This window comes from Mustelus asterias, chromosome 25 (assembly GCF_964213995.1).
Source record: "Mustelus asterias chromosome 25, sMusAst1.hap1.1, whole genome shotgun sequence".
Taxonomy (NCBI): Eukaryota; Metazoa; Chordata; class Chondrichthyes; order Carcharhiniformes; family Triakidae; genus Mustelus; species Mustelus asterias.
Window position 1 is genome coordinate 50,992,783 of NC_135825.1, and position 144,179 is coordinate 51,136,961.

The window sequence follows — 144,179 nt, forward strand, 5'->3', positions numbered from 1 at the left end:
AGAAGGTTTTTTTAAAAATTCATTCATGGGACATGGGTATCGCTGGCTGGCCAGCATTTATTGCCCATCCCTAGTTGCCCGAGGGCAGTTGAGAGTCAACCACATTGCTGTGGCTCTGGAATCACATGTAGGCCAGATCAGGTAAGGACAGCAGATTTCCTTCCCTAAAGGGCATTAGTGAACCAGATGGGTTTTTACAACAATTGACAATGGTTTCACAGTCATCAGTAGATTCTTAATTCCAGATATTTTTTCACTGAATTCAAATTTCACTATCTGCCGTGGCAGGATTCGAACCCAAAACATTAGCTGAGTTTCTAGATTAATAGTCTTGCGATAATATCACTGGCCCGTGGCCTCCCTGAGGTAAACTGATTAGATCCCACAAACAGGAGAGATTTTGATAAGGAAAAGGACTATAAAAGAATATAAAAGATGTATTTTAAAGGAATAGCTTTTTAAAACAGAGAACCCAAGGTTACGGAGATCAGGCAGGCTAGTGGAATTGAGGATCATATCAGATCAAGCATGATCTCATTGAGTGGCAGAACAATGGGCCGAATGGCCTACTTTTGCTCCTACTTATGGTCTTATAGTTAAATTGCAACTTACAGATTTTCCCATGGGTTACATGTTGGGCTTTCGTATTGAATGTGTATTATAACTCTGTTACATTATTCATTGTTTGTATCATAAATTCACTTAAAATGGGCACCAATGTGATGGTCTTCATCGTTCTAAGACAACAGTGATCCCATTGAGGCATTGAATGACTCTCAGCGGCTTAAAATTATGAATAGACAGTATTCTGTTTTGTTGTCCTGCGTGTTACAGAAAGCTACGTTAGATCACAAGGCTAGGGTAGAAACTTATCAAGATATGGGAGTAAGATGTGTAGAAATGACTCAAGAATCATAACGCAGCCTTGGTGCAGACAAATCTATTGTGTAATTGCCTAGTATAAACAACTAAAAAGATCAGCTCTCGGTTAAACCGGCTACATATTCATGGCGACTGGAGTATCAGGCCGAGACCTTTTTTATCCTATGCACAGCCGTATAATCCTCCGAGAGAGCAAAACAAAGAGAAAAACCCAGTCCCAATAATTCCGTGGCTGAAGGAGGAAATCATGCTATGACATCGCAGACTAAATTCATAGAATCCCTGCAGTGCAGAGGGAGGGCATTCGGCCCATCGAGTCTGCACCGATTCTCTGACAAAGTATCTTACCCAGGCTCTCTTCCTTGCCCTATCCCCATAACCCCGCACATTTCCCACGGCTGATCCATCTAATCTACATATCCTTGGACACTAAGGGGCAATTTATAGAATCATATAGTACAGAAGAGACCCTTCGGCCCATTGAGTCTGCACCAACAAGTGAGAAACACCTGAACTCTCACCTAATCCCATCTACCAGCACTTGGCCCATAGCCTTGAATTTTAGGACATGTCACGTGCTCAACCAGGTACTTTTTAAAGGATGTGAGGCATCCTGCCTCTATCGCCCTCCCAGGCAGTGCATTCCAGACTGTCACCATCCCAAATCTCCTGCCCTTCAACTTGAACCTATGTCCCCTCGTGACTGACCCTTTAACTAAAGGGAACAGCTGCTCCTTATCCACTCTGTCCATGCCTCTCATAATCTTGTACACCTTGATCAGGTCACCCCCTCAATCTTCTCTGCTCCAACAAGAACAACCCAAGCCTACCCAATCTTTCTTCATAACTTAAATGTTCCAACCCAGGCAGCGTCCTGGTGAATCTCCTCTGGATCCCCTTCAGTACAACCACATCCTTTTTATAATGTGGCAACCAGAACTGCACACACTACTCTAGCTTATATGGCCTCACCAAAGTGTGATACAATTCCAACATGACTTCCCTACTTTTGTAATCTATACCTCAATTGATAAAGGCAAGTGTCCTATGTGCCTTTTTCACCACCCTACTAACATGCCATTCCGCTTTCAGAAGTCCCTTTGTTCCACGGTACTTCCTAGTGTCCTACCATTCATTGAATACTTCCTTGTCAAATTATCCCTTTCAAATTACTCTTCCTCACACTTTTCAGGTTAAACTCCAATAAATTCACAATTTGATATCACAGAACCTCTTCAATTTGAAACTCTTAATGATTTTGGTTGATGGTGCTTTGAATTTTTTAAAGTTTCACGTTTATTAGTGTCACAAGTAGGCTTACATCAACACTACAATGAATATACTGTGAAAATCCCCTAGTCGCCACACTCCGGCACCTGTTCGGGTACACCGAGGGAGAATTTAGCATGGCCAATGCACCCAACCAGCACGTCTTTCAGACTGTGGGAGGAAATCGGACAAAACCCACGCAGACACGGGGAGAACGTGCAGACTCCGCACAGACAGTGACCCAAGCCAGGAATCGAACCCAGGTCCCTGGTGATAGAAACTGAGGAACAATTGTGGCTGAGGTTCAGCTGATGCTGTTCAGGCAGCAACACTACTGCCCACATTCACTGGGCAATCTTGCTGAAAAAAGTCAGATCTGTAAAATTTAGAAGATTTGGAATTTAAGCAACATCTTCAATAAGAAAGATGAGATGAAAGCCCGGGGAAAACAAGGGCGAGAAGGACAAATAGACAGAAATGATTGCATGGTGAGCAGAACATGCTGTCAGGCTGCTGGGATTATGGAATCACATTAACGAGGACATCAATCAAGTAAAACTGTGCAGGTCGCAAAGTCAGAGGAATTCTCCAGTTTTCCTTAATGTATCTTTAGCAGACTCTGCGAAACATTACAGAACCTTCCTTCACATTTAAATGGAAATGTATAGTATTGGATATGATCTGTAGAATAAACAGGCTTAATGAATTGAATGGCCATTTCTCATCCCATTCTATACTTTACAGTATCGTATTTCACTTCTGGGACTCAGTGGTGAATGAGTAAAGCTAACATTCCTTGCAAGACTGGGTGAATCCTAAATGGGCCGGCTTCGGGTAATGGGAAAACATGTGGTGAAGACATGTCAACAGTTTAGCAGAAAATATTTACTAACTTATAAAGGAAGGGGACGTGAAGGTGGCTCTTGGAATTTTTAGCTGATGAGCTGAGATTCTCAGTGGCAGCAAACTCCAAGCTGCAATGCCTGCCGCTGCTTTGGCCACAGGCTTTCCGTTGTTATTTACCAATCTCATGTAAAGCTGAAGCCGCTGGGTGCTCCCACTGTACACTCGCCTCCTATACTCTTAATAAAACAATCAATAAATTAAACATCATAATACATTTTATGCTGCAACTGTACAGGACCTTGGTGAGACCACATTTGGAATATTGTGTGCAGTTCTGGTCACCTCACTATAAGAAGGATGTGGAAGCATTGGAGAGAGTGCAGAGGAGATTTACCAGGATGCTGCCTGGTTTGGAGGGTAGATCTTATGAGGAAAGGTTGAGGGAGCTGGGGCTTTTCTCTTTAGAGCGGAGGAGGATGAGAGGCGACTTAATAGAGGTTTATAAGATGATGAGGGAGATAGATAGAGTGGACGTTCAGAGACTATTTGCTTGGGTGAATGTAGCTGTACTAGGGGGCATAACTATATAAAGTTCATGGTGGGAGATATAGGAGGGATGTCTGAGGTAGGTTCTTTACTCAGAGTGGTTGGGGTGTGGAATGGACTGCCTGCAGTGATAGTGGAGTCGGAGACTTTAGGAACTTTCAAGCGATTATTGGATAGGCACATGGAGCACACCAGGATGATATGGAGTGGGATAGCTTGATCTTGGTTTTGGACAAAGCTCGGTACAACATCGAGGGCCGAAGAGCCTGTACTGTGCTGTACTGTTCTATGTTCTATGCAAACAAAAATATAACAAGGGGTGACAACAAAAAAACCAAACCTCAAAGGAAACTTAACTGAACCAAGATATCATTACTAGGGGTGATGATGATGCACCCTAGCCCCTACAGTGCCCACTGGTCATAGAAGGCTGAAACGTGTCGGTGGACACTGCATTCTCCCTCGCCAAGGATACCCAGCCGCAAATGTGGCCACGGTAAAAGGGCAGACAGTCAGGTTGGCCAACCCTCTAAATCACCTGCTGCATAGACATGGTAATGGTCATCTTGGCCAGGCCCATGAGGAGGACTCCCCTCTTGTGTGTGGGGGTCCCAGTTGCCCCTTGAATCAGCCAAAACGATGCAGCCAAATTGGCTAATCAATCAGCTTCACTTCACTGCCTCTGCAGGCAAAGTGCGTGGGGGGAGAAGGGGGGGGGGGGTACACTGGGGAGCTGGCCTGACCCATTTATCCACCACTTTTCCAGCCTTCCCATCTCCAAAGTGCTGGAAAAATTCTGGCCATTGAACGAGAAAAGGAAAGTGGAAAGATATCCCACAAGCTTAAATCCAAAAATTCAACCTATGTTCCTTCATTACAACAAATAAAGTAGCAATCTTTTATTAGATTATAGCTAACCAAATCTTTTGAGTTAATGGTGTGAGATTACACCAATCTCACAGCTGGGCTTAATCCTGCACGCAAGGGGAAAACAAAACTACAAGTTTATGATTAGAAATCTAATCATTCACAGTGGCTGCTGCGTTCAAGATATCTTCTTGCTAATGTGAACACTCAGGCTTTTAGTTTGATTGCTCCAGTGAGCCATTCCACTGGCCTATTAAAAAAAAACCTTGGCTGTAATGCAGTTAGTACAGCCAATGTTACAAGGTCAGCTTGTGTTTATAAACTCCTGTGCTGTTTCCAGTCAAGCCGCTGTGCTAATTAGATTCGGGGGAACACTGAAAGCATGAAATACTTCAAGATTAACATGTTGCAAACATTTTGTTAACCTCAGTCGTACACCAGCATCGTTAATTGCTGCTTACTGGCAGGGAGAAAATATCCACCTTGAATTGACTTTTTACCATGTCAATGGATGGGAAAGTGCTCAAAGGACATTGTATTCGATTCAAACAAGCTGCAGTTTCTAAAAGGAAAATGCTATTCTGTCCATGCACCTCTCCTGACCTCCAGGGTACGACAAATTTCTCCCTCTCTACTCTTTCTCTGTATTCGCTTAAAATCTGCCACAACCCTGAACTTTTCCAGTTCGAACAGATGTCATTGACTAGACATCTCCACATAACAAAGCAGCCCGCTTGATTGGCACCCCGTCCACCACGCTAAACATTCACTCCCTCCACCACCGATGCAGCAGTGTGTACCGTCTACAAGATGCACTGCAGCAACTCGCCAAGGCTCCTTTAACAGCACTTTCCAAACCCTCAACCCCTACTGTTTAGAAGGACAAGGGCAGCAGATACCTGGGAACATCACCATCTGCAAGCTCCCCTCCAAGACCGACACCATCCTGGCTTGGAAATATATTGCTGTCCTTTCACTGTCACTAGGTCAAACACCTGGAACTAACAAGAGTTATGGGTGTACCTACACTACATGGACTGCAGCGGTTCAAGAAAGCAGCTCAGCACCACCTTCTCCAGGGCAATTAGGGATGGATAACAAATGCTGGCCTTGCCAGTGATGCCAACATTCCATGGAAGAATAAAAAGATGCCGCCAGAGTATTTGCAGCATTCCTTTGTTTTTATTGAAGTTACAAGTTGACTATGTTACTGTGTCAGACTTTCTACTGCTCAGCTAATTAGGAAGAAACATGCACAGAAAACTTTCCACCACAACCAATTTCTCTTGAACAGTTGTAGGTTCCTCACAGAAATGTACCAGTTGACCACTTTTCATAAAGATTACAGATCAGAAAGGCCATTTGACCTCCCTGAAAATCCTACATGTTTCCCCATTAAAGCATCTGGCCCTCGAGTCACTCTAGAAATATTACATCAACTACTCTCCATTAAAGACATAGGCCGTGATCTTACCGCATGCTCTTGCCATGCTCTCACTGCAGCGAAGACAGAATTCACTGCAGCGGGATGGAAAAATCCCATTGGCGTGAACCGTCAGAAAATTCCAGCCATAATATTCACTATGCGATATTACTTGCTTTCTGACATCAATCTTCAAAAGCCTACCGGGCCTCATCTTCACCAGTCTACCCACTGCAGATTCATCTGCCCTTTGTCAGTGTTGGTAGGAGTGACTGTCCCATAGTCCTTGTGAGACGAAGTTCCATCTTTGTGCTGAGTATACCCTCCATGGTGTCATGCGACACTACCTCCATGATAAATGGGATTGATTCTGAACAGATCTAGCAGCTCAAACCTGGGATCCATGAGGCACTTTGGGCCATCAACAGCAGCAGAATTGTACTCGACCACAATCTGTAACCTCGTGGCCCAACACATCCCCCACTCTACCATTACCACCGAGCCAGGGTGCCAGGGAACCAACCCTGGCACAATCAAGGTTACAGGAGTGCATGCCAGGAGCAACACCTGGCATTCCTAAATATGTGGTGCCAAGCAGGTGAAACTACAACACAAGACATGCCAAGCAGCATAAGCAGCATGCGATAGACAGCACTAATGTCCTGCTACATTGAGCAGTGAATGATGGTGGACAATTAAAAAAACTAACCAGAGGATGAAGCCTGACAAATATCCCCATCCTCACTGTTAGAAATGCCCAGAACATCAGTACAAATGAAAAGACTCTAACACTTGCAACCACTTCAGCTAGAAGTGACGAGTGGAAGATCCATCTCAGCCTCCTCCGGAGGTCCTCAGCATCACAAATGCCGGTCTTCAGCCAATTCGATTTACTCCACATATCAATAAATATAGAAACATCGATACATAGAAACTAGAAATAGGAGGAGGCCATTTGGCCCTTCCAGCCTGCTCCACCATTCATTCTGATCATGGCTGATCATCAAATTCAATATCCTCATCCTGCCTTCCCCCGCTCCCCCCCCCCCCCCCACCCCCCATATCCCTTAATCCCTTTAGCTCCAAGAGCTATACCTAATTCCTTCTTGAAATTACACAATATTTTGGCCTCAACTACTTTCTGTGATAGAGAATTCCACACATTCACCACCCTCTGAGTGAAAAAAATTCTCCTCACCTTATCATCAAACTATGACCCCTAGCTCTGGACTCCCATACCAGCGGGAACATTCATTCTGAATCTACCCAGTATAATTCTGTTAGAATTTTATAAGTTTCTATGAGGTCCTCTCTCACTCTCTTGAACGGCTGAAGTCCCTGGATACTGCAAAGACGATGGGCCCTGACAACACTCCAGCAATAGCTGTGCACCAGAACCTGCCACGGCCCTCGCCAAGCTGTTCCTGGCAATTTCACTCCACAAAACTCTCACACAATAAACTTCAACTCACAACAAAACAAACAAAACTCCAGCCATGATTCCACCCACTGTTCACAAGGCAATTATGAATGATAAAGGCCATCGAGACCAGCTCATCCCAACCATCCCACAATGTCATACGAATATACATATTAGGAGCAGGAGCATGCCAATTGGCCCCTCCAGCCTGCTCCATCATTTCATAATATTGCTTATATTACACCAGTGACTACAGCTCAGAAGTATTTAATTGGCTGTAAAGCGATTTGAGACAGTGTGAAAGGGGCTGTATAAATGTATCATTACACCTGCATGCAACAGGCAAAGTGACCGTAGCAATGGTGAAATTGGACACCCAAAGCTGATTCTCAAAAGATAATTAATCACAGGGCAAACAACTGATGTTAGGAAAGTGGCTACAAAATAATCACTATATTCGCAAAATAATTCAACTCTGTAACTAATACAACCTTAGCATTCTTATTTGTCTGGTTCCAACTCACACTTACACAATAAATGGCATCTGCTCCTTTTACGCTAATGACACCATCCCCAGGGTGTTAATGTGGCATTTAAGAAAAAAAGCACAGTACATTGCATTGTTGAATGACATGGAGGGTTTGGGGGGGGGGGGGGGGGGGGGGTGGGAGTGAGGTGAACGGCATCGGGGGGGGGGAGAAAGAGAGGTGAATGATGGGGGTGGGGGGGAGGGGGAGAAGAGAGAGGTGAATGACTGGGGGGGGGGGGGGGGGGGGAAGAGGCCAACGGCACCGGGTGTGGGGGCGGGGAAAGAGAGGTGTACGACACCGAGGGGGAGGGGGGGGGAGGGGAGAAGAGGCGGATAACACGGGGGGGGGGGGGGTTATGGAGAGGCAAACGGCGCGGGGGGGGTGGGGGGGGAGAGGCGAACGGCATGGGGGGGGTTGGTGGAAAAAGAGGTGAATGGCACGGGGAGGCCGGAAAGAGATGAACAGCGCGGGGGGGGGGGGGGGGGGGGCGGAAGTGGGGGGGGGCGGGTAAGGGGGGTGGAGGGAGGATAAATTCAGTACGGCTTTAACTCAAGATTGTTTCTTGGGAGATGAGGAATCAGTCACACAAATTTTGTACATTGTGAATTATAGCCTAAATTGGAAAGTGTAGTTAATAAATATAAAAGCTCCACCCCACCACCTTCCTCCACTCCCCAGGTCCCCCCTCCAACACCCCCACCTTCCCCAACTCCCATCCATCTCCCCCAGCATACTATAGGCTCCAACATTTGAGACTGGACTTACCAATTTTCCAGCCAGAATATAGTCATTGATGCGCTGCTACTGCTGACTTTGGACAGCTTTATGGTTTTCTGGCGAGGTTCTGAAAGAATAATCTGAACCACAAAGCTACCCAAAGGTTGGAAGCAGCAGCACAGCAACTCTGAAACAAAGCTGACAGAACAGCTTTACAAAAAAGTCAAAACTCTGCCTGAAAATTCAGATTTCTTTTTGAAGTTGGCCTTTCAGATCTGAAGCTCTGCCTCTAGCTGCTTGAGCTGGAGAAGCAACAAGCTCAGGTCTCACCTAACCCCCCGGCCACACAGTGCTTTCACCATCTGCACTCCCCTCTCCCAGGCTCTGGGTGAGAGTACTGCCCTTGATATCACGGCAGCATATGACCAAGTGTGGTATCAAGGAGGCCTCGCAAAACTGAACTTGAACAGATTGGGGCGGAAATTCTCCACTGGTTGGAGTCATATTTAGTAAAAAGGATGATGGAGGCCAATCATCTCAGCTCCCAGAATTTCCTCAGTGTGTGTCCTGGGCCCAATAATCTTCAGCTGCTTCATTGGGTAGCACAATGGCGCAATGAACCCAGGTCTCTAGTACTGAGGCAGCACTGGACCACCCTGCCACTGTGTGTATCTTCACACCCTTTTTACTATTCATATGCCTATAGAAAATTTTGTGATTCCTGTTTACGTTGGGACCTGTCTCTTTTCATACTCCTATTGGAGATGGTCTTGGTTTAGCACAAATTTTGGTCACTTATCAGCCCAAGCCTGAATGTTGACCAAATCCAGTAGCAAGCAGCCATGGACTGCTTCATCGTGAGAAGTCCCAAATTAAATTACAATTATCGACGCATATCCAGTAGAGGTCATTAATAAAGCAGCTAAAAATGATTGGACTTGGGATACTGCCCTGAGCCACTGTCTATGTTTTTAAAAAGAAAACATATTTTTCTTCAGTTCATTCACAATATGGGGAATGAATTGAATTGCTAGCAGATCCAGCACTTACTGCCCATTCTCAATTGTCCTTGAAAAGGTGGTGGTGCAAGTTCTTTGCTCGGCCATTTAGGAAAACAGTTGAGTGATCCACATTACTGCAGGTCTGGATTCAAAAAGCCAGACTGCGAAAGGACAGATTTCCTTTCCGAATGGAGATCAGCTCTTGCAGCCTTTACATCGATATTCAGGGTTGTGGATTGGGAGGTTAAAGCACAGGACTAAGCAAAGAGCCTCCACAAGGTCAACGAATTATAGCCTGGTAGCTGCTGGTTATAATCTACAGCAGTTGTTGTTTCTGAAATGGTTAAAATACCACTTTGTAGAGGAAATTGAAAAAGAACAGTAAGATTCCCTCGAGGCAGAAAGAAATTTGCTATTGGACATGTTTAAGAAACGTGCAATAGGAACCAGGAAGTGCTCAGGTATAATCGGTGTTGAATTTAGCTGATCTTAGCCAGTGATGGAGCATTACCTTGGTTGGTGTGCTCCTGGATGGGGAAAGTCTGGCAGATTTTTCCACTCTGGACCTCCAGATTCCTATTGGGCATCAGGTAAGGACAGGATCCTGCTCATTTGCAATACTGTACCACCTTCACCCCCATGTTCAGTGATAATAAAATGGACAGTGACATTATGAATACCAAGTTTGCTGAATAACAGGAAACAGTGGTTAAAGGTTGTTTTTCTGACAGCAGCCTCGATGGTATATAATGAGGTTCCGCAGCGATTATTAAGAAGTCTGCTTTTCTTGATCTATGTCAAAGACCTAGACTTGGGTGTGCAGGACAATTTTCAAAATTTGTGGATAACATTAAAGTGTTGTGAACTTAAATGAGGATAACGATAGACTACAACAGGACATGGACAGGCTAGTTGAATGGGTGGACAGGTGGCAGATCATATTTATTGCAGACAAGTGCGAAGTGAAACATTTTGGTAAGAAGATTGCGGAGAGGCAATTTAAAATGAAGGATGCAATTCAAAAGGCAATACAGGAGCAGAGGGATATGGAGGGGGAGGGGTTATATGTGCAGGGCAGATTGAGAAAACGGTTAGTAAGGCATATACACTTCTGGTTTTATAAATAGAGGCACTTGAGTACAAAAGCAAGGAAGTTATGATGAACTTTTATAAAACACTGACTTACCCACAACTACAGTGTTGTGTCCAATGCTGGACACCACACTTTAGGAAAGATGTGACGACATTAGTGATGGTGTAAAAATGACTTAGGAGAACGTTCTGGGTATGAGATTTCAGTTAGGTAGATGAGTTGGCAAAGCTGGGGCCGTTCTCTTCAGAGATGTTGCGAGGAGATGTGGAAAAGGTACTCAAAATCATAAGCAGTCCGGCCAGAGTAAATGGGGAGATGTTCCCATTGGCAGAAAGGGTGAGAACCAGGGAAGAGTGGTTAGGATCTGGAAAAGCACTCCCTGAGAGTGAGATTGAGACAGATTCAAGTGTGGATTTTGAAAGAAAAATTGGATTAGCTGGAGTAGAACAATTACCCACTAACAGGGAAGGAGGTAGGGTGAGAGTAGCTGAGGAGCTCTCACAGAGAACTGACAGATACCAGAGGCCGAATGGTCACCTTCAATCAAGCCTATGATTCTGTTGTTTGCTTCCTACTGCTTTCAACCAATGCTTGGTTTAAAAGGTGGAAACTGAAGTTGTGTGCAATCTTCTCCTCTGACACATCTTATTTGATTCAGGTTTCTTTCTCTGGGTGGCTTACCTGGAATGTGAGAACTATGGAGGAAGACACGCACTGAAAAGTCCAGGGGCACGTACTGCAAAACCACAGCTGGATTCTATGAGATGACATAAAATGATGCAGCCACAAAAAATACACAAATGTAGCCCATTTTATTGGTAACGCAATGCATTTTTAACATATGTAGAAAATACTTCAATCAGAAGACAAGCTACTTTGGAAACCAAAGACAATATAACAGTGAATTACAAGATAAAACAGTTTCATCACAATGGACCCCTTTTCCCAGTTTAAAGTTAGTATTATGAACTTTTTTTTAAATAACTATAATCTCTTTATCATTTGTTAAATTTATTATTTTACAATAACCTCTACAGTTTAACTGCCAGACTACCATAGAAAAATCAATCATTTCTATGAGCTGCCTACACATTACATGTGATAATCACATAGCTATATCAAAAAGTAAGAAACCGCAGTTCATACAAGAACTAGAGTAGCAAATAACATTATACAAACCAGTCAAATAACCTATTATAGCAATATCAATGATACAAGCCAAGTATGCTACTAACAATTGTTGCATTCGCTACAATCATACTATTAAAAAAAACACTAAAGTTCACCCACATATGATTAGCATTAGTAAATGCAGACACATACAGCAAAATAATGAGAACATGCTCCAGCCAACAGTAAATAATGACACACCCATATGTAATCATATATAAGTCAACCCTATAAATATATACTGTTTATATAGATTTTAAAGAGACAGTGCTTTTGCAGCCCTACACAGGTTATGTGAAACAAAATATCCTGGAAAACTGTTTGAATCAGTGCAGCAACTTTAAATTCCCGGAAATGTTCAGTTGAACTTAAATCAAAGTTGTTGTAATGATTTAAAAATGAAGAAAAAAAAAATCAATGTTTGGCTGTATAATTAGCTTGAAGTTATCCATGATTAACCTCGCTCCAAATAACAATCCCGCCATCCTCCCTTCAAAAATAGCAAGCAGCTGCGTTTGTATTTAAAAGTGGCTGTGATAAGATTCAATAGGTGTTGCTTAGATCCCATGTCAATTGTTTTGGATACAACCAGTGTGGGCCTCGGACTATCTCTTTAAATGCACATTTTTAGATACTAAATGACTTACACAGGATACAGATGGTTTTCTTACAAAACATTGACAAAAAGTTTGTTACAAAGTAGTACGTAAAGGTGCGAGGACACTGGCAGGTTTACCCACAGGTCAGTTTGACCTGTTTTTTATGGTCAAAACCAGTGTTTATTCCTTGGGCAAATGTTTTCATAAATAAAAGTAAACTTCCAAAAGTTTGCATTTTGCTCCCCCCCCACAAGAAAATCCCACAGAAATTTACCATCCCAAAAGCAGGTTTGGCCACAGAATCCAGAGCTGGGCAGAAATCTAACAGGGCGAGAGTCTCCAATGGCAGCATTTGATAGTAATCAAACAGTAGAAACTCAGCCTGTCATTAGTACTTTCCTGTGCTGCTAATTGTGGCCACTCCATGGAAATGGAGCAGCCCTCGTTTGGAGACAGGATAAAAGACAATGTGCATTTCAATCTGCAGCAAGTGCATTTTCCAATGACAGGACGTGGAACAGTAACTGATAGCAAAGATTACAAAGTGCATATCTGTAGTTTTTAAAGATTAGATTTTCTTCAATCTCGTGTGCATGACTGTTAGCTTTACAAAAAAAGTTCAATTTCTTGAGGCCAAACCTATCAAAATGCACTTCACTGCACCAAAAAGAGAGCTAATACAGCAGGACTATGAAATGCCACATCATGACAGCACTTTGCACAGTCTTGGTAGAGGTAAAAGTGGATTATTTGGCTCAGTAGAATTCCAACGCAAAAGTTACAGGATGTCAATATATCCTCTCTCTGAATTCTAGAGGTTAATCCAGAAGGGACCGGGGACAGGAGGGATACAGGAGATTGTAGATTTGAGAGATTGGTCAAAATGAATATGACACAAAGCAGTGAAATTTAGCCTCTGCGAAACATTTAAGTAAGAATTACCAGACTTGAGCACCACTTTACCTCCCCATGAATAAGTGAATCACATTAACCTACTCAATGCAACACAACTTTGCTGTGCAGATTTTGCCTGCCTTTGGAGCTCTCTCCACGCCACTGAAGGTGTGTGCCTGCATGCTAAACCCAAATACAAAACAGGATTCACACATATATTGTGCTCAGCTTAGAGAGAACAATATTCTTTTAATGGTCTAATTAGTCTATCCTCATACCTCGGTTTGCTTATACAAACCCAGCTTGTGGTGATCAGAAAGCACGTGTTTCAATGCTCTTGCTATCTGAAAAGGTTCAGAAGATGGAGTACTCTAAAAAATTCCATATAAATAGTTAACCTGGTTACAGAAGCATTGGTGGAATGTTTGTTTCACGTTAGAAATTTAATTTTCTTTCAAACAAAAACATCTGAACCAGCAGGTTAGTGTATTCTGTAAACCCTCACATTTCTACCAGTTTGTCATTTTATAATGCTGGTATTGCGTGTGATAAATTCAAATGTAGAACAGTGCTCTCCAAATGTACGCATAAGGACTAAAGCCTTTCCTACAGAAACACCCACAAAACACCATCTCCCGTTCAACCTTGAAACAAGACAGGTTTTGCAACACCAGAGGTATTCAACATAGGCATTTTCAAAAAGCCATTTCTCTGGGAGATTGCCAGGCATTCATACATTAACATACGTTGCCAGGCACACATTAACACCTTGCAACCTTATGAAGTCAGGGCATGAAATAAGAGAGTAAGAAAGAAAAAAAAAAAAATGGCTTTCATAAACACTTTCAACAGCAAATAAGGGAAGTAGTGTATGAAGCACTTTCCTTTCAAATACAGAGTGGAGCACGGAGCAGCTATTTTGCAAACAAGATCAGCTCGTTGGAATGAATAGCAGAATTTTTTTTTATAAGTTGTACATTAAGATTAGCAAATACTTGCATATCTGTTAAGCAATACCACTTATTCCATGCCCTGCAAATGAGGCAGAATAAATAGCCTTTTCTTTGGTGTGATGAATATGTGCTTTACAGGCAGTTTGCCTGCGTGAAGCCAAAATCTGGGTAGTCGCCTCTCAAAGGGTTTACTCAGAACAGCATCCCACTGCCACAAAGAATGTTAGCATCCATAAACTAGTGAAAAATAAAGTTAAAAAATTACACATCTAGAAGAACCACAACCACCTAAAGCTAATTGCACATAATTTTCCTCGTTCAAAAATTTATTAAACAAACCAAAATACTGCACTATCTCCACACAAGTACGATATACGCAGCCATACCATTGTGACTTAATAAGGTAAAAATCAAAAGGAATTGAAGTTCAGAAGACAGTACATGGATACATGCATTTTCACATTCTAAGTAGCTTGCTGCATTAAAAAGAGCATAATTATATGTGCCAAATGAAAAGAAAAGAAAAACTTCAAAAGGGAAATAAGAATACTGTTCTAAATTCCATCTCCCTTTCTTAAAACTAAAATAAACATCAATTAAAATACTCAACTGATTTAGGTTATAAAAACACCAACTTCAATGATTTCAAATCTGTTTCCACAGCACAATACCCTTTCCTGTGCTACCCTCTCATCACTTTGTTTTGTACTCCCGAGAGGCCTTCCATGCACACACAAGTCCAAATGATCTAACTGTAACAAGTTGGGATTTTCTAAAGCACAGTGTAAAAGTTTTAATTTAACGTACTATGTAAAAATCTGTTAAGGCACTAACTAGGGGAAAGAACTCATCAAATAAACCCCCACAACATTCACACCTGTGCAAAAACTGAGTCAAAGAATTACTCCCATCCAGAACACACAGATGATGCCTGTTCTGCAACCACTTTTCAAACACAATTACTGTTTCATCAGTGCTACAACATTTACTAAAGTTCCAAAATGTATCTAAAGACATTGCATGTACATTCCAACATGTTCCAACTTAATTTCTCTCAAAATGACAGGTACATAAAAAAATCCCTCTGGGTGATCATGTAACTAAATCTTGAGTTACTAGAAATACGGAATTCAAGTATCATAATTTACATTTTCCATCAAAGACTGTTGTAGCTAGTTCTGTTGGAAGTTATAAGAGTCACATGTCTTGCTTCTGCAGCTCTGATGCTAAAGCTGTATTAGTCGCTGGAATTAATCTAACTAGACCTATACATAAATAGGATATTATAACACTAATGTCACTTTATCTTCCACAAGCGCAAATGCCCTAACAAAAAGCCACAGGCACTAGTGATTGAAAGTCTTTAGTGAACTGATGAGTAACAGACCTTCAATCCTGCGTGACACACTAAGGGAATTAATATGTTAGACAGGAGAGAGATCAAAATGGTTCAGGAACATGATGTGGGACATGATTTAACATCAATTTGGGATGTGTGCATTCATATAGTTCTCAGTTATGTAAATCAGCACTGCTGATGCCCAAACGAAAGCTACACGGCACACCAGGGTTCTGGCAGTGATGTAAGTGCCAGAATATACCACTTCAATACCGTGTCACTACTTTGAACACAGGTATGTGCTGTACAATTAAAATTCACACCTGTTCTCCGCAGGATTAAAGCACAAGTGATTTGGAAGAACTTACTCAATTGTTTTTTTAAAAAGAGTACGGCAGTGACCACTTCTTTCATCCTATTTTCCAACTTTAAAACAAGCTTCCTAAAATCATTTAATGTGAGCCGTACATCTTAAGTAAGTCGTCAAGAACTCAGCAGCTCTTGACCATGATAAAAAAACAGGCAAGAGAAGTTTACAGAAGCAACTAGATAAAAATATGTTCACTGAAACAGTGATTAAACGGCTCTTAAGCCTGCAGCTTTAAATAAAGCTCACTAATCCTGTACGGACGGCAGCTCCATCAGCATATCACAGCTGACTGAAATGCTCAAGGGAATCATTTCTTACCAGAGCAGGTCAATCCTGTTTTCATACTTAATTACACTTCGTACTGTTCAGAAACCAATACTTTAAGAAATCCAGATTAATACAAAGTTAATATTGTGACAATATTCTAAAAACTTGACATTCCAAACTATTTTATACACCTTTCAAAAAATGTCATCTTTTCTTTAAGCCCTTTCACAAATGTTGAAAATAAACTAAAGCAGTGATATGCTTGGAGGCGTCCATTAATGTGTTACGTAAATCAGGATTAGTTTAGGCTTCAACGTTCCAATCAAACCAAACAGGGCATCCATTACTTCCCACTTTATTATGTAATAGGCCTAGAAAAAATGCATTCTTCAAACTTCCCAAGCAATAGTATTAACACTTTCAGCAGCATAAACCCATTTCAAGTAGCAGATTCATCAGTGTGTTCAGGCAAAGAGCTGGCTAAAGTAAAGCAACAGTACATTTAAAAACAAACAGCAATTCTGTTGGTTCTGAAAATTCTCAAATTATTGTAAAATATATTTAAAATGTGGTCTATTTCCAATGTCCTTTTTTTAAAAAAAGGTTAAAAACCAAGTCTCCTCACTGCTGGATGTTCTGCAGACATGTGACCCAGTTCGGAAGCAAAACATGACACCACAGAAGAGTCCTGTCTAATGGAATGAAGCGCACTCCTCCTTCATACAAAACTGGATTAGTCTAGATCTCATACAGTAGCACAGCACATTTGGAAATAAGAGAGCTACAGATAAGAATACTGATTTATTTTAGTGGGACTGAGTGGATAGCCAGCATAAAGAGTAGGCGCCCTGGAAGCATTAATGTATGACTGGGTGGCAAACGGATGCTGGTACTGGCTGGGAGCAACGCTGGCAGATGGCAGAAGGCTAGGACCCATGCTGACTGGCACCTGTTGGAGGAGACTGGTTGGATGAGCTGTGTATGTGGCTTGTTGCATGGCGTGTCTGGAGGAGCTTTGTTGGTTCAGAAGATGGGCCATGGAACTGGAAGTTGCCAAGGCAGCAGCAGTTGGTGTGTAGGTATACATGTGGGGTTGTCCTGAAAGGTGCGTCGGGGCTGATACTGCTGTCAGGTGAGGATGGACACCGGGATGATTGGGACTGTTATGGTGGAAAGAGTATGGAGGTTGAGCAAGAGTTGGTGTCACATACGCCTGTTGCCTGCGGGGAGCAGGATTTACGCTTCGCTCTTGAGATTGTTGGACCTGGAAGGGAATAAAAAGAAATTGATAACTTTTCCTTTCAAACACGTTATAACTCTGCTACCTAAAGTGGCCTTCTGAAGAAGTAGTAGTTTTATAGGTACCGTTGGAATGTGATTAGATGGATTCACCAAGCTAAATTGCCCCTCAGTGTACCTGAACAGGTGCTGCAGTGTGGCGACTAGGGGATTTTCACAGTAATTTCATTGCAATGTTAATGTAAGCCTACTTGTGACACTAATAAATAAACTGAAACTTAAAACTTATGTGTTGCTCATAAAAAAACCTGAAAACAATACACACCTGACTGAGATTCAGAGGTTGCCGTTGACGGTACATGGTTGGTGTTGTTGAGCTTGAAGTTTGCCCACTCATAGGCATCCCTGTTTTAGCCTTATAAACATTCGAGAAAAAACCTAAAGTACACAGGAAATACAATAGTGAGCAAACAAATCAACCCTGAAAACACCTGCCAAGTTTCAAACCCCTTAAATGAAAGTAGCAAAAAATCAGGCCAGCATGGAAGAGAAATAGGGAACTAGCTTTCATCATCATAATTCTACACAAGCTAACTTATTTGGACCCCAATAAACCAAATCCAAAGCATCAAACCAATTTCCTTCTTGTAGGATTAGGTTTTTCCTATGGCAAGCAAAGCTGACAATTAGTGAATGCAACATCCACTTGGAAAACCTTTCCACCAAATGAACATTGCTGAATCATGTCATTGCATCAAAACAGGTCATTTTCAGACCATCCCCTGTTGAAATTCAAAAATCATAGAACACCATGTGGGAAAAGGAATATTTTCCCTTGAATACCTTTGCAATGAGAGCAGTTGAAAAGGAACCTAAAGGACTGATTGAGAGAAGAGAAATTTAAAGTCTCTTAAACATAAATGTCAAGTGCTGCTATCGAATAGGTACATACACTGGTACTCAGTGTCAATATATTCGTACAACCATAAATGTTTGTGCTTGTCTCAATAAGCTTCTAACACGAAACAAGTGCAGAAACTGGCATTTCAAGGATTTATATGGCAATTGTTTCCAACTTAAAAGATCACTTCAACAACATCAGTAGTGGAGACCATATTTTTATGGGAGGGAGACAAAAATTGTCAAGGGGAGGGGGATGAAAAGAAAGGATTCTCAATTTGTATATTTTAAATACTAAAAAGTATAATGGAAATATGATGATCAGATTTGGGTGCCCTGGCGTCTGCTGGTTTGAGGAATTTCATGTTGAAATCAATTATACATTTAAGGACTCCAATTTTAATTGATGCTGAATAAGTGTTTGAAGCAAGATAACATGATCTGACTTAAAATTACTACAACTTTGCATTGCTGAAAGCACTTTGGTACATAATTACATTCTTACCTGACAAGCTGTTGCTTTCTCCCATACTGTCACTGACTTGGGCCTTCAAAGGCTGTACAATGATGGTGCGAGATCCTGAATTATGACAGGCATCCAATGTCCTTTTAGAGACATCCTGTGTACTGCTGATAACCTGCGTTGCTCGAGGGCGTTCGCACGGATAGGGACTGTTGCTATTTGAGGAGTCAGATTCTAAAGAATCATGGACAGTGACGTAACTGATGACATTTGATCTCGGTTTCATACCAGAGCTATGAAGAAAAAAAAAGGAAAACAAACATTCACACAGAGATAGTCAGGCCATCCCAATACCGTCAGAAACTCAATCGCCAGAAATAGATAATGGAGATCCATTGGTTTGATCTCCACTTCCCTCCTTTTCCGCTCTTGATCAATAGCCCTTATTTTGTAATCCTAATAACTTTGATAAGTCATCCTGCACAAGGAGTTCTATAGGAATGAATGGCAGTTGTTGATGATCAGTATTGTTCCAATTTCAAAACTTTGATCTGCCGCCAAATTATCCAACACCAAGATTCTTCTTCTTGATCACCATCCACTGAATATTGCTGGGAAATGTGTGGGGAAGTCAGACAAAGACAACATTGAAATCAACAGTGGTGTTGCTTTTCCCAAGATCAAGAATTAGCCAATACCATGTCTAGGCTCAAAGAAAAAGGCTAACTTGTGAAGAATCAGAAGGTCGGTGCCACTTGTGGATCATAATTCAGCTGGGAGTTAGAGAGAAAAGCAAAAAAGCTGAACAAAAGAAGTTAAAAGCATTGATGGTAACCACTCAAATGTAGGATTTAGTCTTTTCTTAGATTTGAATTCATTGACACTAAGATCTTAGCACTTATTTTATTACCAACGTGCAGCATTTAAACTTGCAGCTTCATTTACAGACATAAAGAATCTTTCTATTGAATTTGACTGAAGCCAGAAGGCACAGGTAAAATACTTTCAAATCTATTCAGAGCCAGGTTCCAAGAACCATGTTCTGACGAGACACAAAGAGGACTTAAATATCCTTTGCCTCCCATCCAAAGTCAGGCATGCTTTCTCTATCTAGGTTGCATTCGTAAATAGTGTGGGCAGTACCTCCCTATCCTGTAACTGTTAATGTACAGCGATATGTTATGGATGATATTGGAACAGTGTAATGTTAGATGGGTTTTAGGCTGGCTTCACAGGTCGGCGCAACATCGAGGGCCAAAGGGCCTGTACTGCGCTGTAATGTTCTATGTTCTATGATATACCTACCTCCCAACCTTCTGCTTTGTTTCTTCCTCTTCATCGGTGTCACTACGGATGGTGATAACACTGACAGCAGGACTGGGTGTGTCAGGAATCACAATGGTCTGTCGCTGATGATCTAGCGTTGTGCTGCAGTATGGAGAAGGTGCACTTGAAGGACTGTTTTGAACCACCATGTATGTTTGAGAGGGAGCGACATCCAACACAGGAACGTTTCTGGTAGAAATCGAGTAACAGCCAAGTTTATTGTGGAAACCAGTGATTTGAGATTTGAAGTTTAAAATCATCAGCTAAATTTGTTGCTCAAGCCCCATTCAAGAATTAATCAAACTCATTTCAATATTGTATAAATGCATTATTTCTACAAAACTACACTGAGCTCACTGTACAAAAAAAACCTTTTTGTGCAATGCACCAAAAGCACACAATGCAAATTCGCATTAATTTATCTGTGGTTATTTGGATGTAAGCAGCTTCAAAAACTAGAGTTGACAATTCACCATGTAGAATATGATGTTATTTCAGGGAATTACTGTTTTTCACAATATAACTGAATTGGGACTCATCGTACACCCATAGCACTTCATATAGAAAATGGTGAATATACAATGCATGTGGATCAGATGTTATTTAATTCCAGAGGGTTATTATCTGTAATTACAAATTCACATGTCGAATATCAAATTCCGCTCCTTACTAATTTTGAAAACTGATTTTTTTGTGAATTTCTTTTCTTGTAGAGGTTGACTCCTGCACCCACCAGAACTGGGAATAAGCATATGCAAGACTAGTCAGTGAGTGTTGACAGGCTGCTGAACCAAAATCTGCCTTACCCAATGCATGTACAGGTGCACTTATCAACAAGGGGCACTGAATAGAGTCATAGAGGTTTACAGCATCGAAACAGACCCTTTGGCCCAACTTGTCCATGCTGCCCTTTTTTTTTAAAAACCCCTAAGCTAATCCCAATTGCCCGCATTTGGCCCATGCTTTTTAAAGTACAAAATTGAGCCCGCCTCTACTACTACCTCTGGCAGCTTGTTCCAGACACTCACCACCCTCTGTGTGAAAAAATTGCCCTCTGGACACTTTTGTATCTCTCCCCTTAAACCTATGCCCTCTAGTTTTAGACTCCCCTACCTTTGGGAAAAGATATTGACTATCTAGCTGATCTATGCCCCTCATTATTTTATAGACCTCTATAAGGTCACCCCTCAGCCTTCTACGCTCCACAGAAAAAAGTCCCAGTCTATCCAGCCTCTCCTCATAACTCAAACCATCAAGTCCCGGTAGCATCCTAGTAAATCTTTCCTGCACTCTTTCTAGTTTAATATTATTCTTTCTATAATAAGGTGACCAGAACTGTACACAGTACTCCAAGTGTGGCCTTACCAATGTTTTGTACAACTTCAACAAGACGTCCCCACTCCTGCACTCAATGTTCTGGCAAATGAAACCAAGCATGCTGAATGCCTTCTTCACCACTCTGCCCACCTGTGACTCCACTTTCAAGGAGCTATGAACACGTACCCCATGTAATGAGGGAGTTTGCTGGCTGATTTCTCCCTCTAACTCATGGTTCAACTGAACTGTTCCCACAGTTCAGTTGTGCCACCACAGTATAGACTAGGAATGGAACAACTGACCTTCAGGTTTATAGAAATCAGCTACACGCTACCAACTCAACCACTTGGAAGCTGGAACCTTTTTAGATAACAAGCTTCTATATTCAAAATTGTCATGTACTAGTTTCATTTGTACAATGTGCACGTGTTCAGTGCAACAGCCACCTGCAGGTGGCCCCTTTCTTAATATTTTAACTCTTTGGTACAAACAGAAATTATTAGGAAGGCAGAACATTTAATAAAGTTTGGAAATGCACAGGAACTTCTGACTTCAATTTCTTTGCACTTTCAAATTCTCTGCACGCTTTCTAGATGATTTTTGCTCAACACTCAGCAGAATTTATTTTGGTACAACATGTCGAACTATTTTAAGTTCAAGGGCTCCTATAAAGGCATTCCAATCATTCATTAAATCAGAAAGGATTTCACCACTGTTTCCAACTTAGAAGGTAGTGCACGGAAGTAACTGTTAATTCCACAGAATCACAAGTTTTATCCACTTCACTACCCACTAATTAATACTTCTTAGAAAGTGCTGAACCTTGCAATAAAAATACCTTTCCAATCCATCAACCCACCACTTCTATCTTAAGAAGTTGAATTTCCAAGAGGAAAAATAGTTTAAATTTCCCCATAGAATATAAGAAGGTTGAATGCATTCATGAAACAGAACACTACACATCATAAACCGTGCAAGAGGAACATTCCTTGCATGCACTGAAATGAATACCTGATCGGAATCTTTAATTACTCTGTGCATTTATTGTATTTGTTTACTTTTTTGCCAGAAAATTGAGCATGTGGTCTTTTTGCAAAAGAAACCACTTCCAGTACTTAGTTCTTCAATAGTAACCTACAAATTTTACCAATCTCCACCGTAATAATTTCTCCAGCTTTAAATATCATATCTGTCGGTCCAAAAAATCTGTAGCCCACAGTATTTTTATTATTTGTAGAATCTCTACAGTGCTGAAGGAGGCCATTCGGCCCATCGAGTCTGCACTGACTCTTCAAAAGAGCATCTTACTGATCAAAGTGAAGTGTACAAGATAATAAGGGGGATTGACAAAGCAACAAAGAAGATGGGGGGAAGATGTTGTCATCTGTCTCCCCCCACTGACCCCAGCCCATGGCTAATCATCCTAACCTACACATCTTTGGACATTAAGTGCAATTTGGCACGGCCAATCCACCTAACCTACATTTCTTTGGACTGTGGGAGGAAACCAGAGCGTCCGTGGGAAACCCATGTGGACACGGGGAGAACGTGGAAACTCCACACAGTCACCCAAGACCTGAATCGAACCCGGGTCCTTGGTGCTTTGAGTCAGCAGTGCTAACCACTCTGTTCCTATGATTTTGGATTTAGATTGTTATACAATTAAACACAAGGATACTTCAGAAATCAGTAATTGGTATGAAAATTGTGTTTTTGATTTTTCTTTGACCATTTATTAATTTCTTCATAATGCTTCACATATTTAACTTTTTTAACCCATCACTGATCCAGCCCACACCCAAGGTAACTACTGGTTATTGGGATAAGTGTAATGCCCCTGCATCTTCTTTCAATGGGCCTTTCTCACGTGTGAAGCTTAAAAAGTAAGTTACTTGCTCGAGGGCATTATATCCACTCATGTCTGTTTGCGCCTAAGATCCAAAGAGGCATTTTCAACACGGGTCACTTGATAATGGTATGGGGATCTTAAGCCTTCCCTTCTGAGCCAAGATGCTGTAACCCCATCTATCAATATCCCACCACAATCTCCCCTGCTGAGAAGAGCACTGAGATATAAACTGCTCCTGAATGCACGGATATGTTCCAAGCCTCTGTCCATTGGCCAATGCACCAATTTTTCATGGAATCAATGGGCTTTAAACGTAATTTGCTTTTTGTGATATGGGGAGGGCAGTGTGGGAGAAAGATACTACAGCCATACTCATCCAGTATGTAGAAACAAGCATGCTTTTGCAGGGTCATTAGAGAGCAATCAAGGGCACAAAACCAAGCTGCTAGCTCCGTTCCCAGTGCAGCAACACTGTAGCACCTCAACTAATGTGCCAGTTAGCACAAACCAGGGAATCAGTCTGGGACCTTTATGGATCAATTCCATAAAAGGCAGTGCACCTGCTTAGCTCCAGGTATTTGATTTGAAAGAGTGTAACTGAACTCGGCCACCTTATCTGATACACACCCAGGTTACATGTTTAAGTGTTACATGCATGCATTTTACCTTGTGTTGTGAAGCTGTTTGTTCCTTTTGGAGGAAGACCTGGTGTTTTGCTGCTGGCGTACCACATGGGCAACACCAACATTTAGGGGCTGTGCAGCTAAAGTCACGTGTCCAGCCAACAAAGATGGCTGCTGCACAATGGCATTATACTGGTTTCCATGGGAATGTGCATTTCTGAGAATAAAGAGGAAAAATTACTTAAGTGAACACAGCAAGCAGACATCAAACATTAAAGAAACAAAGATAACTTGTTGCCCAAACCTTAGAATTGGGGAGACAGACATAAACTACCATTAAAGTCCTCTTTGACATGCTACGTTGCAGTATCTTTTAAAAATTGCTGTGACACTCAAGATTAATCCAATTAAGCTACAAAATACTACTCCAAAGCTCAGTAAGATTCATGATTTTTGCCGAATGAACTTAAGTTTTTATTCTATACTACATACTGAACAGGAAAATATCTTACATTTATTTCCCCCCGCCCAATGCTCTTAATTTCAAATGATTACCAAGGTGTAGTTATCTCAAGTTTACACAGTTGATGTTTTATGACTTCACAGAATCTTTATGGTGCAGAAGGCAGCCATTCGGTCCATCAAGTCCACACTGGCTCTCTGAAAGAGCATTTTACCTACTCTCACTCCCTGCCTTATCCCATACTTTGCACATTTTCTTTTAAGGTAGCAACATAATTCCCTTTTGCAATACCTTGCTTGAACCTCCTCCTGTCATCCTCTCGAGAAGTTCACCCCAGACTCTGACCACCTTCTATTTACACTGTCTCTCCACATTCTCCCTATTAAAATGAATCACCTCACACTTCTCTGCATTGAACTTCATCTGCCACTTGTCTGCTCAATCCACCAACATGTCTACGTCCTTCTGAAGTTCAAAACTATCCCCACAGTTGACTTTTATTCCTTTTGCCAATCATTTTGAATCGGTGACCTCTACGTCTTGATAGGAGAAACCATTCCTCATGATTTACCCTGTCCATATCCCTCAAGATCTTAAATACTTCTATCACGTCTCCTCTCAGCCTTCTTTTATCCAAGAAAAACAAACCCAACCTCTCCAATCTAACATCATGGCTACAGTTCTTTACCCTTGGAATCATTCTTGTGAATCTCCTCTGTACTTGTTCTAATGCCTTCACATATTTTAAGTATGGTGTTGAGAACTGGCTGCAGTACTCCAGGTGAAGCTTAACTAGTGTCTTATACAAGTTCAAAATACCCTCCTTACTCCTGCACTCAATGTCCCTTTTAATAAAGCCTAAGATACTATCTGCTTAATTAACTGCTCTCTCAACATGCCCTGCCATCTTCAATGATTTATGTATGTATAGACCAAAGTCCCTCTGTTCCTGAACCTCCTTTTAGAGTTCCTTCCTTTATTTACACCGTCTCTCCATGTTATTCCTGTCAAAATGAATCACCTCACACTTTGCTGCATTGAACTTCATCTGCCCAACCCGCCAACATTTCTATGTCCTTTTGAAGTTCAAGACTATCCCCACAGTTGACAACATTTTCAAACTTTATATCATCTGCAAAGTATGAAATCATGCCCTGAACTCCATAGTCTAGGTCATTAATATCCATCAGGAAAGACAAGGGTCCCAACACTAACCCCAGGAATCTCCACTACAAACATTCCTCCAAATCTGAAAAACAAACATTTATCACTACTGTTTCCTGTCATGCAGTCAATTTCTTATCCAAGTGCCTACTTTCCCTTTTATTGCATGAGCTAGAATTTTGCTTGCAAGTCTGGCACTGTATCAAATGCCTTTTGAAAATCCATATACATCATCAGTGATGCCCTCATCACCCTTCTCTGTTACTTCCTCAAAAAAACTCCAGCAAGTTAGTTAAATATGATTTCCCTTAGTGAATCCATGTAGGCTTTCCTTAACTATCCTGCTCTTGTCTAAGTGGCTATTGATTTTGTCCCAGTTGATAGTTTCCAGAAGATTCCCTACAACTGAAGTCAAACTGACTGGTGTGTAGTTACGAGCTTTATCCTTTCACGCCTCTTTGATCGAGGGTATATTGTCGCAATTCTCCAGTTCTTTGGCACACCGCTGTGTCCAAGGAAGACTGGAAGATTATCACTGGCACCTCTGCAATTTCTACTCACTTCTCTCAGCATCACTGGATGCATCTTATCCAGTCCTGCTACCTAATCAATCCTAAAATAGCCTTTCTAACACCACCTCCTTCTCAACTGTAAATTCATCTGGTGTACCAATTGCTGCCTCTCTCACCTTGGTCTGGGTAGCATCCTCTTCCTTTTATAAAGACAGTTGTTTAATGCCTCTGCTATTTCTTCCACCTCCACATGCAAATGCCCCTTTTTGTCTCTAATCGGCCCCACTCTTTCTTACACCATCCTTTTGTGATTTATATGCATATAGAAGATCTTGGAATTCCCTCTTATGTTAACTTCTTAGTAGTAGGAATCTAAGACGACACAGGATTCACTCTACAGCAAATGCTATGGTAATGTTACCGGACTAATAGAAGCCTGGACTAATGATCCGGAGACAGAAGATCAAATTCTGGAATAAAAAGCTAGTATCAGTAATGGTCACCTCAAAACTACTGGACTGTCATAAAAATCCATCTGGTTCACTAATATACCCTTTAAGGAAGGAGATCCGCCACCTTTAGTTGTCTAGACCCATAGCAATGTGGCTGGCTTTCAAGTGCCCCCTTAAATGGCCTAACAAGCCATCCAGTTGTATTCAAGAAAGTGGTTCAACTTCTCAAGGGCAATCAGGAATGGGCAATATATACTGGCTTTGCCAGAAATACCCTCATCCTATGAATGACTAAAATAAAATCTGCAGATAATTCTTCGAAAATGCATTCCAATATAATTTCCATTTGTATTAACATTAAACAAGAGTACACTAGAGTGCTTTAAATTGCAAATGGCAAGTAATTGGGGTATTAAGAAGACAGGTTTGTATCATACCCAAACCAATCAAGTGCTCTGATGCTCAACAGTTTGTGTAGTTTTTTTTATTGCCCAAATGTACAGTTTCTTGGACATGATTTATGAAGGGTGTAATGACAGTTACTGGGGCATTCCATTTATTGTAAGTTATCATGAGGGAGGTAATTTGGGAATTTTGTTCTATTCTGCAAACAGGAATTGTAGATATGAACACTAATTAGCAAAAAAAAAGCCTCGAGGTTTAAAAGAATCTCTATGCAAATTTGATTTTCATTTGAAGTTTTTTCACTAAATCACAATTTCATTCATGATCGTAGTGATAACAGTGCTATTGGTAAACTCAAGTAGCAGTACGTGTCTTCCTTTCAAATAATTGAAAATGAGAGCGTAAGGAAAGAGCTAAAAGAGAAAAATGTTCATTTTATTAAAAGTTTACTTGCCTCCAGTCTGTTATTTGCTGGGTGCTAGTCATAGCATCTGGTATCACAGTAGCATGTGGGACTGAGTTGTGGACAGCCACTCCAGGCAACTGCTGCCAAGTTGAAGGCAACAGAATTTGCTGGGTACCACCAGGCCACGCCTGCTGCAAACAAAGACAGATTGTCAAGATTGCCACGCATGGTACATTACACTAAAACTTTGCAGACACCCGAAAAGAACACAAAGCATCTAGCTGAAGACCGCACACAGCTGGCAAGAGAAGCACAATGGTAAAACAAAGATCTGTGATGTTAGATTTACACAACGCCTCCCTCCAAAGCCAATACCTGCACAGGACAAGGCATTACAGTTTAATGAGAGAAAGAGAAAGTGAGTATATCCAATATCTCGCAGCTCTGAAGCAGAAACATACATTCGGATATTCTGTGCGACGAGCCATTCTGCAGGAATACAAACACACAGACACAGCAATCTCTTCTAAGCAGGCTCATGCCAAGCAGCAAAGGGAAAAGGGAGGGAACATTCTAACCAACCTTTGATCTGAGAAAGCAAAATGCACGTGGTCACTGCAAGCGACTGCAGAAGTTGGATGGTCCATTTAAAAAAATAAACATGCTACTAATGTTTAGCTTAAGACCACAAAAGTTAATTAGCAATCTTCCAATCATCTAAGAGTGTATTTTTAAATGTTGGGAGTAACCTACAAGCTATTTTTCCTTAATATACTAGCAGATAACCCCCCCACCCCCCAATAGTGCTGTATATAGCAGGAGATGTTAAGTATCATAGAATCCCTACAGTGCAGAAAGAGGCCATTTGGCCCATAATAACAATATTATCAGTAAAATGTGATATTGTTAAGTGTTACAAGAAGTAATTCTTATACATGATCTTAGAAACCAGCATGCCACCATCAGGGACAATGTTAGAAAGCAGTTACACAGTTTATGTTTTTCCTGACCTTTTGACTTAAATAGGGTTTTATGTTTTAGAGATTAGATCAGGAAAATGCCCAAGGAAAACCCATTTGACTCAAGGAACAAGGAGAGAGTTGGGTACCCAACTGCTCCAGACCCAAGGTCAACAATTTGTTGATTTGGATCCTTGTATCAAGCTCTCAATAACTCTTATCCAGCCAGAAGTACATTAGCACGTCATTTAGGCAAAACACTTTTTTTACAGAGCTAAATACAAAGACTGTGTTTAACAGCTGTGGTGTGTTATTTTTTAATAAAAAATACTGTTGCAGGGGACAAGCTTAGAGCTTGTTTTCAAAGGAAATTAAATTCTAGTTTGGAAATATTAACAGCATCTGTCAGTCAGCTGAGTTAACAGATTCCGCCCTTTAATAAAAGGCTATCTCTGTAACAGCAAGTAGGCAGGATGTAAGTTACTGTACTGACATTCCCACTTAAAGATCAAAGGCATCAATGCAAACATCAGTTTAATAACATTTCCCTACAATCCCACAGCATTTTACCTATTGTATTGCTATAAATTCTAACAAAAACAAAAAAATGCTAATTAATTTTTGCAGTCTTCACTCTGAATTTGTTCAAAGTGTTAATACCAGTTCAGGTTCTGATTCCATTTACCAATCTGACCACGTCACCAGTTAACTGCTTACTGAAAAGTGTCAATTTAAATCCAATGGACTCAGCATTACTAAAAGACTCTAATTTGGCTGCTATTGTCCAGTAGAACTCAGCTTCAGAAAACTAAAGTCAAGTCCTCAGCAACAACACAAGACAAATGGTGCATTCCAATTCTGGATGAGAGCAGCAGCTAATCCTATAACTTCTATGCTGGAACACTGACAATGTAGGTGCAGCTCTGCCAATTTAACCTGAATCTCAAGGTTTTCCAGTGATGCATATGTATAGGTCTTTGAACTAACATTGAGAGCAGAGTGCAGGATGTAGTGGCCAGAAAAGACTACTTTATTGCAACATCACTGCCAGTTTATACAGGCATATGGCATAATCAATATCCAAAAGCTGCCTTCAATGAAAACTGGTGAGGTTTTGCTGCTAGTCCCAATTTTGAAATTCCAGGCTTTTGATAATTGATTCCAATTTTAGATTTACAGATCTGAAAATATTGTTATTCTGCTCTGTCAATGAGGGTGATGTGCCAATTCAGCGACCCATAATTCAAGAAATTATAATGCAAGGCCTAAGATGAAGTGAAGCATTCAGCTTGTAGTCAGATGACTATAAGTTTGACTCCCAATCTACCTTCCATCCTCTCAAAGTTGGTAAAACAAATGCCACTAAAGTGGCAACTAAACAAGGTCTCATGATCGGTCTACCAACTGAAAATAATGAAACAGCTGCCAAGGTCACCATCCTATCAAGATAATGAAACACATTCTACAAATCTAACCTTCTAAGAAATTAACCTTTGGCCTTCTTTCTAAAAAGTCCTTTCTTCCCCACTACTCCCTGTTAGAATACCATTAGTCTGTTTTCCATCCTGACCAATGTTGCCATCCTAAAGTCAACTGTTATTGTGGTACACGGTCTCTGCATCTTCCGAGACTGTTCATCTCCACAGGTCACAGCCATTGCTTTCTTGACTCTACTGCAGGTTCCAAAAAGACCAGCACATCGAGCAATAGATTCTCCTTTAATCCAAACATTGCCATTTTAGGAGTATCCCAAGGTTCTATCTTGGACCTCTCTTTTGCCTCATCGTATGACGATATCCAATTCAATTGCTCTGTCAATTCACGATCACCATATATACTTAAACAACAGTCTACCTCTTTGCTTACCCTAATCCCATGGGCCACCGAGACTCTCATCCCTACTTCTGATACCTCCAGGTTCTACTTATGAAACACCCTCCTCAGTCATCTTCTGAGGTCCACTTACATAAAGTTCAGCTCACCTTAAGCTCTAGAAATGTCATCCCTTGAATTTTCACTGCTGCAAGTCATTTTATTACTGCTACATAAATTCAAGTAGTGCATTCATACTAGCATGGAAAGAAGATTGGCTGACTGGGAGAAAGCAGAGAGTGGGGATAAAGGGGTCCTTTGCAGAATGGCAGCCAATGGCTAGTGAAATTCTGCAGGAGTCAGTGTTGGGACCGCAACTTTTCACTTTATTATCAATAATCTAGATGAAGGAACCGAGGACATTGTGCCTAAGTTTTACAGGTGATTCAAAGATAGGTGGAGGGATAGGTAGTATTAAGGAGGCGGAGAGGCTGCAGAAGGACTTGGACAGGTTAGGCGAGTGGGCAAAGAAGTGGCAGATGGAATACAACGTGGAGAAGTGTGCGGTTATGCACTTTGGTCGGAAGAACAGAGACGTAGACTATTTACTAAATGTGGAGAGAATTCAGGAGTTAGAAGCACAAAGGGACCTGAGAATCCTAGTTCAGGGTTCTTTTAAGGTTAACATGCAGGTTCAGTCAGCAGTTAGGAAGGCAAATGCAATGTTAACATTCATTTCGAGGGGATTAGAATACAAAAGCAGGGATATATACTGTTGAGGATTTATAAGGCTCTAGTCAGACCACATTTGTAGCACTGTGAGCAATTTTGGGCCCTGTATCTAAGGAAGGACGTGCTGGCCTTGGAGAGGATCCAGAGGAAGTTCAGAAGAATGATCCCAGGAATAAAAAGCATAATATATGAGGAGTGTTTGAGGATTCTGGGTCTGTACTCGATAGGAGTTGAGAAGGATGAGGTGTATCTGATTGAAACTTACAGAATATTGAAAGGCCTAGATAGAGTGGACATGGGGAAGATGTTTCCACTAGTAGGAGAGACTAAGATCTGAGGGCACAGCCTCAGAATTAAAGGGATAATCCTTTATAACCGAGATGAGGAGGAATTTCAACAGCTAGAGTGTGCTAAATCTATGGAATTCATTGCCACAGAAGGCTGTGGAGGCCGGGTCATTGAGTGTATTTAAGGCAGAGATAGACAGGTTCTTGATTGGTAAGGGAATCAAAGGTTGCAGGGAGAATGGACTCGAGGAACGTACCAGCCATGATTGAATGGCAGAGCAGACTCGATGGACCGAATGGCCTAATTCTGCTCCTATATCTTATGATCCAGCTTCACATCCTACTACATTTTGATTGCCACCTTATCTAGTAGATTCATAACTCATCCTCTTCACAAATTTCTTCATGCTCTTGAATGCACACAGCACTCAAAATAGGGTAACAAAACTATACCCAAAAAATCCTGACCAATGCATTGTAAAACTGAACCTCTAAAGACTTGTACTCTATTGTTTCAGCTATTCATCCTAACATTCAATTTTGAAAGTATATACAAATGGAAATGATAGGTCTACTGGCACACTCAAATCTCTTTCAACTATTCCAGTAGCTGGTCAGGGTAGAACCAGCAAAGGCTTCGAGCATGCTGTGAATCTGCTCATAAAATAATGTATGGTAACAATAACTATATGGAATAGAAAAACTCAAAACAGGGTGGGCGGGGGATGGTGGTGATTTAATCACACAATTTACAGCAAAGAGATAGGGCGTTTGACCCAACTGGTCTGTAACAGCAGTTCTGTTCCACGTTTGGCTCCTTCCACCCCTCTTCATCTAAAACCATCAACATATCATAGAAACATAGAATCCCGACAGTGCAGAAGGCCATTTGGCTCATCAAGCCTGCACCGATTCTCTGACAGAGTATGCTACCCTGGTCCTCTCCTGCTCCATTCCCATAACCCCACACATTCACCATGGCTAATCCACCTAACCTGCACATCTTTAGACTGTGGGAGAAAACTGGAGCACCCAGAGGAAATCCATGCAGATGCAGGGCGAATAGAGGGATATGGGCCAAACGCAGGCAACTGGGACTAGCTTAGGGGTTTAAAACAAAAAGGGGGCAGCATGGACAAGTTGGGCCAAAGGGCCTGTTTCCATGCTATAAACCTCTATGACTCTAGTCACCCAAGGCTGGAATTGAACCCATGTCCCTGGCACTGTGAGGCAGCAGTGCTAACCACTGTGCCACCGTGCTGCCCCTCTATTTGTTTCTCTCTCATGTGCTTACCGAAGTTCCCCTGGTGTTTTGAAGATGGAGGAGAAAACAAAAAATATCAACAACTCCTGATCCGCTGCTAAAATTGCTTAGCTCCATCTGGCAGAATCCATTGAATGGCACTAATTTCTCTTGAAATTATTTGCATAAAGCAGAATATATCACCAAGAAGATCTACAATACCATTCTGTAGACGGAATCACTCCCTCTCTCTCTGCCACCTCTTGCGTGAACAGAGATTAACTCAGTCTGATTTGAAGTAGGTGGAAAGATATGGCACTTATATTTTTATATGATTTCCTTAGGGAATTTAGATACAGTTAGGCACAACTGTATTTGTCTTCCTCCAGATCAGTCCTTAAAACTGTTTTACATTTATGCGGTTAATGAACCATGAATGAAATATAATGGTGGTGAAAATTAATTTCCACTCTCTTTGTTCCCAACTATGTCACTAGAATTCGAGTCTTTTAGAAACGCTGAGTATTTTGGTCTCAAGTAGAACTTGTTTTACCATCCACATTGTTCAAAAGAGTAAGAAAGAGGAGACGTCCAATGACGTGGAAAATATATAAGAAGGCAGACAATGATACATGCTTCCGTTCCTCTGCAGCAGCCTCAGAGGAGCATCTGTTAGTGCATAGAATCACACCAAGTGGGAGCATTTACCAGTACTGTGGTCGTCTGATCGACCAGCGCAGGCCGGCCGGCTGCGCAGTTCAGGGTAAAAGGGACCGCATACTGCGGAGCAACAGTGGCAACGTGAGGATGTAGAGTGGCCACCATCAGCGGTGTGCAGCTGCCCTGTAATGGGGGGGTTGGGAGTCAGTTATATGGTACATTAGTTCTTAAATCTGCAGTGTCGCTTTTTGATGCTCAGAATAGTATGAAAATCATGATCTTTGGCAAGGCAATACTGTGCATGTAAAGAGAAGATGCCGGCGTTGGACTGGGGTAAACACAGTAAGAAGTTTAACAACACCAGGTTAAAGTCCAACAGGTTTATTTGGTAGCAAAAGCCACACAAGCTTTCGAGGCTCTGAGCCCCTTCTTCAGGTGGTTTTAACCTGGTGTTGTTAAACTTCTTACCATGTAAAGAGAACCAGGAATTAAGTTCAGATTACTCAGATTTGCTTTACTTAGGACTGGTGAAAAAACCTATTGTTGGGTCAGATTTAAGTTTGGGCCCCAAAATGGTGGCTTTAGGCTAGGAGAAAAGCACAACCACCTAGCCTGCCACATGTAATAAAATGCATCGAAATGCAAACCAACCCTCCATTCATTTTAGAAACAAATGTAAATAACAGCAACTAGTATCAATATTAGATTCAATTTTAAAGTGGGGTTGATGCACATTCTACTCAGGCATACAAAAAGAGACACTGCCAACTTCAAATAAGAGAAAAAATGATTACATTCATAGCTTTAAAAAGCAACAGCTAAAGTTGTATCTACATTACTACAAACAAAAACATGCTTTTTTTGCCTTTTTTGTTAAGTTTTGTATCCCCCCCAACCAATCAAAATTTTGAAACCACGACAGCATTGTTATGAGGCATCTCAGATTTTGAGCTCAAATGTTTATCTTTTGACAATAAGGCTTTTAAAGCTATGAGGAGTTCACTATTGTTTACAAAATCACATTTTCCAACTGTAAAAAAAAAATTGTTATTTATTCCACATTGCCACATCCCTAGAGGGAAAAGAAAGAAAATAAGTAGCTAGCAAGACGTGCCCTGATATATTGCAATCATGTGTGGCAAAACAGTCGTTATCAGTTTTCAGTATATAAGTCCCTGTTCTGGATGACACTGAATCACTGCACTAATCAAGCTCAAATTTGAAGAATTGTGTACACATGGAATCAAAGAAGATTGCATTACTGTTTAAATAGAGACATCATATGGATTCAAAAATGGATGATTTATTTTTGCAGAATTTCCACAGCATGTTTTCACTGAAACAATATCTCCATATTATACAAAAAAGCCAGAATCAACAGAACAACTTGAGCATCCTGACCCTAAACCAGAATACAACATCAATAGTGTAGCTAATATGCTTTGATAATTATAGATACAGGTTAAGGCTTAGACAACTAGCTGCTTATAGTGATTCAAGTAAAGCTGGTTTTGGGTTGCTTTCACAAAGCTACACAATGCAAAATTGTTCATTGTTGGCTTTTAATGTGGGCAAGTTTAATAAAACCGTGCTACCAACTGATTGTTTGATTCACCTAAATCTACTGATTTAAAACTGCCTTCAAGTCACATGGGAATAGTTAGAGATCAGGCCCTAGGGAAAATATTTAGCAAAATGCTTTTACACCAGTATGTGCATTAAAATCAAGGACATAAAAACAAAATGTTTTTATACTAGTCAGTGCATTAAAATTATGGACATAAAAACAGCAGGTATTGCACTCTATTGTAATTACCTCAGCCACTGAAGGTGTGGACAGGTAACCTTTTACCGCCCCCCCCCCCCCCCCCCCGGGCAGTCTGTAAACAATATGGCCGGAATCTTACTGTCCCGCCCGCCACAGGCATTTGAACAGGCGAGGGGCAGGCCGTGGAAAGGTCCATTGACCTTGGGCAGGATCTTACATATCTTGGGGCGGCACGGTAGCACAGTGGTCAGCACTGCTGCTTCACAGCTCCAGGGACCTGGGTTCGATTCCCGGCTTGGGTCAGTGTCTGTGTGGAGTTTGCACATTCTCCTCGTGTCTGCGTGGGTTTCCTCCAGGTGCTCCGGTTTCCTCCCACAGTCCAAAGATGTGCGGGTTAGGTTGGTTGACCGTGCTAAAATTGCCCCTTAGTGTTTTGAAATGCATAGGTTAGAGGGATTAGTGGGCAAAATATGTAGGGATATGGGTGTAGGGCCTGGGTGGGATTGTGGTCGGTGCAGACTCGATGGGCCGAATGGCCTCTTTCTGTACTGTAGGGTTTCTATGATTTCCTTTTAAAATGTTGTGGGTTCTTTGAGTTAGGACATTTTTGATTGTTTGATAATGGTGTGGATTGTCGCAGCTGCTGTGGCACAATTTGTCAGAGGTAGTCAAAATGCGAGCAGAGTTTTCAGAACAAGTTGTTGAATGTGGGCTGGCCTGAAGCCTCCTCTGTGAAATGGAAGCACTTATCAGTTTTGTTTTAGTTACAGAGCATTAACCAAGAAGGGAAAAGCCTCAAAGAAGAGTTAGGCAATTGTAATAACGTTGAGTTAACATGGCGTGGAGGTATGCACTCGAGTGTCCTTTTCATTGTATGAAGTGCTCTGAAATGTTTGAACATGATGAGACGCACCATAATATATTTTTTAAAATTTCAAAACTACTTTTCCAAAGTTAATCTTTTTTACATTTTACTTACAAAACAGTTATTCACATCTAAATAATCCTCAAAGTTTAACTTTACCGGTGTTTCAATTAATGTTACTGCTTTCTCCTTGGCTTTGCATCCATAGTTTTTCACTTAACTCATGAGCTCACATTTGATAGGAGTCATTTAGTTTTAAAGTTTTGGAGCAATTTGAACTTGCGTTTCACTTTTTGGTGAAAATACCCAAAAATATAAAATCAAAGGTTGCAGCTGGCCTTGCACTGATCCGATTTGTTTTCAGTCAAATCACCAGGTTTTTAAAAAAATTGCTGGAAAGGTTTATGTAGCTGCCACAATCTTTATTTCAATCAAATTAGTTGTTCAATGCGTTTGGTTTAAGGATTATCTAAGCACTCCCTTTTTAACAAAATAAAATGAACTTGCGCAAATGTGAACACTATAATAATATGAGAAGTGCATTTGACATTTGCATTCCCTCGATGGCTCAGCAAATTTATGATGTGGAGATGCCGGCGTTGGACTGGGGTAAACACTGTAAGAAGTTTAACAACACCAGGTTAAAGTCCAACAGGTTTATTTGGTAGCAAAAGCCACACAAGCTTTCGAAGCTCTAAGCCCCTTCTTCAGGTGAGTGGGAATTCTGTTCACAAACAGAGCTTATAAAGACACAGACTCAATTTACATGAATAATGGTTGGAATGCGAATACTTACAACTAATCCAGTCTTTAAGAAACAAAACAATGGGAGTGGAGAGAGCATCAAGACAGGCTAAAAAGATGTGTATTGTCTCCAGACAAGACAGCCAGTGAAACTCTGCAGGTCCACGCAACTGTGGGTTCATGTCACACTATTTGTAACTCCCACAGTTGCGTGGACCTGCAGAGTTTCACTGGCTGTCTTGTCTGGAGACAATACACATCTTTTTAGCCTGTCTTGATGCTCTCTCCACTCCCATTGTTTTGTTTCTTAAAGACTGGATTAGTCGCATTCCAACCATTATTCATGTAAATTGAGTCTGTGTCTTTATAAGCTCTGTTTGTGAACAGAATTCCCACTCACCTGAAGAAGGGGCTTAGAGCTTTGAAAGCTTGTGTGGCTTTTGCTACCAAATAGACCTGTTGGACTTTAACCTGGTGTTGTTCAGCAAATTTAACCAGGGAGTGGCATGATGCAAACCATATGGTCCCAGAATCAATCTGTTAAGGGCCGGGTTAGATGATTTCAGAAGGGCAGTGGTAGGGTGCCACTATAGACCGCTGTGGCTATCAGAAACATACCATGGCTCACTGTTCTCCAGCCAAACAGAATTCGGGCTGACTATGGCAGCCCTAGTTGCTGAACTATCTGGACGAATTACTGCATAGGGGAAATAGTCCTGTGTGTTGGGGAAGCCAATGTTTCGGGATGAGTAGTCAACAAGAAAAAAAAAATCAAGATTGCTATAATCATTTAAGACTGCTAATTATACTTAGCAATCTCAAACTACATTTGGATAAAAGGCAGCTTGCTGAAAATATAAACCAAAGCTTTAAGCAGCCCTAATCTCCATTAATGCAGCTATCACAAAAGGTAATTTTTACAAGGACCATTTCAGCTTTCAAAGGGTTCAATCTTCCGTTATTGGTTTCCATGTCCTTTAATTGGTGAACAATGAAGGAATGATGCACAAGGGTGAAAAATTACTCCTGCTTACTGTTCATGACTACTTCTGACACTCAGTCCTGACAATGTCTGAAGCAAGGTACTTGGAAGACACCAGCATTTGCTGGAGGCCAGCAAGAGTTACTGCATTTCAGGAGTGGAAGCACAGGAAAATATAGGAAACCAAACTCGACTTAAAACAGACTGGTCAGAGACTTACCTGAGCGAGAACACCAGGCTGAATCTGAATTGACTGCGCAGCTGGTGCTTGTGGTACAACAGGCACTGCATTCTCCACTCTAACAGAAAAGCCAGAATGTTTTGCAGATGCTTGCAGCCCTGTCAATAAAAAAAACAACAACATGTATTTCTGGGTATTTCAAAAGTTAGTATATGCAAAATGAAACAAAAAAGTTTAAAGCTTCTACATTTTTATTTTACAAGGGTAAGCAGAAATATTTCATAAAAGGTTGCAAGCAGCTCAGCCTCACGTGGTGGAGTGACACTGATTTTCCATTGCACTGGCCTCAGCTAAATGAAAGGTGCAAGTTCAGTACGCATGGACAATTATTGCACACTATTAAATGACCAGTCAAAATGTCAGTACTGAAGCTCGGGAATAGTTTAGTGCCAATTCTCCTGACCAGAGAGATTTTTTTTTGTTTGGATGGGGGAGAAAGGGGCAAAAAATTACCATATTTCTTGATTCTCTACTTGAGCTACCCAAGCAATAACAGAACATGTGAATTTAAATATAGGGGTTCCGGTGCTGCCACATGAAACCAAACCTCATCCATATGGTATGCTTCTAACTCAATAAGTTATTTCGACCCATAGATACAGAATCAATTTATTCTGCAGTTACTAGGTTTTTCCCTACCTTAAATACTCCTAAACTGTAATTGGTATTCCTTTGCAGCTCTCAGCATCTTATATCAATTCTTTCATTCACCACTTCAACGCCTTTCTACACTACAACATTCCTCAAGTTTTGCACTCCCCTAGAGGCTCATAAAACTTTACTTCCATGAATGCCATTCAAAAGATTAGGCATCTTGCTGAGTCAGTCAAAACAAATTCAAGCAGTGGGGTGCCATTAATGAGCAAAATTTGCTAACTATAGTCATTACTAGAATAAAATATTTTCCAGTCAAATTAGAAAACCCTAAATTTTTGCTATATTACATCATGGAACCCAATTTGAAAAGCAGCCAACAAGCACAACAGATACCATTAAACTCCTGATCACATGGCTGACCAATTCCCAAACCAGGCTAAATATAAGGCTTCCTATAAAGCTGGACCAACAAAAGGAAATGTGAATCTAAGCACAGAACAGTCTATATACACATACAAATCATTACGCTGACACTACTCTGGGTTTGGTATTCTGAGCATACATGGTGTTTTGGAAAGCAGATTTCAACAGGGGCATTAAATTTGCACAAGGCTTACGTCATTTCTACAGGACAGTTATGAGGGGCAGAGAAGTCACTTACCTTGAAATGCTGGTGGACACACAATGAGGGCTTGTTGGAAGGGATCAGCCTGTGCACACAGCTGTGTTGTTCCAGCCTGCAGAGGCATGCTTGCTTGTGCAACACCCGCCACAGGTGCTGCTGTAGGCTGGTAGAGTGCAGGTTGATAATTAAGCAGAGATACATCGGCACTGGACAGTGAAAGAGTTGCAGCTGTGGAGGTAGGAGCCAGGGTGTTGGCCTAAAGAAAGTATAGAATTCAATCATTGATTATATGTGCAGCAATAAAGTGGGAGGCTAAGAATAAAATACCATTAATTATAGAGCACATAAGCCTCATAATTTCCTCTTCAAAGATTCATGTAACATTCTACAAATAAATCACCCACTACAGCTTGTAAGACTTCATCTTTTCGCTACTACTAGTTGGTGTGAGTAATTCAGAATAAAGCTAGATATACGTCCAATTTCTCCCTGATGTCTTTAGGACACACAAGACCTTGAAAAGTGAAGAGAAACATTCACATGGTTTTCAGTATTCTTTTCACAAGGTTTTACAAATTCAATATTTTCAAGCAGCAAGAGTAAAGCAAAAATAGTACATCTTTCCCCAGTTTTACTGTCTAAGATTCTATTCTCTAATGCTTTTTTACATTTACTTTTGAACACAAAATCACCATATTCAATTTTAAAACCTATCAGAAACAGAAGTTGTCAAAGCTAAAGAATTTCAGAAATAGTCAGGCACAAAAGGAATATCAAATAATCTGATAGAACTGAAAACCGCATTGCCACTCCGAGGAATTTATGAGCCAATGTCACTGAAGATCAGGAAATTTGGGGTGGGGGGTGTGTAGGTGCTTTTAGTTGAGGGTGTCCCATGTGGGGCTGGAGCTGGGTCTTTAAAATATTTGCTCTGAAGTTAAAGTGTTCAGCATATCTACAAGTATTAAACTGATAGAAGTTAGCGATTTAAATCCCTGTCAGATGGTTCCCTGCGTAGCGTAATTGTTCAGAGGAAGTTGGCCCTTCTGGACAACTGCTGGGACAACTCTTATGTGGGAACTTCTCAGAAGGATTTCTCAACGGATCTTCTGGGTACTCCCCAAATCTGACACACTGGGGAGCCAGGAAATTATGGCCCATTAGTTTATGCATATAAGTAGTAAAATCTAGCGGATGTTGGAAATATGAAATAATCCTTGAAAATGCTGGTGATATTCAGTAAGGCAAGCAGCAACCATTATCAAATACTTAATGCAAAGGTTGATGAACTTTCATTTGAAAAACCAAACAGAGGCAAAGTATGTTGGGGAGGGGAAAAGAAATAAAGAGGTCAGTGTTAAGATTGGAAGGAAGGAGACATTAAACAACAAAAGTGACAATGGTGATGCCTGGCAAAAGGAGATGAGTAAAAGAAACGAAAGATGGATTGAGAGGAGGCATAAATGGGACAAAGATCATCAACAGCTGCCATCTTAAAAAAAGGTGGGGCTAAAATCTGTAAATGCTGAACTCAGCTGATGTCGAGTCTAGAGAGTGGTAAAGTGCCTAAAGACTAGGTGCTGTTCCAATGCAGCTCAACAATGTAAGAGGCTGAGGACAAGAGAAGACAGCATGGGAATGGGACAACTGGAAGTTGGTGACCAAACCAGCAGACTGAAAAGCTGTTCCGTATCTGTGCATGGTCTTCCCAGGGTAGAACAGATAACTTTGTGAACAGCATATACAGTATACTAAATTGAAAGAAATGCAAGTAAATCATTGTTTCACATGGAAGGACAGTTTGGGGCCCTGGGCAGAGAGAAATGTAGTGGCAAAAGAACAGATGTAGAATCTCCTGCACTTGCTTCGAAAGGGGAAGAGCTGACCAGCATGATAGAAGAGTGGACTAGTTTGCTGCAGAGGGAAGAGTCTCTTCATAGTTCTGAAAGGGGAGAAGATGTGTTTGCTGATGGCATCAATATAGAGGTGGCGGAAATGGCAGAGGATGATCTGTTGAACGCACAACATCTCTAGACCCATCTCTTGTTTTTTTCCTGTCTCATTGGCATATCCTTTTGTTTTGCATCATCGCCCCATATGATCTGGTCTCTCATGTCTCCACCCTATCAAAGACATTCCTTTTTGTTCTCCACCCTCTTCCTGTCTCCGTACTTGCTTAAACCTGCTGCACCTATTTTTCGCTAGTTATGAAAGGTCATCAACCCAAACGTAACTCTGTTCCTCTCTCCATAGATGCTGCCTGACCTTATTTCTCTCTCAGGTTTTTAAAAAGGGGATCCACCTTGCTTTGTGGGCTGTAGAATAAGAATGTAAGTTTCTAATCTGGAAAGGAAATCACACTAATTAAAAGGTTCCATAGTCAGCTCTGTTCCACATACAACCTTTATACTGCTACACCTTAGTCATAACGGAATTGATTATAATTTCCTACCTTATATCAACCTCAGTTAAACCTACAGTTTCACCTGCAAGGTTTTTATTAAATAAACAGACCGAGGATTACTCGCCTACATATATTTTGAATGCAGCACATATAGCTAGATGAGTCACAATCCCTTCTGGTCTATAACTTATCCATTACACCAATACAATATTTCCAACCCCTTAGTGGTCCTTATTCCCTTGATCATTTTCCTTCTCTTTCTTCAAATTCTTCTCTACTTCAATTTTAAATTTTGTATCTCTTGCTATCCATTAGTACATTAAGGCATTACTAGGTTTCCAAGGGAAGTCCAAGTATTTATCTGCATTAATTCTTGCAGAAGAGTTGATATGCTGAAATTAAAAAGATACTGCAGATTGTATATTTTAAAATAATTTTGAGAATGTATGATGGCCGAAAAGAGTTCCAGGACAAAGCACAAGCGCCATCCCCAAATAAACAGGTTACAATGTTAGAACTCTCTTTCACTCCATCTATAATGGAACTCTAGAGATCACACTAAGATGATCTGAAAACGTAATCTCACAATTACACACTTTGGGCTGATCAGATTCAGCTCACACAGCAAATGGTGTTAGATTACCAGCAAAACTCAAGCACTGATAAATTTATTTTCTATAGAAAAGGATCAAAGAACTGTATCAGTTAATGTCGAACCCCCACTTCAGCACCCAAACAACTAAATAGGGGAAAGTGAATATGACTGAAATAAGTGCAAATGCACAGCAAGCATCAATTTACAACTTGGGTCAATAGTTTGTGAATATTGTGGATAATTTCATTTGGAATATTCGCCATTCGAGATGCAGGCACTCTACTTTTTTACAAACATTGCTTCACAGCTTAGTCAGTAGAGCTGTGTTGCTTTGTTTCTATGGGATATCGGGGAAGGGGGAGGGTGGAATCAGAATATTGAATTCGACGATCAGCCAAGATTAAAATGAATGGTGCAGCAGGCTCGACGGGCCGAATGGCCTAGTCCTGTTTCTAATTTCTATAAAGCAGTCCCTTATTGCACCAATGTGCAACTTCTGGCTATTTTCCACACCAACCACCTTTGACTTTGAGATTTCCAATTCCAAGCCAAATTAAACCGGCACTGGTTAGCACTGCTGCCTCACAGTGCCAGGGTCCCAGGTTCGATTCCAGCCTTGGGCACCATCTGTGTGGAGTCTGCACGTTCTCCCTGTGTCTGAATGGGTTTCCTCCGGGTGCTCCGGTTTCCTCCCACAGTCCAAAGATGTGCGGGTTGGGTGGATTGGCCATGCTAAATTGACCCTAGTGTCAGGGGGATTAGCAGGGCAAATATGTGGGGTTATGAGAATAGGGCCTGGGTGGGATTCTGGTCGGTACAGGCTCAATGGGCCGAGTACTTCTGTACTGGAGGGATTCTATGATTCTAAAAGGCGAGTGTGATATGGATCCCATGGACAACAGAAACTGCATTAACGCTGCCCAAATTTATTTCACGTGGGGTTCCTAGAGCTAGCTGATGAAGGAAACGTGCACCTTATCAGTTTAAACAGGGTTTAAACAAACATCATTAAGTACAACAAACTTCATCTATCTCATACCTGATTGTGCATGGTATTGTGCATGGTATTGAGTTGGTTATTGAAGGCCATTGTCAAGTTTGTGCTTGTGCTCGGCGCAACATGTGCAATAAATGGGCTTTTATTCTGGTTTATTGTTTCATAGTTATTGGCTCGGCGTTTGCAGATCTCCATATTCTGAAAGCATGATTTCACACTGCAAGAAATGTAAATATGTTTATCTAATGAATGGAATAAGCAGACTTAAAAACATAAGCAGCATTGCACTTATTTCCATTTACTGCTGCCCGCAGCCACGCATCTGCTACATTCTTTTTCCAAGGTGGAAACAAAAGGAAGCACAAATCTGTGCATAACCCAGCATTAAAATGTAGGTTTCCATACAATTACATCTCATATATGTTCCTTCACCCTAGAAGAGTATAGCCTGGCTGTACAGGTTCTGAGGAAGTGTTGGACACATGAAATCGAAATAATATTACAGATAAGTACTGCATGTGCTCTCCCATTCGATCTTAAGTATCCCTATTTGGTTTCTTTTCTTAGCTTCTCACGTCTGAGTTCTGCTCAAATTTTGAGAAAGGCTACCACTGGAACACTATTGCATGCCTGATTTATGGAAGTATTTCAAATTGTTGGATTGTGTTGGGAACCAGAGGTGCTAGTACAGCTCTTACATGGCATTAAAGAAGCTCACTGTAATGCCCTAACTGGGAACCAACAAGTTGCATTTATGTAGCACCTTTAACACAGTAAAACATCTCACGGCATTTCGCAGGTGCTTTATCAAACAAAATTTCGACAGCGAGCTACATAAGGTGGTATTACGGCAGAGCTTGATCAAAAAGGTATGTCTGAAGAAGTAAGGAAGGAAAACTTTATGGCAGAGGTTCGCGGGAGGGCAGTGGGGTAGAGTGGATTTCATTGTTCCTGGCCTGAGGCAGACAAAGTCAGGGTTCCACTTAAAATCAGAGATGAGTTGCTAGAATAAGGGGGAAACACAGGGGTCACAGAGGACTGTTGAAGGTTACAGAGATAAAGAGGAAGGAGGCAATGGAGGATCAGAACTTTCAAGGATGAGGGTTTCAGCAGCGGATGAACTAAGACAGGGTTGATTGAAGTCAGGTAATGTTCTGGAGATGGAAACTTTAAATTCTAATAGTACAATTCCCAAATCTAGTTCCAAAGTGCTTTGTTTCACAAATAACTTTTATTTACATATTTTAAAAGGCTTACTGATTGCTATGAGGAAAGTCAAGTAGATGTGTCATGGTAACAAATGGATGATTTAAGGTTTTTAACGGATTAATCCTTTTGTCAGCATCTATAGTCAGCATTTTCTTCAACAAATCAATATATTCCCTCCGGTCTGCCTTCTCCGCCAACATGTCTGTTCCCTCCAAATCATTTGGCATGTTCACCTAAAGAAGAAAAACAGTAAACAATAACAATGTCAGTGAAGAGAGGCACTTCAACAATGGGTTTCTCATTAACTGTTTTAAGATGAGTATCTTGAACTTAATGCTGAACTTATTTTTAACGCAACTACAGCAATGAAATCTCAAATCATACCCAAGTTTGGGGACCATCTTGAGTATCAAGTACACAGTTTACATGTTGCTGCTAGATTTCCTGAGGATGAAAACGAGGCATAGGGTTGGGCTAGTCCCTTTCACTGCATTGGTAAACCTCGGGTCATATTCCAATGAATACCCAATATCATCAGAAGGTTTCAAACACGAATGCATGCATTTTGCAAATGTCAGCAACTCTTCGGTGCTTTGGGCACTTCTTATTACTGAAGTCCTATTTTCAGTTTTCATGGGAAAATATCAACTTTTTCCCCCAGGAGCTGGTAACATGAGCAACCAATGTTTAAGATTTATAATGTGCAACAATAATCCTTCATCGTTTAATACACGTGTGGATTAAGTATTCAGCCATGCCTTGCGTAGCCACTAATCCTGTTACGCACTAGTCACTTTTTAATCTGTGAAGCCTTTAAACCCAGTGTGCAAAGCAAAGCTGTACACTGCCAAACAACATAATTAAACAATTATACAAATTTCTTATCCATTCCTCATTTTATAAATATTCTTTTAAAAACAAAATCAAAATTCAGAGTGCAATAGCCATAAAAACTAGAGAATTCAAGCCTGTACCAAATTCTGGGGTCATATAATTGGAGTCAGTAGTACTGGGCAATGATAAGGAGGACAAAGGGGAAAGAGAAGACTGAAAATCATGAGCTCATGTTTCCTCTCTGTTTAGAGACTGCAAAGTTCCCATTTGAAGGTACTGAATGAAGAAAATGTCAAGCTCATTGCTCAGTGGTTTTTCCAGCACTCATTTATTTCCTAGACTTGCGGATAGCAAGCAGAAACTTGGATAAGGCATTGGAGTACTAACAATATGGAACAATACAGCAGCATGAGTCACTGCCTTCAGGAGAATGTGCAGCAGAAAAAGATCAACTTCTAACACTACGGGCCCAATTTTACCATTTTCATTCTAAGTGCTGAATCTGGGCGCAATTCAGATCCGACTTGGAAACCTGTTCTCAGGCGCCCCTATACGCACTTAGCCTGAAAAAAAGATTGTGAGTCTGAATCGCGCTGTGGACGGGGCTTATTGCGCCCGAAACGCTGCAGCTCCGATTGGAGCTTTGAACTGTGCATGCACGGTGAAAAAAAATTTGAAAAATGCGCCTGTCCCATCGCTCCCGGGCCGCAAAAAGCGGATAAAACAGCCCGGGAGTGAAAAGCGGGAGCGATGGCCTCTACAGATATCGCCCCATCCCCACAACATAACTGTCCCCCTTATCCATCCACCCCACCCTACCCAGACCGATCGCGACCCTCTGCCCCCCTTCCCCCCCCCATCGATCGCCTGCAGAGTGGCAGCGGTCCCCTCTGACCCCCCCCCCCCCACCAGAGATCCATCTGGCCACCCTCCTCCCCCTCCCCCACCCCAGCCAGAAAACCATCTGGCCTCTCCCCCCGCACCAGAGAATGATCTCCCCCCCTCCCCCTTCCAAACCAGAGAATGATCTAGCCTCCCCCCCACCGGACAACGACCTGGCCTCGCCTCCCCCCCCCCCCCCCCCCAAACCAGAGAATGATCTAGCCTCACCCCCACCGTACAACGATCTGGCCTCCCTCCCCCCAACCCACCCCCCGGTCCCCAGCCAGAGAATGATCAGGCTTCCCTTCCCATCTCCCTCTACCACCGATCTGAGTCAGAGAGCTGTTGGAAGCTCTGAACTTACCTCTTCAGAAGCTGGAGCGTCCGAAACAAACCTTGGCTGAGCAAGTCTGTTTCGCGCCGGAACTGGACGCGCGAATGCGGTGGTAAAGAGGGAAATGCTGGTAAAGTTGGGCGGGCAGCCCATTAATTCAATTTAAATGCATGCAAATGCATTTAAATCGCCATTGCGCCCGTTTCAGGCATAGTTCGGATCACAGCCATTTTCCAGCCTTGGTAAAGTGGGCATCTGTGCGGATCGCGTTAATGGCCTCACGCCCGACTTTATCAAGTTTTCGCGCCCGAAAACGGGCGTGACGCAATGGTAAAATCAGGCCCTAAGTTTCAGAATCTTAATTCCCAATATAATACTTATCAGAAAGTAGAATTACAATTAACAGTATTATCGTATTGCTTAATAACCGAAGTTGGTATCAAAACTAAAGTGATTCAATTCAAGAAATTCTTAGAAGGTCCACAAAAAAAGCAGTATCCTGTGTCCCAAAGTTGGTACAGGCTTATTAACCAGTGATGAAAACAAGTCCAGGACAACTATGATACATTGGATTTGTTTTCTTTGCTGGAAAACTCTGTAACTTAGTGGAATTTAATAACACGCTGGCACCAGAATTAATGGAAGAGCCTAATACAGATGATCAAAACTCAAGAAGTTGGGAAGGTGGAGGATTAAATATCCACTGATGGGATCACATAATACACTTTGCTCACTTATATCCTAATGCTCCTGGATGTCATAAATATGTGTGAATATGCAATTTCCAGTAAGCAGCATATGCTGGTGACAGGGAAGGGGTTGCAGAGCCCTTGGAGAGAAGATAAATGGGAACTTCCACAATTCCAAGGTCAGTTCTACAATACAATTGATTGTAGAATGAATGATTGCATTCTTTACACAGAGGGGCTATTTTGCACTGAAGAGAAGCACTCAACCATAGCCCACTGTTGATGTGGCAAGGTATTACAGCAAGTTTCCTACCTGGTTGAGGCATTAACTGCATTGAAACCTGGCTGGCAACCAGAGTTATGTTAAGTAGTCTAATGCTGGGATTTCTGACTGAGTCAGAGTCCCCCACAGTGGATGGGTGGAGGTCCTTCCCTGCTGGTCATCAACTAACCCTCTCTATATGCTTTAGCATTAAGAGGGTGATTCTCCCAGCCCACTGCACTGCTCGAGTACATCGGGGCTGACCTGTGGCCCGCTCAGCACCATGCTGCCGGCCTCTCAGGCGGGATTAGGCCTCACCCACAGATTTCCAGAATGAATCACGCTAGGGAACTCTGATGCACAGAGTCGGAGATTCATTCTGAAAATCACGCTAAAAAAGGTGGGTTTTACCCCCATTTTCCCGCATGTTGGGAACTTAGAATTTTTTGGGAGAATCCCAGCCTTTATCTGTGAGCTTCTTCACCCAACGTGGAACTATGCAGTAAGTTCAGGAAGGTGCAAATTTGATTCCTGTCCTTTGTGGAATCATCGATTCCCAAGTTCATTGCATGGAGCTGGGAATATTGCCACTTGAGCAGCTGACTTTCAGTCTTCACCATGAGGAAATTTTTCATGTGTGTGTCAGATTTGGCTGTGATGCTCCTCATAATAAAATATCACTTCCTTTAACCCCTGACCATGAGGCTAATTTTTGCAATCCCTCTGCACTAGTTAAACACATATTTCAAGTTAAACCTAGTTTTTATTTCAATGCAAAACCATGGAATATGTTCATCCACTAACCCACCTGGGAGCTGTGTATACATCTTTTATAAATAGGATCAAAAATCCATACAGGTCAACAATTGAAACTATTCAACAGGATTAGTTCACAAAAAATCTGTCAAAAATACAAAGTGATATCACTTTTATCCAAATTCAGCAATAAAACATCGGAGAGACCTGTGGGTTTGTTCTATAAACACCAAAGTTCTTTATCGTCTAGTAGCATGTATTAAGTTCCAGGCAACTGCGCAATAACAACGTTTAATGGCACTGATGAAATACCATCATTTAAAGTAGTAAGAACACAAGTCTAAGTGGACATGGTAAGTCTGGCAAACCCAGGTCAAAGATTTTAGGTTCTAAGGTCCTCAACACTTCAAAGTTGAGTATTTAATATGGTTACTTTTGTTATCAACAAAAAAATGCTCAAGACACTATTGTGGGGAAGAACAAAAGAGAGAAATACCAGGGTGGTAATTCCTAGTATGGGCTCAAATGTGCCTTGTGATCTGATGATCACAGAACAATGTGCCACAGAAGTCAATTTTTATTCCGCCAATGAGCAAAGGATTCTACGATGTGTAGCAAGCCAATCTTCAAGTTGCTCACTTACCTGAGCCATATCGTCCAAACAGTTGAAAATGTACTTTCTCGCTTCCTTCGATTTGATCCCCGTCTCCAACTCATGTTCCTCTGGTGTCTATATAGAGAAAACAATTGCTGAAAATATTCACAAACTGCAGTGAAAGTTTACAGCAAAGTAACATTGAAATAGAAGCATACAAACTACTGTGCATATTTCAGATTGTAGAGAACATGGCCAGTTATGTTGATTCAATAGTAAGTTTGTTTCCTAAAAACCTACACAAAACTGCACAGATCACATCCACTGGCAACTACACAAAAAAAAAGCTGAACACTTTCTTCAACCATTACTTTCAAATTGCCATCAGCCAGATTATTTTGGAGACACCATTTTAGATCAGATAAATGAGGTGCAAGTCGCTGCAGCACAGACCAGCTTTAATTGAGTTTTTAATTCCAACTGTAATTAATCTATTTGTTTCAAATGGATAAAGATAGCTATGATGTGGACTGGGGTAGGCACAGTATGAAGTCTTACAACACGAGATTAAAGTCCAACAGGTTTATTTAGAATCAAGCTTTCGGAGCACTGCTCCTGCTCACCTGAGGAAGGAGCAGCACTCAGGAAGTTCGTGATTCCAAATAAATCTGTTGGACTTTAACCCGGTGTTGTGAGACTTCTTACTAAGATAGTTATGACAACTATATGGAATTTAATGGTATTAAATTGTTCCAAACCATCTCTTTGGTCATGGATGGTGTGGTGGGGGCTGGTGGTGGCCTTTCTTGGCAAATTATTTAATTAGTGCACCTTACATTTGATAGAAGGAATTCTAGCGATATCATCATACTTTAAGATACTTCCTTTATTTATTATGTCAGCCTCAATTCTTAGTACTGTCACATTGGTGCTTACTATACAGACTCCTTCATTCATAACTGCAGGTTCCAACTCGTGCAGAATTAATAGCAACATCAGCTGACTTCTGATATTAAAATATTTTGCTAAAGGTAAAGTCAATTTCAAACTTCCACTACTGATGCTCAAAATCTTTCTCTAAAGACAAGTGACACACGTTACGCAGTTAATCAAACTGAGAACAAAATCTGAAATCATTAAAATGCAATTTTGACCATGCAGTTGGCTAACAAATTAAACCATCTTTTCTTGGAAGCAACATATAAATAACTTTAAAAGCCTGAAACATGGAAATAGGAGCTTGTACAAAGCTTCTTGCAGAACAGCAGGGGGGAGGGCCAACAAATCATCCAATGCTTGCAGCTGTGTGAACATTCATTGAAGAAACTTTCTTTTCTTGTTGTCTTATTAAATTAGTCAGTTGCTGGGTTTTGGAGGCAACTACAGTAGCTACTTCACAGTGCAGTCTACGAAAGCATCTGAACACCACGGTGTGTTAGAATGATTATAGCTGACCAGAACTACTCAGAGAACAAACTCTATCAAGCCCCATGTTGCTGCTCACAAACATGACAATTGGGGAACTGATTAACAGCTTTTACCAACTGCAGTGACGCAGCTGAAGTTTAAAAGCTGAGAGCTTGGCAGATACAATGCTACAAATTCTCCAACCAGAACGCCCAAGTTGAATTTGAGTCTGATTTTAAGCCCAAGCATCTTGGGAAAAAGAAATGCGCCTTCCAGTTACGTCAACAAGTTCCACTTGTTCAGATATGCAGCTGGTTCGTCATCAAGCAGTTCAGATTATACCTATACTTGGCAATTCAATTTCCAAAACTGCAAACAATGCAATGATGTGCTTGTGGTTGGAGTAAGATGAGGAAAGAGAGAGTAATAGCCAGACAACATTATACTACAGATAGTAAGCAACAAGCTAAAAGCTGCCTTTTCAATTGGTTGCAAAGTCAGAATTGGAACATTTGGAAAAAAAATCCGGCTTTCAGTTTTTAACATGAAAATCTACTTCAAAGGACTAATTTAATCAGCCATTGTAGTCACAGGTTTTTTTAAAATCAGAAAGATCCAAATAACCTTGAGCTTCCACAATGGATATCCTGAATCTGGGTCTCTGTTAAAAAACCTTGTAGTCTTTGTTCCTGCACTTAGCAAGTACTCAGCCGGCAAACCTTGCGTTTGAGAAATATAGCGAATCTGAAATAAAAAACAGAAGACAACCATAAATGCAACCTTTTGCCTTAAAACCACATGCACTTGAAACTTGCCCCTTCCACATGCACACAAACACCCACGCACAAGAGTCTTTGCTGAACTTTATTCAGTCAGCAGTCTGCTCTTTGCAATGCAACACCACATTATGTTTGATGACAAGGGAAAGTAATTTGCAATAGCACAACATCCCACAATACCCTGTAGCACAAGTTCTCTTCAGTTTCTTAAGCCCTTTTCAATTTAGCAAGAGGTTTTAACCTGCCTGTCCATCCAAGAATGAATGAAATTTCCAGTTGCTTGCTGAACAGCTGTTTGTACTTTCAACTCCTCTCTCTGACATTTCAATTCCATCTTAAACAGTGTTAGAAGGCGGTGACATAGTGGTATTGTCACTGGACTAGTAATCCAGAGACCCATGGTGATGCTCTAAGGACTCTGGTTTGAATCCCAATATGGCGGCAGTTGGTGAAACTTGAAGTCAACAAAACATCTGGAATTAAAAGTCTAATGATGACCATGACGCCATTGCCGATTGTTGTAAAAAACCATCCGATTCACTAATGCCGTGTCTAACCTTAACTAGGCTGCCCTACAAGTGACTCCAGACCCACAGCAATGTGGTTGACTCTTAAATGCCATCTGTTAAAGGCAATTAGGAACTGACAATAAATGTTGGCCTTGCCAGCGGCTCCCACATCCCATGAAATAATTTTAAAAGCACAAAGGAAGATGTTGTGGTTGTTGTAGGACAATCATCTTAGTTCAAGGACATCATTGGAGAAGCTCCTCAGGCCTGACATCATCAGTGGCTTCATCAATGACTTTCCCATCATGAAAATCAGAAGTGGTTACTGATGATTGCAGATTATAAAGTTCCACTCTGAATTCCTCAGATAATGAAACAGTCTGTGAAAAGACATGGACAAACCCAGGCCTGAGTTGGTGAGTGGCAATTAACATTCACACCATGAAGCCAGGGAATGACCCTCTCCAACAAGAGGAAGTCTTACAAGCCCTTTGAACATTCAATCCTTTGAATCCCACAGCATCAACATTCCAGGGTCACATCATTGACCAGGAATGTAACTGCACCAGCCACATAACAGCAGGTCAGAGGTTGGGTATTTTGCAGCAAATAACACACCTTCTGAATCCCCTAAGCTACACCACCATCTAAAAGGCACAAGTCTGGAAAGTGATGAAACACTCTCCGCTTCCCTGGCTGAGCACAGCTCCAACAACACCCAAATAAGGAGAGCATGATTATAGGGTTGGAGAAAGCTACCGAGTTAGGGAGGGAGATTGACCATAGCTACATTTAAACAGCATTGAAAATGTTAAATTGGAGGCATTAGGACCAAGAGCCAATGAAGGCAAGGTGATGGGCGAGAGTAAGACTTGGTGCGATAGGTACAACAACCGAGTTTTGATGAGATGAAGGTACAGAGCGATATAAATTGAGGACTAGCCAGGAGAGCATTAGAATAATCAAGTGGATGGTAAAGGTGTGCATTTAGACAGGCCAAGGTGAAGGCAGAGACAGGCCACACCATGGTAGGTAGTCTTTGTAATCGAAAACTTAGTTCAGAACAAACAGAATGCCCAAGATGCAAACAGTTCAGTTTAGCTCAAAATATGGATTGGGAGGGGAATATTGTCACTGATGAAAGAGCAACTCAGTGGAAGCTGTGTCTAAGAATAAAGAACTGAAGTTATGACGATAGATTGGAGGGGTTGGGACATTTTCCAAGGAGATAAGAAGGCTGAGGGGAACACTTGACAGAGGTATTTAAGATCCTGAGGGGTATGAACAGGGAAATTGTGAGAAACTATTCCCACTCAAGACAGCATCAAGGACTAAAGGGCACAGCTTAAAAATAATTGGCAGAAGGAGTAGAAGTGATGCAAGGAAAAATTGGAGTCTGTAACAAACTGGCCGAGAGGGTGGTAGAAGCAGGTTCGTTCAAGGTATTCAAAAGAGAATTGGATTGCTAACTGAAAAGAACAAATGTGCAAGGCTATGGGGAGAAGGCAGAGGAGTGGGACTAGGTAGAATGCTCTTTCAGAGAGCAGTGTAGACTCGATAGGCTGAATGATCTGCTTCTGCACTGTAAACATTTGGTGATTTTGTAAAGAAGTTTACTTCAGTCTTCCCAATGTCACTCTGGAGAAAAATATGGTTTATTCAAGACTGTATGTTGGACAAGCTGTACGACACATATCTCCCAGCATTGTAGAAAATTGCCAGGAACGTCTTCATAGAATCCCTATAGTGCAGAAGGAGGCCATTCGGCCCATCGAGTCTCCACCGATACTCTGACAGAGCATCTTACCCAGGTCCAACGCCCTAGCCCCTAACCCCACGTATTTACCTCATTAATCCCCCTAACCTACACATCTTTGGACACTAAGGGGCAATTTACTCAGGAAAATCCACCAAACTTGCAGATCCTTTGGACTATGGGAAGAAACCGGAGCACCCAGAGGAAACCCACACAGACATGAGGAGAACATGCAAACTCCACACAGTCACCCAAGGCTAGAATTGAACCTGGGTCCCTGGCGTTGTGAGGCAATAGCGAGGCTAACCACTGTGCCACCATGCTGTCTTGTTCACAAAAAGATAGATAAATCCAACCTAGTCAATTACGATCCCTCAATTTTGACTCAATTATCAGAAAAGAGTTCACTGAAAGTGTTATCAAGTAGCACTTCAGCAATTATCTGTTCACTGATTCTCATAAATACTGTGGCTACAAGAGCAGGTCACAGGGTAGGAATTCTGTGATGAGTAACTCATCCCCTGACTCCCCAAACAATGTCCACCATCTACAAGGCACAAGTTAAGAGTATGATGGAATACTCTCCACTTGCCTGGATGAATGTAGCTACAACAACACTCAAAGTTCATTAACATCCAGGACCAAACAGCCCACTTGGCTAACAGCCCATCCACCATCGAGGCACAGTGGCAGCAGTGTACACCATCTATATGATACACTGCAGCAGCACATCAAGGGCACTTCAACAGTACCTGCCAAAACCACAACCTCTATCAGCGAGATGGACAAGGGCAGCAGATGCTTTGGAACACCACCACCACCTGCAAGTTCCCCTCCAAGCCACACACCATCCTGACTTTGAACTATATTTCCATTTCTTCGTAACAGTACTCTGGGTGCAAGTACACCACTTGGGCTGCAATGGTTCGACGACGGTGGCTTACCAACACCCTCTCAAGAGCAATAAGGATGGCCAATAAATGTTGTCCTATACAGTGACACTCACATCCCATGAAAAAAATAACAGAGGTCTGACAGCAAAAGAAAAAGCAGAATGATCAAGAGGTAATAGAGAAGTTGAGCTAAGTATCATCAGCATGCACATGGAATCTGATCCCCTTTTTGTGGATGATCCCACCGAGAACTAGCACACAGTAAAGGGTAAAGGATAGGTTACTGGGTACTCCCAAAGTAACACTGAATGGGGAAGGGGAGGGACAGAAAAGGAACTTTATTATTGATGCACTCATTATGATCATTATAAGTGAAAATAGAACCTAGCAAGGGCAATCCCACCAAGCTGGACAATGAGGAAGAGGCACTCAAGGATAGTTCTGTGTTGAACAGACGAGCGCTAGAATATAACTGCAGGATAAGCAAGTTTGACTGAATGAGGAAGGAGGAGGGAGAGGGAATTACCAGCTGAAGCTAAATGGATCTATCTTTGTAGAAGTGAATCCATGAATTCTGTTAATTGAAAAGGAGTGTTTAATTGTATTCAGGTAGACATTAATTAAGAATTCACTTGCACTTTCATGAGTTTGGAGGTGCACGTTTGTATTGTGTTCTTCTGTAAATAAAAATTTAGAAGTGTGCAAAGATTAGGCTCAGTCCTATCCTTCACTGCCTGGATATCTGAAATAGAAGAAATGTTTTTAAGAAGTGATCGTGGAAGGGGCAGGGGAGAGAAGTTCAGAGACAGTTGGCAGTAGGGAAAACAACCCTGTTATTATCTCCACCCTCCAAGCAGATCTTACAATCATGTACAGTTTTAGTATCGCTTGATGTGGTCCAGTCACATCTATCCATAAATGGCCAAAAAAGATGTGCACCAATTTCAATAAAGTTTTCTTGGACTCGAGTTAACAAAGATACTAGGGGAAGACAGGGATGTGAGGTGAAGGATGAAGGTGAGGGATGCGGTTGAGCATATTAGTGGCTACAGTGAAAAATCTAAGTTACCTGTCTGCTTTAGTTGGAATGGCATGTGCAAAATTAATTTAATGGATGGGGGTGTGATGATAGTAGTGCAATTGATATATATTTATATTTTTATTATGTTTATGGGGAATGCTTAAAAATTCAGCTTTATGTTACAGCAGTCGGTATGTCTGGGGGAGGGGAGGGGGGGTGGAAATGCAGTTCAGGTTTTGGGAGAGCAAGATAATTACTCATTTCAACCTTGCAAGTATTTATTTTAAGTAAAGCTAAATGACTATTGTTTACTTAAGTTCCCCTGAGATTTCTGATTATAGTTATTGACAGGGTCACGCGATGAGGTGTTTAACGTGCAGAGCTGGGTCTGTAGCAGAGAAAAAAAGTTTCTTGCAGAAAGCAGTTAGTTGCAGCTGAAGCCTTGTTGAAGTTAGAAGGATTTTGCAGGCTTCTGGGCCTCTATCGCTCTCTGAAAGCAAGTATGCCTAGGTTTGCTAGCTGTATTTATTTAAAAGTGGATTTGACTAATGCATGAGTGGGACTTATTTGGAACTGGAGCAGTCATATGCTGGAAAATAAAGTTGCTTCATTTCATTTTTAATTATTGTTCAACTGTTAATGGTTAAGCTGCTTCATTTGCTAGAGTTATATTTAAACTGCGTTATTAAATAAAGTTTGTTTCACTATAAACGATCCCTACTTTGTCAGTGAAATTATTCCTGGAAACAAATATCCTATCCTCACATTTATGCCAATATAGAAATATTGTTGGGGTCCAGTCTGGCTTCATAATATACCTTGCAGTTCTGGTCCAGGACCCTAACAGGGGAAAGTTAAGTAATGAAATATGGTTGAAAGTACTGTCTCATTTAACTGGATAGCATTTACAACAGCAGATTATATAGAAACATTTACTATCAACATTAACTGCAGAACATTACAGAAGGCTGCTGGTTATCAGCTTTTTAGCAGATAGGCTGATGCCAATAATAGTAGTCATCTGTTGCTTTATGAACACACCAGTTTTCTGTTAATCAATTGGGACAAAAACAAGTCTGTTGCAATAGCCACACCCACTTACTGAGGCCCAACTTCCCAGAACTGAAAGTACGAAATACAATAAATGTTCTTTATCTCATTTTTAGCCACTGTTTCTATGCAATTCATTTCACAAACACAGAAATTTAATGGTAATTAAACTTCATCCATTTCATGCTATAATTTTTAATTGATAAAAACCTTCTTTGGGTCGGAATATCCAAGTAATGAACTCAATCAGCCGACAGGAATAGCACCACATCATTAATCTTTGTGAGACATCTTCCAAGTATTATGGATTGAAGCTACTGAAAAACTGTATTAACTCAAAAACAAAACTTTAACCAATAGATGCGAGGCAAATCCACTTAAAGGGCAGATACCATGAGGTTTTTAAAAATTCATTCATGGGATCTGGATTTCAGTGCTTGGCCAGCATTCATTGCCCATCACTAATTGCCCTTGAGAAGGTGATGGTGAGCTGTCTTCTTGAACTGCTGCAGTCTATGTGGCGTAGGTATATCACAGTGCTGGGAGAGGGGGAATTTCAGGATTTTGACCCAGTGAAGGAATGGTAATTTATTTTCAAGTCAAGATGGCGAGTGGCTTGAGGGAAATCTTGAGTTGGTGACATTTCCATGTGCCTGCTGCCTCTGGCCTTCTAGATAGTAGTGGTTGTGTGTTTGGAAGGTGAAATCCAAGAAGCCTTGGTGAGTTCCTGCAGTGCAACTTATAGGTGGTACACACTGCTACCATTGTGCATCAGTGGTGGTGGGGACAGTGAATGTCTGTGGATGGGGGGTGCCAAACAAGCAGGCGGCTTTGTCCTGAATGGTGTCAAGGTTCTTGAATGAACCTGGAATTGCACTCATCCAGGCAAGTGGAGAGTATTCCATCACACTCCTGACTTGTGCCTTGTAGATTGTGGCCAGGCTTTGGGAATCGGGAGGCGAGTTACTCATTGCAGGATTCCTAGCCTCTGATCTGCTCTGGTAGTCACAGTATTTATAGGGCTACTAAGTTTCTGGTCAACAGTGACTCCCAGGAAGTTGACAGTGAGGAATTCAGTGATGGTAATGCCATAGGGCGGCACGGTAGCACAGTGGTTAGCACTGCTGCTTCACAGCTCCAGCGACCTGGGTTCGATTCCCGGCTTGGGTCACTGTCTGTGTGGAGTTTGCACATTCTCCTCGTATCTGCGTGGGTTTCCTCTGAGTCCTCCGGTTTCCTCCCACAGTCCAAAGATGTGCGGGTTAGATTGATTGGCCATGCTAAAGTTGCCCCTTAGTGTCCTGAGATGTGCAGCTTAGAGGAATTAGTGGGTAAATATGTAGGGATATGGGGGTAGGACCTGGGTGGGATTGTGGTCGGTACAGACTCGATGGGCCAAATGGCCTCTTTCTGTACTGTAGGGTTTCTATGATTCTATGATTGAATGTCATGGGGCGATGGTTAGATTCTCTCTTGTTGGATATAGTTATTGCCTGGCACTTGTGTAGCATGAATGGTACTTGTCAGCCCAAGTTTGAATATTGTCCAGGTCTTGCTGCATTGAGACATGGACTGCTTCAGTACCTGAGTCGTCCTTAATGGTGCTGAACATCAGTGAATTATCAGCAATTTTTGACCTTTTGATGGAAGCAAGGTCATTGATGAAACAGCTGAAAATGGTTAGGCCTAGGACACTAACCTGAGGAATTCCTACAGTGATGCTCTGGAACTGAGATGATTGACCCCCAAAAATCACAACCATCTTCCTTTGTGCCAGGTAATACTCTAACCAACAGAGAGTTTTCCCTGATTCCCAACGACCCCAAGTTTTGCAGGAGCTCCATAATGCTACACTTGGCCAAATGCGGACTTGATGTCAAGGGCAGTTACTCTCACCCCACCTCCCGAGTTCAAACATTTGGCAATGTTTGAATGAAGGCCATGAAGAAGTCAGAAGCTGAGCAGCCCTGGTAGAATTCAAACTGAGCAGTGAGCAGGTTATTGCTGAATAAGTGCCACTTTTTAGCAGTGTTAATGACCTGTTCCATCACCTTACTGATGATCATGGGTAGACTGATGGGGCAATAATTACAGAGGTTGGATTTGTCCTGCTTTTCGTGAGCAGAAGAGACTTGAGCACATTGCTGGTAGATGCCAGTGTTGTAGCTGTACTGGAACAGCTTGACTAAGTATGTTCTGGAGCGCAAGTCTTCATTAGTGTCAGCAGAATATTGTCAGGGCCATTAGCCTTTGCAGTATCCTGTGCCTTCAACTGTTTTTTGATATCACATGAATGAATTGATTGAAAACTGACATCTGTGACGCTGGGGACCTCTGAAGGAAGCAGAGATGGATCATCCATTCGGCACTTCTGGCTGAAGATTATTGCAAATGCTTCAGCCTTATCTTTTGGACTGATGTGCTGGGCAGCCCCATCATTGAGAGTGGGAATATTTGCGGAGCCTCCTCTTCTAGTGAGTTGTTGACTGTCCACCACCATTCATGGCTGGATGTGGCAGGACAGCAGAGTTTATGTAATTGTTTAGAATGTCCACAATCTAACTCGTTGTTTGGCATGCAAGTAGTCCTGTATTGTAGCTTCATCAAGTTGACAACTGATTTTTAGGTATGCCTGGTGTTGCTCCTGGCATGCCCTCCTGAACTCTTCATTGAACCAGGACAGATCTCCTGGCTTGATGCTAATTGTAGTGTGGGGGATATGCCGGGCCATGAGGTTACAGATTGTGGTTAAGTACAATTCTACTGCTATTAATGGTGCATAGTGACTCATAGTTGCCCAGTCTTGCTAGATCTGTTTGAAATCTATCCCAATTAGCATGGTTGTAGTGCCACAACACGATGGGGTGTGAAGGTCAAGTCACCATAGTCTCAGATGACCATAGGCTACTCTCCCCTTTGAAGGGAAGAGCTGGCTGGTGGTGATTTAACCAGAGGATTACCACACCTCAGGTGAGGGGCATGGTTGAGAAGGCAGGGCCTTCATGAATAACCTCAGCCGGTACAGGAATTGAACATGCGCTGTTGGCATCGCTCTGCATCACCAACTAGCCAACTGAGCTAACTGACATAGACTATCCACATTGTGAACACTTTAACTGCATGTGGTCATTCTTTCCAATACTGTCGTGGACAGATGCATCTGTGGTAGGCACATTGGTGAGGATGAGGTCAAATATGTTTTTCCCTCATGTTGGTTCTCTTACCAGCCAGTCTAGCAAATACATCCTTTAGGATTTGACCAGCTCAATCAGTCGTGGTACTACTAAGCCAGTCTTGATGATGGACATTGAAGTCCCCCAGCCAGAATCCATTCTACACCCTTGCCACCCTCAGTGCTTCATATAATAAAGATTCATCAGCTGGGGGAGCAGTATGTGGTAATCAGCAAGAGGCTTCCGTTGCCTTGTTTGACCAGATGCCATGAGATGTCATGGGATCCAGAGTCAATGTTGATGACTGCCGGGACAACTCACTCCCACTCTATTTTTTTAAAGTTATGATTCCGTGAGGATGACTATGTCAGGGTGTTGCTTGACTAGTCTGCCGAAGAGCTCTCCCAATTTTGGCACTAACCCCCTGATGTTAGGAAGGAGGACTTTGCAGGGTCGACAGGTTGAGCTTGCCGTTGTTATTTCCAGTGCCTAGGTCGATGCTGGATGGTCCATCCAGTTTCCTTTCTTTTAGACTTTTCAAGCAGTTCAATACAATTGAGGCCATTTCAGAGGGCTTTTAAGAGTCAACCACATTGTTGTAGGTTGTGGAGTCAGGTGTAGGCCAGACCCAATGACGGCAGATTTATTTCCCTGAAGGAAGGGTTTTTACAACAATGGTTTCACGTCGTCATTAAACTTCTCAATTGAAATGTTTTTTATTGAATGCAAATTCCATCAGCTGCCATGGTGGGAATGGAATCTGGGAGCCCAAAGCTTTACTCTTGGTCTCAGGGTTAATAGTCCTGTGACAAAACCACTATACCACCACCTCCCAATAGCTAAGATTTCCTATTTTTAACACAATGATGCTTACTAAGTATCAATATTGCAGCAAGAATATTATTTAATTCTATCGAACAAAGGAGCAACTATAAAGCAATATAATTTAGCTTTTTATTTGACAGCTGATAATGATCAAATTATACTAACTAAAAGGTCCCATTTTCAAACAGTCAGCAGATTTCAGCTGGGGTAGAAGAGGTGGTGTTACAAATAACCCAAAGATCTTTATGCAAATGAGAGGAAAACTTAACCTTTACTACTTCCTGCTGTTTATTTATGGAGGAAAAATCCCCAAGAGGAGAAAATGGGCAGGTTGACTTATGAGGCAAGGTTAGACAGGATAACATTTGTTTCCATTCAAGTTTGGAAGAGTAAGAGGTGACTTGATTGAAACATATGCATCCTGAGAGGGTCGTGACAGAGTGGGTGTGGAGAGGGTGTTCCTACTTGCAGAAGAATCTGGAACTAGGGGACACCATTTAAAAATAAGGGGTCGCCCATTTAAGGCAGAGATGAGGAGAATTTTTTCCCTTCGAGGGTCATGAGTCTTTGGAATTCTTTCCCTCAGAGGCAGTTGTAGAACAGTCTTTAAATATTTTTAAGGCAGAAATAGATAAGGTTTTTGAGAAACTGAGGGGGCAAGGGGACGGGGGGGGGGGACAGGGGGAGGGAGGGGCAGCAGGAGTTAAAAGTTATCAGGGTAGTCAGGGATGTAGGGTTGAAGTTACAAACAGATCAGCCAAGGAGGAGGAGGCTTGAGGGGCTAAGTGCCTCCTCCTGCTCCTAATTCCTATGTTTGTAAAAATTGGCTTGATATTTCAGCAAACCAGTTAGCCAACTAAATGACTAGATTTCAAAATGTGACCAAAATCTGAAGAGGATCTTCAACTTAAAAATGTATTAATGGCTCAGATGAGTAAACTTGTTTATGATGTTTAAAGTAAACTATCCACCCATCTCAAATCTCCATGTCCATCTTCATGAAATACACTGATATTTAAACAGGTTTTAAGGGTGCAGAACATTTACTAGCACAACTGTAGAGATAGATGATCAGCCTTGATCTAGTTGAATGGTGGGACAGGTTTAAAAAGTTGAATGACCTACTCCTTAGTCTTATGGTAACAAGCTTAGGTAGGGGAGTCACTCATGCAGTTCTAAGAACAGGAGAATGTAAGGATATGGAAAATCATTTTGATGCACAGGTTCACATTTACGGTCTCGTTCAGTGCTCTTCTGAATGTGTACACCACTCTGCCAAATTCTTTGTTCAGAAACTTCTGCATTTAACTGCACAACGTATATGATGAAGCTGTCTTGCTGGCAATATCAAAGCAGCCTACATTATTGCTCTACTTAGCATTCTCCAGTGCGGACACATGTTCTCGAGCACAAACTTGTAAACCAATGATACACTGTCATGGTTGAATAACTGTGCTCTTTTGCTGAAACAGTCACTACAACAGCAGCAGTATAGTGGATGGATTACACCATCATGAGCACATAAAACAGACAAACAAGTGGTTGACATGAAATAAGTATTAAACAAAGAAGAATAAAATAGGAAACAGTAGCTTCTATAGTTAAGCAGCCTACTCTTACTAGCTAACAGAAACAGCTTCAAAACTTGCTACTGCCATGCATGAATACAAAGTACATTACAAATATGCTGGGAGATATACAAACTGGCATATATCCAGCACATTCACATGAAAAATACAGCAGCAAGTGTTAGACGTCAAAACTGATTAAAGATGTGCTTTATTCTTCCACAGAGACACAGCAAAGATGACCACACGTTCAGTAATCTCAAAATGTGCTTTGTTAATTTGCAGGCTTTTCAATGTGAAGTTAATGCTGAGGGATAACTGACTGAACAATTTGTAAAAAGAAGTCTAATTTAAATTGTTTATACATATATTAATAAAGCACCATATATTCAACGTGCAATACATGACACTGTTAAGTGACAGCAACTAAAAGAAAAATTAGTTACCAATTTTTGGAACCATTGAAAGGAAAGGGAAACAAAAAGTCAAAGATGCTTCTGAAACAGGGCATCTTAAAAATTCTACAAAATACTAGACTTCTGAAAGAGAAAAACAAACAAGAACTAAAAGACAACACGCTGTAGATGCTGAAAATGTAAAATAAGAACAGAATGCTGGAAATACTCAGCAGGTCTGACAGCGTCTGTAGAGAGAGAAACAGAGTTTGGTGTTTTAACCACCCAGGGCTGCTGAGTATTTGCAGCATTTTGCTTTTATTTAAGAACTAAAAGCCACCCACAATCAAACACAGCTTACAGAAACACTCTCCTAAATAAGAAACAGGACAGGTTTGTCATCAAAAAACATTAAGCTGCAAATTACTGTAATCGTTTAAAAGATTGCAGAATTCCCCAACACATGATTAAGATGCAGAAAAAATTTTCCAACCACAAAAAGGTGAACTCAAGAAGCCGAAACCAGGCAATGAACCAAATGATTTCCATCCTATCCCCATGCAAAAACTCAACACTACACCTCTCCCCACAACTTCTCAGTACAATACAACTCTGTTTCACCGCCACCACCCCCCCCCCCCAACTCCCACATATCTCATGTAACCAAAACAAAAATAGCACCAAAACTACCCCTCCTGATGATTAAGTCACACCATGACAACTCTTATCCATCTCACCTGGAAGCAAAATTAGTAGAATGTAACTCTCATCTCCTTTCTGAGACAAAGTCAATTTTGTTATTTCCTTCACCTTCCTTCTCCACCTGACCCGATCCACAAACAACACATCCCTCATTTATTCCCCACCTCTGCCTACCCTCACTGCTACTCTCCAGAGACCTCCATTCTCTATGCCTCAACCTTCCTTCGCCCCTCTCCTCTTCCATCCACTTCATGTTCACACATCCTCAGATGAAAGGGAAGGGACAAAGCCACCGAGGTTTGTAAACAATAAATAATATTTTTGAAACCAAAGTGCTTGTGGATCGGAAGTTAATGTAGGTCAACGAGCACAGGAACAATAGGTGAATGATGCAAGTTAGAAGACTCAGTTTTAGGTGAGTTCAAGCTGATGAATGTGGAGGTCAGCAAGGAGAACATCAAAATAGTCAGGCTGAAGGCATCAAAAGCATGGAGGAGTTTTGGCAACACATAAACTGAGGGTAGAAACAGCAAAGCTATGCAGTTGGAAGTAGCTGTTTTTTGTAATGGAGAAGATATGAAATCAGAAGTTCAACCTCAAACCAAAATGGAGGTTGCACATAGCCATACAGAGCCAGGTACAGTGGCTGGAGGGGGTTTGTGGAACTGATGTTTGCGGCAGAAGCTGGGAACAAGAACTTTAATCTTCCCGTGTGGGGGCAGCACGGTAGCACAGTGATTGGCACTGCTGCTTCACAGCGCCAGGGACCTGGGGCCTTGGACCTGGATTCGATTCCCGGCTTGGGTCACTGTCTGTGTGGAGTTTGCACGTTCTCCCCGTGTCTGCGTGGGTTTCCTCCAGGTGCTCCAGTTTCCTCCCACATTCTGCTGGTTAGGCGCATGAACCCGAACAGGCCGGACTGTGATGACTAAGGGAATTTCACAGCAACTTCATTGCAGTGTTAATGTAAGCCTTACTGGTGACTGATAAATGAAACTTTAACTTTTTTAATTATCTTGGTCACCAATCTGAAACTGCAATATAAATTCAGCTTTCCTGCAGAGGCACTATGTGTGCCGATTTTGGAAAAATGTTTCTATAACAACTACTTTGTTTTTCTACCTTATGCAGAGCAAATGCAGAGCCAGTTCAAAAGCAGAGCCAGTTAAGTCTGGCAACCATTTGTAAAATTCAAGTGCAGTGTCCACCAGAACAGGAAAATAGGATTTAAAAACAGAAATATTTTATCTTTATCTTCAAAATATGAAAATTGAATATCAATACCTATACTTTACCATTGCACACAGAGGTAGATAGACACATACACAGGCAGGCAGACAGAACCAACATGTGTTCTAAACCAGACCAGTTATAAATAATATCTTAGTAGAATTAAATGTACAATAACAAGTCATTACATAAATGAAGCAGCTTTCTTCACCGATGGTGACATGTAAGCAATAGTAATATACACAAATATTCAAAATTATACATTTTACAGATTTTTTCCAACAACAAGTTGCTTACCTGATCATACTCTGATGCGCCTGGATACAATGGCCATCCCAGAAACATCTCTGCAATTACACAGCCTAATGACCACATGTCAATAGCCTCACAGAATCGAAGCCCAAGAATGATTTCAGGAGCTCTGCAAAGAGGGGGGAAGATTGATATGCATTACCATCAGTAAAAGAAACACTCCAAAGTTAAAGCATTAGTTAGGAAGCATGCCATTAAACATTTCAAGCCGTCCACTGTAATTTCTATTGCCATTACAAAAAGCACAGATATACAGTGGCAGATTCCAACTTTAAAATGGAACATCCTTAAATAGTTGGAAAAGAATTCAAAGTGAAAATTGTCAACTATTCCAGTGACCCCCCCCCCAAACTACCACCACCACACTGTCAGCAGTTTTCACTGCTTTCCTCCCTCAGTCTGCACCAAGCAACTTTTTATCTTGGGTGACTTTAACGTCCATCTTAATTGATGTTTCTCTCTGTAAAAACTGACAACTATTCCAGGATCATCCTGAAATGCAGAACCCTTGGCTTCTTTCCTCTAATGCAAGCAATCTTCATAAACCCCTCTCTCCCCTGCCTTCTCTACCCTTACTTGCAGCATCAAATGCAAAGAGCTCATGGATTTTTTTTGTCACCAATTGGGACCATTTGATCAGCTGCCTCTGTCATTTTTCTCTCTTCCCACTGGCCAAAGTCTCCTCTGGGCCTAGCCCGGAACTCATTTCCTCGTCTTGTTTCTCTCTCATAGCTCCTCATGCTCTCTCCAAGCTCATCTTGTCCATGAGACCCACCTCCTGCTCGCTCAACCTTATTTGCACTAAACCACCCAACTTCCTGCCCATCCTGGCTCCCCAAGTAAGTTGACATTGTTCAAAGTACTCTCTCTTCAGCTTCTTCCCTGCTCTCCTTCAAATCTGTTATTACCCTTCACATTTTAAAAAAAAAACCTTTGACCCCCCACCTCCATCCCCAAGTCCTTGAACATGTAGGCATCTCCTAAATTCATGTCAATTTTCCACAGTAGCCCATGTTTGAATCCCTCCAATCAGGCTTCCATCCCTGCAGCAATACCAAACGGTTCGCAAAGTCACAAATTACATCCTGTGTCAGTGTCCTTCTTAACCCAGCACAGTTGGTCACACTATCCTCCCCTAAACCCTATCCATTGTCATTGAGCTGCACTCACCTGGATCCATTCCTATCTAATTATAACCTTGTAGCCAGACAATCAATGGCTTCTCTTTCCATTCCTACACAACTGCCTCTATTGCTTCCCCAAGGGTCTATCCTCAGACCCCTCCTATTTCTTATCTACATGCCCCCCCCCCCCCCAAAAATGCAACATCAGTTACATCATCCAAACATCATCCAAAAATGCAACATCAGTTTCCACATGTACATTAAAGACACACAACTCCATCTTCACCACCATCTCCCTCGTTCCCATCCACTAGCTCAAAATCGTAAAACTGCTTCTCCAACATCCAATTAAATACTGAAAAGGCTGAAACCATTGGCTTCAGTGCCCACCACAAACTCCACTCTCTCGCCACTGACTCCATTCCTCTCCCTAGCAACTGTTTGAGGCCGAACCTTAGTGCCACCTTTAACCTTGAGGCAACCTTAGTGCCATCTTTAACCCAGTGATGAGATGGGTTACACACACATGCCATCAATAAGATCGGTGATGAATCAGACTGTTACTCTCTCAGGGAATGATGAGATATGGCAGCGTGAAGGCGAGTTGAAGCCCAAGATTAGCCATGCTCCTACTGAATAGCTGAGCAGGCTCAACTAATCAAATGGTCTACACCTGCTCACATTTCTTGTATTCTCACTTCCATTTCTGTCACATCGCTAAAAATTGACTATTCTAATACACTCCTGGCCACTCTCCTACAATCTACCTTTTATAAAATTGAGGTCATCCAAAACTCTGCAGTCAATGATCTAACCAGGTGCTGCTCACCTATCTCTCCAGTGCTCACTGATCTACATTGGCTCCCAATTAAATAAAAATGTCCATGCTCATTTTCAAATCCCTGGCTCCTCTCCATCTTTGGAATTTCCTCCAACCCTAGACTCCTTCACAATATATTCATTCCTCCAATTCTAGCCTCAGGCACCCCCAATTCTAAATGTTCCACCATTGGTGGCCATGCCTTTAGCTCTCGAAGCCCAAAGCTCTCTGCATAGTTTTCCTCCATTAAGTTCATCCTTAAAACCTACCTCTTTGATCAAGCTCGGTGTCATATTTTGTTTTACTACATTGAAAGTGCTTAAAAAATGCATTGCTATTGTTGATGGGCTTTTGTTCCAGATTCTGAAACAAATACCACAGATGTCAGCATATAAATGCTCCTTTGAAACCTCAAAGATTTCTAAAAACCCAGGTAGATTTATGTGCAGATAATAAAAGTGAACCCCTGGTGATGTTATGGATGGTCGCCATTTTGAAATGCCATTAGCATCTGCCACCAAGAGTGGCCACGTCTTAAACTCCCAGGCACCTTTGCAACATAGCCTGCTTGATCGCTTTTGCCTTACACTTATGAGGTGAAAAACTGAGGCTGACTACTCGACCAAGTGTAGTATGCCATGACTAGGAAAAGTAACTTGGGGAGGGGGTCGAAAGAGGAGAAATTATACACCAGGTACATGCAAATCATCAACTGGCTGCAGACTCTTCAATAAAAACAATGGCTCTTTAGGGCAGGACAACTTGATATGTGTGAGCCATTTCTTCAAATAAGGGGAACGCATTTGTTGATAAAGCAGAAAAATAAAAGACAAAGTATTTTCTAAATACACTTGGGTAGTCTGATTGCCATTTTTTTTTAGCTCCAGTCAGTTAAGTAAGTATCAGCGTTTTTGAACCGTAGCATTTATAGACAGGGCACACTATTTCAGTATAATTCAGAGACTGGATCTATGCCAGCAGTAATATCAAGTATTCAGGAATAGTAGATGCTTGTCTAGTGTTCTCAAAATCCATTCCTACAATCACACCAAAATTAAATCTTCCTTCCTGATTGTCATCAGTTCTCATAATGCCATGGAATAGTTCCTAAACCAGTAAAAGGTGCTATATGAATGGTGTTTTATAAGTACTTGCCTAATTTCCTGGAAATCAAAATCCACCGCCCAGATTTTTATCCTCACGCCACTAAATTTGGCTGCCATGTAAAACAAGGTCTCTGACTGTGCTGTCAGAATAAGGCAGATAGCAATATAAACACGTGAAGCCAGATCATGGATACTGCTCTCCCAGGATCTCAACGCCCTGGTAAAAGTGGATTTTGATATTAAATCCAGGCCAATGTACTCACCAAGGCTTCAGTACATTAAAGATTAGTGCCAAATGAGAACATTTTAATATCTGACTGGTTGGTAGGTGTAGTAAATTAAGAGGCTCAAATCATGACCCCCTCACCTCAGTTACATGAATCAAACGGAGATGTGGCAAATGGTCAGGTTTATTAAAAACAGCAGAAAGCCACTTGGTAACATTCAACCATTAAGATACTGCAAGGAATTTGTTTATACCAAAAAAAAAGTGCTTCTAAGTACAAGATTTTCCATGACATGAAAATATACCAAATGTGCCAAAAATAAGTCACCAAATAAAAGAAAACCTTGATATCAAGTGGTGAAAATGTCGTGCAAAAGGACGGTTTAACGTTCCGCAGTATATCCTGAATGCACCATTAGAGGATATAATCATTTACAGCAAGTTTTACAGCCCACCTGTCCCAAAAATAAATTTCCTTCACTCAGCCGTCACACTTCCAGGGGGAATAAGTACAGAGAAGTGAAAAAAAACACCTCTAGTTTTCTCACTACCTGGCACCTTATAGGCCATGGATTGAATTCAGATCTTTGTGGTTAGTACAGTTCAGTGCCACACAAGGTCATGCATTCATCAATGTAGCACTAGAAATCCTTGTACTATGACATCCTGTATATAATGTTTTGAGAAAGAATTCATTTTATTTGCATTACTCTTAAATGGGTAAGTAAAATTTATTGACTTTTAGGGCAGCGAAGTGACATTTGTCATTTGCTTAATTCTGTAACTCTCATCCCCCCATTCTGAATCAATAAATGCTATCAGAGATATGAAACTTTTTTTAAAAAATTATATAAAATGGATGAATGGATGGAGCAATTAGATTATCAACCAGAAGGCTGCCAAGACATCAAGAAGAATTATGTTTCCTTGTGGAGCTAACTTAAATCAGTGTTTTTTCAAACGTTTCTTTGTGGGGCCCCATCTCAATTTCAACACACTCTTGAAGAATTTTCTGTTCTGAAAGTGTCAGCCAAATGAAACAGCATCGTCATTTCAGAAAATTATTTTCAAATTATTTAACAGAGTTAAACTTAGCCAAGATGTCAGACAGAAGTTTAAATAACATTCAACATAATGGACTTATTACCAAATTGAACAACAGTTGAAACAAAATTGTCTTGGCAGACAGCAGAGAGGGCTGGAGAATTGTTGTTTTTCACACTGGAAAGAAGCATGTGGAGGTGTTCCCCAGGGGTCAGCTTTGGGCCATTACTCTTTTTAATCAAAGCTTTGATGGCCCAGTGCAAACTATTAGAGGCACAATTTCAAATGATACAAACAATACAAAGCTTGCTAATGTAGTGAACAAATAGGATAGCAACTGATTCAGGAGGAGATGGGCAGGCATACTACAGATGAAATTTAACGAGAGGAATGTGGAGTGGTGCAATCTGAAAGAATAAGGAGTGTCAACATAAACTAAAGAGACAGTCACGGGAGAGATGTTCAAAATTGAGAGAGGTTTTTGAAGATGTGCTTGCAAGCAGGGGATAGAAATTCAAGATAATTTGCAAAACAACCAAGGGGGGATGTGGGGATTTTTCTTATGAAAACAGCAAATTATGATCTGAAATGTACAGTCTGAAAGAGTGGTGGAAGTAAATTTCATAACTTTCAATTGGGAATCATGTAATTGCTACAAAATTTAAAAAAAATACAGGCCTGTGGAGAAACAACAAGGGAGTGGGACGAAATGAATTGTTCCTTCAAAAAGCCAGTATATGAATAATGGGCTGAATGGCCCTTCTTCTGTGCTGTAAATTTATTATTCTAAACAATCCTATTTTTCATGAACCATTAACCCAGGTGTATTCAACTTTAAACGTGCTGACTTTACATTATCATTTCAAACATAACCACAGAGATCTTCAGAAAAGGGCAAACGGTTTATATGATATACGGAGAAACCAGAGCACTATGCATTCTCATACTACATCCATACTCGTTTTACACTAATTTAAGCAATATTTTAAAGTAAAAATCCAAGACCATGCTTAGGTATACTTAATTCAGAGTATAGCGTCATATTTTATAAATATAGAACTCATGGAAAGAAGTGACTGAGCTAAAATTTAAACATCTCCACTATTGCATCATGTAGTTAATGCTTTTCAGTCATTCCCAACCTACTTTTCCTAATATGCATTTTCACATAAAGAAAACACTGAAAATTCATTCAGAAAATTGCCAATAATAAAAGGTGCTTTTTCAGTAGATTGGATGGGTACAAACATGTACGGTTTACAGGTCATGACCATTACTTATACCATGTACACAGCCAACACTACCTGCCATCACACTAATATCTTATTAAGCAGTAAGTTTACTGGAAGCCAGCTGGTTTCTAAAATTAGTTTTCAAATTTGTGAAGGTTCTGCAGAGGTGAAAATTTGAATCCAAGTTTCAGGTAGATGCAAATAAAGCATAGCAATCATTACTCATTATGACAGCAGCCCCGCAAATAAACACAATCAAAAGTTTCAGGGTATGTTGTTCTGTGACAAACTCACTCTATTCCAGAAAAAAAGGATGGGGTATCTATCATCTGCATGGTTGTGAAAATAGAATATTGCAGTTTGAGTTACAAACTGTAACACTGCTATAAGGTGTTTTATCACTGGTCATAGATGCTACAGTCTGGTTATTTGCATTACATTGGGTATCAAATGCAGTTTCAACTTTTACAATTTACTACCCTCTTCCCCATAAAGCAAATACCCAAGTAAAGTCTTTCAGTAGGCCAAAAGGATCACACCATTTTAGCCACAAATACATTAAAACATGTTGGAAATACATATGGTTAACAAACGCATACATTCAAGGCAGTTTAGTTCCCAATGTACTAACCACAAAGGGTAGCTTAACATAAATGTATACGGTGCTTGAAACAAATATTTTCCAATGGAACAGGAAACTAACTTTTATTAATTACCATTCCACTTGTGCGTACTGGAGGTGGAAGAGGATTATCTTTAATCAAAATCAGACATTCATGAATACCCACTTCCTGAGAGGGACATGGCAATACACATTGACCAGTCAAGTTCTAAAACTACTAAATGATACATTCACAAGTGCTGTGCTATCCCAGTTAGTAATAAACTTTGATCTTATACAAAAGGGAAGGTAGAGAAAGTAATGTTGTCACCAACTGATATTAAGAAAATATACAGCATATATTTCTCATCAATGGGCACTTCAGTAAAAGTCTAGACCACCTTTACTTCATGGTTTGAACGGAAAATATAAAAAACCACCTTAGAACTGTAATTGTACATTTCATGTCTTTTCAAAGCCTGCAATCTACATTATCTCAATGGGTAAACTTCCAGTCAGAGAGCAATAATCTAAATGCAAAACATGCATTTCCTACCTACAAATGCAGCTAATTATATGGTGCCTTATTAACACAGCATCCTGACACATCATTCGACACTGATCACTAACATGACAACATGCCTTTTGCATTTGCGTCAGTCTTGGCTCACTGGTAGCACTCCTCTCAATCAAAAGGTCATGGGTTTAAACTAAACTCTGGAGGCCCAAGTGCATAATCTCAGCTGACACCAGTGCAGCACAGTAAGTAGTCTCACAACACCAGGTTAAAGACCAACAGGTTTATTTGGTAGCACGAGCTTGCGGAGCGTTGCCCCTTCATCAGGTGAGTGAAGAGTTCGGTTCACAAACAGGGCATGTATAGACACAAACTCAAATACAAGATAATAGAATAGAATAGAATAGAATCCCTACAGTGCAGAAGGAGGCCATTCGGCCCATCGAGTCTGCACCGACCACAATCCCACCCAGGCCCTACCCCCACATATTTTACCCGCTAATCCCTCTAACCTACGCATCCCAGGACTCTAAGGGGCAATTTTTTTAACCTGGCCAATCAACCTAACCCGCACATCTTTGGACTGTGGGAGGAAACCGGAGCACCCGGAGGAAACCCACGCAGACACGAGGAGAATGTGCAAACTCCACACAGACAGTGACCCGAGCCGGGAATCGAACCCAGGACTCTGGAGCTGTGAAGCAGCAGTGCTAACCCACTGTGCTACCGTGCTTGGAATGAAAAGCTACCATGGTTGGAATGAGAGTCTTTACAGGTAAGCAAGTCTTAAAAGGTACAGACAATGTGAGTGGAGAGAGGGTTAAGCACAGGTTAAGGAGGTGGGTATTGTCTCCAGCCAGGACAGTTAGTGAGATTTGGCAAGCCCAGGCAAGTCGTGGGGGTTACAGATAGTGCGACATGAACCCAATATCCCGGTTAGGCCGTCCTCATGCGTGCGGAACTTGGCTATCAGTCTCTGCTCAGCGACTCTGTCATGTGTCGTGAAGGCCGCCTTGGAGAACGCTTACCCGAAGATCAGAGGCCGAATGCTCGTGACCGCTGAAGTGTTCCCCAACAGGATAAGAACACTCATGGCTGGTGATTGTCGAGCGGTGTTCATTCATCCGTTGTATTCATTCATTCGTACGCTACGACAACGGGCTGCTGTGGCAGGGCTGTGTGGTGTCGTGGTCACTGTTCTCCTGAAGGCTGGGTAGTTTGCTGCATACAATGGTTTGTTTGAGGTTGTGCGGTTGTTTGAAGGCAAGTCGTGGAGGTGTGGGGATGACCTTGGCGAGATATTCGTCTTCATCGATGACATGTTGAAAGCTCCGAAGAAGATGTCGTACCTTCTCCGCTCCGGGGAAGTAATGGACGACGAAGGGTACTCTGTTCACCATGTCCCGTGTTTGTCTTCTGAGGAGGTCTGTACTGTTTTTCACTGTGGCACATCAGAACTGTCAATGAGTTGAGCGCCATATCCTGTTCTTGTGAGGCGTCTTTCAGCGTCTGTTGCGATCCTCCTCATCTGAGCAGATCCTGTGATAACGGAGGGCTTGTCCGTAGGGGATGGCTTCTTTAACGTGTTTAAGGTGGAAGCTGGAAAAATGAAGCTGGAGAGGTTATCCGTTGGCTTGCGGTAAAGTGCCGAGGACTGCCTTGATGGAGATGCGTGTGTCCAAGAATACAATCGATTCTGGAGAGTAGTCCATGGTGAGTCTGATAGTGGAATGGAACTTGATGTCATCATGTAGTTGTTTCAGCGATTGTTCACCATGAGTCCAAAAAAAGAAAATGTCATCAATGTATCTAGTGTATAGAGTCAGTTGAAGGTTCTGTGCGGTGAAGAAGTCTCGTTCAACCTGTGCATGAAGATGTTGGCATATTGAGGTGCGAATTTGGTACCCATGGCTGTTCCATGTGTCTGGACGAAGAACTGGTTGTTGAAGGTGAAGACATTCATGGTCTAGGATGAAGCGAATGAGTTGTAGAATTGCGTCTGGAGATTGGCAGTTGTCGGCGTTGAGTACCGAGGCAGTTGCAGTAACGCTGTTGTTGTGGGGGATGCTGGTGTAGAGTGCCGAGACATCCATTGTGACAAGGAGTGTTCCTGGTTCAACTGCTCCATGGGTACTGAGTTTCTGTAAGAAGTCCGTAGTGTCGCGACAGAAGCTGGGGGTTCTTTGTACGATGGGTTTCAGGATGCCCTCGACGTAGCCAGAGAGGTTCTCACACAGGGTCCCATTGCCCGATATGATGGGACGGCCGGGTGTGTTGGCCTTGTGTATCTTCAGAAGGAAGTAGAGATTTCCCACGACTTACGAAATGTCACTGTCCTGGCTGGAGACAATTCACAGCTCTTTAACCTCTCTCCACTCACTTTGTCTGCACCTGTAAAGACTTCATTATCTATTAAGACTCTCATTCCAACCATTATCTTGTAATTGAGCTTGTGTCTATATATGCACTGTTTGTGAACTGAATTCTTCACTCACCTGATGAAGGGGCAATGCTCCGAAAGCTCGTGCTACCAAATAAACCTGTTGGACTTTAACCTGGTGTTGTGAGACGACTTACTGTGCCTACCCAGTCCAATACCAACAACTCCACATCATGGCTACCGGTGTAGCAGTAAGGAAATGCTGCACTCTAGAATGTGCCATCTGATCTGTGGGATACTGAATTGAGACCCTGTCTAGCCACTCAGATGAATAGAAAAGATCTCCAAAGAGCAGGGAAGGTGGACACAAAAGATCCTATGACGTTATTCAAAGAGCAGGGGAGTTTTCCAGTGTCCTGAGCATTTATCCCTTAACGTACATCTGACTCCAGATGCTCTTTGCGAGACCTTGCAGTGGATAAATTGGTTGTTGCATCCTCAATATTACAACATTGACAATAACTCAAAACTGCTTTATCAGTTGTGAGATCTTTGGAACATCCGGATAAATAATGCAAGCTCTTTTTCCTACACAGAGCTTCTAAGGTAGAAAAATGTCCCCAGGCACTTCAGGAAGCATAATAAAACAAAAAGATGTGCCTAAACGCTTGGACAAAGAGGTGAGTTCTAAGAACCTCATGCAAGTCAGAAAAGACAGGGTAGTAGATGAGCTCAACTTAGAACGAGTAGGAAACAGATTGAGTTCTGGATGAGGCTGGAGGATGAGAAGTCAGCCCGGAGGCTAGCTAGAAGTGACAAAGCCATGGATGAGGAAGTACTATTATACAGATCTGTGCAAATTTGAAACACCACAGATGTAACACTTGCCTTCACAAATTCATTCAATGCAACTGTGGCAATGCTCTGGAGTGAACATCTAGCAAGTGACAACAGTCAACTATAATCCAGGTCCCCCAATGCCACAAACTTAAAATTCTTATCCTCTTGTTTAAATCCTTTTATGGGTTCATCACTCCCTAATTCTGTGACTTTCTCTAACCCACAACTCCTGATCTTGTGTGTTCCTCCAACTCTCACCTCTGGTTCTTCCTCCTTCCATCATTAATATATAAAGGGAGAGGTGAAAAGTACTGATATATTAATGCACAATGATCGCTGTGGAACACAACATTGGCCTTCAAAGTAAACACTGGAGCAAGCAAGACACTAATTCATTGAAACAGTCACTGCACTTCAAAAAAAGGTTATTGTCTGAAGCATTTTATCTGATATGATGTTACATAACTCCCAAGTCATCTTTGCTATCATTACACTAACAAAAACAAGAACTCTATTCAGTAAAGAGCATTCTAATTTTGGCAATGCATTTAGATTCTGAGAATCATGAATATGGCACAAAACCTAGAGTGCTAAAGGAGTAAAATATATTTAACATTACAGATAACTATACTGTATAATATTGTAAGTTTCTAAATATCCAGATCAATTAAGATTGTACAGCCTTCAAGCACCCACATTATAAAATGCATTAGTAGTAGTGCTGGGGCATGACCCTAATAGAAAGCTCGAGAATTTGGCAATCGCTTTCTAAAGAACAAACTGTGACCATAGTGCAGTGTTCTTTCTCACCCTTCTTAATGTCAAATCAGTTCGACAGCATTTGATGATCAATTCAGCTATTTTATACCCTGAATGATGCACACTATACTACTTTGGCCACCATGACTAATTTACTAGAGTACAAATCAACCATTTACATTTAGTGTGATAGTATGTGTGTGTGGGGACATTTTTGTTTTAAACTGATCCATTTTCAATAATAATACAATCAGCACAGGGACTTACCACATCAAGCAACCTTAGGATCCTTATAGTGCAGGAGGCGGCCATTCGGCAAATCAAATCTGCACCAACTCTCTCAAAGAGCATCTTACCCAGGCCCACCACCCCGCCGCCCTATCCCTGTAACCCGGCGCCTTTACTATGGCTAATCCACCTAACCGACACATACTTAGAATGTTGGAAGAAACCGGAGCACCTGGTGGAAACCCACACAGACATGAGGAGAACATGCAAACTCCACACAGACAGTACCCAAGGCCAGAATCGAACAGAGGTCCCTGGCGCTGTGAGACAGCAGTGCTAACCACTGTGCTACCGATGAAGCAAAGGCAACAAACCCCTCGCAATGCTGAATGTAAATATACACAATACTGATCTTCTCAGTTTCAACATACATGCAAGTGAAATGGATCTGGCCAAAACAATTCTTCTATAACCATAATACCGCTCTAAACAATTCTACCATTTTTTAAAAAGTATATTTCAGATTACTTTGTGAATAAACTATAACTGGACACCTTGAAAAAAATATTTAGCTTTCTTCTCCTTCTGCACTTCTTCACCTGATGGTCACAGTTCTTGATGATGTATGGCTCTTTTCATGCAGAAGATCAGACAGTGAGTGCTAGGGCTACATGGTAATATTAAATAAGACCCTTCCAGTTACCAAAATATTGTATACTCTAAGAAAAAAGTAAACAAAAAAAATCACTTCCAATCCATCAACAAAAAACATACTGATGAACTTTTCCATTCTAATTCGATGGTCATACCTTGCACATAACCATTTCCAGCGCCAGGGACCTGGGTTCGACTCTGACCTTGGGGTACTGGTTATGGTTATGGAGGATTGCTCATGAGAACTACTTTTCCAATTTACACGGCTAAGCATCATCTAAGACCAGGTTACTGCAGACTACTTGGAGGGTCTATATTATGACACATTTTTGAATTGCTGAAATCTTAGCAAGATTCAAAGATTAAGAATAGTTTAAAGCTAGAAAGGAAAATCATTTTACAACTCAATGACATCAGTTTTGAAATGGATAAGCACTTGAGTATCCAGAAAACAATAAGAATGCACAACTGAAAATATACAGAGCATTAATTGAAGCAAAGGATTGCATAACTTTACATATTTATTCCTAGTCTGTGCAGCACAAAATGAGTCATCAGATGCAATAGCTCCTAGATTAGTTGTATCCATACATTAAAACTAATTTAAAATAGTAGCTACAGCTACAGATAAAGTCTAGATTACAGAATAAATATAAAAGTAATTTCAACCAGCTTTTGTCTCAAATAATATTCTCTGTACTGCTGCCTTTGGTTATGTAATAGTATTCAGAGTACTTAAACAGAACAATTATCTGTTGTAAATAGATCCAGGAGTTTACATAATCAGGACACAAATCTACAATTCTCAATACATGTCGGCACTTTTATACAACCACAGATTGAGTGGAAAAAATACTTCAATCAATTTTATTCTATCACACTTTCTTAAAGAAACAAGCTAATTTTCATATCTAGTTTGAAACTCTCTGTAATGTATCAAATTTAATACTAAACAGCCTTTTTTGAAACCTACGGTTTCAAGCCCTCTTGGTTAACAGCATACACATTATACCTTGCAATTGATGAGAATGGAGGAAAGGCTAAATTTTCATATGGTCTTGTGTTAAATTTTGAAAAGTTGATGTATGGATACAACTAATCTAGGAGCTATTGCATCTGATGACTCATTTTGTGCTGCACAGACTAGGAATAAATATGTAAAGTTATGCAATCCTTTGCTTCAATTAATGCTCTGTATATTTTATATATTAACGATCTAGACGACGGGACTGGGGGCATTCTGGCCAAGTTTGCCGATGATACAAAGATAGGTGGAGGGGCAGGTAGTATTGAGGAGGTGGGGAGGCTGCAGAAAGATTTAGACAGTTTAGGAGAGTGGTCCAAGAAGTGGCTGATGAAATTCAACGTGGGCAAGTGCGAGGTCGTGCACTTTGGAAAAAAGAATAGAGGCATGGACTATTTTCTAAACGGTGACAAAATTCATAATGCTAAAGTGCAAAGGGACTTGGGAGTCCTAGTCCAGGATTCTCTAAAGGTAAACTTGCAGGTTGAGTCCGTAATTAAGAAAGCAAATGTAATGTTGTCATTTATCTCAAGAGGCTTGGAATACAAAAGCAGGGATGTACTTCTGAGGCTTTATAAAGCACTGGTTAGGCCCCATTTGGAATACTGTGAGCAATTTTGGGCCCCACACCTCAGGAAGGACATACTGGCACTGGAGCGGGTCCAGCGGAGATTCACACGGATGATCCCAGGAATGGTAGGCCTGACATACGATGAACGTCTGAGGATCGTGGGATTATATTCATTGGAGTTTAGGAGGTTGAGGGGAGATCTGATAGAGACTTACAAGATAATGAACGGCTTAGATAGGATGGACGTAGGGAAGTTGTTTCCATTAGCAGGGGAGACTAGGACGCGGGGGCACAGCCTTAGAATAAAAGGGAGTCACTTTAGAACAGAGATGAGGAGAAATTTCTTCAGCCAGAGAGTGGTAGGTCTGTGGAATTCATTGCCACAGAGGGCTGTGGAGGCCGAGACGTTGAGCGTCTTCAAGACAGAAATTGATAAATTCTTGATTTCTCGAGGAATTAAGGGCTATGGGGAGAGAGCGGGTAAATGGAGTTGAAATCAACCATGATTGAATGGTGGAGTGGACTCGATGGGCCGAATGGCCTTACTTCCGCTCCTATGTCTTATGGTCTTATGGTCTTATGAATATAAAGTCAAAGCATAGCAAATTCAAGATTGTAGCAGATATGGACTATACCTGAAATTACCAATTCAAGTTGGTCAGAGAGGTTATTCACTAAACTGGATTTCACTGCAACTGCAAACACTAAACACAATTCAGATCTCAATACCCATGGATAAAAGACATCCCTCAGAGTAACACTCAGCCACCCAGGTCAGAAGATCACTGCCTTGATTCCCACACTGCGACAAGTTAACTGATCTGTCAAATTGGTGATTGGTTATTTGTTCTCAACACATCTGGGTTTGGAGGGGGAAAAAATGTCTGATTGGTATTGAGTGATCGCTGTTAGAAATGTGCAGGTGTGAATATGCCACTTAAAGGCAGGCTACTTCTGCTGTGATGTGCCCCATTGTCAGGAGAACGGCTAAAACTTAACATCTGTAACCACATATGAAAGACACTGGGGGCCGGGAGACTCAAACGGAGATCATGTAGCTGGCTTCCCACTGTCCGCCACTTCCTCCACATGTCTCCAGCCGCCGGATTTCTGGCGTCGTCAACCCTGCACCAGAAATCAGCACGGAGCTGCACAAATTATTTAAATGGAGAGGGGAATGAAGTGGGGGTGGGGTGCTTTTTAATGAGATTCTCGCTAGGGTATTCTGCAGTGCACAGAGGTGTGGAAGGTTCACTTTGAAAGTCCCACTGAAAAGAAAAGCAGGATTTACTCCAGTTTTTACATGAATTCGACACTTTGAATTTTTGGGGGAGAATCTCAACTCACTGAGTTTAAGATACCTTACTTAAACAGCAGTCAGCATTTTAGAAAACAGGTACGAGGAAAAACATGTTAAATCACTGATAGCCTCATTACACTTTTGGGCAAACTGTACTGGAAGTTCCTAATCTTCCCTGTCATTGTGCAACTGCCAAGCAGAGAGGCGTGTCACTTTTGAAGTTAAGGAAAGTCACCCCAATCCTCCCTTGCACATATCTAATGGCTGAATTAAGAGCACATTACCACTCCATCTGACGAAGGAGCAGCGCTCCAAAAGCTTATGGTATTTGCTACCAAATAAACCTGTTGGACTTTAACCTGGTGTTGTGAGACTTCTTACTGAATTAAGAGTGGCATATTAATAGCTAAAAAAAGTTCGACTTACTTTTTGGAGGGATGGGCTGAGGACAGGAACAACTATCTCAGACCCAGCTGTTCGTGCAACCAGAAAGCACGGGTATTTTAATTAAAATATCCTTGAAAATTGAATGTAAAATGACCAGTTTTCTACTTTGACTTAATTTGTGGATGAGACTTCAAGATTTACTACATCTGTCACTAAACATGTTCAAGCTACCTCTAACCAACACTTGCTGGGCGTCATGCTCACTTAAGCACATACAAGTTGAGACAATTTCAAATTGGAGAATTTCAAATCTCAGCGTGAGTCATGTTAACAGTGACATAATATGAATTGTTGCCTGCACATCACAAATGGACTAATCTAGTCTTCAAAAACCTGCTACACAATATTAACATAACCTGCATGCGTCTTCCAGACTAATTGGAAGTTCAGGCTCTCAGGAAGAAGCACATAAGATCAAAGAAGAAAGCTACTTCTATTGTATTAACTCTAAAAGTGACTTGTATCTGCTGTTTCTCAGTTGCCACCGTGCAATTCAATAAATTTACCATAACAAATTTATTAAATTGTACAGTGACACAGTGGTTAGCACTGTTGCCTCACAGCGCCAGGGACCTGGATTCAATTCCCGGCTTAGGTCACTGTCTGTGAGAAGTCGGCACCTTCTCACCGTGTCTGCATGGGCTTCTTCCCACAGTCCAAAAGATGTGCTGGTTAGATGCTATGGCCATGCTAAATTCTCCCTCAGTGTACCCAAACAGCTGCCAGAGTGTGGCGTCTAGGGGATTTTCACAGTAACTTCACTGCAGTGTTAATGTAAGCCTACTTGTGACACTAATAAACAAACTTTGAATAAACAAACTATAGTGAATCGAATGCACCACCATTTTAAGTAGTGACTGAATTGTAAGAAGAACTGGACAAGGTAGAACAGAAAATTTTGAGAGAACTAAGAGGCTGTCAAAGTTATTAAGCATACAAATTACTTGTTTTTCTTCAGGTCACCAAAAGACATCAGCTGATTAGCAACGGTACTCTTCCTGCCCAACAAAATAGTAAAGAATAGTAACTTCTTACAGTTGATGCAAAAAATTCTACAATCAGAACTCAAACCATTTGATAAATCTCCATTCATTTGAAGAATTTTGTTGCAAATTGAATTAATGATACCAGGTGTGCAAAGTGCAATTTGCATTCAACACTACATTGTAACTACACTACATGTAACATTACGTTCTGCACTCTCTCATTTCCTTCACTATGAATAGTATGCTTTGTCTGTATAGCATGCAAGAAACAATACTTTTCTCTGTATGCTAATACATGTGACAATAAAAATCGAACCAAATCAAATCAACAGGCAAAATTAAGAGAGTGAAAACACTTGGCCTATAACCAAACCTTCTATCTCTACATATCACATCTCTGCAATTCCTAGGGAAACTGCACAATGCTTTTTCTATACAAATTATGATTAAAACAACCTGCAAGAGACACTTATTTTACACTGCACTCCTGAGTCATATCCACAGAAATTTGCTTGCAACCAGAAAGGAAGCAGGAGGCAATTGAAGTGCTAATGACCATGTTCCATGCAGTCATTAGTATGGCTTCAGAAACTCTTAAAAGCAGTTCAACAGAGACCAAATCAATTAAAAAGATTGAATTTAAGGTATTATTATAGTATAAATATTGAAAAAGTATAAGAGGCAACCCACCAAGGTGTCTATCAACTCAGTTGCATATTCCCCATGAGAAACAAGATATGGGATTTATTCTGGCTATGACAGAGCAGAAGCATTGATTAGGTCTACACATTTGTTCACAACTTCCCAATATCTCTTCCACCACTTGTGAACTGATGAACAGAAGTTTATAAAGGAGTCATGTTTTGGAATTTTATTTACATAACTTGGTACGGCACTGAACATTTATATTTGTTACATTACACCAACACTATATGACAAAAACAGAACAAAAAATCAGCAATGAAGGGTGTGCATCAAATATGGTAAAGATATTGTTTTAGGAGACCTTATTGAATTATTCCATTCACAATGCAAAGAAGCCATGATGCCTTAGTCTCTAGGACTATCCCCCTTTGGATGACTACACGGAACCTTCAGGACATGTCATCTGCGTGCTTAAATACACAAAGCGCAAACATCAGCAGGGAAGTGCAACCAAGGCAATAGGAACAGGAAGTGAGGCTGGTAACATAGCTATGAGCATAATATAAAATCAAGTTAACAGAAAAGCTTGACTTTTCACAATAAGGTCACATCTACAAGTTTCTACAGGTTCATAATCTTTTGAAATAAAGCTTTGCACCTAGTGATGTACAAAACCAACTTTTTGAAGTAACCTATTTTGAGCATTTGTGTCCAGATCATCATTTGGTCTGAGACAGCATCGTCATTAATCCAGGATGCATTTGTCCAACACCTAATCCAGTGACTATTAAGTAACTGCCTGATAGCACAACACACCAGTATTATGATTAGCTGGCCATGGAGTTACAGCGTAAGGGTTCACATTCTAGTCTCAAATCTTGTAAATTCAGGAAGATGGATAGAAATTAAGACACTTGTGCCTGATACGAGACAATCAAACTCAGTCAATCCAGACAGTTCTCATCTGTCGTAATGAAAGTTTTTAATTACCAATCAAAAAAATTAAGTAAATTAGTGAAAAACCTGTTCGTGTTTTAACTATTAAAGTTTAAAGTTTTTCTATTGTGTCACAAGTAGGCTTACACTAACACCACAATGAAGTTCCCCGAGTCGCCACACTAACCAACACGTCTTTCAGACTGTGGGAGGAAACTGGAGCGCCCGGAGGAAACCCACGCAGACACAGGGAGAATGTGCAGATTCCACACGGACAGCGATCCATACCAGGAACTGAACCCCGGTCCCTGGCGCCATGAGGCAGCAGCGCCAACCACTGTGCCGTGGACTAGCAGGGCAAATACTTGGGAGTTACAGGGATAGGGCCCGGGTGGGATTGTTGTTGGTGCAGACTGGATGAACCTTCTGCACTGTAGGGATTCTATGATTAGATGAAAATGACTAGAAAAGCAAGGTGTAACATGGAATATTACAAGCAAAAGGGTGAAAAGCAGCACACAGCTCAACTAAACAATGCATTTTTTTGAATACTTGTGACGGGGGAAGGGAAATGAGAGGAAACAACATGAGGTCAATGCGCAAATCTGATGTGAGATAACATATGTGCATGAACAAGGCAAAAGGGATGGAGAGGAGAGAAAACAAAGAGGAGAACAGTGAACAGAGGGAAGGGGACAGGAAGCAGACCCAGCAGGAGATCTGAAGAGTATGGGAGAGAATACCAACTATTGGAAAGACCATTTCTAAAAATGTTCATCAAGTTACACTCTTAAACACTGTTGGTAGAATCTTTTAAAAAAGTTGAAGTTCACAGTGATAGCACAGAGAAAGTGAAGAGAGCTATTGATATAGGAACAGATAGTGCACAGGGTTAGAAAGAACACTAATTTTAAAAAACAACAAACAAATTTACAACTTATATGTAAAAAGGAATAAAAGGAACAAGGATTGTAGAACAACCAAGTAGAAAAAGAAATAAAACTAAATGATTGTGTTTCTAGCTCAATTTGAATTTGCTGCATTTAACTGCTGGTTCTGAATTGGTGGATGTCAGTGACTTTGGAAACTAGTTCCATAGAGTTAAAAGAAAGATGAGTTACATTGCTTTTTATATGTACCCCATCCTGTACTGGCAAATAAGGTCAGTCACTGAACTTTATGACTGCAAAGTTATACATCTGGAGGAGCAGCAAGAGCGAATAAATTGAGACTGATGATCCAGAGATGTGCACATATCATGTGTGAAATCACAAAGCATGCAAAACATGCAACATATAGGGAGACAGCTGAGAAGGAGGAAAGCAAAGGTAGTAATCTCAGGATTGCTGCCTGTGCCACGGGAGGGTGAGGGCAGGAATGGAGTGAGGCGGAGGATGAATGTGTGGCTGAGGGACTGGTGCAGGGGGCAGGGATTCAGGTTCCTGGACCATTGGGACCTCTTTAGGGGCAGGTGTGACCTGTACACAAAAAACGGGTGGCACTTGAATCCCAGGGGGACCAATATCCTGGTGGGAAGGTTGGCTAAGGCTACTGGGGAGAGTTTAAACTAGATAGGTTGGGGGGAGGGGATTGAGACGAGGTGACTGGGAGCGAGGAAGTTAGCTCGCAAACAGAGAAGGGTTATAGACGGTGCAAGAGGGAGGATGGACGGGGCATAGAGAAGGGGAGAGCTCAGACCAAAGGATTGAGATGTGTTTACTTTAATGCCAGGAGTATAATGAATAAAGGGGATGAGCTCAGAGCGTGGATTGATGCCTGGAAGTGTGATGTGGTGGCCATTACAAAGACTTGGATGTCCCAGGGACAGGACTGGATACTACAGGTGCCGGGATACAGATGTTTCAGGAAGGACAGGGAGGGAGGCAAGAGAGGGGGTGGAGTGGCACTGCTGATCAGGGATAGTGTCACAGCTGTAGAGAAGGTGTATGCTGTGGAGGGATTGTCCACCGAGTCTCTGTGGGTGGAAGTTCGGAGTGGGAAGGGGTCGATCACTTTGCTGGGAGTTTTCTATAGGCCGCCCAATAGTGACAGGGAGGTGGAGGAGCAGATAGGGAAACAGATCCTGGAGAGTTGCAATAATAGCAGAGTTGTTGTGATGGGAGACTTTAATTTCCCAAGCATAGATTGGAATATCCCTAGGGTAAGGGGATTGGATGGGGAGGAGTTCGTTAGGTGTGTTCAGGAGGGTTTCCTGACACAGCATGTGGACAAGCCTACAAGAGGAGAGGCTGTACTTAATCTGATACTGACCAATGAGCCTGGACAGGTGTCAGATCTCTCAGTGGGAGAGCATCTTGGGGATAGCGATCATAACTCTATCTCCTTTATGCTTGCATTGGAAAAAGAGAGGATCAGGCAAGCTAGGAAAGCGTTTATATGGAGTAAGGGGAAATATGAAGACATAAGGCAGCAAATTAGAGGAGTAAATTGGAAGGAGGTATTCTTGGGGAAATCTACTGAAGAGAGGTGGCAGTTTTTCAAGGAATGTCTGTCCAGGGTTCGACAGGACAATGTTCCGAGCAGTCAGGGAGGAGTTGGTAGGTTAAAGGAACCGTGGTGCACGAAAGCTGTGCGGGACCTAGTCGAGAAGAAAAGGAAAGCGTACAAAAGGTTCAGAGAGCTTGGCGAAGATAGGGATCTAGATGAGTATACGGCTTGTAGGAAGGGACTAAAGGAGGAAATTAGGAGAGCCAGAAGGGGTCACGAGAAGGCCTTGGCAAGTAGAATTAGGGAAAACCCTAAGGCGTTCTATAAATATGTGAAGAGTAAAAGGATGAGACGTGAAGGAATAGGGCCTATAAAAGGTGAAGGCGGGAAAATCTGTACGGAACCAGTAGAAATGGCAGAGGTGCTTAATGAGTATTTTGCCTCGGTTTTCACAGAGGAGAAGGACATGGGTGGATGTACTGTGGGCTTGCGGTGGACTGAAAAGATTGAGTATGTGGACTTTAACAAAGAGGTTGTGCTGGAATCTTTGAATGGCATCAAGATAGATAAGTCGCCGGGTCCGGATGGGATGTACCCCAGGTTACTGTGGGAGGCAAGGGAAGAGATTGCAGAGCCTCTAGCGGTGATCTTTGCCTCGTCGATGGAGACGGTAGAGGTGCCGGATGTCGTTCCTATTTTCAAGAAGGGGAATAGGGATAGCCCAGGAAATTACCGACCGGTGAGTCTAACCTCAGTGGTTGGTAAGCTGATGGAGAAGATCCTGAGGGACAAGATTTATGAGCATTTAGAGAGGTTTAGTATGCTCAAGATCACTCAGCATGGCTTTGTCAAAGGCAGATCGTGCCTTACGAGCCTGGAGTTCTTCGAAAATGTGACTAAACACATTGACAAAGGGAAAGCGGTAGATGTGGTTTATTTGGATTATAGCAAGGCGTTCGATAAGGTCCCCTATGCAAGGCTTCTCGAAAAAGTGAGAGGGCATGGGATCCAAGGGGCTGCGGCCCTGTGGATCCAGAACTGGCTTGCCCAAAGGAGGCAGAGAGTGTGTATAGATGGGTCTTTTTCTAAATGGAGGTCGGTCACCAGTGGTGTGCCCCAGGGATCTGTTCTGGGACCCTTGCTGTTTGTCATTTTCATAAATGACCTGGATGAGGAAGTTGGTAAGTTTGCGGACGACACAAAGGTTGGTGGGGTTGTGGATAGTCTGGAGGGATGTCAGAAGTTACAGAGGGACATAGATAGGATGCAAGACTGGGCGGACAAGTGTCAGACCGAGACTTCAACCCAGATAAATGCGTTGTGGTCCATTTTGACAGGTCAAATGGGATGAAGGAGTACAATATAAAGGGAAAGACTCTTAGTACGGTAGAGGATCAGAAGGACCTTGGGGTCTGGGTCCATAGGACTCTAAAATCGGCCCCGCGGGTGGAGGAGGTGGTTAAGAAGGCGTATGGTGTGCTGGCCTTTATCAATCGAGGGATTGAGTTTAGGAGTCCGGGGATAATGATGCAGCTATATAAGACCCTCGTCAGACCCCACTTGGAGTACTGTGCTCAGTTCTGGTCGCCTCATTACAGGAAGGATGTGGAAAAGATTGAAAGGGTGCAGAGGAGATTTACAAGGATGTTGCCTGGATTGAGTGGCATGCCTTATGAGTATAGGTTGAGGGAGCTCGGTCTTTTCTCCTTGGAGAGACGTAGGATGAGAGGAGACCTAATAGAGGTATATAAGACGTTGAGAGGCATAGATCGGGTGGACTCTGAGGCTTTTTCCCAGGGTGGAAATGGCTGCTACGAGAGGACACAGGTTTAAGGTGCTGTGGGGTAGGTACAGGGGAAATGTTAGGGGGAAGTTTTTCACACAGAGGGTGGTGGGCGAGTGGAATCGGCTGCCGTCAATGGTGGTGGAGGCAAACTCAATAGGGTCTTTTAAGAGACTCCTGGATGAGTACATGGGACTTAAAAGGATGGAGGGTTATAGGTAGGCCTAAAAGGTAGGGAGGGATATGTTCGGCACAACTTGTGGGGCCGAAGGGCCTGTTTTGTGCTGTAGTTTTCTATGTTTCTATATATCCTAACATTGCTGAGGCAGTAAGTACACATTACTGAAGCTAATTTCAGGAAAAATCTCAAAATGGAAACAATAGTTGTTTATGTGGAAGGGGAGGGACATTTTGAATTACTCTAATGCATTTGAATAGTAGTGAATCTCCCCCCCCACCCCCCGCCAAAGAACAGTATCTGGACTAAAGGATCTCTGGCTGTAAAACTCTATATAGACTGATTTATTCACCTTGAAATTTACTTTTAATATTTTCTAATAAAGGATTAGAAAGGGAACTAAAAAAATGTAGGCTTTTTCTTCAAAAAGATTGCTTCAGCATTAAACATGAAATTTGAAGTACAGTTCACAGGCCAACTTCAACTTTTAATGTGCAATGTGGAAAAACAAGTTCTGTCACCATTGTGTAACTAGCAGCATAACTGACCAAATGGCTTTGTTCACTGCTGAAAAGGTTCCATGGCCAGAAATGCAATTCTCACTTATCCACAGACTATCGGTACTCCCATGTACAACAACACACAACCGACTCAAGAACGGCTTCTTCCCTGCTGCTGTTAGATTTTTGAATGGACTTACTCTACATTTTGCACTCTCTCATTTCCTTCTCTATGAACGGTATGTTTTGTCTGTATGGCGCGCAAGAAACAATATTTTTCACTGTATGTTAATACATGTGACAATAATAAATCAAATCAAAAAGATGCTTCACATGAGCATTGCAAAAATGAAGTATGACACCAAGCAACATGCAGAAATATTTTGGGGGAATTTGGTATGGCTCCTAACTCTGACCAGGACCACAAGAAACCACAAAGAGTTGTGGACGTAGCCCAGTCCATCACACAAACCAGCCTCCCATTCATTGACTCACTGCCATCGGAAAATAGCAAGCATAATTAAGGGCTCCACGCACCCCGGATATAGTCTCTTCCGCCTTCTTCCATCGGAAAAAAGATACAGAAGTCTGAGATCACGTACCAACTGACTCAAGAACAGCTTCTTCCCTGCTACCGCAGACTTTTGAATGGTCCTATCGCATATTAAGCTGATCTTTTTCTTTACCCATCGTTAATTGTAACACTGCATTCTGCACCCTCTCCTTCCTTTTTCCCTATGTACGCTATGAACAGTATATTTTGTCTGTATAACGCACAATAAACAAGACTTTTCATTGTATCCCAATACATGGGCCAATAATAAATCAATTCAATTAAGAGTTAATAAAGCACTTCTACAGTGTATTCAAAATTTTACATTCCCTCACATTTTTTGTCATCCTTTTCCCTCAAAAATTTCTATGTCCACAATAATAATGAAAGCAACATAGATAAATTGGGCGCTTTATAGTGCCAGGAAAGGTGCAGCAATGCTACTGCTACCAACCAGGAACATAAGAACATAAGAAATAGGAGCAGGAGTAGGCCATCTAGCCCCTCGAGCCTGCCCCGCCATTCAATAAGATCATGGCTGATCTGAAGTGGATCAGTTCCACTTACCCGCCTGATCCCCATAACCCCTAATTCCCTTACCGATCAGGAATCCATCTATCCGTGATTTAAACATATTCAACAAGGTAGCCTCCACCACTTCAGTGAGCAGAGAATTCCAGAGATTCACCACCCTCTGAGAGAAGAAGTTCCTCCTCAACTCTGTCCTAAACTGACCCCCCTTTATTTTGAGGCTGTGCCCTCTAGTTCTAGCTTCCTTTCCAAGTGGAAAGAATCTCTCCACCTCTACCCTATCCAGCCCCTTCATTATCTTATAGGTCTCTATAAGATCCCCCCTCAGCCTTCTAAATTCCAACGAGTACAAACCCAATCTGCTCAGTCTCTCCTCATAATCAACACCCCTCATCTCTGGTATCAACCTGGTGAACTTTCTCTGCACTCCCTCCAAGGCCAATAGATCCTTCCGCAAATAAGGGGATCAATACTGCACACAGTATTCCAGATGCGGCCTCACCAATGCCCTGTACAGATGCAGCATCTCCACATCAGATGCAGCAAGACATCTCTGCTTTTATATTCTATCCCCCTTGCGATATAGGCCAACATCCCATTTGCCTTCTTGATCACCTGTTGCACCTGCAGACTGGGTTTTTGCGTCTCATGCACAAGGACCCCCAGGTCCCTTTGCACAGTAACATGTTGTAATTTTTTTCCATTTAGATAATAATCCAATTTGCTATTATTTCCTCCAAAGTGAATAACCTCACATTTATCAACGTTATATTCCATCTGCCAGATCCTCGCCCACTCACTCAGCCTGTCCAAATCTCTCTGCAGACCTTCTACGCCCTCCACACGATTCACTTTTCCACTTATCTTTGTGTCGTCTGCAAACTTTGTTACCCTACACTCAATCCCCTCCTCCAGATCGTCGATATAAATGGTAAATAGTTGATGCTCCAGTACCGATCCCTGCGGCACGCCACTAGTTACCATCTGCCAACCAGAAAAGCACCCATTTATTCCGACTGTCTGCTTCCTGTCGGATAGCCAATCCCCAATCCACGCTAACACCCTACCCCCAACTCCGTGTGACCCAATCTTCTTCAGCAACCTTTTGTGAGGCACCTTATCAAACGCCTTTTGGAAATCCAAAAACGCCGCATCCACCGGTTCCCCTCCGTCAACCGCACTAGTCACATCTTCATAAAAATCCAACAAGTTCGTCAAGCACGACTTTTCCCTCATGAATCCATGCTGCGTCTGCTTAATCGAACCCTTCTTATCCAGATGGCCTGCTATTTCTTCTTTAATGATGGATTCCAGCATTTTCCCAACTACAGACGTTAAGCTAACCGGCCTGTAGTTACCCGCCTTTTGTCTATTTCCTTTTTTAAACAGCGGCGTAACATTAGGAAGGTGTAATTACTGTGGTGAAGATTAATTAGGCACATCCAATTATAAATATGAGCACAGTAATTTATAATGGAAACCTAAAATTAGGGACAAAGTATATTAACATTTCTTACATACGTTATGTAAACTAGAATTAGGAGTACACCATAACCACAACATTAGACCGAACAATTTTTAGTTCACTTCTGCGACCATTAAAATGATTAATTTATACAAGGCACTAGCTTTTGTTTGTATAACTGAGTTTGTTTTGCTAAAATATGCACAAGATGAATTATATTGTAAAATTTGGGCCAATGGATAAGACATGCACATCGCCCAACTGAACAAACAATCAACGCCAGTTGTAGCACTGCAACATAAATGGGATGCAACAAGTCAGGTCTTCAAGATCACAAACAGATTCTGTCCTCCCTTCTTGCATGTGCCCCACACCTCTCTGATGGTCTGAACAAATAAAGTAAGAAGTCTCACAACACCAGTTAAAGTCCAACAGGTTTATTTGATAGCACGAGCTTTCGGAGTATTGCTTCTTCTTCAGGTGAGTGAAGAATTGTGTTCACAAACAGGGTATATATAGACACAAACTCAATTTACAAGATCATGGTTGGAATGCGAGTCTTTACAGGTCATCAAGTCTTAAAGGTACAGACAATGTGGGTGGAGAGAGGGTTAAGCACAGGTTAAAGAGGTGTGTATTGTCTCCAGCCAGGACAGTTAGTGAGATTTTGCAAGCCCAGGCAAGTCGTGGGGGTCACAGATAGTGTGACATGAACCCAAGAACCCAGTTGAGGCCGTCCTAGTGTGCATTTACATCTGAACAAATACTTCAGAGGACCACATGAGATCAAAGTGACATCATGCAATGATTGCAACTGAGCAATCATTTTGGCTACAACAATGCAACTAACGATTTGAACAAAATAGCTGTAATTCTGAAAACCAACAATAACTAGTCATAAATTTAATCTCATTCTGCATTTATAAAATTTTAATTTCTTCCAAGAAATAAACATGCCATACCCCACCACACTCTCCCTGTCAAATACATTTTGCATGACTTCCAAATGATCATGTCTATAAGTATTATTATAATATTCAAACATCGTGCAAACATAGTGCAAACATACAAATAATGAGTAATGATGTCTCTTGCTTCATTTGTTATACATTTGCAGACTGCTACGTTTTGCAATCCTGCACTCCTTAAATCGGTCATTAATAGTAAATAACTATGCAAATTAACTGATCCCAGAAACATGAGTGCTCTTAGCGTGTGCATATTCTGATAATATCTATACTAGTTCTTAGCCATGTAGAAGTGGCTTACACCAAAATATGATCAGTCCAACTATTCGGCAACATAGTTGGAAATTGAGTTACGCAGTATAAAAGGCCCCAAGCAAAAGAAAACCAGCATTTCTGTCCGATTTCGATTCACTTACCCTTTCTTCCACTCCAGTTAAAAGTAGACTGCTTTTATTTAATTTTTAAATCAAGTGGCTTTGGCGACTATTAATTATCAATTTGCCTTTTTAAAAATGTATTTGTGGGAGATGGGCGTCGCTGGCTGGCCAGCATTTATTGCCAATCCCTGGTTGCCAGAGGGCAGTTCAGAGTCAACCACATTGCTGTGGCTCTGGAGTCACATGTAGGCTAAACCAGGTAAGGATGGCAGATTTCCATCCCCAAAGGACATTTTTGAACCAGATGGGTTTTTCCAACAATGGTTTCATGGTCATCAGTAGATTCTTAATTCCAGATATTTTTATTCAATTCAAATTCCACCATCTGCTGTGGTGGGATTTGAACCGGGGTCCCCAGAACATTCGCTGAGTTTCTGGATTGATAGGCCTACTGGTATTATCAGTAGACATTGCCTCCCCTGAGGGATGTCAGTAGGATCTAAGAATAGCCACTATCTATAACACATCTTCCACTGGCCTCTGTTCAGACATTTAAGGTGTGGCTTCACTGTAAGAGTATGTGGTCTACATACATAGAGGTCCAAAGCTGCACATATTTTCAGCACGAATTGTTCATTCCAAATAGAAACACTGAAATGATTGTGGGCGGCATGGTGACACAGCGGCTAGCACCGTTGCCTCAGCCCCATGAATCTGGGTTCGATTACAACTTGGGTGACTCTGGAGTTTGCACGTTCTCCCCATTTCTGCGAGGGTTTCCTCCGGGTGCTTCGATTTCCTCCCACGGTCCAAATATGTGTAGGTTAGATGGGATTAGCCATGGTAAAATACGTGGGATTACAAGATAGGGTGGGGGAGAGGGCCGATGCAAGATACTCAGAGTCAGTGCAGACTCGCTGGGCCAAATAGCCTCATCTGCATTGTAGGGATTCTATGACTGCTTGTATAAATCAGTAAAGAATATGATGGTAAGAAGGCAACAGAGGGAAAAGAAGCTGAAGACTTGAGTTAGGGGATAGTACTGCATTCATACTGGTGTCAGAATGGATGATACCTTTAGGAAAAGTTTTCTATTCCTGAGCATCTATCACAATCAGCACAAAATGTATTTACTGACAGTCAGCTGATGTTCAATAACAGCTGAGTCCACATGAAGTAAAATTTGCTATGCTTCTTCAATATGAAGTATGGATGGATAACAAGGTCTCTATTCACAGATCATTTTAAGAGATAATAGATAAAATGGAATTGTAGCGATTTCTGTGGAATAATTTACATGCAGTACAAAGTAATTTGAAGCATTTGAAAAACTGCAGGCTTCAGACAAAGGTGTGTTAGTGGTCACATTTACTGAAATGAGCAATGAGTGCACCAATCAATACTCACAGATCAAGTAAACAGCATCTCTATGAGGGGAAACTAAATTGCCAACACTGCAAGTTTTTTCCAGAACTTCTCATACCACTCACGGCCTACACCCAGGCCTTTGCTGATGCTACTCCAAGGTGCAGCACAGCTTGCAGAAAACTTCCAGTTTTCCTCCTCACTACATGAATTGGTCTTCCAGTAAGAGTGCAAAACCATGGTGGAATGAAGCAGATAAGAGATCAGTCATGTCCTCCATGCCAAAGAGCAATAGCCTAATATGCTGCTCGTTTTAATTTGGTAAGTTTCCAACTAACTTATAAATCATAAGACATCTCAGTTACAAACAGAAAAAATAGTGAGCAAATAGAACAGTCACTCAGAGTGCTCCAGCCCTGGTTTAAGACAGATGCCGATCTTTTGACGATGAGCAGCAATAAGTCTCAATATATTAGATGATCAATAGCACTATTATTTTACAAAGTCACTAACTTTAGTTTACAAAGTAACTGTATTTCACTGGGTACCTGGACTCCCCAGAATTCTACAAAAGTACCCTCCCAATTTTCATCTCGAAAACATGCCTCCCTGTGGATAGTTACATTCCATAAACACATATATGCATAAAGTCTAAATGGGGAATGAAATGCTCTCCAGGCAGCTAAGAGAACAGGAGCTGGTGAAACAAAAAGGACATGGTCACCTGATGCAGGAACTGACTAATCTAGAAACATTAATAGCACCTAAAAACCACAGTATTTGTATATTGCCAAGAAAAAGGTTAAAGTTTTAAAGTTTATTTATTATTGTCACAAGTAGGCTTACATTAACACTGCAATGGAGTTACTGTGAAAATCCCCTAGTTGCCACACTCTGGTGCCTGTTCGGGTACACAGAGGGAAAATTTAGCATGGCCAATGCACCCAATCAGCACGTCTTTCCGACTGTGGGAGGAAACCGGAGCACCCGGAGGAAACCCAGGTAGACACCGGGAGAATGTGCAAACTCCACACAGACAGTTACCCAAGCCGGGAATTGAACCTGTTTCCCTGGCGCTGTGAGGTAACAGTGCTAACCACTGTGCCGCCCATTAATATTGCTGATATGAACTCAGCTGGAAAATAAGAGTCCTTTATTGAAACTGAACAAAACTAAACAAAAAGAATAAGCAGGGCTCAAATCTATCAAGCTCTGAAGAACAGTCAACACCAGCAGAATGAACTTTTTCTTCTCCATTGTGATGAAGATGATTGGCAGGGGCGGAGGATAAATGGACCAATATGGGGAGAGAGAGAGAGGTTCTCAGATTGGCACAGGGTTGGATCAGCTATTATCTCCAGCCATTGCTCACTGACTTTTTGATTTGATTTATTTATTGTCACATGTATTAGTATATAGTGAAAAGTATTGATTCTTGCGCGCAAACAACTGTGGAGACCCCAGTCCACATCTTAGGAGGAGAAAGGGAGAAGGGAGATGGTGATGGACATAGGGGAAAAACAAAGAAACTGATTTTAGTTTGTGAATGAACAAACATTATGTTTTTAATCCAGGATTCAAACAAGCAGCACATTTAAGTCAAGTTGCTGCTCCTGCACCTTTTATTCTAAGTCTAAGGCAGCAGCAGAGAAAGCAAAAACAAGCACTGGACCCAATATTCATGCCTTACCAGGAAAGTTTTTCTACATTTTGAACATTTTCTACATGAAGTCAGTACAGTGCAATGCAACAAGACATTCATCTAGTAACTATCACAGGGATGGAGGGTTCAAATTGAATATTGCTCAGTAAGCTTATTTCAAATTAAGTATTTAGCAGAAATGGACAATGCACATCCGGGCGGCACGGTAGCACAGTGGTTAGCACTGCTGCTTCACAGCTCCAGGGACTTGGGTTCGATTCCCGGCTTGGGTCACTGTCTGTGTGGAGTTTGCACATTCTCCTCGTGTCTGCGTGGGTTTCCTCCGGGTGCTCCGGTTTCCTCCTACAGTCCAAAGATGTGCGGGTTAGGTTGATTGGCCATGCTAAAAATTGCCCTTAGTGTCCTGAGATGCATAGGTTAGAGGGATTAGTTGGGTAAATATGTAGGGATATGGGGATAGGACCTGGGTGGGATTGTGGTCAGTGCAGACTCGATGGGCCGAATGGCCTCTTTCTGTACAGTAGGGTTTCTATGACCTAAATTAGCTCAAAAGCAGCATTGGTAGTGGCCCGGGAAGAGTAACCAAGGCAAAGACAGTTTATTTCTTCATTGATATTCTAGCTAAAATACAATATATTAATAAGGTAAAAGTGCAATGCAACCTATTTGCAGTTTGTTTATGATCAGTTACATTCAGGATGTGACTCCAAGAACAGTATTCAGAAAATGGCCGTGCAAAAATTTTATTTATAATGCAAAACAATATCAAGAGGAAAACAAGCTTTCTGTTTGCCTGCATTCTGCCATCTGGTTTTGGTAATATGCAGTTAAGTATACAAAAATGTACACATATATATTTGCATATATACATATAAACATGCTTTTTATGTTGCTACAAGAAATATGTATTTCAATAACAGTGCCCACACAACTATGGGGCGACAACATACAGACTTGGGCAAATGCCACCACCACTTTAGCAAAGCTCCACCCTCTGTTATCAAATTGCTCTCAAGAGCATGTCCCTCATTTCCCCTGTTCAAGCCTCCGCAACCTTATCATGGAGTCCCCCAACGATTTATCCTCATCTACTTATTGCCCTTTTGGCTTCATTATTGGAAAAACGCAGAGTTAGATTCCACACAAGTTACCACTCCGTGTCTCATGACCACAGCCTCTGCTTTTACGACTGACCAACATTCAATCTTAGGTGAGCTACAATTTTCTTCTTTCAGCTTCTCCCATTTTACTACGGGTCACCACAATGCTGGCTGATCACCCTTCTCCATCTTCTCCTGTCAGTCACCTACTCCTCTTGTGTTTGAGTATCTTGCTACCACCTCTTTCCATCTTGTATCTTCCTCTTCTTCCTGGCAGTTCCATGTCCACCACTCACCTCACTACATTTTCTCTCTCTCCTCTTAACGGGTGACCATATCATATCATTTCAATCTCTTCTTGGGTACTTTTTGTCGTGCTTCTACAATTTTCACTGATGTGCTAGTTCTTGATTTTGTACTTTCTTGGTACTTCAACATCCATCTCATCAGCTACATCTCATTAGTATCCAGTCATTGTTCCTCTCGATGTTGCTTAGGTTTCTAAACTACACAGCAAGGCCAATTTTACTTGCAGATTCGTCCTTTCAGTAATACTTTACTATCACATAATACCCCACTGTAATTCTTCCAATTACTCCAACTAGAGCTAATCCAACGCTTAATTCCCAATTTCATACTTCTATCTTCTGCCAACAGTTCCCAGGTACACCACATAAGCTACAATTATCTCCAGTTAAATAAAGCTAAAACTGAAAGTCACTGTCTTAGCAGCCCCATGAACTCTGTGCCTGTGATTTATTCCATACCTCTGTAACGTCACGGTCTCAAGTTGCACCATACAGTTCAAAACAGTCTCTCCAAAGATCACCCACTTACATGCTATGTAACAACTGCTTTACCCCACTTGCTGCTGAAACTCTTATCAATCTCTTTATCTTCTGACTCAACAATTCAATGCTCACCTGACTAGCTCCTACCCTTCATAAACTGTTTATATTTATATAGCATTTTTAATGTAATGAAACATCCCAACTACTTCACAGCAGCATTACAAAATACTCCTCTTGTGTTTGAGTATCTTGCTACCACCTCTTTCCATCTGGTATCAAGTCTTCCTCTTCTTTCTGGCAGTTCCATGTCCACCACTCACCTCATTACATTTTCTCTCTCTCCCCTTAACAGGTGACCATATCATATCATTTCAATCTCTTCTTGGGTACTTTTTGTCCTGCTTCTACAATTTTCACTGACCCCCTAATGTGCTAGTTCCTGATTTTGTACACTGAGCCACACAAGGAGACATTAGGTCAGGTGACCAAAAACCCAGTCAAAGCAATGTCTTAAAAGGAATAAAATGAGATAGCGTGGGAATTGCAGAGCTTGCAACCTATGCATCTGAAGGCATGGTCACCAATGTGGCAGCAAATATGATTGGGAATGCATAAACATCAACTTACCCAGAAGTCTGCCGCCTGTATCCTATCCGATATCACGTCCCATCATTCCTGTATTAGTTGAGTATTACACCTGTACTAGTACTCCTGTACTAGTAGGTACTCCTGTACCAGTTCCAAATCCTCCAACACCTTCTTCAAAAATTCCATTCCAGCATTTAAATCCTTTAATAGCTTCACCTCCTTACTTCTGTACCACCTCCAGTTCTACACTCCCACACCACCCAGACACCTCCTGCCTCCTGGATCTTTACTTTGTTGTAGCTTATCACAGAGTCCCCCAATGATCTATTCTTGGATCCCATCCTCATCTCCTTATTGCCCTTTTGGCTTCATTCCTGTAGAGGTTCAATTCCCGGCTTGGGTCACTGTCTGTGTGGAGTTTGCACGTTCTCCCCGTGTCTGCGTGGCTTTCCTCCCGAGTGCTCCGGTTTCCTCCCACATTCTGAAAGATGTGTTGGTTAGGTACAATGACCTGAACAGGCGCCGGACTGTGGCGACTAGGGGAATTTCACAGTAACTTCATTGCAATGTTAATGTAAGTCTTACTTGTGACTAATAAATAAACTTTACTTAGCCACCAAGCCAATGTGTGGATTTCCCCTCGCCTTTCCACTTCCCACTCCTTTAAGTCCGTCCTTAAAACCACAGCATCTATCTTTATTTGATTTACCTTACAATATTTTTCTATGTGAAAGGCATTGAATAAGTTACTGTGCTAAATAATAAAAATGTAAACGCTCATATTTAGGGCTTGCATTGAGAACCATTTAACGTTAGTTCTTCCAAAATAACTGCTCATAAAAATAAAAAAATTGTAATAATTTAATTCACAAAAGAAAGGACCCTGCTCAGAGTAATCCATGTGTCAGCTTTCACTTCAACTGTATTTATGCTTGGTTTGTTCTAGACTTGCAACAAATCTACTAAAACACCTTACACATGTGTTTTACTGTCAAAATTACTTTAGAAAAGTTGATTGCATGGTTAAGCTTGATCTAGTGTTTTGTACAAATTACTGTTACTGATAGCCTGGGGTATTTGTGCAGTAATCTTTCAGTATAAAAAGAGAGAGCTTGCATGGCAATTCCTTTCATGCACCGTGAATGGCTAAAATTTGTGTCAATCATAATTATAGGCACACCTTAGTTTCATAGAAGTTTCACAGAATCCCTACAGTGCAGAAGGCCATTCGGCCCATCGAGCCTGCAGCACCAACAATCCCACCCAGGCTTTATCCCCAAAACCCCATACATTTATTCTGCTAATTCCCCAACACTAAGGGACAATTTAGCATGGCCATTCAACTTAACCCACACATCTTTGGGGTGTGGGAGGAAACCAGAACGCCCAGAAGAAGCCCGCACGGACATGGACAGAACAAGCAAACTCCACACAGACAGTCACCTGAGGCCAGAATTGAACCCGGGTCCCTGGCACCGTGAGGCAGCAGTGCTAACCACTGTGGCACCATGCTGAGAGCTTGGTAACTTGGGGTCTTTAGCCAACACTCATTGCGTTGTACCCAATATTAATATTTGACTCAATTACTGCTAGTATCTATATTTTGCTGCTCTAAAATTTTTCTCCCTAAATCTATGAAATAAATAAATAATTGTGTGCTTGGCTATTAGGGAGTTGTCCAGATTACAATAGCATTTTGTGCAACTTTTTTTTCCCCCAGTGAGTTAGGAATCACAAGGCAAATTAAGGGAATACCTGCATTTTGCAAACTGCATACAAGAACCGTATGATTTTAATTAGGATTTTCTGCAAACTATTAAAGTAGTTTACTCCCAAAGTGTAGATGGACATTTCGGATGAGATTTTCCAGCCGTTCAGGCAGGTGGGATCTTCTGGTCCCACTGATGGCACATTCCCAACACGGGTTTCATGGCGATGAAGAGTTCATTCAACAGGAAACCACGTTGATGACAGCAGGACTAGAAGATGCCCCTGCCAGCCAATGAAATATGCTGGTGGGTTGCCCCCACACCACATTTTAGTAAAGTTTCTGAATGTGTTTTTCCCCCCAAAAAAATTACCATTAAAAAGCAACGAGGACAGAAAAAAAACCAATCGACATAGGCTTATAGCTTCCTTGAGTTCTATTTAAAGGGATCTGATTCTTAAATGTGCAACTCTATTTTTTTTTTAAAAACATGTTTTCAGGGTTTTAATTTTACAAGAACTAGGTGGCTGTATGATAATCCAATGTAATGGAAAGTACAAGACCACTCAAAACTCTGTGACCTCAAAACATACTTGCTCAAACAAACACTGCATACAGGATGAAGTGTTGCAAACACAGACTTTCCTGCATGACTCAGAAGTATAAGCTTCATTTCCAGTCATCACCATATTGGTCATATACTCAAAACAAACCCTGAAAATTGAACACATCTGCAATTGATTGCCTTAGGGTACAAGTATGCCACTCATATGTCCTCTAATACCTAGTTATACCTATGCAAATAATGTAATGAAGCACAGCATGTACAGTGTCACCTGCCTAAAACAGAGCCACTAAAATTTTAGTCCCATTCATTTTTAGTTAAATTTGAATAATTGTGTCCATCAGAAAATTTACAAATGAAGTGTGCCTTTAGGAGAGACCTGAAGTTACTATAACTTTGTTACATCTCTACAGAAAGCACCCAAATTACTTCTGAAGGCAATTTTTCTAAACTGTAAAAGGCTGCTTAGGTAAGCAATAAGACCACCATTTTACACAGAAAATCCCACAAGAAGCTGCGTCATTTTTTTTAAAATGGTGCTATTTGAGGAATCGAATCTAAATCTAATATAAATGCAAATGGTACTCCTGGCTTATTACAAAAAAGTGACACGATGACATCTTTAATACCAACCCGAAGGAACAACAATCAGATATGGCCTTAGTTTATCATTTCAACTGAAGGGCATTACCTTCAATAATTTAACACTCCTTCAGTATCATACTGCAATCTCAGTTGAGATTATGTGCTTACATTCAACAGTTGGGCTTGGGCATAAATTTTCTGACATAGTCACCACCAGGGCCAAGCTGACACTCACCTAATGAGAAAACTCTGGCCCGTTTGCCTACCTAACAATAATTACCTTCAAAAATATAGCACTTGAAGTATTTTGACAGGAAAGAAAGCATTATAAATGAAAGTTCTTGTTTCATGGTGTAGGCAGGGGTCTAGCCAAATGCAAATATGCAGAGGTAAGGTCACTCATCGACCTCAGTACTGCAATGGCTCAGTTAATGTAGTTCCCGCTACTTTCAATAGGCCCTGAACATGCTACAAGGCAAATTTGACAGGAACAGACTGTTTATAGTTACTGCAAATTTGAAGATAATTTTGCTATTAAACTTTCAAATGATACAGCTTGTGCAAAGTCATGATAAGAACATGAGAACATAAGAAATAGGAGGAGTAGGCCAACTAGCCCCTCAAGCCTGTCCCGCCATTCAATAAGATCATGGCTGATCTGATAGTGGTTTAGTTCCACTTACCCGCCCGCTTCCCATAACCCTTAATTCCCTTATTGATCAGAAATCTATCTACCTTTGTCTTAAACATATTTAACGAGGTAGCCTCCACTGCTTCAATGGGCAAAGAATTCCAGAGATCCACAACCCTCTGAGAAAAAGTTCCTCCTCAACTCTGTTCTAAACTGACTCCCCCTTATTTTGAGGCTATGTCCTCTAGTTCTTGTTTCCTTTCTAAGTGGAAAGAATCTCTCTGCCTCTACCCTGTCTAGCCCCTTCATTATCTTATATGTCTCTATAAGATCTCCCCTCAGCCTTCTAAACTTCAACAAGTACAGGCCCAATCTACTCAATCTTTCCTCATAAGCTAACCCCCTCATCTCCGGTATCAACCTGGTGAACCTTCTCTGTATTCCCTCCAAGGCCAATATATCCTTTTGCAAACGAGGGGACCAAAATTGCACACAGTACTCTAGTTGCGGCCTCACCAGTACCTTGTACAATTGCAGCAAGACCTCCCTGCTTTTATACTCCATCCCCTTCGCGATAAAGGCCAACATTCCATTTGCCTTCTTGATCACCTGCTGCACCTGCAAACTGAGTTTCTGTGATTCATGCACAAGGACCCCCAGGTCCCTCTGCACAGTAGCATGGTGTAATTTTTCACCATTTAAATAATAGCCCATTTTACTATTATTCCTTCCAAAGTGGATAACTTCACTTGTCAACATTATACCCCATCTGCCAGATCCTCGCCCACTCACTCAGCCTATCCAAATCTCTCTGCAGACTTTCCGCATCCTCCACGCAATTCGCTTTCCCACTCATCTTTGTGTCATCCGCAAACTTTGTTGCCCTACACTCGATTGATAACACTCGATTGATACATGATTGATACTTCGTGAATATAGCCAGGAACTTCGCCAGTGTTAGAAAGATTTCTACAGGTTAACAATTCTAAAAGCACTTAGATGTCTACAGTCAGTCAGAAAATGGCAGCCCATCGTCAGAACATACCGACTGCCTTAAATACCTCTTGCAACGTAAAAAGTAGCAACACTCTTCTGCATCTAGATATTCAGGACTGAAGTAGGACACTCAAAATTTAACAGATTTGCAATTTGTAATAATTCTTGTTTCACGTGACTACTGATTCACAAGCACAATTCTGTGCCACTCACTGAACTAAATCAATATAGGCAAATTTGCACTGTGAACTTATATTCCCTGTTCATCTAGGAGAAGTTTAATCTTGCTCTTGCTAAACATCTAACCACTGACTTTTCCAGAGGTTGAGATGGGGGTGAAATGACTAACACTGGATTGTGACAGATAAGAAAAACTCTGGAAAAATTAGGATGCCATTACTATATGTAGCACTAAACTACCTCAGCTGAGATAAAATCATGGATCAAATCTTGGACTTGTCTCTTTTTTAATTGATTAAGTATTTGGGGACATTTACCAACTCCTCCATAAGGTTAACACTGAAACTCTTCACAAATACAAGACAACAGACTAAGGGCACATTTAGTTTGTATCAATGTTCACCCTCCACAAGGTCAAACTGTTCTAATCACATTTAGCCACCCTGTTTTCATATCCGTTAACTCCTTATCCTTCATCCGCATATTCAATCTAATCTTCCATATTCACAGTTTCTGTCTGAATCAGTAACCTTGGAAATTAATTTCCCAATTTCACAACATCATGTAAAGAAGCTTTTTTTCTGATAGATTTAAAATCTAATACATTCAATTTGGATTTCACTATTCCCTGTTCCTGATCTCTTAACAATTGGAAACAACGTAAATACATGGATACACACCTATTCAGCATTTGTCTTTCATAATTTAAAAACTTCTATTATATCAGCCTGCAATTTACATCATTACAAATTAGCTAGTCCTGGGTTTAGAGGGCACAATTTCAAAATTTCCAAACACAAAACTTGTTGGACTTGAAGATTATCAAGTTATCAGAATAGGCAACCACTTAGCAGGTAAAATTTAATACAGCAAAGTGATACATTTTGGTAGCAAGAGCAAGGAAAGGGCAATATAAAATAAGGTTAACAATTCTAAAGGTAGTGAAGGAGCAGAGAACTCTGGGGTATATGTGCACAAATTGTCCAAAGATTGAAAATGTGGTTAATAAGGCATATGGGATCCTGGGCTTTATAAAGAGTAAAAAGCAAAGAAGTTATGGTGAATCTTTATAAAACACTGGTGTGGCCTCAACTGAAATACTGTGTCCAATTCTGGACATCATGGTGTAGGAAGAATATGACGACATTGAAGAGGGTGCAGAAAAGACTTATGAGACACCTCAATTACCAAAATAGATTGAAGAAGCTGAGCCTGCTCTCTTAGGAGAATATAGAGGTGATTTGATAAAGATGTTCACAATTGTGAAGGACTGAGCAGAGTGGATAGGGAGAATTTGTTCCCGCTTGCAGAAAGGTCACTGGAGGGCAACAATTAGGTTAACTGGCAAAAGAACTAAATGATGACAAGAGGAAAAACATTATTTTTTTAAAAACACAGCAGCTGGTTTGGATCTGTAATGTGCTGCATGAAAACGTGGTGGAAGCAGATTCAAATCGTGGCTTTCAAAAGAAGGAGAAAAAACTTACAGGGCTGGGGAAAAGGTTAGGGGATTGGGACTAGCTGAACTGCTCTTAAAGAACTGGCCCAAATATGATGAACAGAACTTCCTCCTTCTATGCTATAACCATCCTAACATTCTATAAGGCTAATTTTTCAAGCGTCTATATTGTTGTATTTCCTCATACCAGGCAACATCCAATGAATCTGTATTGTATTCTTTCTAAAGCGTAGATATTCTTTCTACCAAAACCAATAGGGATATGACAATGAAGACTCCATATTTATAAGCTACTATATATTAATCAAATCGTATTAGTTGATCACAGTTGATACCCAATATTTATCTTATTTTGGAGTTTATACAGCGTTCAACAATGAATGCTTCAAGGTCAGGCATTTTTAAAAAATCAAGTTTGAAAATAAATAATGCAGTAACTTCTCTACATATGGTCTGAGTAAATTGGCACATTATTTGCTTACAGAAAACTTAACTGCACAACACAGCTCAAAGTTTAACCTTACATTGTAGGGTAAAATGATCAGTGCAAATGCTTGGCTGAAAACAATTAAGAAACAAATGCTTCCCCAGGCGAACATGATGGATAGCATGAACGAACAAAAATGTCCAAAATTTATATATAGAATATAGAATATATATATAGAAATATAGAAACCCTACAGTGCAGAAGGAGGCCATTCGGCCCATCGAGTCTGCACCGACCACAATCCCACCCAGGCCCTACCCCCACATATTTACCCGCTAATCCCTCTAACCTACGCATCCCAGGACTCTAAGGGGCAATTTTTTTAACCTGGCCAATCAACCTAACCCGCACATCTTTGGACTTTAGTCAAATTATATTTAGTCAAATTATATTTTTTAAAGCACTTCATGGTTGAACCTTGAGCAGCATACATACATTTTACTTAATTATGCTGGGGAAAGGAAGGATATCAATTGTATGAACATGGAAAAATACAATTGGAGACACCAAGTACTTTCCTTCGCTTCTGCCTCCCTCCCCATGCCAGACATGATTTGTAACATGAACCAGTGAACACATTGTACACTTCAGGTTTGAACTTGCTGCAACTTGGTACATTTTTGAAATAGAAATCACACAATGAGTGCCTCCAATTGGACTATAATCCTGATAAAATGCATCCACTGAACAGCCTAATCCTTTACAAACACACAACCTGTTTCACATAGAAATGGGAACAATTCATGCAAACACTGGTTTCGCTTCACTGTTTTCAAATTTCCGTTTGTACCGACTGCAGAACCCCCTAAAAATAAACCGAATCGTAAGGTTTGCACCCCAATAGAGTATAACATTTTAGAATAGAAAATGTGCTGGGGATTATTTTCCCTTTCCTGACAACAGGGAGAATCTGACCTCAGAATTAAATCAGACATTGCATCTTAACTGCACGGAAAGTGTGGTTTACATGTAGATGATGTGGGAAACAATTCTCTTCACTGTAAAAATGCTTAACTATCCTTTGATTTTCCCAGTTCCCTTCTTTTCAGATCAAAGTACAGATTTCTGTAACTGACTGCAAACTCATATGGGGGGGGGGCCTCAAGAGAAAACTATCAGATGAGTAAGATGACAGAATTGTTATATTCAAAACAAGGGAGGCATTGCTGAGTGTAGCAGAGCAGAAAAACTTTCAGAAAACCTACATCCAAATCAGACAGCCACCAACTACACCCATGGATGGCTGAAACACTACTACAAAAATGTTGCAATTGGCCATTTTCTCCTGCAAAATAAAATCTATTATTGAACCTAAAACTGGTATTCTCTGGCTAAAAATCAGTGCCAGTCTTATCTAATGTGGTTAGTGCAATGACAGTCTAATGAGCTGCTTATTAGCTTGTTGATCAAGCAAACTAGTGAGTAAGCACAGTTGTTCCTGCCCAAAACAGTATTTAAAAACCATAACTGACAATCTGAAATAGGTATGGATAATATTCAACACCTTTTGCCTGACATTCGTAACTTTCAGTGTGTAAATCTGGATGTTTTAAGTGGTGGAGACTGTACTTGCTTAGTCAACAATCTTTTTCCTACTCAACAACTATTTTCATTTCTATTTAGTTCTTCCACTAATTAGGTCATAAGTTTGATCTGAACATTCCTCATTCTGAAATCACCCCAGCCAAAAGGCAGATTGGAGAATTGGTGATGTCAAAGTCAATTTCATCTCCAACCCACATTCTTTTAGAATATACTTTGCCAATGGGAGCACTGGATAAAATGAATTTATGCAGTGGGATGGAAATTAGACAAGAATGTGAACACAGCCTAGGCTTTAAATTAGTGGCATCAGGGGTGGGGAACAAGGGATTTGATGCAAGTCCTGACCTCCACAACGCATTCCAACATATAAAATCCTCCTTTGTACTGGAGATCAAATTTGGTTTAGTCTTTGAATTATTACCACAATCAATGCTCTAAACCAATGAGAAGAATTAGAAACTATATACCTACCTGTAATACCGAGACTGCAAATATGTGGAACAAACTGCTTTTAAAACATGACTGGCTGAACCAAAGTCTATGACCTTCACCCTATAGGGTTGACGGGTTGGATCCACCAACATAATGTTCTCTGGTTTCAGATCTGCATGAATTAGGCCAAGGCTCTTTAGTTTCATTAAGGCTGTGGCCACCTGCTGCAGGATGGGTCGTATATACTTCAAGGGCAAAGGGCTGAACTTGTTCTGTTTGAGGAAGTCATACAGGTTCTGTTCCAGCATCTCAAACACCAAACAGGTATGATTTTTATGTTGAAAGCACTCATAGGACCGTACAAAGTTGTAATCATCAGCATTCTCTGTGCTCAAGCGATTTAAAATGCTCACTTCAATCTGCCCTTGACGTGCATACGAGGGATGGTTTTTCAAGATTTTAATCGCCACAATTTCATTGGTGCCCCTTTTCCAGCATTTGACCACCTGCCCAAATGTACCACGGCCGAGAAACTCCAATACCTCATAACTACTGATCACGGAACAAAGTATTTCATGTTGTACCAGCTGATAATCCCCTTCATTGGTGGAACTGCCATTCTTTGAAGTTACAGTTGATGTGGTGGTGGCAGTTGTTCCCACCGCAGTCCTACCAGTGTTGTTCTGAAGCATTGGAGGTGGGTGTTCCTCAATTATTTGCACACTGCCACTGCTTTCAATCTCCTCACTCTTTCTCTTCAGTCCACATTTTTGATAGGTATCCAACAGCGTGACAGTGCTTCTGCGTGTCAAACTCTGCACTCCGTTGGATGACCCCACAGACAAGGCTGTCGTACAGGCCCCACTGTCGGCACTCGTAACTGGGATTAACCCAGAGTTGGTGGTGAGGTGTAAATTCTGTTCATAAACCACTATGTTGCTTGATGCCTGATGAGGCAGATTTGTCTGTCCTTGAGTCACTGAAGGATTTCTGTTCTGATTGCAATGTTTTGTGGTGCAGCCTTGTCCTGTTGCATCCCAGTTGATGGGTTCCACTTTCAATTTCTTCACGCTGCAAAAGGCACTGGACTTTACTGACATTGGTGTAAACACTTGGAGTTGTGAGGCCATACCTGTCAAAAAAAGGCAACGAGTTTATAAATCCTCCGATTAGACACAAACTCTACTTATGCACAAAACTGTAGATATCACAACACATAGTCAAAGACCTTAATGAATACATCTCAGAAAATTAAAATTTTCAAAATAAATTTTCTTTCTGGTTACAAGCAATCCATGGACCAGACAAAACAGTTAATTTGCATATGCTTATTCCAAAGATGAACAGAATCGAAGTGTTCACTGTACTGATTGGTAACTGAGAAGTGAAATTCTCAAATGTATTCCCAAAGTTAACCAAAGTAGTTTTATCGGCGGACTTTTCCAAAACACTTCAAATGGAAGTAAAAGATTTAAATATATTCAATACTAAATAACTCAGCAAATGCATTTTGTTTCCAGAAGTTTGTAAATCAAAAAAGCTCCTCCAAAGAACCAAGAATAACTTTCTCAATGAAATATGCAGCAGTGATATTCATTAGGTCAAAAATAAATGCCTATGTATAGGTTTCATTCGTATGAGTTACTTGCAAAAATCAGAGTGCGACCGTACCATTTTTAGAAAACTCAAATGCAACTATCACACAGATCTCGCTATCTAAAAGTAATATGTAGGAATGTAGTATTAAGTCATAGAAACCAAAATATCTGATATTTGACCTCTATATGGAGTTCTCAGCTAAGGTCGGGTAGCTGATAGGTCAGTCCAATCGGTCTCAGTGCATTGAACCTAGAATAGATGGAATTTTTTAAAGTGTACTGCCTCCACCATCATGTATTCTACTGATTGTAATTCTAATCATTGTTTAAGCTCATAGATGAAGGATGGTTATTTGGTTGAAGTGTCATTGCCCTGTCAGCACTTGTGGAGTCATAACTCAGCTGGAGCAGTATTCCTTAGCAATGAGAAAACTATACAAAATGACAGGAGAAAGGAAATCTAACTTTTGCTATTTAGTACCATATGCACTGTGTTAAGTAGGAAAAGTAGGATCTGAGCAACACTGAGCTTGTTGATCATACATTGCAGAAAGGATGCAATGGACTTCAGCATCCTTGGGCAGGAGTTAACTCTCCCAATGGCTCCATCTGGAAAGGGCATATATGTAAATGTCAAGATTGTGTCCACAACAGTGCTGTCTCCCCTCTCCCATTAATCCTGATCCACATAGAGTGGGTGAAAATTCAAGGATGCCAAATCCTATGGAGCCATATATTCACGTAATAGAAAAGTTTTTTGCACCTGTAGAAATGTGTTGCTGCTTTTAAGAAATGCATTTGGTTACCACCTTCCCCACTGCAAAACACACATTTGCTATTCCTTCATTCTAGTAACTCAAAATTGCAATAATCTAACCCACGGTAAACATTTACTGAGTTATTATATTTTAGCATCATTTCCATCGACAATGCATCTACAATACATCCTCAGCATCAGAACATGATGCAGTCAGTGTAAATGAAACTGCATCTAATAACATGAAACTGAAAAACAGACCAGAGAATTATAGTTCCAATCCACTTCATTTTGGAATCAGTTCTGGTCTTCAAGTCTAATTTATCTAATTCACAGTAATGTATGTTAACTTGGTGTAAATGCACAGTGACTTCGATATGCACTTTTTAACGAAATAAAAGCAGTATCAAAACCTGTTCAAAACTCAAATTTACATGTAATCAATATTCAAACATCCAATATTAGAGAGGGAATAAAGTTGCAAACGCTAGAAATTCTACTGGGCTTGTTAACTTCTGACAGGGAAAGGGCAGTTTTGATGGTCAGATTGTGTGTATCCCCTGAATGGGATGATTTAAAAGGGGAATGCCTGCATATTAGGGAGGCCTGCAAAAAGAAAATTATTAGTAGGAAAGTTTAACCTTTATATACATTAGGTAGAATTAACAGCACAAGCACAAAAACTTACTTGATTTGTTCAGGATAGTTTCCTAAAAGCAGTGCGTCTTCAACCTGACGATTTTCAATAACAAATCAAAAATAGTTAACAATCTAGCAGTGAATGACCACATGGGCAATAGTGACCACATACAAGTGAATTTATCAAGTTTACTGGGACAGAAAGGGTAAGTGTAAAAGTTTCCATTTGTAAACTTTGGCATTTGAAAGTCTGCACAAGGTTAATCCTGAAGGAATGACAAAGTACAACTAAAATAGGGTGTGAAAAACATAGTAAATTTATAGATCAAGAGTAAAAGCAATTTGTGGATTACAAATCAAGTCCATACTTCTGAAATGCAAAATGGGAACTTCAGAGTAATACAACCACATTCTAAAAATGTTGTTAGGTTTGTATTAAACAAAAGGAGATTATACAAGGTTGAAAAATAACAGGAATGAAGGCTGGGAGGATTACAGAAAGCAACATAAAGTTATATAAGGGGACGAATTAAAAAAGCTTGCAAGTGTTATCACAGCCGAGTTTCTTTTTATTGGAGAATAAAATAAAAGGAGGTGGGTGCAATAAAAATAGATTTAGATAAAAGACTTGCAACATTGAGTCTGTGCCCCTTTTAGACTGCCCTGGAATGTACAGCTTTCCTAAGGGAGGTGAGGCAGAGCATCTGCACATGAAGTAGGTACAAGCCTGCAGCGATATCAACGTTCATGGAGGAAAATTCTTGTCCTCCCACTCCCCTGGACTTCCAGTTGAGAGGCTGGAGGTAATAGACTGTTTCAAAATGCCACCAGCAGGTTGTAACTAGCTGGACCCTGCCAGGGGTGGGCCTGCACTTGGTGCCCTCTGCTTGTATTGGTCGCCTAGGACAAGGAATGGTGCAATGCATTTCAAGAGCGCTGGGAGGTGGATGGTGAGGTAGAAAAATGAACCCCATAGCGTTAAAATAATTTCAGGAATAGTATTATGATTAGAAGGCAGTTACTGTGTACCTTTTACTCAAAAAAAGGGACATACCAAGCTATTACAAATTAGGTTAAAATCACCGTAATAAATTACTTTGAAAGTTTCTATAATCCATCATCGGGGAAAATATGAGCAAACTGATTAGAGAGTGCCATTCTAACTGAGTTTTTTTTGACAATAACTGAGGCGACAGATAAACAGAAATATGTGTTTATGAATTATATTAGATACGGTTGCATACAAAACTAAAATTGAAGTTCAAAGAATTTGGTAGCCGTACAATATGCACAGGGGATAGTTTGGGCAGAGTTGAAATGAAAAAGGACATTCTTGTACTGAGAATGCGCAACAAGAGGACACAATCTTTTAATGTGGGCTAAGCCAATTAAAAGTTAACCCACAAAAACTTCACCAAAAGAGGACATTAATAATGTGAAACACATCACTCTGCACCATCCTGGATTTTCCAAGACTGTCCCAAGTCCTGACTTCCTGGGATGCATTTTGTCACAGAATTCAACTGCATTGGCTAGTCTTTGTGTTTGCACATGCTTTCACCAGGCTTTTGTGTGTGCATGTGCCAGCCCCAGGAAGTTTGTGATTTGTGTTCGGGGGTTATCAGCACATGACCGGGGTGGATTACATTACCAAACTTGCACTGGGTCACAATGATGTGGTGGGTCCCCCTTCATTCTAACCCTGCCAAATTACAGGTTAAACAAATCACCACCCGACACATCACCACCCTCCCCCCACACCACCCATCTCGGTTACAAGTTTGTCAAGAGTTTGTCACCTTGGTATTAATGTATACTCTGAAAGGCACAAAACTGGTACAAAGGGTTGCCATGGCTAGTTAAATGAGTAGATCCAACTGGCCTAATTCAACTCCTAAGTTTAAGTTTATTTATTCGTGTAACAAGTAGACTTACATTAACACTGCAATGAAGTAACTGTGAAAATCCCCTTCACCAAACTTCTGACAGTTTTAATTTAAAAGTTTCTCCTAAAGTTTTGCAGTATCCAAGTCTTTTTTTCCTCTGTAAGCCAGAGCAATTTAAAGATGAAATTATAATACTCAAGTTAATGTGCCCATTAATTTACATATATCACCAGCTTCAAATACTAACATATGCTTATATTTCACTTAAGATTTATCTACCAGGAAGGAGTTCCTGTGCTGCCAGAGGTAAGGGTCACACTTTGAACATCCCCACATTAACTTGCCAGGTGCTCATTAACCAGGTGAGTATTTTCAGCATGTTCTGTTCTTATTTCAAACATTCAACAGATCTTTCAATTTTTCAGATGTTGAATACGCATCTTATACTTAAAAAGTCAATCTGGCTCAGAGGGTCCAAAATAAAATGCCTAACTGACCCAGAAAGGCACAGGGGGGATATCAGTGTGAATTTCAACCGATTGGAATGTCTGCTAAGCAGTGTCTCACTGCCCTGAGCAAAGCACAGCAATGCCCGTTGTGTCAAGGGTACACAATGCTGCAAAATAATACATTATGCATTACATGTTCTATAATTCTCAATTGAAAAAGAATGTGCTTACCATCTGAGCTCATACTGTTACTGTTGAACCAACCTTTATTTAAAAAAAACATTATAAAAGAACATTACCATCAACAGTTCCACGAGAGCCTAACATTACCATAATATGCAGCTCTTCACTTATTGCCATCTTAAGACATTCAGTCACCATATAGTTACTGTAGATTTCTGGTCTATCTTTTTGACTACCAATTATCTTAATACTGGTCCCATAGAGATGCACTTACAAAATAAAACTACTCAAATAAAGGACAACACACCCACCTTGTACAAGCAGTCACGCCACCAAACCCCACCAGCAGCTCCTGTCACGACGAAGTTCCTGAAGTAGCCAGACTTCCTCCAGTCCGCAAATCCTTCTACACCAGCCAGTTTTCTCCCAGACCAGATCCACAACACAAATCCTTTCCTCTCAGTAAGTACTGTTTCCAGTCCAAACAACTCCGCCTCCAATCCAGCTTTTCATTAAACAATTATAACTCCTCCAAAACAGTAGTGGCTTCCTTCCTTACGAATGATGGTTCCAGAACTATACAAAAGGTTACTTCAACTTCTGTGCACTTCTCCTCTTGACGTCACCAAGATCAGTCTGCCTTACTTTCCAGTAGAAACCTGTGTAAACATTAAAGAAAACTTTTATTAAATCTGTAAATTCTGCGTAACATGGGAAAATGGTGATTCATTCTTGTTAACTCAGTTGTGGAATATACAGTACTTTTCCACACTACGACATTCATCAAGTTAATGCCACAATTTCTCATGGTGTAACTTTTCTGGGCAATTTTCTAATAGTTTCATGTACCTTGATGTCATGTTTTGTTTATTTTCATTTCCCTGTGATTCACTGCTGCTTTTTGACAGAGTTGGCAAGCTACTAGGTTTTTTCACCCACCCACAGTGGGAAGATGCACATTAAAATCTCCTTCACCCCCTTGTTGGACACTGGGGGGGTGGAGAGAAAAAGTTAATCTAGTACAAAATAGCACCTGACATGTTTTTGTGTTATGCAGAAGCTCATTTCCTCACACCAACCATTAACACCCAAAATACCCTGAATTTTAATTTCAGTTCCAAATAAAATCAAAGGTTGCTGATTTGTTAACCGTTCAATAGTAATTTTTCAGCAGTAACAGCCTAAACCCAAATGACCAGCACTTCCATTTTCAGTGATGACAATGGGACGATGCTATAACCAGAAAGGTCAGACAGAGGCTTTATAATGTATTGGCCATGAGTAATTTGAAATGTTATGCAAGACTTTCACCACCCTGCTTCAAAAAGGACATTACATTGGGAGTGCTCAGGAAGGTGAGGCCCCCACACACACACACCCCCCCACACACACACACACACCCCCACACACACCCCCACACACACACACACCCCCACACCCCCACACACACACACACACCCCCACACACACACACACACCCCCACACACACACCCCCACACACACACACACCCCCACACACACACACACCCCCACACACACACACACCCCCACACACACACACACCCCCACACACACACACACACACACCCCCACACACACACACACACACACCCCCACACACACACACACACCCCCACACACACACACACACCCCCACACACACACACACCCCCCCACACACACACACACACACACACCCACACACACACACACCCCCACACACACAATTTCTAAGTAATATAGCATGCCAAGGCTCTTCACAGAGACATCATAAATCAAAATACAAAGATATTGAGGAAGATGGCAAAAAGCTTAGTCAAAGAGGTAGATATTATGGTGTAGCTTAAAAGCAGAAAAGTTAGAGGTACAGGGAAAGAATTCCAAGCCTTCAGACCTACACGTATGATGGGACAATTAAAATTGAGAAACTCAAGAGGCTACAATTAGAAAAGCACAAGTGTCTTGGAGACTCATAGGGCTAAAAGAGATTAGAGATAGGGACAGGATAGACCACAACAGGGGTTTGAAAACAAGGATGAGATTTTTTAAACAAGGCATTGTTAAATGCCAGTGTAGGTCAGTGATCACCAGGATGACGGATGAACAGCATTTGATGCAATTAGGACATTGTAAACTTGAGTCATCCAAAACTTTGTTGCCACAGTAGAATGTGAGTGACAGGCCAGAAATGCATCAAAATAGTCACGTCTGGAGGTAACAAAGGCATCTATAAGGAAAAACGGAAGCAGGTAGAGACAGGCAACATTATGGAGGTGGAAACAGGCAATCTTACAGATCGATGGGATATGTGGTTGAAAGCCCATCTCAGGGTCAAATACAGCACTGAGGTTGTGATCAGTCTGGTTCAACCTCACTCAGTTGCCAGAAGGATGGAATCAGTGGTAAGGGATCAGTTTGTGGTGAGGACCAAACACAATCACTTCAGTCCTCCCAATACTGAAGTACTGTAATAAGCAGTCACACTGTTTGTCTACTTTGCCTACTGGCCTTTCTCCAGTGTTGTGGAGTACTGCACCTTTAAGGACTGCTTGACTAAAACCACTTATAACCTTTATAACCAAGTCGACTAAAAATAGTCACAAGCATTGGAATTAAGTACAGCTAATTTACTTGTTTATTCACAGCCCCTAAATACTATGATGCTGACACACCACTTTCACCTGATGCCTAGGACTGGGACATTTGAGAAGTTCCCAACCAAGCTGGCAAAGTCTGCAATTTACTGCATGTGCACCATACCATCAAAAGCACTTTTGCAACTTTGCAACAAACAAACATTTAGGGATCCGGATCATGGATAATTCAACAATGTTACAAAATCAACTGCAGCTGAAAGGAAAAGCATAATTCAGTACAACAAAACCTAACAGTGAGTGAACAGAGGAGAGAATTCAGACAGCAACTAAACTTTACAAATGTAAATATTAAGTTTCAAGTTTCATAAATGAATTTTAAAAAACTTAAGGGTACATTATCCACCCATTGTGCCAAAACATGGCTTGAGGTTTTATATTTTAATGTATGGCAGAAAAGCCATATAAACAGTGCAAAAACCAGTATCAACTTCTGCAATCCAACATACTTTATTTTGGTGGTGAATCAACTTTCCTCAACTCTTAATTAGGTGTGTTTCTATCCTTAATAACATAGAAATGCTGTCTTCACAGTTAAATACAGCTACGTACAGTAAACATGGTCCCTTTATATGGTAGCACAAATTCTTCAACGGTAATACTAGTGGGATATTGCTGGCTGTTAACAAGCCTTAAATTGCTCCTTCTGCAGCAGTCACTATAAGACAAGAGGTACCTTTAGAACTCAACTGCTGAATTTCAGCCATGTCCTCAGCTAGTGTACATATTATGGACGAGTTTTAACAAAACACAGATGAGAAAGAAAATATGAAGTTTGGGAGTTAGAGGAATAAACACACCCATGTTATTTGCAAGTTAATGTGTTACTTTGTTTTCTACTGTCGAGAAAGATATCAGGCAGTAACCTGCACTAACAAGTTAGAGTGGAATTTCCCAGCAGTGTTCCAAACACTACTGATCAGTAACCATAAAACAGTGCAAATACCCTGACAATTCATAAATGGTCTATTCCTCAACATTGCAAAATATTTATGAAGCTTTATAGCTTTTATAAAGTTTGGGGAATTTACATATTTATCTCCTGTTCCATATATTCACAACAACACAATAACATTTCTTTGCCAGAGATCCTAGCTCCATGTACTAAAGAGTTTTTTTTTCAGATCCCCTATTCAGAACTTATTGGACAATGGTACTGTGTCAATTCCAATCTAACACTTAAAAACAGTACACAAGTGAAGAGGGTTCTCAACAAAGTGCATACTTCCATCGCGCTGTTTTAACTCAAATTTCATTACAATTACAGAGCTCTCCCTTGAGAATTTCTCTGCCTGGTTGTTGCTCTGCAAGGACAAAGTTGAAAAAAAAACACATTTTTATTAAGAGCATCCATCTCACTGAGGTGACTTCAGGCCAATCCACATTCAACAACCTGCTCTGAAAACTCTGCTCACATTTTGACAACCATGACAATTCTACGATTCTATAAAAAAACTGCATCATAGCAGCCAAGACAATTCACAACATTCTAAAACAATTAGAAATGTTCTAAATAAAACAATCCACCGCATTCCAAGAAATGTCAATTCACCCTATTGCCCAATATTAACAGATTCTTTAAAAAATTCTAGGATCCAGACCTTCACCACAAACTAAAGTTCTTCCTTGGGTATCTGTCTACCACATATCATTGAAATATACCCATTAGTTTTTGAGCTACATTGCTTATAGACAGACTTACAAACAAGGGCAAAATCGTTACCTCTGCCCCGAGGTAATCGATGCCTATAATTGATAAAAACTGACATTGCTCATTCATCAATGGAAATGTTAGCATTGTCTTGAATAGTGCAGCAGATTTTGAATAGGATTTAGAAGAGAGCCACACAGTGTGAAGGAGCTGAATTAGCAATGTGAATGTCTATCGGAGCAATTTAGTTTAGGTTCTTCAATCAGTAATGTTAATGCCAGCCCCCTTGCTGGTTGTACATAAATTGCAGTGACACTAGAACATAAAATGCAGATAGGCAGGAAAATTTCAATCTCCATTTAACATTTAGGTCAGCTGACAAATTAATATGACCAGCCATGGCTCATCTGCTGCTTCCATTGCAAATAAATCTCAACAAAGCTTCTTAAAAATTGTGGCATTAAATTAAAATTATTGCACAAATTCAGCATACAAACGTGGAATGTTAGCCAGGTTACCAATGACAACACCCACCCAATTCCTTCTCAACAAGGTTTATGCAAAAATACTACTTCAAAAAAAAAAGCAGAAGATGGGTGAAGGTGGTGACTCAGACTTCAAGTTGCTATGTAGGTTGCATTGGACTGTTTGCGCAGCAAGGTTATGGACAATTATTAATTATTTCAATGTTTGTTGACAAGGGTTTTTAGACTCATCACGCTGCAAATTCTTTGTACTGAAATGTACTGTTGGAATCCTAAAGACTAAATATTACAGCATAACACTTCGACTTCTGTCAATATAATTATCAGTAAGGATAGTACTTCTTAATCTAACCCAAGAAATATAATTGAACATAAGAAACGTATTCACAGTCTTTAGGTACAACATAAAGACATTGCTAAAAAATGTAAATACAGAAAGGAGCTATGCGAAGGCTATAATCGAATTTTGCACATAATCTGTCATACAAACCTCAATTTACAGTTTGCAACTTGCTCTCTCTCACCGAATCCTCATATCCAAAATAATTCAATGCACACAATCATGAAGAACTCACGGCACTTGTTCTTGAGTATACAATTAATGCTACACAAGATACCCTGCCTGATCTAGCAACGTTTTTAAAAAAGGTTCTGTAAACATTTCCAGTATCAGCATTTTAATATCCTAACTCCAACCCTAACTGTTATTAGCCATTCTGAAACATTAACAGTACAAAAATGAACACTGATCCTACATAGATGTAAATGGACCACATTCAGCTACCCGTTGCTATGCAATACCTCAAAGGGAAAAGGCCCAAGAATACAAGCAGATTACACAATACATTTTACAATTTTAAAAATCTGTGCTAATGCTGTACATAAAGTTGTTGACTATGTTCTATTTCAGATAGTAGTTTCCATAGCTAATTAGTGGGCTCTGCATTTACTCTTGCTTTCTCAATAACAGTATTCATTATCCAATAAATTGGTGGCTCTGCCTTCTGCTGCCTAGGCCTCAAGCATTAGAAGTCTCTCATTAAACCTGTCCACCTGTCTTTCCTCCTTTAAGATGCTCCTTAAAACCTATTTCTTTAACCAAGCTTTGGCCATCTTCCCGAATATTGCCATCTGTGACTCAGTAACAAATTTTGGATTATAATGTTCTTGTGAAACACCTTGGGCAATTTTATCACATTAGAAGTATGACATTAATACAAGTTTTAGTGATAAAGTTTATTTCTGATTAACTGTACTAGTGCAACTAAGGGTTTAGGAGCAGCCCCTTCCAATAGCTAGATGGGCAGCAACCTCCTCTCAAAATAAATATGAACAAGAAGCCAGTCATCATCCAGAACAAAGCAGCCGACAGATTTACACACCACCTACTGCTTAAACATGCAGCAGGTAGCATTAACAAAGGGCACTCCAGCAACTTGTCAAAGTTCCTTCAACAGTTTCTCCCAAATATACAACCTCAACTGCCGAGGAGGACATGGGTAACAGGAGCATGGGAATGCCACCAACGGTACACGTGCCTCATGAATGCTAAAAAATCAAAAGTAATGAGTTGTTCTATTGAATATTTTCAGAACCTACAATCCTAACATCTTTAACATTTTTGTTAGAAGAATTCAACTGACCACTGAAACTCATAATGTGCTATGATAGTGGAGAACATCAAGAAATCTCACAACACCAGGTTAAAATCCAACAGGTTTATTTGGCAGCACAAGCTTTCGGAGACTCGCTCCTTCTTCAGGTGAGAACATCAGTGGAGAACATGACCATCAATGGGGACGAAGTAGAAAGGATCAAGAGCTTCAAATTTTTAGATGTCCAGATCACCAACAACCTGACCTGGTCCTCCCATGCTGACACTATAGTTAAGAAAGCCCACCAACACCTCTACTTTCTAGAAGACTAAGGAATTTTGGCATGTCAGCTCCGACTCTCACCAACTTTTACAGATGCACTATAGAAAGCATTCTTTCTGGTTGTATCACAGCTTGGTAAGGCTCCTGCTCTGTCCAAGACTGCAAGAAACTACAAAGGGTCATGAATGAAACCCAATCCATCACGCAAATAAGCCTCCCATCCACTGACTCTATCTACACTTCCTGCTGCCTCGGAAAAGCAGCCAGCATAATTAAGGACCCCGTGCACCCCGGACATACTCCCTTTGGGAAAAAGATACACATACCAACTGATTCAAGAACAGCTTCTTCCCTGTAGCCATCACACTTTTGAACGGACTTACCTCGCATTAAGCTGATCTTTCTCTACACCCTAGCTATGACTGTAGCACTACATTCTGCACTCTCTCCTGTCCTTCTCTATGAATGATATGCTTTGTCTGTAAAGCATGCAAGAAACAATACTTTTCACTGTATACTAACACATGTGACAATAATAAATCAAATATTAACATTTTTATAAAGATCCACTGGGCTAACACCAACTGAATTTGAATGCTTCAACTACCAGGATCTTTCGACCTTATTGCACAACTGACAAGACAGGTTGATCTGGCTTTAGCTTACTATAACTAAAACCTAAACAACAATTCTTTGGCAGATTATTTTTACCAGATCTTTAACCCTAAAAATTGCAGTGGTAATGTTCAAATGCACATGTTTGACTTATTTATTTTGCAAAAGAAAAACAGGGTTTGCATTTAAGAAAGAAAAGTCCTGTCTACCCTAAAATATTGTGCTAATTGCATGCCATTAATCAGAGGATCAGATTTGTAACTCACCATACATGCAAATGAACTACTTCTCTTTTAGGTTCAGCTGAACAGTTATTTCAAGAGTTAGATCTGCAGGTGCAATCTGTTTCGTTCTATAAGTACTTTGTTGATGGGTAAGATGCCACATGCAGTTGAACTAATGAGCAGTTTAAGGTTAAATATGGCTCTGAAATCCTATGGGATTCTGTCCCAAGTTGAAAAATGTCAGAGATCAAAAGCTGCTGGTATTACAGAAGGCCAAAATTCTGATCAAATTTTCACATTCCAGCAACCAAGTTGCGAACCCAACCAGTGTTAAATTCCAGCTTATTTTCAAGCCTCAAACTGAAACTACACATAATATGTGAAAAGAAACTGTCCTAACTGAAGACACAAAAGTTTCATGTAAAAAGCCATAAAAACACAATGGAGTCTTAATGTAATTTTGGTGCTGTGTTTATTGTTCAAATTGTACTGGACAAATACTGCTGACATTACCTTACTGCCTCTCTACAAAGCTATGTTTTGTTTTACATGTATCTGTGTGATAAGTAATGTCGGTACAGAAAGCCACTTTTCAATTATTACTAATGGAAAGCATTACTCCTGCAGCAGCTCTTCTCAACTGATGATGGAGGACAGTTCGCAGCATGCCAGAGCAATCAAACACACTAGCATCACTGCTCTTACTGCATCATAAGTATATTGAAAAAAAGTACATCTTAGTAACAGAAATAGTGGGTCAATTTGCTCACCTCACTAAGTGTATTCCTTGGTATCAACTGATTATACAGCAACTCCCACCAGAGTCTGTATGCATTAATTAGCTCTCAAGTGTAACCCCTCCACTTAAAGCCATTTTCTACAGACACTCCTGTGTATTTTCTCTCCATACTATTTATTTTTCCTATGTTTCCCTTTTCCTTGATACCCTGCCTAAGTAGTTATTCTTCAACTAGCAATTACAATAGCCTATTTGTAGACCATTCGACTGCAAGGGCATCACAGTGAAAATGAATCTGCACTTGTCCTAGATACACGTTCAAATATTTTTGCATCTCTTTTCAGTGTCTGAAGTGAAAAGCCTGGTTTATGCTCGTCTCCTCAATCTGGAGGCATATTATAGTGCCTCTTCCTCCATTCAAGCAAAGATCACTAAGCTACCTGGATAGTTCCGAAGTTAATTTTGTAATTTCAGTTAAGAAACTTTTAAAACTGCAAAATGTGCACTACATATAATTGTAAGCTTACATCAAATCAAAACGCTGTTTAACTATACTCCCTGAGGCAGACCTGTTATATAAATTATCAATGTCTCTAATCTAATAGCCATATTAAATGGCCAAAGTCCTTACAGTGTTATCCAGTATACAACCGCCTTTGTCTTTGATTAAGTTCTGCAGCCAAAATCACAAACATGACTCAAGCAACTGTACATGCGCATATCACATACGTGTAATCATTCTGATACTGGGATGATAAATGCGTGAATGAAATTTGTTTGGGACAGCCCAGCAGCCCCAGAGAATGGTGGACAACAATGTAGATTCTTTTATTCATAGAACTCAATCACTTTCAGATCTCGCAATCCCTCAAAAGAACTTTACAAGCAACTGCTTTATGTCTATGCAACAGAGAGGTCCACTGTATCAGACATGAGCCTATATTAGGACCTTATTACAACAGGACCTGATAGCCTACTTCATTTGCTTACACAATTTGATTTACTTAATTTCCATTTTTTTAAAAATCAGAATTTGTTCTTAATAACATACGTTCATCTCGGCACTCAATGTCACATTAGGCCGAATGAATTCAGCAGACTCCACTATTAGAATCTCTCAACTATGCTAAACATAGCCACAGGCTGTGTAACCTTGTAAACTGTACACCCACCACAAGAAGAGCCTACAGAAAACACATATCTGATACGTGTTTTTCCAGATAAGTACAACGGTATATTTCCTGTAAAATACATATTATTGTCAACATTTATACAAAAGTAGTATTCTCGGATAGTGACAAGCTCCTGTTAATGCAGTAGAAACTTTATTCATAAATTACAAACTAACCACATTGGACACAAACACAGGTAGGCTTCAACAAGTACAATGAGAGCGAGTTCAGTGAAGAGAAACCCCCCAATAACTGTTGTTTTTAACCTTACTCACGAAGTGACAAAGAACAGGGTTAAGTTGAATCCTTGCCTCTTGATAAACAATATATGAAAAACAATTTTAACTTCACATTGTGCCTGAGAAAATGCATTCCAGCTGAATACTCGTCTTCCCCAGTCCAAGTCCAAGGGCAGCAATTTAATAACAACTGACAAGGGATATCCCCACCTGCTACATTGTCTCTCCCACAATCCGTTTAGGATTAATGTATATAAAAATGTATACAACCTGGCAAAGAAATCAATTGGTGATGCAAATGTTAATCCATAATAAACATATTTAATATCAGAGTTCAGTCATAACTCTCTATATGGTGTTACCTTTGGTCCGTAATCACTACTGTGTGTTGACCATATCACCAATAGTATTCCGTAAATATCATTTCCAAAATGCACAGAAGTTAGGTCAGCATTATCATAGTAAACTAAACTAGTTAACAAAATTCAGTGCTTAGATTTTGCATCCAAGATAAAACGTCTTGCTTGAATCTTTAAGTGCCAAATTGTCAGAATGAATCTCGAAAATAAACAGCTGAAATTCTCAACACAATATTTAAATAGCTGGATGAACAGATACTCCCTGACTTCTCTGTAAGAGCAGAAAAACATTTATCATAAAATACCAAAGACACATGGGACTAATAACACCATTATCAGAGGCACGCTTCAATGCTATCTACACAAATGCTAAAAGGTATCAACACATATGTTCATGGTTTGAATGATTCTGGCTGACAAACTTATAAGCCTGGGTACAGAAAGACTTAAACAAGATTGAAGGGTTCTCAAATTCAAGACTAGCTGCTCCATTGTTCACAGAATCAATACCTTACACTGAGTCTAGAAATCTATAACTGACCTGTGAGAAAAATCCAATAGTTCATAGATGCAAATCAACATTAAATGTTGAATTAAATCAACAGGAGCAAGGACTAAACCAGACCTCGAACAAAGACATGTACATTTACAGTACATTACAGAACGAACACATCTCAGCATCAAAGGGCACTAAAATGCTACGAAACTAGCCATCTATTTTCTCACTTGAGAAGGGGGGGGGTGTTGTGAAGGGAAATACCTCCTCCTCACTGGAACGACTTTGTTACAAATGACAAGTCAATGCGCCGAAAGTAGATCACTTTCCCATCTGATCCCAGCAAATCTAACAAATGGATTGGGTGGGTGGGGGAAGGAGAAAGAGTTTGAAATCAGAGCTAGTAAATATGGCAACGATGCCCCCCCGGATCCCCCAATTAGGTAAAGTCAAGTCCTGATCCGGAGAGAAGGGGGGGGGGGGGGGGGAAAGAGGGTGAGTGTGTGAGGGAAGGGGGTGTGTGTGGGGGGTGCGGATATTTTAAATGTCTCTTTAATCCCCTCTCTCCCCTCCCCCAACAGCTGATGGGGGGGGGGGGGGGGGGGCAGAGAGGGGTATTGCAATCGGTGGACGGAGGCTTACCTGGTGGCAGAGCCCGGGGCTCAGTGCAGTGAGGGTGAGAGAAGGCCCGCACAGTCCTGAGGCCACCCAAGCATGTTGTTTGTTGCTGCTGCTCCTTCTTCCTCCTCCTGCTGCTGCTTCTTGCTCCTCTTCCCCCTCTGTTGAAGGGGAGGTGGTGGTGGGTTTTGGGGGGGGGGGGGAGGTGGGGACCCGGGCTTGGACTGGCTGGCTGGCTGTCAACAACAGGCGAGGTAGCGGGGCGGCAGGGTGTGAGAGTCAGGCCGCATGGCCTCGCTCCTGGCCCGGGCTGCTCTGTGGCCCGAGCTCGGCGATTCTCTCTCTCTCCTTTTTTTTCCTCCAATTGTTTTGTTTCTGCGCCCCCGGCGCGCGACCCGTGCGTGCGCGTGACCCGGGTCGCCGGGCTCGCGCACGTCGTCGCGCGCGCTCGAGGCCGCTCCGCTATCGAAGCGGTTGGAAACCAGCGGCGGCGGCGACGCCGAGTCTCCCCCTCATGAACGCATTGCCGAAATGAAATTAACTCTTTCCCCCCCCCCAACCACCTTGGGCCGGCTATATAAAAATATATTTTGAAAAAAACATTAATAAAATTCGTTAAAACCGGTGGCACCGAGCGACATGCTTTTCCCCTCCCCCCGCGCCCCTTCACACTCTCCCCTCCGCCTCTAGACTCCGACTCCAGCCAAGCCAAGTCGATCACCTACCGCATCGATTGGGAATGTTGTGCCGGAAGTCCCGCCTTCTCCGCCCGGCCTCGCGCGCCGCCCACAGTGCGGGCTACTCCGATTGGCCCAGGCAACGCCCGTCTCCCCTTGCGTGAGCGGGTTCGAGCACGGACGTCATGACATCAGAGGAGGGGGGAGGCCGCACGCGCAACCGTGCGTGACTGCTTGGCAGCCGTGGTGCCGTCTGGGAGTTGGCGTTTCCCCCGCCCTCCCCTCACCGCCTCATCTCCCCAACGCACAATGACAGAGGCTGTGATGCTATCAGCTGTGTCAATGCAATGAGTCACTTAGCAGCAGGGAGTTTTGACTCAACTCAATCACTTGACTCATTTTTTTTTAAAAAAAGAAAGGCACTGAAAAATCAATTTAAAATTAGAAGTTAAAAATTTTAAATGATAATTTTTAATTTTAATTTGCCACTTCATTCACATTGGGTTAGTCAACCCTACCCTTTCAAAAGCTTTGCATCAGTGCCTACTGATTAATCAGGGATAAGATGGTTTATCATCACTTTTGGTAATCACAACTGACATTCCCGAAGACTTCTCAGCCTCTCTGCAGCCTTCCACACAGCTGGCCATACCAACCTGCTCTTGTTCAGCTCTAGTCCCGGTTCCACTGTTATAAAAGCAAAATACTGCGGTTGCTGGAATCTGAAACTGAAATAGAAAATGCTGGAAAATCTCAGCCGGTCTGACAGCACCTGTGGAGCGCCATTTACCGGTCCAGGCTGCGGGCGATCGAGGGGGCCGTCCATCCTGACTGTCTGCCCCTCTACCGCGGCTACGTTCGCGGCCAGGTGTCCCTGGAGAGGGAGCATGCGGTGTCCACGGGCGAGGTTGACGCTTTCCGCGCCCGCTGGGCACCGCAGGGGTTGGGGTGCATTATTGACCCTAATAATCACATTTTAATTTGATGTTTTTAAGTTTCCTTTGTACTTTGATTTCTGTTCGGGCTGTTCCCCCTCCTTTTTGGGGAGCTGCCCCTTTTACTTTGTCCTGATTTAATCTGAGTTTGTTTACTTGGTTTGGTTTGACCTGAAAAGAGGACAGCACCTGTGGAGAGATAATAGAGACAAAGTTCTGACAAAGGGTCATCCAATGGCTCTGACGAAGGGTCATCCAGACTCAAAACGAATTGGTATGTCCTTAGACAAGAAGCACAGGCAAACAATTATGAAATCAAATGATATATTGGCCTTCATTACAAAGGGATTCAAGTATAAGAGCATAGGGCCTTGGTGAGGTCACAGGTTGGATATTCAACCTGGAGTCAGGAACCCAACGCCAAGATCATTTCCAGGTCCCAACCCTGCAATGCATCAGCATCAATGATGTGACATAATTTTCCTATGCAAAGGGCCTAATTGATCCAGGACTGAGTTGACACCCAATAAGAGGTGTCAGGAGCATCCTGGCAGTGGCACCCAGTAACCAAGGACCCTCCAAGATGGGGGTAGAAGCCACAGGCATCTCAGCCACAAACAGGGGCAAGGGAACAGACTGCCTCCACCCTCATCCTCAATCATGGGGATGGGGAGCATCTTGTAGAAGTGGGTGTGAACACAAGGCACCATATTGTTAGTTACACTTCATGAGTTACCTGGATAATCTTTTCTCAGTTTCTTCATTTTTTCCAATGATAATTGCTTATGTTTTAAATCAAACTTCTGTGTTATTAATCCTTAATATCAATAGGGAAATGAAGGTGGGGGTGGCTGAGTTTTATACAGTTCCATGGTTTGTGATGTGGGAATAATGTAGGTGCTGGAATTGCCATTATCAGTGGCTAGTGAACCTATAGAATTCTCTACCACAGAAGGTTTCTATGCTTCTGGTTTTTGGATGACAATGGGATTCTTCAGATGCAGGCTATTTTCTAATTGATGGAAAGTGAGTTACACGGTCATTAGTCATAAGGGCTGTGGAGCACTCAAATGAAATGTTGCTGAATTAGTGTGGCCCTTACTGCCATGTCAGCTTGGTGATCACCATGAGCCCTGAGACAGCATTGTTGGTCTTCTATCAGTGCCTGGAGACTAGGCACTCTGGACCACCCACTTCATCCTACTTTTCCTCCTCTTCTTCCTTATTTCCATCCTCTGGTAAAGAGTGGTGTTCCAGTCCTCTTTGTATAATCATGTTGGGCACACATCAGATAACCACAATACATCTGGCTGGCTCATTCCTGAGGGCATCGCCCAAGTGGTCAAAGCAACAGAAGCGCATCTTCGAGATGCCAATGGTCGATTCAGTGCAGGCTCGTGATAGGAGATGGCTCTGGTTCTCTCGTGCCTCTCTCTATCTGGGTACTGGACGGAAATCATGAGCCATATTCTCAGAGGATAACCCTTTGCACCCAGCAGCCACCCATGGCAAGTGGATGTTGGCCTGAGGAGATGTCGCACCTGGGATTCTCATCGGATGAAGAAATCATGACAGGAGCCGAGCACAGACCTGAAAGATGCGTTTCCTGTGACTCTGGAACAGCTGGATAGACCTGCTTTGTTCAGGAATCCAGCTCAATGGACTTTTGATGCCTTGATGGCTACATGGGTACAATCAATAGCCCACTGGACCTGAGGAAACTTGGATAGATGGCCCGCCCTCCCTTTAGCCAAATAATAGCCACTTAAAGGCCTCTTCCCACACTCACTGCAATTTACCCCGCAGTGGGTGGAAGCTAAGCGGGAAGCCTGGCAGCTTGCCCTGCTTGGGCTGGTGGCAGGCAAGAGGGGGTTACCTCTTTCACGTGAATTCTGGTGGGCCTCCGTGCAATGTAAAATTCCGCCTTTAAACAGTAGCTCATTATGTCCATAACTCAAATCATTTCCTGGCAAGTGTTCAAATCTAGCATTGTGAGAGGATTTCAAATGCAGAATAGCAGCTCAGACTTGAAGCCATTACACCTAGTGCTTTCCAATTTCGATAAGCTTATTCAGGACTGAACAGGAATCAAATCTTGAACCTTCATTTATGGGAGAAATGAATTTACAAAATAAACTTTACTGTGCAAAAGGATAGGACAACAAGTGAATGAATGTATCAGCATCTCCAATTTCCCCCCAATTCCTACACCATCCTGATTTTGCTGCTCCTTCATTCTTGTCAAGTCAAAATCCACAATACAAACACAGCCCTTATCAAAGTCAAAAATAGCACCCTATGTGACTTTGACAAACATAGAAGCATAGAAACTAGGAACAGGAGTAGGCCATTCAGCCCTTCGATCCTGCTTGGCCACTCAATATGATCATGACAGATCCTCAATCTCATTGCCATTTTCCTGCTTTCTCCTCCATACCCCCTGATGCCATTAAAATCAAAAAAACTATCTCTTTCTTGAATACATTCAGTGACCTAGCCTCTAGAGCCTTCTGTGGTAGAGAATTCCATAGGTTCACTACCCTTTGAGTGAAGAAACCTTTCCTCATCTCAGTCCTAAATGGTCTACCCTGCATCCTGAGACTGTGTCCCTGGTTCTAGATTCAAGACCCTGGTATCAGCCTAGCAGACCTCTGCTACACTCTGTCTTTGGTCTCTCTCCTTTTCTTAGGTAGAGAGAGACGAAAACTACACGCAATACTCCAGGTGTGGTCTCACCCAGGCACTGTATAACTGCAGTAAGATATCCCTCCTGCAGAACTAAAATATCTTCATCCTTTTCAACCTATCTGTAGCCTTTCACATGGCTGACCACTCCATCCTCCTCCAACACTTCTCCACTGTCATCCAGCTGGGTGGGACTGATCTTGCCTGGCTCCATTCTTACCTAACTCATCCAAACCTGAGAGTCAATAGCAATGGCTTCTTTTCCTGCTCCCACACTGTTAACCTCTGGTGTCACCCAAGGATCTATCCTTGGTCCCTTCCTTTTTCTCATCCACATGTTGCTACTTGGCAACATCATCCAAAACCACACTTTTCTCACCTACCTTGATGACACCCAGCTTTACCTCACCACCACCTCTCTTAACTTCTCCACTGTTGCTGAATCATCAGACTGCTTATCCGATATCCAGTACAGTTCTGATGATCAGAAAATTCCTTCAGTTATGGGGCGGCACAGTAGCACAGTGGTTAGCACTGCTGCTTCACAGCTCCAGGGACCTGAGTTCGATTCCCGGCTTGGGTCACTGTCGGTGTGGAGTTTGCACATTCTCCTTGTGTCTGCGTGGGTTTCCTCCGGGTGCTCCGGTTTCCTCCCACAGTCCAAAGATGTGCCGGTTAGGTGGATTGGTCATGGTAAATTGACCCTTAGTGTCAGGGGGATTAGTAGGGTAAATACATGGGGTTACAGGGATAGGGCCTGGGTGGGATTGTTGTTGGTGCAGGCTGGATGGGTTGAATGGCCTCCTTCTGCACTGTAGGATTTCTATAATGTTGTTGTGAAGTGTCTTGGGACATTTGTGTTAATCAAATATAGGCTGGTGTAGCGGATGGTTAAATCCTTGAGCTACTTCAATTGTTGTTGGAGGTGAAGGTAGAGGGGACAGGGAGAGGGTTTAAGAAGATGGTTTGCAGTAGGGAAAAGAAAGCAGGGGTTATCTTTTCATTCTAGGATGAGTCTGGAATAGTGAGCAGCCTTAGCAGACAGGAGTCGGGTTTGATGGCGCTTAAAGTGGTCCAATGGCTGAACCAATTATCCGCCACACTGGATCAAGTTTGCATTCCTTGGACTTAAGGGAGCAGAGTTGAGGGACAATGGACAGGGACAGTTGACTGGGGAATGGCCAGTGTGAGAGAGAGAGTGATGGGGACAAGGGCATCAAAAATGGAGGTGAGGGTGTGGTTGATCAGATTGGTATGGGCAGTATTTTCCTGTCCCTCCTGCCATGGGAATCGTAGCAGGTGGGGGGCGGACCAGGCATTGACCTTGGGTGGGATTTTCTGGTCTTGGAGCAAGCACGGCTGGAAAACCACGCCCGTAGTTGCAGCAATGTCATGGTGAACAGAGGATCAAAGGCTAGATCGTTGGTAGTTTGAAAGTGCAGCCCTAAGTGAATGGGAAGACAGTTTCTTCTGAGCTAGACCCTGAAGGAGGTACAGTTGGGTAGGTAAGTGAAATGTGAGTGGAGAATAATACAAGTATGGGATAGGGATGGTCACATCTGTGTTTGATGTGATGAGAATAATGAAAGACATGTGAGGTGGCGAGGGCAAAGGGGTGGCCATGAGTATGGGTTGGGGAGGTTATATGAAGGGAGCTATTATAGGTGGATAAGAGGACAGTGAACTCAGAGGAGAGAGAGCATGATGCCATAAGGTGGAGGTTGAAATCAGCAAAGATGAGAAATTGCTCAATGCTGAGGCTGAGTGAGGAAAGCAGTGAAGGTATCTTGGTGAGAAAATTTTGATGGTACTTGGTTGAGAAGTAGTTAATGAGAATTTTAAATGAGAGGTGAGTGAGGTGGAACAAGGTGGCGTGCTCAAAGGAGGAGTAAGGACTAACAGGGAAACAGATCATGGCGAGAGTTAGTGATAAGAGTCAAGCCACCATGGCAACAATCTAGACAGGACAAATGGTGAAAGGTATAGCCAGGAGGTGAGGCTTCAGTTAGGGGAGAGCATCATCACTACTTAGTCAGGTTTCACTCAATGCTGCCATCCACAATGAGCTGCTGGTTGGCACAAGTGAACAAGTCCCATTTCTTATGTTCTTATACATTTAAGACCGAGATCGACAGATTTTTCATCTCTCAGAGCAGGTGGGAAAATGGAGTTGAAGCCCAAGATCAGCCCCTGATTGTATAGAATGGCGGAGCAGGTTCAATGGCCTATGTAATCTACTCTTACTCCTATTTCTTATGTTATTAACAGACGTTCTGGAGGGAGATACAGAGAAGGGTGGTGGTGAAAGCTGATCCACTGGCAGAGGCCACAGGTGTGGAGATGCGCGGCGTTGGACTGGGGAGTGGAGAGAATCTCCAAGAAGATTGCGCATATTGACACAGACATCAAGTTTCTACAAAGAGGCCACAGGGTCAGCATTGGAAAGGGTGTATTGGATGGGAATTAGATTGATAAGATTTGTCCCCAGCAGGAGAGAAAAATGGCAGAGTGGCATAAATCGACCAGCGGGTTCTGGAGATTCAGAACTCAATGGCAAATTTCTTACCATCCTGAGCTTGCCGGCCAATTTGCACATTAATAACAATCTGTGTCATTAACACGCTGTTATTTTTTCAACAGGATTCAGTTCTTTATTCCTCCAAGATTTTCACTGCTCTGTTGAAGACGTAGTAATTTAATTGCATTACTGTAATAGGACAGTATGTATGTTGAGACTGTACTGTCTCTGGCAGCTTGCTAAATGCAAAACATAATCACTAGCAAAAGTATGAATGTGTTTGGATGATGTCTGCAGGAGATTGTTAATATGGAGAGAGAACAGAGCACTCGGCAATCATGGACTGATGGAGAAAGAACTTGTGATTTATTGCCTAACCATCACTTAACTATTCCTGAGGATTTGTGTTACAGAGGCCAGCAGATTGAGATTGTCTAAAGCCCTGCCACCAATTACCCTCAAAACTCACCTGAGAGAAGAGGTTCATCCCATTTATAGGGTCACAATTTGAACGCAGATGTGAAAGAATTGTCCTGCTGCTAATACACTGCCCCACTCAGCCTCTCTAAATGGGAATTACTGCGTTGTTAATGATTTCATGCCATGTGGAAAATATAATAAATTCAGCATAATTCTCAATTCTTCACTTCATCCCATGGAGCAGCAACTAAATAAATAACTTCAATAGTTTTCAACCCAGTAAAATATTCCTATTCCTGAAACAGGCGCTGTTGATTGTGGAAAACTATTGAGGTGGACTTTATTTGCCTGTTGAATTTGTTACCGTGAAATTGAGTATCATTGTATCTTGTAGGCTTGGAATATACTAATCACAGACTACATCAGTCTGCTAGCCTTGAGGCTGCTTCCAGCTGTCAGATATATAGGGAGGTGGCGGAAGGAATGCACAAAACCTCCAAGCAACACATCTACCCAACCCTTCAAGCACCATTATGTGGCAGAGTCAAGTGACTGTCTTATGTTTATGGCCCCTATTATTGGTCTCCTAACATGTGCAAATATCTTCTCTCCGTTACCCTATCAAACCCTTTCATAAACTTAGATCTTGATCAAATCATCTCTCAGTCTTCTCTTTTCTCGGGTAAAGAGCCCCAGCCTGTTCAATGCTTCCTGGTAGCATTGATCCCACAGTTCTGATTTCATTCTAGTAAATATGTTTTGCTTCTTCTCCAGCATTTCTACAGCCTTTTTAACACAGAACCATATGTTGAGCCATATACATACTCCAGGAGCAATATCCTGATTGGCCTCCAACAACCAAAACCATCTCCCCTTGTGATGGGTATGACTCCAGGCAGTAGACAGATTTTCCCCCTGATTCCCTATGCATATGTTCAGGCAGCAAACACCAACTAACGACCAGCAAGAGGAATTCTGCTGGATTAATTTTCCACAATCATCGATACTTCAATTCTTGACAGAAGCCAGAAGAACCTGAGACTGATTTATTCAGCCACAGACTTACGAGGTGAAATTTTATTTGATTACTGGGTAACAAATGCAGCACTGACAGATTCAAAGGTAAATAAAGTTCACCTCATTGGCTTCCTTTTTCCATTATCAACAGGACCTGTTTCAGGGTTAGGAATGGTTTATGGTTAGAAACTATTTAAATATTTATTTAGTGCAGAAAGCTTTGCTGCCTCATGGGATGAAGGACAGAATTTAGATTTGTGTTTTATTTATTATACTTTCCACGTAGCCTGGAATCATGACCAGTGCAGTAAATCACATTTAGAATGGCTGCGTATCAAAAACATCACAAATCTTTCTCCCATCAGGGTGAATTCAGCCCCCAAGACAGGATGAAAATCTCCTCTTCTCAAGTGGATTTTGTGTGCAATTAGGGTGCAAGTTTGGTTGACAGTTCTTAGTTGACCTAAATCTGCAGACGGGATAAGCCAGAGGTGGTAGTGGTATTGTCAATGGACTAGTAATCCAGAGCCCCAGACTAATGCTAACCAGGGTAATGAACACAGGACCCATATTCGAATCCCACCATGGCAGATGCTGAAATTTGAATTCAATTTTTAAAAATCTGGAATTAAATGATGCCATCTTTATCTGGATGTTATCTGCCTCTTAAATGCCTGCTGAATTGGCCTAGCTATCCAATTCAAGGGTAATGAAGGAATGGCAATAATTGCTGATCGAGACTGCAACATCCACAACCAATGATTTAAAAAAAACACCACCTCAACAAAGAGCTGGGATATCTCTGGCATGCATAGCTCTGACTTAGACTCCTGCTGCTGAGTGGCAGGACAGTCCTCCTTTAGTTCAAAGCTTAGACCGCTGCTTCACAAGTGATAATCAAAAGTGGTCCAGATCATTTTCAGTGGGACTAGCAAACTCAGAATAACTGTCCTCTAAAAAAAGGTGAATGTTGAGATTAAATTATCTGGCATGAATTCTAAATTTATATTCAGTTACTGACAGTGAATTCAGAGTGTTCCTGATTACTATAAACTCTGATGGTGATTTCAGAGTGCCTCTGATCACTATACACTGTGACAGTGAATTCAGAGTGTTCCTGATCACTGTACACAGTGAATTAGAGTGATCTTGGTCACAATATACTGTGACAGTGAATTCAGAGTGCCTCTGATTGCGATACACTGACAGTGAATTCAGAGTGTTCCTGATCACTGTACACTGTGACAGTGAATTCAGAGTGATCTTGGTCACAATATACTGTGACAGTGAATTCAGAGTGCCTCTGATCACTATACACTGTGACAGTGAATTCAGAGTGATCTTGGTCACTATACACTGTGACAGTGAATTCAGAGTGATATTGGTCACTATACACTGTGACAGTGATTTCAGAGTGCTTCTGATCACTATATACTGTGACAGTGAATTCAGAGTGCCTCTGATCACTATACACTGTGACAGTGAATTCAGAATGTTCCTGATCACTGTACACTGTGACAGTGAATTCAGAGCGATCTTGGTCACTATACACTGTGACAGTGAATTCAGAGTGTCTCTGATCACTGTACACTGTGACAGTGATTTCAGAGTGCCTCTGATCGCGATACGCTGCGACAGTGAATTCAGAGTGTTTTTGATCACTGTACACTGTGGCAGTGAATTCAGACTGATCTTGGTCACTATACACTGTGACAGTGATTTCAGAGTGCCTCTGATCGCGATACACTGTGACAGTGAATTCAGAGTGTTCCTGATCACTGTACACTGTGACAGTGAATTCAGAGCGATCTTGGTCACTATACACTGTGACAGTGAATTCAGAGTGTCTCTGATCACTGTACACTGTGACAGTGATTTTAGAGTGCCTCTGATCGCGATACACTGTGACAGTGAATTCAGAGTGTTCCTGATCACTGTACACTGTGACAGTGAATTCAGAGCGATCTTGGTCACTATACACTGTGACAGTGAATTCAGAGTGTCTCTGATCACTGTACACTGTGACAGTGATTTCAGAGTGCCTCTGATCGCGATACGCTGCGACAGTGAATTCAGAGTGTTTTTGATCACTGTACACTGTGGCAGTGAATTCAGACTGATCTTGGTCACTATACACTGTGACAGTGATTTCAGAGTGCCTCTGATCGCGATACACTGTGACAGTGAATTCAGAGTGTTCCTGATCACTGTACACTGTGACAGTGAATTCAGAGTGTCTCTGATCACTGTACACTGTGACAGTAATTTCAGAGTGCCTCTGATCGTGATACACTGTGACAGTGAATTCAGAGTGTTCCTGATCACTGTACACTGTGACAGTGAATTCAGAGTGTTCCTGATCACTGTACACTGTGACAGTGAATTCAGAGCGATCTTGGTCACTATACACTGTGACAGTGAATTCAGAGTGTCTCTGATCACTGTACACTGTGACAGTGAATTAGAGTGATCTTGGTCACTATACACCGTGACAGTGAATTCAGAGTGTTCCTGATCACTGTACACTGTGACAGTGAATTCAGGGTGTCTCTGGTCACTATACACTGTGACAGTGAATTCAGAGTGATCTTGGTCACTATACACTGTGACAGTGAATTCAGAATGTTCTTGATCACTGTACACTGTGACAGTGAGTTCAGAGTGATCTTGGTCACTATACACTGTGACAGTGAATTCAGAGTGTCTCTGGTCACTATACATTGTGACAGTGAACTCAGTGTGTTCCTGATCACTGTACACTGTGACAGTGAATTCAGAGTGTTCCTGATCACTGTACACTGTGACAGTGAATTAGAGTGATCTTGGTCACTATACACCGTGACAGTGAATTCAGAGTGTTCCTGATCACTGTACACTGTGACAGTGAATTCAGAGTGTTCCTGATCACTGTACACTGTGACAGTGAATTCAGAGTGATCTTGGTCACTATACACCGTTACAGTGAATTCAGAGTGTTCCTGATCACTGTACACTGTGACAGTGAATTCAGAGTGATCTTGGTCACTATACACCGTGACAGTGAATTCAGAGTGTTCCTGATCACTGTACACTGTGACAGTGAATTCAGTGTGTTCCTGATCACTGTACACTGTGACAGTGAATTCAGAGTGATCTTGGTCACTATACACTGTGACAGTGAATTCAGAGTGTTCCTGATCAATGTACACTGTGACAGTGAATTCAGAGTGTTCCTGATCACTGTACACTGTGACAGTGAGTTCAGAGTGATCTTGGTCACTGTACACTGTGACAGTGAATTCAGAGTGTCTCTGGTCACTGTACATTGTGACAGTGAATTCAGAGTGTTCCTGATCACTGTACACTGTGACAGTGAATTCAGAGTGTTCCTGATCACTGTACACTGTGACAGTGAGTTCAGAGTGTCTCTGGTTACGATACACTGTAAGAAGTCTCACAGCACCAGGTTAAAGTCCAACAGGTTTATTTGGTAGCACAAGCTTTCGGAGTGTCACTCCTTCTTCAGGTGAGTGAGGAGTTGTGTTCACAAACAGGGTATATATAGACACAAACTCAATTTACAAGATAATGTTTGGAATGCGAGTTTTTACAGGTAACCAAGTCTTAAAGGTACAGACAATGTGAGTGGAGAGAGGGTTAAGCACAGGTTAAAGAGATGTGTATTGTTGCCAGCCAGGACAGTTAGTGAGATTTTGCAAGCCCAGGCAAGTTACAGTGGGGGTTACAGATAGTGTGACATGAACCCAAGATCCCGGTTGAGGCCGTCCTCATGTGTGTGAAACTTGGCTATCAGTCTCTGCTCAGTGACTCTGCGTTGTCGGGTGTTGTGAAGGCCGCCTTGGAGAACGCTTACCCCATGATCAGAGGCCGAATGCCCGTGACCGCTTAACCCTCTCTCCACTCACATTGTCTGTACCTTTAAGACTTGATTACCTGTAAAGACTCGCATTCCAACCATTATTTTGTAAATTGAGTTTGTGTCTTTATATGCCCTGTTTGTGAACAGAACTCCCAATTACCTGACGAAGGAGCAGCGCTCCGAAAGCTAGTGGCTTTTGCTACCAAATAAACCTGTTGGACTTTAACCTGGTGTTGTGAGACTTCTTACTGTGTTTACCCCAGTCCAACGCCGGCATCTCCACATCATGACTACTATACATTGTGACAGTGAATTCAGAGTGTCTCTGGTCACTATACACTGTCGAGGGCATCCTGAAACCCATTGTACAAAGAACCTCCAGCTTCTGTCGCGACACTACGGACTTCCTACAGAAACGCAGCACACATGGAGCAGTTGAACCAGGAGCAATCCTCGTCACAATGGGTGTCTCGGCACTCTACACCAGCAACCCCCACAATGATGGCATTGCTGCAACTGCCTCAGTACTCAATGCCGACAACTGTCAATCTCCAGATGCAATTCTACAACTCATCCGTTTCATCCTGGACCACAACGTCTTCACCTTCAACAACCAGTTTTTCTTCCAGACACACGGAACAGCCATGGGGACAAAATTCACACCTCAATATGCCAACATCTTCATTAACAGGTTCGAACAAGACCTCTTGACCACACAGGACATTCAACCGGCCCTATACACTAGATACAGCGATGACATTTTCTTCCTTTGGACTCATGGCGAACAATCAGTGAAACAGCTATATGATGTCATCAACAAGTCCCATCCCACCATCAGACTCACATGGATTACTCTCTGGAATCAGTTGCATTCTTGGACACATGCATCTCCATCAAGGATGGTTACCTCAGCACTTCACTGTACCGTAAGCCCATGGATAACCTCACAATGCTCCACTTCTCCAGCTTCCACCCTAAACACATTAAAGAAGCCATCCCCTATAGACTAGCCCTCCATATACACAGGATCTGCTCAGATGAGGAGGATCGCAACAGACACCTACAGACGCTAAAAGATGCCCTCATAAGAACAGGATATGGCGCTCGATCCATCACTCGACAGTTCTGACGTGCCACACCTCCTCAGAAGACAAACACGAGACACGGCAGACAGAGTACCCTTCGTTGTCCAGTACTTCCCCAGAGCAGAGAATCTACGACATCTTCTCCAGAGCTTTCAACATGTCATCGATGAAGACGAACATCTCGCCAAGGCCATCCCCACACCCCCACTTCTTGCCTTCAAACAACCGCACAACCTCAAACAGACCATTGTCCGCAGCAAACTACCCAGACTTCAGGAGAACAGTGACCACGACACCACACAGCCCTGTCACAGCAACCTCTGCAAGATGTGCCGGATCATCAACACGGATGCCATCATCTCACATGAGAACACCATCCACCAATACACGTTACATACTCTTGCGACTAGGCCAACATTGTCTACCTGATACGCTGCAGGAAAGGATGTCCCGAGGCATGGTACATTGGGGAGACCATGCAGACGCTACGACAACAAATGAATGAACACCACTCGACAATCACCAGGCAGGAGTCTTCCTTTCCTGTCGGGGAACACTTCAGCAGTCATGGGCATTCAGCCTCTGATCTTCAGGTAAGCGTTCTCCATGGCGGCCTTCACAACATACGACAACGCAGAATCGCCGAGCAAAAACTGATAGCCAAGTTCCGCACACGAGGATGGCCTCAACTGGGATCTTGGGTTCATGTCACACTATCTGTAACCCCCACGACTTGCCTGGGCTTGCAAAATCTCACTAACTGTCCTGTCTGGAGACAATACACATCTCTTTAACTTGTGCTTAAACCTCTCTCCAATCACATTATCTGTACCTGTAGAGACTTGATTACCTGTAAAGACTCGCATTCCAACCATTATCTTGTAAATTGAGTTGTGTCTATGTATGCCCTGTTTGTGAACACAACTCTTCACTCACCTGAAGAAAGAGCAACACTCCGAAAGCTTGTGCTACCAAATAAACTTTAACCTGGTGTTGTGAGACTTCTTACTGTGCTTACCCCAGTCCAACGCCGGCATCTCCACATCATGACTATACACTGTGACTGTGAATTCAGAGTGTCTCTGGTTACTATACACTGTGACAGTGAATATGAAGAGTGTCTGATCACTATGCACTGTGACAGCTCGAGTGACGATTCCGTCTGTCCATTATTTATAATGAACCTGGTAAGGTGTTTTTTCTAAAGACATTGATGATTTCACAGAAATACTAAATAGAGGAAAGCCTTGTGTCCTTGTTTGTGATGTTCTTGCACATGGCAGCCACGGATGTCAGTCTTGTGTGTCTGCTATGTTTGGTCCACTTAATAAAATCCTCTCACTTCCACTCTTTGATTTTTCTCCTTACTTTATAGATCTTAATTATTTCAACTTTTACTGTTACCTTTACCATTTCATTTCACTAAAGAATAGCATTTGTTATTATTTTAGTCAGTTTTTGCAGCACAGATGTCAATCTCTTCATACCTTTTCCATTCATTTATGCTGTGTCCTCCCTGCTGCCTTGATTTACTGACATGTATTTTGCATGACTCACTTGGGGTGGCTTTCACTTCGTTTCTGAAATTCACAGGATGCCATAGCTCTGCCCTTGCCCAATCGTGCCAATGAGAGGCACGAGCCAAGCTGGAAACTCAAAATTCCAAAATCAGTCAAGACGTTCATTTGTGTCAAAGTTCAGAACAGATGCCTTTAATCTCCTTATTTTAATTCTTTTACAAGGGTGATGATATTTGATGTAAGGAGCTGGGCTGCATTGATGGCAAGCATCATGGCGAGAAGCTTTCCCAGATTGAAACCCTCATCTCCTCTGGGTTGGCTGCCTACATGAGTGAGCCAAGGTGTCACAATTAGCCTCCTGGCGCAGCTTGTAACTGGATAGCTCAACCAGGAATCCCGTTCCTGCTCTCTATCCATTGACTCTGGCTGGGGTATGTATTTATGTGGAAGTCATGTGAAAATTGACTCACTCAAAGCTGAGAGTAACCCTACTGTCGCAACACACTCCACCCCAATACACCACCCCCATCCAACACCCCCACCCCACTCCCCATCTGCCCCCGCTGCCAACACCTTACTGTCCAGTCTGATGCACTACAATTGGTCATGCATCATTCAGGACATGATGGGAGAAAACAGATTAATTCTGCAAAATTGTCCATAAGCTTGTTAAAACCGACTATGATATGATGTGTAATCAGTTGAGAAAACATCCAATTATAAACAATGATTAAGAGGCCATTAAAGTATCTTACTGATCACTAATAATAGGTTATACGAACCTGATTTCTTTGTGAGCTGCAGCTAAATCACACATACATACGCAGACACACACGCTCACACACACACAAAACCACTTTCCAGTGCGTGTACAGGCAGGCTAAGCTGCAAAAGAACCCGACTACTTCAAAGGTCTCAAGGTTTTTCATAATAATGACCATCCCCCGTAAACTTTCTCTGGAAAATTCCACCCACTTGTGATAGGCCCAAACCTCCTCACTGTGTAAAAAAATGAAATTAGCTGTGTGGTGTGACTAAACAACAGTGACATTAGGAAGAAAAAAAAAGGAAATGAATAAAAAAGAAAGACAACAAAAAAAATGCTAAGAAAGAGAGACATGTACCAAAGTCCAAAGATGTGCGGGTTAGGTTGATGGGCCATGTTAAAAATTGCCCCTTAGTGTCCTGAGATGCGTAGGTTAGAGGGATTAGTGGGTAAAATATGTAGGGATATGGGGGTAGGGCCTGGGTGGGATTGTGGTCGGTGCAGACTCGATGGGCCGAATGGCCTCTGTACTGTAGGGTTTCTATGATTCTATGATGTAGTCATCATGTTGTTCCTGTTGGTAACCGAGCTGTCATTGTTGTATTTTACGTACATGTTCTCTAGCCCCTTATTGTCATACATTCCACTTCCCTTCAGTTCTCTCTGCTCCACTTTTTGTGGAGGTATATTTGAAAACCAATGCAGAAGCTAATATCTCCTCTAATTCCTCACCAAGTAGCTGTTTCTCATGTGTTGGCACCAACTAGCAATCAAAAGAGGCCTTGTGGCACAGTGCTAGCGTCCCTACCTTTGTACCAGAAGCTCTGGGTTCCAGTCCAACAACAGTAAGAAGTCTCACAACACCAAGTTAAAGTCCCACAGGTTTATTTGGTAGCACAAGCTTCTGGACTGTCGCTCCTTCTTCAGGTGAGTGAGGAGTTGTGTTCACAAACAGGGCATATAGAGACACAAACTCAATTTACAAGATAATAGTTGGAATGCGAGTCCTTACAGGTAATCAAGTCTTAAAGGTACAGACAATGTGAGTGGAGAGAGGATTAAGCACAGGTTAAAGAGGTGTGTATTGTCTCCAGCCAGGACAGTTAGTGAGATTTTGCAAGCCCAGGCAAGTCGTGAGGGTTACAGATAGTGTGACATGAACCCAAGATCTCGGTTGAGGCCGTCCTTATGTGTGCAGAACTTGGCTATCAGTTTCTGCTCAACGATTCTGCGTTGTGTGTCGTGAAGGCTGCCTTGGAGAACGCTTACCTGAAGATCAGAGGCTGAATGCCCGTGACTGCTGAACAGAACACTCCTGTCTGGTGATAGTCGAGCGGCGTTCATTCATCCATTGTCGTAACGTCTGCATGGTCTCCCCAGTGTACCATGCCTCAGGGCATTCTTTCCTGCAGCGTATCAGGTAGACAACATTGGCCGAGTCGCAAGAGTATGTACCGTGTACCTGGTGGATGGTGTTCTCACGTGAGATGATGGCATCCATGTCAATGATCCGGCACATCTTGCAGAGGTTGCTGTGGCAGGGTTGTGTGGTGTCGTGGTCACTGTGCTCCTGAAGTCTGGGTAGTTTGCTGCGGACAATGGTCTGATTGAGGTTGTGCGGTTGTTTGAAGGCAAGAAGTGGGGGTGTGGGGATGACCTTAGCGAGATGTTCGTCTTCATCAATGACATGTTGAAGGCTCCGGAGAAGATGCCGCAGCTTCTCCGCTCCGGGGAAGTACTGGACGATGAAGGTTACTTTGTCCGCCATGTCCCATGTTTGTCTTCTGAGGAGGTTGGTGTGGTTTTTCGTTGTGGCACTTCGGAACTGTCTATCGATGAGTCGAGCGCCATATCCTATTCTTATGAGGGTGTCTTTCAGCATCTGTAGGTGTCTGTTGCCATCCTCCTTATCTGAGCAGATCCTGTGCATACGGAGAGCTTGTCCGTAGGGAATGGCTTCTTTAACGTGTTTAGGGTGGAAGCTGGAGAAGTGGAGCATTGTGAGCTTGCAGTACAGTGAAGTGCTGAGGTGACCGTCCTTGATGGAGATGTGCGTGTCCAAGAATGCAACCGATTCCGGAGAGTAGTCTATGGTGAGTCTGATGGTGGGGTGGAACCTTTTGATGATATCATATAGTTGTTTCAGTGATTGTTCGCTATGAGTCCAAAGGAAGAAAAAGTCATCGATGTATCTAGTGTATAGTGTCGGTTGAAGGTCCTGTGCGGTGAAGAGGTCTTGTTCAAACCTGCGCATGTTGGCATATTGAGGTGTGAATTTGGTCCCTATGGCTGTTCCATGTGTCTGGATGAAGAACTGGTTGTTGAAGGTGAAGAAGTTATGGTCATCAGGCGAATGAAGCTGCGGGAGCTCTTCCACAAACCCCAAGAGGCCAACAGTGAACACAATGAGACAGCCAATGAACCGGAACAGCCGACAGAGAGATCTGCGGTGCAGCAACCCGAAGAGGAAAGAGTTGAATCGGGGCGGCACGGTAGCACAGTGGTTAGCACTGCTGCTTCACAGCTCCAGGGACCTGGGTTCGATTCCCGGCTTGGGTCACTGTCTGTGTGGAGTTTGCACATTCTCCTCGTGTCTGCGTGGGTTTCCTCTGGGTGCTCCGGTTTCCTCCCACAGTCCAAAGATGTGTGGGTTAGGTTGATTGGCCAGGTTAAAAATTGCCCCTTAGAGTCCTGAGATGCATAGGTTAGAGGGATTAGCGGGTAAATATGTAGGGGTAGGGCCTGGGTGGGATTGTGGTCGGTGCAGACTCGATGGGCCGAATGGCCTCCTTCTGCACTGTAGGATTTCTATGATTTCTATGATTGGACTCCTCCGGAAGGCCGCTGCCCTTGCCTTGACTTGTATGCCCAAGCCAGCAGGAGGTGTGTCAATGCCAGATTCATCAGCCGCACTCACAAGCCAGCCGTGAATGTCACCAAGCACAACGCAACACCATCCACGCTCCCAAGACCAACCGCAACATTGTCATCAAACCAGCAGACAAAGGAGGGGCCACTGTCATACTGAACAGAACGGATTACTACAAAGAAGTGTACCGATGACTGAAGAACAAGGAACACTACAGACAGTTACCCACAGATCCGACCAAAGAACACATCCATCAACTCAACAGACTGATCAAGACCTTTGATCCGGACCTTCAGAGCACCCTCCGTGCTCTCATCCAACGTACTCCCCGCGTTGGAGTTCTCTACTGCCTTCCGAAGGTATACAAGGCAAACACACCCGGCCGTCCCATCGTACCAGGCAATGGGACCCTGTGTGAGAACATCTCCGGCTACGTCGAGGGCATCCTGAAACCCATTGTACAAAGAACCCTCAGCTTCTGTCACGACACTATGGATTTCCTACAGAAACTCAGCACACATGAAGCAGTTGAACCAGGAGCACTCCTCGTCACAATGGATGTCTCGGCACTCTACACCAGCATCCCTCACAAAGATGGCATTGCTGCAACTGCCTCAGTATTCAACGCCACAATTGCCAATCTCCAGATGCAATTCTACAACTCATCTGCTACACCCTGGACCACAACGTCTTCACCTTCAACAACCAGTTCTTCATCCAGACACACGGAACAGCCATGGGGACCAAATTCGCACTTCAATATGCCAACATTTTCATTAACAAGTTCGAACAAGACCTTCAACCGATGCTATACACTAAATACACCGATGACATTTTCTTCCTTTGGACTCATGGCGAACAATCAGTGAAACAACTATATGATGACATCAACAAGTTCCATCCCACCATCAGAGTCACCATGGACGACTCTCTGGAATTGGTTGCATTCTTGGACACACGCATCTCCATCAAGGACGGACACCTCAGCACTTCGTTATACTGCAAGCCCACGGATAACCTCACTATGCTCCACTTCTCCAGCTTCCACCCTAAACACGTTAAAGAAGCCATCCCCTATGGACAAGCCCTCCGTAAACACAGGATCTGCTCAGATAAGGAGGATGGCAACAGACACCTACAGATGCTGAAAGACACCCTCATAAGAACAGGATATGGCGCTCGACTCATCGATCGACAGTTCCGACGTGCACAGCGAAAAACCGCACTGACCTCCTCAGAAGACAAATACAGGACACGGCGGACAGAGTACCCTTCGTCGTCCAGTACTTCCCTGGAGCGGAGAAGCTACGGCATCTCCTCCGGAGCCTTTAACATGTCATCGATGAAGACGAACATCTCGCCAAGGCCATCCCCACACCCCCACTTCTTGTCTTTAAACAACCGCACAACCTCAAAACAGACCATTGTCCACAGCAAACTACCCAGACTTCAGGAGAACAGTGACCATGACACCACACAACCCTGCCACAGCAACCTCTGCAAGACGTGCCAGATCATCGACACGGATGCCATAATCTCACGTGAGAACACCATCCACCAGGTACACGGTACATACTCTTGCAACTCGGCCAACGTTGTCTACCTGATACGCCGCAGGAAAGGATGTCCCGAGGCATGGTACATTGGGGAGACCATGCAGACGCTACGACAACGGATGAATGAGCACCGCTCGACAATCACCAGGCAGGAGGGATCTCTTCCTGTCGGGGAACACTTCAGCAGTCACGGATTTTCAGCCTGTGATCTTCGGGTAAGCGTTCTCCAAGGCGGCCTTCATGACACACGACAACGCAGAATCGCGGAGCAAAAACTGATGGCCAAGTTCCACACACATGAGGACGGCCTCAGCCAGGTTCTTGGGTTCATGTCACACGATCTGTAACCCCCACGACTTGCCTGGGCTTGCAAAATCTCACTAACTGTCCTGGCTGGAGACAATACACACCCATTTAACCTGTGCTTAACCCTCTTTCCACTCACATTGTCTGTACCTTTAAGACTTGATTACCTGTAAAAACTCGCATTCCAACCATTATCTTGTAATTGAGTTTGTGTCTGTATATACCCTGTTTGTGAACACAACTCCTCACTCACCTGAAGAAGGAGTGACACTCTGAAAGCTTGTGCTACGAAATAAACCTGTTGGACTTTAACCTGGTGTTGTAAGACTTCTTACTGGGCTTACCCCAGTTCAACGCTGGCATCTCCCCTTCAAGTCCAACACCAGGACTAGTTGGTCATGGAAGGAGTGTCCATAATGTGGTTTTTACAGGCTGATAACCAACTTGGGAATCCTTCCACTGTTCCCTAAAAGGAAAAAAAAAGTGTGTGAAGATACAATTTATTTTATTTCGGGAATGTAAAGTCCCTAAGACAAACAATTTATCCCAATTTATACTGAAAGGGACTATCAGATGGTTGCTTGCCAAAGAGGCACAATAAATTGTACGGGGAGTCCTGCTGTGGTGAGTGCAGATAGGCCTTCAATGAGTCTGTGGATCGGACATTCTTCTATGATGTGGTGTATAGTTTGCTCTCTCCCACAGGTTCATAGGAGGCTGGCACTAAAGTTTATTTATTATTGTCACAATTAGGCTTACATTAACACCGCAATGAAGTTACTGTGAAAATCCTCTAGTCGCCACACTCCAGCACCTGTTCAAGTACACCGAAGGAGAATTTAGCATGGCCAATGCTCCTAACCAGCGCATCTTTTGGACTGTGGTAGGAAACCGGAACACCCAGAGGAAACTCACGCAGACAAGGGGAGAATATGCAGACTCCTAACAGACAGTGGCCCAAGCCGGGAATTGAACCCGGGTCCCTGGAGCTGTGAGGCAGCAGTGCTAACCACTGCGCCACCGTGCTGCCCTTTGGTACCCCATTGGTTGGCCAAGCAGAGTCCATGGCCAGTCCTGAACCTGATGAGGGTGAACCACTCTTCCCTTGGAAGGTTGAAACCAGGCAGCTGTTGGGTTGGGTTTGAGACCAGATACTTGTTTGTCATTTCCAATGATTTCCGTTCATTTGTCCAGGTGGAATTTGCGTTGAAGTTCTGTGTGGGGTTGGCCTTCTGATGGGATTGGCCAACCTTAGGTAGGCTGAATAGATCAGGAGGAAGTAGCAGGTGAGGGGCATTGCAAACTTTTTCTGTCACTAACATAAAAAAACAGCGATCAAAAGCTAATATCCTGGATGATTTTTACCTTTTCCTCCCACAGGGATCTAGTGATATCTGAAAGTTCCTTTAACACTAACTAGACTCAGACCAACCACTTCATAAATCACCACAGGTCAAATCTACCTGTTGAGTATCCTTTATCCAAAACCCTTGGGGCCAATTGCAGTTTGGATTTCAGATCATTTTGACTTTAGGATATCACATATAAACTTACGTTGCAATATCCTAAGCCTAGTGTTGCAAAGTTGAGTTAGTGAAGTTGGAATGTGATGTTGATAAAGATGTAAAAAATTGTAAAAAAATGCTGGAGGAGAAAAACATTGCGGTATCCCTTTAACAGCTGGTGTTTTGTTTCAGTGTTTGGAGGTTTAAAATGCAAAGTACATCCAGGGCCCAAACATTTGTATCAAGAAGCCAAGCAGTAGTCTTGACAAGGCAACCTGTTTGTGTTTGAATTCTGCTCAGTTAATTTAGAGCAGGCACTCGGCTACCAAGAACCTAAACCTCCGCATCGTAACACTAATCTTAAAATAGTTTATTTATTAGAGTCACAAGTAAGGCTTACATTCACACTGCAATGAAGCTACTGTAAAATTCCCCTATCTGGCGCCTGTTCAGGTCAATGCACCTGACCAGCATGTCTTTCAGACTGGGAGGAAACCGGAGGACCCGGGGGAAACCCACGCAGACACAGGGAGAACGTGCAGACTCCACACAGACAGTGACCCAAGCCAGGAATCAAGCCCAGGTCCCTGGCACTGTGAGGCAGCAGTGCTAACCACTGTGCCACCCCTAGCTAGTCTCGCTACAGTCTGAAGTAAATAATATGGCTCGGAAAGTAAGATGTACCACTGAATAATTAATACAGGAAATAAGTAAATTTCTTTTTGACATGTTCACCACAAAAATCTCAAGGTAAAAAGTGCAGACAAATAACTAGATTCCCCGCACTAAAGGTCGACAAGGTTCAATAAAAGTGCGGTAGTGCATTCTTCAGATTTCACTTGATCTGCATTAGTAATGGTGTTTGTTTAACTCAGTTGGCTGGGCGGCTGGTGAGTGATGCCAACAGCGCAGGTTCAATTCCCGTATTGGCTGAGGTTATTCATGAAGGTGCCACCTTCTCAACCTTGCCCCTCCCTGAGGTGTGGCAATTCTCAGGTTAAATCACCACCAGCCTATGGTTCTCTGGGACCATGGTGACTTTACTTACTTATTAATGGAGAGCTGTGCACAGAGCCATCGGGGAAGATGTGAAGCCTGGTTTTTATATAGGACTAGTTCGCTAGGCCAAGGTCAGTGAAAAGGACTCAGAGTGGCTCAAGGTTAAGGAATGGAGTCCAGAGCAACTGGGACTAAAGGTCAGAATGCGGAGTTGTCCAAGAGCAGGGGTTATGGAACAACAGGTCTCAGGTTGGAATGGAGTTTATAAATTCAGGTTTTGGTGAAGGATGTACCAACCAATGAGATTAATGGTCTTATGATGATGATCGGTCCTTAGCAATAGCTTCAACTCACAGACAAATCAGATCCTTTGATGACACATGGATGGACTCAAGATTTTCCATAATACCAGTGGATCTCTCCTGACGCTGCACTCCATTGATCAAAGAAATAACTTGCTTTAATATTAAACTTTTCACATCCAA

General features: G+C 41.9%; 1 protein-coding gene across 4 annotated transcripts; it reads right to left on the reverse strand.

Annotated features, from left to right (window-relative positions):
• Positions 1–11,388: 11,388 nt before the first annotated feature.
• Positions 11,389–121,583, reverse strand: LOC144479169 (homeodomain-interacting protein kinase 1-like). 4 transcript variants are annotated; one of them, XM_078197771.1, is made up of 19 exons: positions 121,002–121,583; positions 110,159–110,506; positions 109,896–109,928; positions 107,379–107,422; positions 104,375–105,467; positions 63,983–64,106; positions 50,409–50,528; positions 48,426–48,512; positions 44,074–44,258; positions 42,859–43,033; positions 38,857–39,076; positions 37,578–37,696; positions 33,047–33,181; positions 27,354–27,493; positions 23,947–24,120; positions 20,094–20,303; positions 18,831–19,081; positions 17,751–17,863; positions 11,389–17,450 (listed from the first exon to the last, which is right to left on the reverse strand). In XM_078197771.1, the coding sequence occupies exons 5-19, from the start codon at positions 105,463–105,465 to the stop codon at positions 16,968–16,970; spliced, it is 3,627 nt and encodes a 1,208-aa protein (XP_078053897.1). In that variant the 5' UTR covers positions 105,466–105,467; positions 107,379–107,422; positions 109,896–109,928; positions 110,159–110,506; positions 121,002–121,583; the 3' UTR covers positions 11,389–16,967. The 4 variants fall into 4 exon arrangements, with proteins under 4 accessions (XP_078053897.1, XP_078053893.1, XP_078053896.1 ...); XM_078197767.1 differs by having other exon boundaries at positions 27,354–27,496; XM_078197770.1 differs by lacking the exon at positions 109,896–109,928 and having other exon boundaries at positions 27,354–27,496.
• Positions 121,584–144,179: the final 22,596 nt, after the last annotated feature.

Bases quoted from the DNA above. Each gene is read 5' to 3' on its own strand.
- LOC144479169 (XM_078197769.1), bottom strand. From the start codon at position 105,465: ATGGCCTCACAACTCCAAGTGTTTACACCAATGTCAGTAAAGTCCAGT. The intron at 44,259-48,425 runs GTAAGTGAGCAA...TTTCTTCTTTAG, and splicing joins GTTTGGACGATATGGCTCAG to GTGAACATGCCAAATGATTT. The intron at 37,697-38,856 runs GTAAGTGACTTC...TTTTATTGACAG, and splicing joins GTGTCCACCAGCATTTCAAG to GGCTGCAAGCATCTGCAAAA.